At 36.7% G+C, this 144179-nt stretch overlaps 10 protein-coding genes across 10 annotated transcripts; 6 read left to right on the forward strand and 4 right to left on the reverse strand.

Moving 5' to 3' along the window:
• The first annotated feature begins 1519 nt into the window (after positions 1 to 1519).
• LOC134744461 (cytochrome P450 9e2-like) lies at positions 1520 to 70460 on the forward strand. Its single transcript, XM_063678277.1, has 12 exons — positions 1520 to 1563; positions 4671 to 4873; positions 6072 to 6235; positions 6699 to 6836; positions 8283 to 8485; positions 8948 to 9083; positions 11068 to 11163; positions 11571 to 11792; positions 12336 to 12436; positions 14071 to 14239; positions 14995 to 15189; positions 70445 to 70460. The coding sequence occupies exons 2-11, from the start codon at positions 4674 to 4676 to the stop codon at positions 15159 to 15161; spliced, it is 1596 nt and encodes a 531-aa protein (XP_063534347.1). The 5' UTR covers positions 1520 to 1563; positions 4671 to 4673; the 3' UTR covers positions 15162 to 15189; positions 70445 to 70460.
• LOC134744462 (cytochrome P450 9e2-like) lies at positions 19376 to 31080 on the reverse strand. The gene is made up of 11 exons (XM_063678278.1): positions 30920 to 31080; positions 29817 to 30016; positions 28194 to 28357; positions 27162 to 27299; positions 25175 to 25374; positions 23165 to 23300; positions 22313 to 22408; positions 21749 to 21970; positions 21403 to 21503; positions 20520 to 20688; positions 19376 to 19918 (listed from the first exon to the last, which is right to left on the reverse strand). Exons 2-11 carry the CDS (start codon positions 30014 to 30016, stop codon positions 19752 to 19754), a joined length of 1593 nt encoding a protein of 530 aa, XP_063534348.1. The 5' UTR covers positions 30920 to 31080; the 3' UTR covers positions 19376 to 19751.
• On the reverse strand, positions 34999 to 35646 carry LOC134744002 (uncharacterized). The gene has a single exon (XM_063677635.1). It carries the CDS (start codon positions 35644 to 35646, stop codon positions 34999 to 35001), a length of 648 nt encoding a protein of 215 aa, XP_063533705.1.
• On the forward strand, positions 40560 to 42505 carry LOC134744475 (cytochrome P450 6B2-like; the record flags this gene model as incomplete). The annotated part of the gene is made up of 2 exons (XM_063678294.1): positions 40560 to 41853; positions 42340 to 42505. Coding segments are annotated over 2 exons (1458 nt in total), but the record flags the coding sequence as incomplete, so codon positions are not given.
• Positions 44352 to 59574, reverse strand: LOC134744460 (cytochrome P450 9e2-like). The gene is made up of 11 exons (XM_063678275.1): positions 59494 to 59574; positions 56285 to 56486; positions 55603 to 55766; positions 51134 to 51271; positions 50100 to 50299; positions 48713 to 48848; positions 47521 to 47616; positions 46838 to 47059; positions 46018 to 46118; positions 45496 to 45664; positions 44352 to 45102 (listed from the first exon to the last, which is right to left on the reverse strand). The coding sequence occupies exons 2-11, from the start codon at positions 56482 to 56484 to the stop codon at positions 44930 to 44932; spliced, it is 1599 nt and encodes a 532-aa protein (XP_063534345.1). The 5' UTR covers positions 56485 to 56486; positions 59494 to 59574; the 3' UTR covers positions 44352 to 44929.
• Positions 70461 to 74297: 3837 nt separating the features above from the next.
• On the forward strand, positions 74298 to 76622 carry LOC134744481 (cytochrome P450 6B5-like). The gene is made up of 2 exons (XM_063678301.1): positions 74298 to 75657; positions 76456 to 76622. Exons 1-2 carry the CDS (start codon positions 74313 to 74315, stop codon positions 76617 to 76619), a joined length of 1509 nt encoding a protein of 502 aa, XP_063534371.1. The 5' UTR covers positions 74298 to 74312; the 3' UTR covers positions 76620 to 76622.
• Positions 76623 to 84579: 7957 nt separating this feature from the next.
• Positions 84580 to 86481, forward strand: LOC134744003 (cytochrome P450 6B2-like). Its single transcript, XM_063677636.1, has 2 exons — positions 84580 to 85964; positions 86318 to 86481. The coding sequence occupies exons 1-2, from the start codon at positions 84620 to 84622 to the stop codon at positions 86479 to 86481; spliced, it is 1509 nt and encodes a 502-aa protein (XP_063533706.1). The 5' UTR covers positions 84580 to 84619.
• Positions 86482 to 94590: 8109 nt separating this feature from the next.
• Positions 94591 to 96958, reverse strand: LOC134744463 (cytochrome P450 6B5-like). Its single transcript, XM_063678279.1, has 2 exons — positions 95567 to 96958; positions 94591 to 94884 (listed from the first exon to the last, which is right to left on the reverse strand). The coding sequence occupies exons 1-2, from the start codon at positions 96909 to 96911 to the stop codon at positions 94721 to 94723; spliced, it is 1509 nt and encodes a 502-aa protein (XP_063534349.1). The 5' UTR covers positions 96912 to 96958; the 3' UTR covers positions 94591 to 94720.
• Positions 96959 to 111484: 14526 nt separating this feature from the next.
• Positions 111485 to 114021, forward strand: LOC134744445 (cytochrome P450 6B5-like). Its single transcript, XM_063678257.1, has 2 exons — positions 111485 to 112865; positions 113274 to 114021. The coding sequence occupies exons 1-2, from the start codon at positions 111521 to 111523 to the stop codon at positions 113435 to 113437; spliced, it is 1509 nt and encodes a 502-aa protein (XP_063534327.1). The 5' UTR covers positions 111485 to 111520; the 3' UTR covers positions 113438 to 114021.
• A 7045-nt stretch (positions 114022 to 121066) lies between these two features.
• Positions 121067 to 123072, forward strand: LOC134744444 (cytochrome P450 6B5-like). The gene is made up of 2 exons (XM_063678256.1): positions 121067 to 122452; positions 122909 to 123072. Exons 1-2 carry the CDS (start codon positions 121108 to 121110, stop codon positions 123070 to 123072), a joined length of 1509 nt encoding a protein of 502 aa, XP_063534326.1. The 5' UTR covers positions 121067 to 121107.
• Positions 123073 to 144179: the final 21107 nt, after the last annotated feature.

Raw genomic sequence — 144179 nt, forward strand, 5'->3', positions numbered from 1 at the left:
GCGTTTCTCTGTATTTATTTATGCATTTAATAAATCATTATTACTAAAAAACGATGAATAACGCAAAGGGCGGACTTAATGCCACTGACACTCTCCTGCAGCTGTTTTTGTCATAGGCGCCTTCCGACATCCGATATCGGAAAGGCGTTTCCTAAATTTAGCTATGTCGGAGCCTCCCGTCAGCTGTCGGACCGATAATATTTGTTTGTGTGCGTATGTGTAGGCATATTGCTTGTTGTAATGTGTGTGACCGCTAAAGACGGCGCCCGGGCGCGCCCCCGCGGCCTGACTACGTGGATGTCGGATCCTACATCCGATATCGGATCTGACAATGAGAAAACGCTCTAAGTGAGTCATTTGAGGATTAAAATGAACAGATAGTATAATGAGTTGATAACATCGTAAACAAATGTTGTTTATCGTTATCTATCATTAATCTATGTCGGTAAATAATAAGTAAGTACATGTGAAAGTAAATATGTGGTGTTAATGTAATTGCACAATGATTATTTTTTTATCAAAACACTTGCTCAAAAGGAAGTAAGTACTTAATTGCTGATGGTTCCATGGGATAATTGGATTGTTCAAAATTCTCCCATTATGTCGTCCAATGCCTCATATTGTAACTTATATTTTGGAATAAAAAGAAACCTCTGTTTATAGTACATATCATACTAGTTACTTATTTTTATCATATTAGTGAAGACTAACCTTTACCTTTTCCGTTAAACCACCAAACTGTAGGTAGTCCCAAACATACCTATAGATATGTTAAGTCCCAAATCTCCCAAATATGAAATTTTTGAATGATTCACGACTAGTTTCCCTAGACTTATTTTGACCGGGATATTGGTAAAACCAAAGATAGATATAACTCCGTAATAGATGGATACAGTCTAAGGAAAAAACGTGCCTCGAAAATCAAGAAAATTTGATTCTCGTTCAGAGGGCGCTACTAGTTTTGGCCTACAGTCGTATAGATGGCGTTGACGGTTTCGTTTGTTATTTAACAATTTTAACGCATATCAGTGAAAGAACATGGGTCAAAATCATAAAAATAATTAATGCAAATAAAAAAAACATTTATCTATATTTAAATACATTCTATCGTATTTTTATAAATCTTCATTTTTAGTTTTAAAGTGTGTCGACAGATGGCAGTGAATTTACTGGGGTTACAAAATTTACTATGACAGTACCGCTCTAGTATAAGTTACTCTATGGTAAAACCTATCGCGTCTGGTATCATATGAAAGGGACTTTTGAGGCGATTCTTGAATCTTGTACATATTTCTACTCGCTCTGATTTCCTTGTGTTATAATTTCTAGCAACGAAAACTAGTACCAGACATAGATATATTTTATTTTAATGTTCATGTTATTTAAGAATGTCTTTTTTAAATGAGAACGTAGCATGACTCTTATGTCTTTGAGATAATGTGGTATACATGTATGCATATGATATAGTTATAGCGAGTAAATAAATTACATGTTAGTCCTGATTCGAGCATAGTTCGGAGCAGTCGTGTCATTTTTGTTATTTTAACATTATCAGACGTGCATGTAAGTTGTTTTAAAAATATAACCCCTAAGTAGATACAGGCAGCATCTAATTGATAGTGACGGCCAAAGTGGCCATATTCGGCCGTCAGTATTCCGAAACACATCCTTATTTCTATGGTGACAAAGACGTTTTACGATTGGGACGCTTTAGGCCCTCAGCACATGGCGTCGTAACGTAAGAGAAGCGTAAGCGTAAGTGTAAGGCCTGAGTGGACGCTCAAAGCGGAGCGTTCGGCGGGGCGTGCAGAGTGGCGTCGGGCTCACAAGTGATTTGAGCAGCGTGCACTAAGACCGCTCCTATGCGTTTGCATTTGTTTAACATGCACGCCGCTCGTTCCGCCCCGCTGCATGCTCAACTCGAGCGTCCACTCAGGCCTTACACTAAGCGTAGAGTTATGCGCGCGTAAGCGTAGCGCTGCGTCTTACGTAGGCGAACACTCGCTCGCGGCGGGCCCAAGGCGTTCGCGTGTGCAACGAGATCGCCCACGTAGGACACTTCTATACGTATAAAAGGATTGATTCACGCCGCTCCGCGACGCGCCGCGCGGCGCCGCTTAGCGTTCACGTGTTGTTGGGGGACTGAAGTATATAGGTAAACAATCGTATGTCAACAACTTTATCCATTCAATGATACCGGACCCGGGTATGTCCTTAAACTGCGTCCGGACCCGGATATGTCCTTAAACTACGTCCAAAAGAGAGGTATGGGCACTGTAAATGACATCTCGCTTTGTGTGGTAGGGAACAGGACAGCGGATGTCATTCCAGATCTAAAGCAGAGCCCAACTGGGGAAGTACCTCCACCTTACAGAAAACCGCAGCTAAATAACACTAGACCCTACTCATAGTGTTGTGTTCCTGCCGGTAAGTAAGGTTGCCAGAGCTCAACGAGGGAGAGGAGTGCTAGGGTCGGCAACGCGCGTGTAATATCTCCGGTGTTGCAGGCGTCCATAGGCTACGGTAACTGCTTACCATCAGGCGGGCCGTATGCTTGATTGCCACCGACGTGGTATAAAAAAAATGTTTATATTATAATAATTCGATTAGTTGAAGATGGATTTTTATTCAAATATTATGGTCACAGATTTATATAGTAATTTGAATATACTTTTTTATTTTATAGAAACCCACCATAAAAAGTTATAATTCTTATGACGACCGTAAAATTATGGCATTTTGTGAAATCATTTTTCGTTTTTGTTACGCTGCGTCTTACGTAAGCGAACAACTCGCGAACGCGAAGCGAAGCGGCGCGGCGGGCCCAGGCGTTCGCGTTCGCAACGAGATCGCCAGGACACTTCTATGGGTATCAAAGGATTGATTCACCCCGCGCCTCATCGCTTCGCTTCGCGTTCGCGTGTTGTTCGCCTACTTAGTACGCTGCGTTACCGTTTATCTTCGGTATGTTCCATTAGTTTTACGCTGGAGCTCAATTCAGATTTAACAATTTGTTACGGTGTTGATCTCCTTGAAGATCACGGGGGGGCGTCGAGGTAGAATGTTCGCGATCCCAGGACGCCCCCCAAACGGCATATTGAGGGAAACGCCGGTGTGGGTTTAGTGGATAGGCTCTTCCCCCTCTTTTCTCAATGGAAAGAGCAGGGAGGTGATAGTCCCCATAATAGGCCCACCTCAGGTCAGGGGGACGATGCGTAACAGCATTCCCACACCGAGAAAAAAAAAGGACCTTGAAGATCGTTCACGCTGATTGGTGCGTGCGAAACGAAGTGAAAGTCGTGCGCGATTCAAGGTCAAGGTCGTAGCAAAACCAGTTGAAATCATGATAAATTGTTAAACCTAATCGACCTGCGGTGGCAGCATGGTTTCATTTTTATCGCCTGTCACTATGCCTGTCACCATCGCACTTACATACTTGTTTGTCAGCCATATTCGGGCGCACGAACACCGTGCTAACTGTAACAGTTAGCTCCTAGTTACTAGGAGTCGAAGTGGTCGCCATGGTTGAAATCGGCCGGAAGGATGATCATACACTTGTTTGAGCATGACAGGCATGGTGACAGGTGATAAAAATGCGACCGTGCTGCGGCCCCTGGAGACGAAACATGAATTACACACAAGTGATCAATTGACCTTTGACCGTCCTCGTTATTTTTGTGTAGTTCTTATAATACCTCGTTTTTGTTTTAGGAAAAGGGACAACAATGATTTCAAAAGTAAAGATAGGAATTTATAGTTAAAAAAATTTTGTATGAATACAGGTTGTTTTTTAATACCCTGCAATCTTTTACGATGTTAATTAAATAGGTCATACTAAGTAACTTTCGTCATCACAAAAAAAATTTGCCTGTTTCATACATTTTGGCTGCTGGTCTGATGTTGATATTATTTTCTATGAGTCATTTTTTTTATTTCAGGGTTGGTTCCATAGTAAAAGTTGAGTATGAATTATACATTTACATCGTAAATATTGCAGGTTATTATAAAAAACATTATATAATTCATAATTCAACATAATGTATTCAAACCGTATTATTAAGAAGACATCGCGTACCTTCGGCTGCATAGTGCCTCTTAGATGACTCAGAAATTGCAGAATAAATAGACATCCACATCATAAAGAAAAACACGGCACCTAACTCTAATTTGCATAGTTGTATGCGAATTATTAAAGACAAGTTCATAATATATAGGTAGTAATAATATAAAAAACCGGCCAAGTGCGAGTAGGACTCGCGCACCGAGGGTTCCGTACTTTTGAGTATTTGTTGTTATAGCAGCAACAGAAATACATCATCTGTGAAAATTTCAACTGTCTGGCTATCACGGGTCATGAGAATTATTAATACTTACTGATTTGAATTGAAGTGTTACATTTGATTACTTTAGAATTTCATCATCATAAATTGACAACCTTCTTCGAAATGTTGAGGTCAACTAAAAATACAAGAGATCATAGAATAAAAAAGTTTTCTTACATAACCTAGGGTTCCGTAGGTAACTAAGGACCCTCATAGTTTCGCCATGTCCGTCCGTCTGTCCATACGAGGATTTGCTGTGATCTTTAGTGCTAGAAAACTGCAATTTGGCATACATGTATAAATCAATCATGCCGAAAAAGTGGTAAAATAAGAACTTTTTTTTTACAGATAATGTTATTCTACCTATGGATAGCAGCCGTGATAGCGGCGATATACTTATACTGCCGACAAGTCTACTCAAGGTTCAGCAAATATGGAGTCAAAAATCCGAAACCTTTGCCTCTTCTGGGGAACATGAGTTCAATCTTGCTCAGAACTGTAAACTTCATTGATGTGGTTAATGACCTGTATAACAAATTCCCTGAAGAAAGGTCGGTATCAACTACTCAGTCAGTGGTTATTATTTTACTACATTTTTATTTATTTATTTGGCTAACAAAACAAGATACAGTCAGTTGCAAGAATGACAGTGTTAGCTTACAGTTCAGGAGGGCTATGATGATGACGATTATCTGATTCGATTGCTATGATTTAATTCACGCCGGCTCTAAATCTACACCTTTGCCCCGAGAAGATTAAAATCCCCCCTCTATTGGAGGAGGGTATCCCAATATGGGTGGGTATCCAAATTGTAGATTAACATAAAACAACATAATTGGAAATAATTGGAGAGCGAAATTTTGCGAAAAATATTTGGCCCAGCAGCCGATGTATACATAGAAAAAAGTATAGTTTCTGATAACAAACTGTAGAAATAAGTATTTTTCTCAACGCTGCAGCGTTCGATTAAGCTTATCGTGGCCTAAAGAGGACTACGATAAAATAATCAAACTCTAGCCGTCAAAAGTCGACTTTATGTCTAATTATCCAACAAACGTCGCAATTTACCGTCTATCGCTGTCAAAGTAGACAAAACGGTATGAATGCTATAAAGTGGTATAAATCTAGACAAGTGTCATTTATATCATTTAACATCCATTTATTAATTACGTTTAAGTTAGAAATGTAGACAAATGACATATTATCCAACGACCATGTTATGCAGTAAATCGTTTAACGACTATCGCTGTCAAAAGTGGAAAAGACGTCAAATCAATAATAACTGGATAAAATGTTAGTTTTATTATCATTTATACAACCATATCATTTGTAAAGTCTACCATCATAGCCCTACAGATCTAGACTATAACTCTAAACATCTGTGCACAGAAGTATAAACACATTAGAATAGAATAGACTAAAACTACATTAAACTAAACATTTTTAGGCCTAAGTTAGGTAGTTCCTAAATACGATTGTAAGGTAAATACATTATGAAACCTAGGACATGACTGACGTTATAATATTATGTTATCTATTGCTACATTGATGCGTAGAAAATATGTATACTACTACCCAAGAATTAGAGTATAAGTAAGTAAGATATTTTGGATCTTTTAAATGTAAAGAAACAAAAGAAATGTAACTAGAAGTTAAAAAAATTCAATTAGTAGTTACTATGAGTAGAACCAAGGGCCCTTGAAGGATAGATAAAAGTTTTACTTTCAAATAATCATAATTTATTTCCAGGTTTGTGGGCAACTTTCAGTTCATGAAGCCCGTGTTATTTATTAGAGATATCGAACTTATCAAGAAGGTTACTGTTAAAGACTTCGAGTACTTCCTTGATCATAGCTCAATCGTCAGCGAAGACGTCGATCCTTTCTTTGGAAGGAACTTGTTCTCTCTAAAAGGTATTTAAAATATCTTATCGACGTCTAGTTATTTACTTATCAAAGACTCGTTTAAAACAACAATCTATAGGCACTTGTACTGGAGTATGTCTAAGCTAACTTTGCATTGACTTGGCAGTGATAAATCAAATCAAAACAAAATATTGTCAGGCAACACAAGCCCATAATCTTAAAAATTGAAAATAATTGTGATGACACGATAGTTTTTGCTGCGTCACCTGTTCTGGTGTAGGATTCGGCAGATTCCCTCGGAACCGCGGAATTACCACACCCTTCCACTAAAAGCAATAGTCCGCGCTTCGGATAGTGACCTAATTAGTAGGTACATGAAGTGTTAAAATAATAGGATAAAAGAAAGTAGATTCGAGTCAAGAAACTACCAATTTAAACTACCAATGTAAACTTTACTAATGTATGTTTATAAATAAAAAATCTGAATCTGAATCTGAATGAATGTTTTCAGGTCAAGAATGGAAGGATATGCGTTCGACATTAAGCCCAGCATTCACGAGCTCGAAGATGAAGCACATGCTCCCATTCATAGTCGAGGTGGGCAACCAGATGGTCATCTCGCTGGAGCAGCAGTTGAAGGAATCGAAAAGTTAGTATTGGATTAAGATAAAAAAAAAACCGGCCAAGTGCTAGTCGGACTCGCGCACCGAGGGTTCCGTACTTTTTAGTATTTGTTGTTATAGCGGCAACATAAATACATCATCTGTGTTGATTTCAACTGTCTAGCTATCACGGTTCATGAGATACAGCCTGGTGACAGACGGACAGATGGACAGCGGAGTCTTAGTAATAGGGTCCCGTTTTTACCCTTTGGGTACGGAACCCAAAAAATTAAGAGTTGTCGATTTAGAAACGAAAATTATTAATTAAACCAACGTGCACAGTTTGAAAACTTTAAGGTATTGGTGCCTTAAATTACTTTCGATAGATATTTTTAAGTGTCAAAATCACCAAATAAAATTAGTTTACAATAAAATACACAAACACAAGTAAAATACAGCAGTTAAGTAGAAAAAAAAATTTAAAAGTATATATTTACCGATTCCTTAAGCGACTCATATTTTTCATACTACTACTACGATGATGATGATGATTTAGATATTACTACGATGTTAAAAAAATACCATTATTTCTGTATATTTTACGTTTTTCAACATTTTTCTATACTTACTTCTGCTACTTGGCTTGTGTTTTTTTTTACTTTATTCATCATCATATATTTAAGAGTAGAGCTCTTGTCGGTGGAGCAATTTCCTTGTTGTTGGCGGTCCTCTCTCGCGGGCTTTTCTTTGACAGCCTGACACGATGGTAAGGTTTACCTTTATTTGATGCATGTACGCTCTCCTTGGTCTTCCCTTCTTCCTCTTTGCTTCAACATTCCCTTCTATGATGTTTTTGACAAATTCGTCGTGTAGTATCAGGTGCCCAATTTAAGCATCTTTCTTCTTCTATTATCTATGGTTCTTAACAAACTCCTCTTCTCTCGTACTATACGTAAAACATCTTCGTTGGTTTTCTCTTCAGTCCAACTGATCTTTGCCATTCGATGCCAGCACCAACTTTTACTTTTTTTTTATACCACGTCGGTGGCAATCAAGCATACGGCCCGCCTGATGGTAAGCTGTTACCGTAGCCTATGGACGCCTGCAACACCGGAGATATTACACACGCGTTGCCGACCGTAACACTCCTCTCCCTCGTTGAGCTCTGGCAACCTTACTTACCGGCAGGAACACAACACTATGAGTAGGGTCTAGTGTTATTTGGCTGCGGTTTTCTGTAAGGTTGAGGTACTTCCCCAGTTGGGATCTGCTCTAGATCTGGAATGACATCCGCTGTCCTGTGCCCTACCACACAAAGCGAGATGTCATTCACAGTGCCCATACCTCTCTTTTGGACGTAGTTTAAGGACATATCCGGGTCCGGACGCAGTTTAAGGACATACCCGAGTCCATAATACTTTATTACTATATTACACATTTTATTACACACAGTACAATATTAATAATAAGATTCTTAAATGTATTTTTTGCAGAGGGCTTCATAGACATCGAAACTAAGGACGTGGCAACCTATTATGCAAATGACGTCATAGCGTCCTGTGCCTTCGGCCTGAAAGTAGACTCTCACCTTGAGCCCGACAACCGGTTCTACAAAATGGGACATAAGGCTTCTAACTTTGACTTTGTGGCGATTCTAAAGGTCTTTGGATATTCATCCTTTCCTTGGCTTATGAAGGTGATTTAGATTTATTTATTTATTGTTAAGCTATGTCAATATTATGATCGTCAAAAAGAAACCAATAATAAAATTCAAATAGAACAATTAAAAGTTGAATTAATACATTGTGAATATTATGTGAGTAGAAAGAATAGAAGAAAATGTCAAAAATGGTATAAAAGAAAAATCACAGTCATAAATAAAAGTTAGTAAAATAACGTAATGGGAATGAACGTAAGTTTTATCATCTTACATCAAGTTTGTCTTATTTTCGTTGAAGTTTAAATCTTCCATTATATTTTTTCGCTTTTTAAATTATCGAGCAAAATTATTCCAAGCAAATTTACACATGATCTGGATTTAAATTTTACTGACAAATACCAACGTAATCGTGTTTACAAAAAGAACATTCAGATATTTCAAAAATGTCAAGGAATTTAGAAGAAAGAGTTACGTGACAACTAAGGTCTTTATTTTCAGCTAATGAAGACGCATCTCTTCTCAAAAGACGTGACGATCTTCTTCCAACACTTAGTGCTCAGCACGATGAAGAACCGTGAAGTGCACAATATCCTACGACCGGACATGATACATCTGCTTATGGAAGCCAAGAAAGGTAAGACAAGTTCATAACTATGAAAATATATAAAAAAGTATCCGTATTAGAATCTTTATCCATAAACTTGATTTGATTTGCGTGTATTTTGATACGACCACATATTCTAAGGGTAGTTAGTATAGACCTAAATAAATTAACTCTCATATGTTATACATACTTAAAAAATTACGACTTTTATTTTTCCATATAAAATAATTCAGCACGCAATGTTTCATTCATTTGTTTATATTATTATTCAAAACGTTTACGTTTACGCCAAGGAAATGATTTTAAAATAAATTTTTAATTTAGCTTTAACTAATAGTAGTTAAAGCTAAATTAAAAATTTATTTTAAAATCATTTCCTAGCACCGATGAAATAATGAAATATGAATATTACCTAGGTCTCGCTTCAATTTGCGGTTGTATTAAAATACAAGCTGTATAGGTAGTTGTTAATTTCCTAATTGCCATTAACACCAACTTTTCCATTATTCATGTATTTCAAATTAAGTAGGTAGTTAAAAATCAGTCTACGCATTTTGTTTTTCTAATATTATCCTCGCACTGTCCAAGCATTTATAGGTTCAGTTACCTGCAATAATATGTTACTCTTAGAAGGCCGCAATACTATGCTCTTATGGCTCTACAAATAAGATCGTGTCAGATATTTTTGCGGCCTTCGTCGTGTAACATATTATTGCAGGTGACTATGCTTCAAGATTAGGCCCAGTGTTCTCAATTAGGGTTAACTTTGTTCTGATTAGAAATTCCTAGACGGGAATCACATCAAACAACGAAACTTAGGCGACCACAGAAAACTTAGGACAGAACGTAATTAACACGGTAGATTTAACAAAATTACCAAAAATATTCATTTATTCATTAATTTATTCATATAAAACAATTACACAGTTACATATATAGGTACTATAAATGCGCCAAACTGGAGTAACCGTTTGTTGGCGCGCCGCGCTCAACTCTCACTTAAATTAAATGTCATATAATGATAATGATAATTATTAACGGAATTATTCTACGGGGAAATAGTACCGATTTTCCCACCGTCTTTACGCTGCAAAGAAAACTTATAAGAATATTAGTCAATATTAAACAATTAGACAGCTGTAAACCACATTTTATAAAACATAAAATACTCACCTTGCCTTGCTTATATATCTTAGAGATCTGCAAATTTGTCCGCAATCACCCCGAATTTTACACGAGACGTGAAGACCTACCATCAAGATATGAAATGAGACACAAACAGAGACTAATACTCCCAGCCTCTCGCCTAAAACTCTATTCCTCCGGTCCCTTAGTAATGTCCATAAAAATATATAATAACTTGCCGGAAAATTTAAAAAGCGAAACCAAAGAAAGTCATTTTACTAGTAAACTGTAACAAATTTTAATAAATAAAGCCTATTATTCTATATCGGAATACTTAGACGATAAAACACTGACATAAAATAAAACACATATTTTCACTAACACAGAATACACACGCACACACATTAAATGTACCTAACAATATTGGTGTTAGCTATAGCTTTAGTTTTAGTTTTTAAGTTTAGGAAATAAGAATTGTTTGCGATGCCCTCACAGGGTTCATGTTTGAAGCATCTATTGTAAACATTATCATCTGTATAACAACATGAGTGCAATAAATTACTTGATTACTTGATGATGAATGAATGATGATGATGATTTAATTAATATGACATATTATGAGGCGTGGCGATGACCATGTCGTGAAAAGAGTGCTGGCCCTTCAGGAAACCAAAAGAGGACCAGGGCGCCGGCCTGCTACCGGCCGGTGGTCTACCGTGTCAAAGGATTTAGAACGAGCCCAATTAAACTCATAGACAACCCAGGACAGACGATCCTTTCGCATGAGAACGAAGAGAGCCGACCCCAAATAATGGGATAAAGGCAAAGACAAAGAAGAAGAAGAGACCAAAAAATATGTAAATTAATCTTGAAATATTTTATGTTACAGGTCAGCTGGTTCACGAAGAGAATTCTGGTAATGATGCTGGTGCAGGATTTGCCACAGTAGAAGAGTCTAATGTCGGCAAGAAAACTATTAATAGAGGTAAAATACTATTTTAAACACACTTGCTCAAAACGACGTTTTTATTTCACCGATTTTTGGCTCATTTTTTTATTTTATTTATTATATATTATTTATTATATATAAATAACATATAATATAAAAAAATTATCAATATAATATTATATTTCTTTATATATGAAAAGTAAATCAAATAATAATGCTCTGATATCTCTAACCCCGTCCCCCGTCCTTTTTTCAAAATAGTAGCATGCAGTATGGTGGCAGTTTTCATAAGCAAATAACTAAAATGTAAAAATAATACTTAATGTCCTCTAAATACATTGACGATTCTCACAGCATTGTATGTGGGTTGACAGTATACTTTATTTTACTAGCCTCTGGTTCAATATAATAAAATGTTAACTGTCTTTTTTCACTTCCACCAGCTTGGTCAGACATAGACCTAACCGCACAAGCAGTCCTTTTCTTCATCGCCGGTTTCGAAACCGTTTCAACAGCCATGACTTTCCTCCTTTACGAGCTGGCCCTCAATCCTGAGGTCCAGGATAAGTTGGCAGAGGAAGTTCTTGAACATGAGAAGAGAAGTGGCGGCAAGTTTGATTACAACTCCATTCAGAACATGGTTTATATGGATATGGTGGTTTCAGGTAAGAATCTACACAACAGGGACATTTCACGAGAATGTCCCTTACGAAATGCGTTGTATGGCAGCTAATTCAATCAAATCCGTAAAGCTCGAGAATATACTGCCAATTTGTTAGCAAAGTCATGAAATATTACCAGACCCAATATAATTTTCTGTCTTTTCAGTACTATTAGAAGAACGGCGTTTCGTAAGGGACATTCTCGTGGAATGCACCAACAGTCAAAAGGTTTAACAAATATTTTTTGTTGTGTTGTTGTTTAGTTTTTGCGACCTGGTTGGTAACATTTTTTTATTATACTACATTATACACAGATTGACTAAGCCCCACAGTAAGCTCAATAAGGCTTGTGTAGTTGGTACTTCTACAGCGATATATATAACAGAATATATGTATACATACAGATTAATACATAGAGAACACCCAAAACTAAGGAACAAATATTTGTGCTCATAACACAAATAAATGGACCCAGGACCATCGGCTTCATTTCATAGGCAGGGCCACCGGTCGTCAAAATAATTGTATTACTTTTTGTGTTTTCAGAATCCTTGCGATTATGGCCTCCAGCTGTTACGTCAGATCGAATTTGCACGAAGGACTACAATTTGGGCAGACCCAACGACAAAGCTACTCAAGATTTTATTGTAAGCTGTATTGAACTTATTAGTCACTAATTTCTGCCTGCGACTTCGTCTACTGATGATGATTAATAAAATCCTATTGTCCTTCCTGGGCGCGTATAGCCAACGTGCAATTGTTAACGCTCCGCATCGAGCGAAACGCAACTGTCACTATCGCAGTATAGTATGGAAGAGTGATAGAGAGAGATTACGATACGCTACGGAGCGTTAACGATTGGTACGTTGGCTACGCGCCCTGGGGCTCCAAACTATCTCCATACCAAATTTCATATACTTATATCAGTTCAGTGGTTTAAGCGTGAAGAGGTAACAGACAGACAGACAGAGTTACTTTCGCGTTTATGATATATAAAGTAGGGAATAAAGTAGAGATGATATAAATGACATGCAATTCACCCTCCTGCTGCTCTTTTACCTTCTATTTACGAGTACCTACTCGTTACCTACCTATTAGACTACTAACTTGCGTTTGATTTACTCGTTTTTATCAACACAGGAATACAGTTTGGTCTTTTTCAAATTCGGAAGTTGTCATAAAATCATGTTTACAATGCATGTGATCGAAAAGTGCGTTTCCTACGGAGCCATATCATGCGGAAAGTACTACTTTTCCGCACTAGTGCTTTTTATTTTCAATTTTTTAATAATTAAACTTTTTTGCCATTATATGTTTTTTTTTATTTACTCGCACAATGCACAGTAAAACATTGTATGATACACGTGCGTAAAGATGATTTCCGACTCGTATTCCTTTATACACTCGTCAGAAATCATACACTTTACGCACTTGTTGCATAAATAGCTATTCCCATTTTGTTTCACTGCTGTTAAAACTTTTCTAGTAATTTAAAATAATTCTCAAATATTTTCTGTTTGTCAAGAGTTTCATTGACTATCCTTTTTCAATTTTATCGTTCGCAGACGTTTCTGCTTGATATAAAATATTTTTCACATCATCAATTCGAAAAAGGGTTTTTTCTTCCCTGCTAGGAGGGATCAAAGTGGCACTTTTTCTTCCCTGCTATAGGAGGGATCAAAGTAACACTTTTCTGTTCTAGGACACTATTTTTTCAATTTTTATTTTCACATTATTTTTTTAGCTTAAATAAGCTTAAATAGTTTTAAACATGGCGATGTGAAAAGCAATATGTGTCACATGGTAGCAAAATTATTTCCATCTTGGGCGTAACACACTTGAATCCCTCACAACGCTCAGGATTCTACTTTAGAGCCCCTCGCTACTCTCGGGACTTTATTATACAATCCTTCGCTTCGTTTACGATTCAATTGTACACCCTCACCGTAAATATGTCATTATGCTTCCTTGTGACACAATCTACTGTTAGTATGGGATAGCACATCGTAACTGGTGAATTTTAATATGAATTGAAACTCCGGTAGCCGTTTAAGAAGTGTAAGCACTCTTACGATAGATGTCGCTAGCGCCTCCCTTGTGGCTAATATATGGTGGGAATATTCGCTGCATTGGGCAAGGTCTTGGTGGCTCAGATGGTAGAGCACTGTACTAGTGATCCGGTGGTCGTGGGTTCAAGTACCACCAAGGCAGTGAATTTTTCCACTTCTAATATATTTCTAAGTTTATAAAAAAAATATTTCTTTAATGTATCCTTTTTCAGTTGAAAAAAGGTGAAGGAGTCAACATACCAGTAGTGTCGATTCATCGCGACCCGAAGTACTTCCCAAACCCTAATAAGTTCGACCCTGAGCGCTTCTCTGAGGAGAACAAGCATATGATTCAGCCCTTCACTTATTTGCCTTTTGGTCTTGGACCAAGAAACTGTATTGGTAAGGAAATATGATAAGAAGCGTAATATGATAATAATATGATGAACTAGCAGTTTGTTTCACCGCTTAGTGTATATGTCGGCGGCAGGTCGTAAAACCGGGCATATCTAGATATTCCTAGGCATATCATGAAACGCCGCCATTTCATGTTCTGATCGCCTATTTTATTAGGCATATCACGATCTGCCTAATAAAACAGACGGCAAATTAATTAGACCAATGCATTCGTTGATATTCCTAGTTTCATACCGGGCGTATCGTAAAATAACTTGATCGAGATATTCCTAGGCAAATCGTGACAAGCCGCGATTTCATGATCAGACTAAGATTAACCCAGGTATGTCACGATATGCCTTATAAAAGAGGCGGCAGATCGATAGGAGCACTGTATTCCTCGTAAGTTTGGTTTGCGGCAAGATGGCGGAAAAGCATCAGCTGATCGAGTTTAACTGTTAGTTATAGTTAGATAGATAGATAGATTAGAATACTCTTCATTGGCACACCTGAGTAAAATTATTACCTGTGTAAATTAAGGATAGAGGTAGACAACAGGCGGTCTTATCACTAAAGAGCGATCTCTTCCAGACAACTTTACGAGGAGAAATAACCACTGTATGTGTTGACATACTCCAAGTTTCATGGATTGTTCCGGATGCGGCAAAACTAAAAGTTTGTTTCTCTTTGTTCTATCGAAATTCTCATAACTGTGCAAAACTTAGGGAAAGTAAGAATAACAGTGATGTTGTTCTTCTCAGGGTCCCGGTTCGCGCTGTGCGAAGTGAAGGTGATGGTATACCAGCTCATTCAGCGCTACAAGTTGATGCCGTGCGAAAGGACCACCATCCCCTGCGAACTGGCCAAGGACAACTTCAACCTGAGGATCAAGGGAGGGCATTGGTTGAGGCTAAAACCGAGAGATTAGACTAAATATGTTAAATAAATGTAATAAAGTAGACAATAATTACTATGCGAAAACAAATATAACATAATAATGTAATATATAATCTTGGACACGGCGCGGATAGTCCGCCGGTTCCTCTCTCTGCGGCCCTGACCAACGGCAGCTTGGGCCTGCCCCGCTGCTGGCGGCACACTAGGTTAGGTTTTTATAATATGTTTATAAGTATTTTGTATTGTTTTTGTACGTGTTTTTGTATTTTATTTTTATATCCATATTATAAAATAACAACTTAAATTTAAAGAAATAATAAAATAATATAGTTTTTTTAAATATATGTATTTTTTTTCAATGAAAATTATTTTAATTTGTGTTATTTCAAGTAGAAACACTACCATATAAATTATAAATTGAAATAACTGTCATATAAGTAAGTATGAACGAAAAAGTGACCAAGTTTCCAGTGTTCAAAGCTAAAATTACATTGGAACCTGTATCGGTAGCTATTTTTTATAGTAACTCGTTGATTTACTTTCGGAAAGCGACATTTGGAGAAGTATACTTCTGATAAGACAAGCCTAAAAAAAGAAAATAAAGATACGATACATGCATCCTTCTATTATGCTTATCTTATGGATGCCAACATGGGCATTGACCGAACAACAAATAAATAAAATCAATGTGTCAAAATGGAAGAGAAAGAAATGTTTTTGGAGTAAAAAGAATATAAAAAATTCGTTTACAAATTAAGTGTAAACAATAAAACTAAATTTAAAAACGCCTAAAATGGAGATGGGCAGAAACAGAAAAAATTTACATGAATAGTAACGAAATGGTACTCATATGACGGAAAAAGAAACGAAGAAAGACAATAGAAACGCTGGGAAGACGACATAGAAGAGATAGGTGGCCCAACATGGAGACAAAGGACACGACAAAATGGAAAGCTTTGGAGGAGGCCTGGTAAGTAAGTAAGTAAATGCTCACTTTATTGCACCACAAAAGAAAAATGCAATAACAGTCCTGTGTCGAAGGACAAGCTGTAAAAAGAAAGAGACGATTACCGGTGCCTATTCAGTAAGTTATAAGAGCTATTCTGAACACTATTGCAAATAGACGCGGGAAAATGATTGGACACTTAATACGACACGACTACTTCTTTAAAACTATCCTGGAGGGGCGGATAGGAAGGAAGCGGGGTAGAGGAAAACCCAGACGCAGCTTTTTAGATCAAGTGAAAGAAAAAGTAGGGGTCGTGTCGTATCAAAAAGTCAAAGAGCTGGCGCGGGATAGGGAAAGCTGGAAGATACTCCACCGACAAGAGAATAACTCATAAGTTAATGATGATGATGATGATGATGATTCAGTAAGTTAAGAAATATAGGTAGATGATTAAGTGTAAAGGTAGGTACTGACCGATATTATATTGTGTTACTTAGCAATAAAGGCAAATTTTTAGTGTTCCGTACAAAACTTTGTTTACGGAACACTTATGGGATCACTTCGGTCTTGCAAATCGGTTAAATGCGTTTTTTATAAAATAATGGCTAACCTAAAATTCGATTGTTTTTTTTTGTAAATGATTATTTGCATGTTATTTAAACATTCACCACATAGCGCGATTGCCGCGTATGTTAAAAATACTTAATTAAAATAATCATAAGGCGAGTTTATTATCACAAACAAACACAAAAATACTTAAGGTGGTCAATTTTAATTTAAAGTCCGATATGTAGAAACACAGTCTATAAAACAATAACAATACATTACTTTTTACACGTGGTAGAACTATTAGGGATGCTAATACTAGAATTCACATAAAACAGTGAGATGCTAGCACTATTAGATATGCTAGGTTCACAGACACTACGAATGATAAAAAAATCGGCCAAGAGCATGTTAGGCCATGTTGTGTAGAGTTCCGTAGTTACAGTTTTGTCAGAATTGGCTAAACGGGGGCTATTAGTAAGTATCGTGTATATTACAAGAGAGTACCTTCGCAGCGCCATCTACCTACGTCTTTTTACTATGAAGGAAAGATATTACTATAATGTCTTTTCCCCTAGCTCGGAAAGCCGTCATTTATCCTTTAAAACAAGCGGGGAAAAACGCATTTTATCCACTAGTGGGGAAAGTAATTTGACCTTGGATGGAGCGTGTCTAAGTAGCTTTTGACAGATAACAAAACGTAAAACGCTCATAATAATGGTTCGTTCGATATAAATTATCATTAAATAAATGGTTTGAGAATTTAATAAAAAATATCAAATTTGGCTTTATTTAATGATTTTAAGTCATAAACCTTAAATTTCATAAGAAACATTTGTTTTTTTAAACGATGTTGAATGTAATTCTGAACGCACAAATTGAGTCGATGCAATTTCAAAACGCATCGTCAGAAATGTCAACATTGTCAACAAAATTTTTCTCACCGGCTCCGACATGTCAAAATGCACAACTTCCAGAGTTTTATGTTATAATATCGTATTATCGTAAAAAAATTAGTGATTCCAGTGATGAAGATGATCTAACGCCTGTGGATGTTGCACTTTCCTCGCTATAGTGAGGGGAAAAGTTTTGTGTTACACACGGGTGCAAATGTATTTTACTTCTCGTGTGTTGAAACACTCGCTACGCTCAGGATTCTATTTTAGAACCACTCGCTACGCTCGTGGTTCAACTATAGAATCCTTTCGCTTGCTCGTGTATCAATTCCACACTCGCGGGTAAAATACAACTTTGCACCCTTGTATAACAAATAACTATTCCTTCATAGTAAAAAGACGTAGGTATTATTCTCATTACTTTGCCATTCTTGTGGATAATATGTAACTTTCTCATCAGTTTTTGACGAATAAAGAAAGCCTGCACGAGCTGGTGGGTTTATGGTAGTGTTATCAAATCGGAACGATGGGCCGTAGGCCCGACGGTAAGCATCATCATCTAGGAAGGGCAGAAGCCGAGCTTCGCGCAGTATTAAAGAACCGAAATGCATCAGCGGAAAGTGCATTCGCTGTAGGAAGGCAGAAATATGTCACAACTTAAAGTGTTTCAAAATAAAATTGGCGGTACGTAGGCGCCAACATTTGTGAAGTCTGATGGTCGAGCCTCTGCGTGGGGCCGAAGCCCCGGAGAGTTTTAGTGAAAAGTTATACTTACGCTGAAGGAAGATGTTGGAAATGTCTTAACAAGGTAAAGCCATCCGGTTCTGTAGCGTTCTCAGCGCCCGCCTAACCACCCGATTTTTTTAGTACGAGGGCACCGAAGGCGCTTCGTTCTGTAGCTTACGCAGTGCGTAAGGTAGGGCTTCACCCGACATTATCATCATGAGTAGGCGCAAGGTCTTTCAGTACAAGGTTTCTACCGAGCTTAGCATGAGGGCGCCTGGGCCAGATCTTTTTTAGTACGAGGGTACCAAAGGCGCCCGGTTCTATAGCGCCCGCAGCGAGTCCCGCAAGTCGGGCTTCGCCCGAATTTAATATGAGCGCGGCACCCGCGCTTTATTGGTACAAGGGGTCCGAACATTGGTCTATGCCCGACCTTGACAATTTTCAGCAGCACCAAAGGCATCTGGATTTGGAGCGCCCGCAGTCCCCTACGTCGGGCTTTGCTCGACTTTTTTTAGTATGAAGCACCTTTCTTAATGCAAGGGCACCTTAGGCGCCCCGAATGTTGGGTTTCGCGCAACGAGGGCACCCAAGGCGTCATGTACAAATGTATGGACATAAGTGGAATTCCTATTTATCCAAGTTTCATATCAAGAGAATGTTCCCTGGAAAAGTATAAGCGCTCAATCTGGATTTTCTACAAACAAAGGCATGTAGGTAGGAGTTTTTTTGTGTAGAATTTAATAAGCTTTAATGTTGCCTTTCACCAGATTTCCATAGAATACGTAAATTCAGACTAGAATGCGAATTTTTCCAGGAAGGCACACATTTTCCAAGATGGCTGCGCTGCAGTTCCTTGAGGATATCAAATGATGTGGACATGAAAAAGGGACCTTTAAGTTTGGTTTAGTTTATTTATCTCATGTATACAATTTTCACACAGTTAAAATATACACACATTTTAGCTTGTACTACTTATCGTATATAATGATCGTTTTTATGTAATAACAATAAGAATTAGAATCGAACATCAGAGTATAAAATAAAATTAAAATTAGTAGTTAACATATCAAAACAATGCAAATAAAAATAAATTAAAAACGTCAAAATGTCACAATAGTAAAAAAATATGACAATACAAAAAAACTTAAATCAGTTTCAGTACTAGAAAATACAAATCAGTAAATGATGTCAATAAAAAATAAATACTGTCTAAAATAAAATAAAATATCATAATAAAAAAATTATTAAATAGATCTACTACTGTATAGGGGGCGTCCATTAATCACGTCATACGAAGTAAGGGGGGAGGGGATCTGAAAAAACTCATGAATGATCACCATGGGAGGAGGGGGGGTCTAAGGAAATGAACATATATACCAAATTTCAAAATTACAGCGTTGTGTAAACTTAAACTTTTATTGTTATAGAAAACACAATTTAAAATAAAACTTTTATATCCGTTCCTGCTTCATTTAGAAACGGCCGCCGTTCCTCATTTTTATTCTCATTCCCTAGCCTTCACCCGAATCCAGTGTCCTCCCTTCATAATCAGGTTGAGGGAGGACTTTTCCAGTTGTATAGGAATGACGGACTTATCGCATGGGGACACTTCCATATGCTTGAGCACCTGGTAGATCAACACCTTTGTCTCGCAGAGGGCGAATCTGGAAGCTGTAGAATGGTCACTGGGAATAATTAAGATTTATGGTAAGTTTTTAATTAACTGTGCGTTTCTCCAGAAACTTCCTGCCTCACACAGCTAAACTGTGAAATGATCTGTCGCCTGAGGTATTACCGGACCGATACGACCTTCAAACCTTCAAGAAAAGAGCGTACGCCCATCTTAAAGGCCGGCAACGCACTTACAACCCCTCTGGTGTTGCAGGTGTCCATGGGCGGCGGGAATCGCTTACCATCAGGTGATCCGTCTGCTCGTTTGCCTCCTATATCATTAAAAAAAAATGTTGCAAAGCAAATAAATCTACCTACAACTACCCTTACACTACAAAAGTTTGCTTTGGTCCCTTTTGAAATATTTTGCTGGATTTCGCCATCAATTTGTCATAAGTAGGTGAATGATACTCAAGGCACTCGAAATCATACAAGGATTCGTAAATTATTAGCAAATGCCAGTCATGGGCAATAACTAGACAATCTGCATTCAACTTAGGCTATTAGGATGGTCAAAGCCAGGGTGTTCTTCATAAAAATTTCCTAAATGGTATGGTGCTTAAATTTTACTTAGCTACACATTACCTACGTGTCCACTTACCTATACAGTTCCTCGGGCCGCATCCAAAAGGATTAAAAGAAAAGGGATGAATCTTATGGCGGTTTTCAGGCGCAAAGCGCTCCGGGTCGAACTTATGGGGCTCAGGGAAGTACTGAGGGTCGCGGTGGAAGGCGCCAGTGGGAATCTTAACGCCTTCTCCCTTTCGAATCTGTGGATACCATTAAAAGATAATTTATACATTTTGTATTACATTTTTGGGAATTCCGTTTGATCTTAAAAAGACCAACTAAATTTATGGTGACATTCTCAAACTCTACTGCGTCTTTACTTCTTTATCGTGTCCTTATGATATGACAATCTTCATGATTGACGTGACGACTGTAGACACTGCTCTCTCTCCAAGCCGCTCTATCTTAGGCCCGGTGTATACTAGCCTGTTATTTGGCTTTAGTCTGACATTATTCTGTCCAACCCGTGGCCATGCATCCATCCCTACGCTTTCTTGCCATGCGACCAGAGATCATAAACTTTTGCAGATCTGAACTCTAACTAATGAAGATATACGATATACCCCTTCATATTAACGCGTGAAACCATCGTCGCTCAAACATCTATCAAGAAGAATATGGGATAGTAATAAAATGAAGATTGTTCAATGGGAAAAGTTTTTAGCCTAAAGATGTATTTGGTCTGTTTAAATTTAAATAATTTAAAAAGTCTGCTCGTATGTTTGCTTTGTACCTACTAATTTAATGCTTAACATGTCCTAAAGCCCAACCTGTTGCGATTGAGCGACATCGCATTGACTTCGACCTATTTAACTTGGAGATCTAGGCAACGTAGCACAATCTATCATTCTTATTTGTTGTGGTCGCGTCGTTGATTAATTACATTCGCTTTTATTATGACAATGGTTTCTTACTATGTAATCTTTAGTAGCATTATCATTCGGCCTTCCAAGGTTGTAGTCTTTTGTGCACATCCTCTCAAGAGCGATGCCTGGTGTCCACATCCTTAACAGTTCTGAAAGAGAATTCAAATGTACTAATGATACACACACTTAAGTAACTACCTACTACATTTTTTATTTTGTTGTCGAATTTTTTATTCGTCAAATTTCTATTAAATTTGATTGATACATAAGTTATATTATCTTTGAAAGCTATCTATATCTAATTGCTAATGCTCTTCTTTCAATGAACAAGACATGTATGACAATGTGTTCATGGATGAGATACATACTACACACACAGACAAATATTAATTACCTGAAACGACCATATCTAAATACGTCATCTCTTGCACAGATGTGTAGTTAAACTTCCCGCCATTCCTCTTCTCATTCTCCATAATTTCTTGCACCAGCTTATCCTGGACCTCTGGGTTGAGAGCCAGCTCATAGACAAGGAAGGTCATGGCTTGGGCAACGCTTTCGAAGCCAGCCACGAAGAAGATGACTGCTTGAGCTATCAGGTCATCATCGGTCCAGACTGGAACGAAAATATTGATGCAAATCATTGCATAAGATATAATAGTAAGATTATTTCCTCAGCGAGATAATTCCAGTAGTCAAGTCTTCTAAACTGCAAAAGATATTTCACCTCACTATAGCGAGAAAAGTTAAACATCCACAGGCGTTAGATCATCTTCATCACTGGAATCACTCATGTTTTTACGATATTATAACATAAAACTCTGGAAATTCTGTATTTTTAGTATTAGGTTTTTTTCGTCGTCGTCAAGTAGCTTTTTTCTTAGAGCTTTTTATACATCTCATTGGTGCGTCGTTATATATATTACTTATACAATATGTGTAACCACAGTGTAGCTACCAGTTTTCGTGGTTGCCGCCTTTCCGACGTTAGACTCTTCTACGGTCGCAAACCCAGCGTCACTGGCTGTGTTATCCTCTTCATGTTTTAGATTTCCTGTAATAGAAACAGCATTCTTTAATTCCGCTATCCAAAGGTTATCTGGAAAGATATCGCTTTTTAGCGACAAGACCGCCTGGTGTCTGGCTGTCTGCCACTATGCTCAATCTTCGTTTTTGAGGTATGCAACAAAATGCATAGTCTATCTATTTATCCATTTAAGTCCAATTATTGTGCAGTACCGTTAATCGACCCCAAACGAGTACAGCCGCTGCGTAAGGTGTATTGGGTTATTTCGAAAACTGCTAGACTGACCACGCCACAGATTTAATATATACGCTAGATGACGCAAATATCACGATTTGTATTGAAACCAAGAGTTCCGACTTTTTCATACAAAATTTACGCATAATATAATTTTTAAATTACTTACCTGTGATAGGAAATATGTTTTTGCCTTTGGGTGCTCGCAATTTTTGGGCTGTTGCAGTTAATTATCACGCAACGAGGCATTTTTAAGTTTTCACGGACGTCCGGCTGCAACAACTGACGCGCGTGGACTGTCAAGAGCGACAGTCAACCCCGAGGATTTCCCGGGGTTCGGACACGCGAAGTAGATGCATTTGCGTCATCTATGGTATATTTATATCTGTGGACCACGCTAACTTTGCACAAGCTTGGAAGTAAGAATGCATACATATCCCTATAAGCTCGATACTTGACGTAGCACTTGGCATAAATATTTAGCGTGGTTCGAATATAATTGGAAACTTCAAGAAATCTTCTAAATGTTTGTCGCTCTTCTTATCTGACCTTTCTTGGCCTCCATGAGTAGATGGAGAATATCCGGCCGTAGTATGTTGTGTGTTTCCCGCTCTCTCATCGTGTGTGTTACCAGCTGCCTAAAGAAGTTCTGAGTCGACGCCGTGAAGAGTGTCATTTTCAAGAACTAAAATTATATAAAATCATGAATACATTTTTATAACATCTGCCTAGAGTAGATAATTACTTATTTCATAGTATCGTTAACGTTCCCGTCTTTCTTGTAGACATAGCAAAGTTAAGGAAATCTAAAGCTAATTTTTACGCTACACCCCCACCCGTGAAAAATATATCCCGCCTGGTGGGATATATTTTTTTACTACTTAATTAGACTTAAATAAGTAAAACGGAATATACCAGAGTTGTTGACTTTTATCCATACTAATATTATAAATGCGAAAGTCTGTCTGTCTGTCTGTCTGTGTGTTCCCTCTTCACGCTTAAACCGCTGAATCGATTTAGATGAAATTTGGCATAGAGATAGGTTGAGTCCCTGAGAAGGACATAGGATAGTTTTTATCCCGAAAATCATCCCTTAAGAAAGTAAAAAGCGGGGTGGAATTGAGATAATTAATGAAGTGTCTGCTAATTTGTGTGCATAATATGCTCAAATTGAATAATTGCTATAAGACTTTCTCCTTGCGCTATTCTTACTCTAGCTGGGGTTACTAAGTCCACGCAGACGAAGTCGCGGGCAAAAGCTAGTAATATTATAATGCCCACAAAAGTTTCACAGAACTTTTTCTAAAATGTGTTTGTCCCTTATAGCGCTGTCTATTTTTTGGATCCTCAAGACATAAAGACTACACAAGACCCACATTCAAATGTCCAGAGCTCAATCAAATCATTTTGACATTGACCCAGCCCCTAATTGGTGATAAGCTTATCTGGCTATTATTGTCAAGTGCATAGTATACATGCAGAAAAGGTCACTTCTGTAGACAATACAATAAAAGTTAACGACTTTGACCGTCTAGCATGAGTTGCGTTTTCGCGCGCGAGTCCATACTGTTTGAAGCTGTGCAAGATGTATTGGAGTCGCGCGCCAGAACGCAGCTCATACTAGCAAGTCTGGTTCATCCATATCCATACTAATATTATAAATGCAAAAGTGTGTCAGTCTGTCTATTACCTCGTCACGCTTAAACCGATGAACCAATTTAGTTGAAATTTGTTATAGAGATAGTTCGAGTCCCGGGGAAGGACATAGGGTAGTTTTTATCCCAGAAGTCATCATCACCTTGTGGGGGGTCTACCCTTGCTGCGCCTTCCGGTACGTGGTCGCCACTCGAGAACCTTTCCGCCCCAATCGCCATCGGTTCTACGTGCAATGTGCCCCGCCCACTGCCACTTAAGTTTAGCGATTCGGAGGGCTACATCGGTTACTTTGGTTCTGATGCGCTTTGCTTAGTTGGGGCTAGGTTGATCTGTGTAAAATGCCCCCTAATATTTACATATTTATTTATTTTGCTCAGGGCAAAAGAAACAGTATGAGGATTCTAAAAAGGGGCTTCGACAGCTTTTAGAAAATTAAATAAATAAGAAAAGCATTTGACTTTACAACACCAGATTTATTCGCGAACTCTGACATTAACAGTTTCCCTAAAAGTGTTTCTCTTGCCCCAATATTTCTCTTACCCTACCTAACTTATTAAGGGCCACTTGCACCATTCACTAACCCGGAGTCACCGGTTTAACCTGGAGTTACCATGGTCACAGAATAAGTAATAGTATTATCATACAGAACGGCCACGCACCGCCCAGCCCCGACTGGAATTACCTCGCCCCGCGAAAGCAGATTGACGGCCGTTTGCCGGCGGCCGCTCAGTAATAACTAACGGTATTTTTAAGCAACTTACTCACACTATGACGCATGACTCGTGTACAGATGGATGTATAGCGTGTCCGCCCTGTGCCATGGTTACCAGTACAATTTGACAGTGGGTTAACGGATTAACCGGTTATACCCCGGTTAGTGGGATGATGTCGAAGACTAAATACCTTCATAATTGTAGGGATACACTGAAACCCCATGAACTTGAGCATCTGAACGAAGGTTAACTGTGAAGCCACCTTCCCCATCTTGTAGAATTCTGTTTCGTTGTTCTGCGAGTCCACCTTGAGCCCGAAGGCGCAAGACGCGATGACATCGTTGGCGTAGCGATTGCATACGTCTTTAAACTCAACGTCGGCGTAGTTTTCTGTAGATATAAAGGACACCATAATTAGTATTTGAATCTTTTGCACGTAAGTTCGTAAGTTCTGTCGATCAGCCACGCCATAAAGACGACACATTCATAAAAGTGTAGGCAGATATGACAAAAACGCTATGCTTCACTATTTTCACAGGGCGGACGCAATATACATCAAAAATCACTTGCGTTTCTATTTGTTCTGTGTTTCTATTTCATATTTCATATTTATTATTTCATATTTATTTATTGCATCCATGGTACACAGGTGTCACATAATATATATAATAGTTTCACATGGGCCCTTGTAGGGCAAGGCAATTTTCTTAAATCTAAAGATTAATTTATATATGTACAATATATTTGACAGTGTCTTATTTAACTTTTAATAATTTCATAGTTGTATTATATAATATATAGTTATTTCTAAAGTCAATAACTAATTTTATTTTGCCAAAATTTATAAAATTAAATATACAATAATAATATACATGCTTAAAACGATTGTAAGTTTATGTCAAAAATATCGATACCTATATAATGTCAATTTCAAGCTTAAATTAAAAAATTGTAAAATTTGAATCTATGATGCGTCATGCGTCATAGTGTGAGTAAGTTGCTTAAAAATAATACTGAGCAGCCGGCAAACGGCCGTCAATCTGGTGTCGCGGGGCGAATTCGAATCGGGGCGGGGCCGTGCGTGGCCGTTCTGTATGATAATACTATTACTTATTCTGTGCTATTTTACTGCTGCAGTGTTGCTGTTGCAAAATCTCAGCAGCGACTAATGGGTGATGTCACTGATTGTGTTTCTTTAAGAGGATATGAGCCCCTTCTCAGATTTGAAAATTTTACGTAAATATCCCCGTCTTGCTGACGGGGACGGCTCATAATAAGATTAGTGGGATAGGACAACTGGAGCTCAGGAGAAAAATCCTGCGAAAAATCTCGTTCTCGACATTTTCCTCCTCCAAAACTTAAAGAATAGTAACGAAATGAGAAAGAAATTATCTGTGTCTGACCGTTTTGATTTTTGCGTTTATTGTTGCCGATTTTGTATGCTAGGCGTCTGTTTACGGCAAATTTATTTGGCCGTTTTTAGCGCTGTTTGAAGTAGCCTAGTTTTTATAAAAACAAGAATATCAAAAAAAGCAAAACGTACAGATACAGATACTGATAATATTGAACTCATATAAAAAATATTCCTCTAGGGCCAAAATCCAGAGAGGAAAATGTAGAGAACGTTTTATATGGAAAAATTGCCACTAATGTATCGCCTTATTGATGTTGCTATAAGTTGCCACATTGCTGTCACAATTAAACGGTTGAACTCGATGCGACAAACCCGTGTCGCATCGCCCGTTTCTCTACGTTCCCCTCTGCTGGTTGCGCAGAAATGTTTTCCCCATGTTACTATTACACTTCATCAAATTTAGATGGGGTCGACGCTTATTTATATGAAATAAACCAAACAATTACTATTAGAAACAAGTTAAAGAAAATAATAATAATAATAATTTGTTTTTTCAAGTAGAAACACTACTAAATTACAAACCAAAATGACATATACGAAGAAAAAGTGACCAAGGCCTCCAGTGCCCAGGGCTGGAATCGAACCAGCGTCCTCTGCTATCGCTGCAGGACCTGCAGGTGCCTGAGCTCCTCGGCCACGGCGGCTTGGGTCAAATTTTTCTAAGTAGGTATATGTAATTTTCCTTACAGTATTAAAAACAAAAAATACGATTAAACAGTTATTAATATGTTAAAACAATTATTAAAATGAGCCCTAAACTTACTTCCAGACGCCTGTATTTCCCTCTTCAGTCTTATAATCATGTTATCTCCAGCCTCTTCCATGAAAGGTACCATCAGCTTTATCTTGGAACTGGTGAAGGCCGGGCTTAAGGTAGACCGCATGTCTTTCCATTCCTGACCTAATTGAAGTTTTAAACAAATATTTAACTAAACTTTCACTTGTTTCACCACAGCAGTTTTGAATAGATACAGAACTAAGTATTGGGGGTCTAAAAATCATTGATAATTTTGAAATTTTACTATGTCATTGTGCTGATTTAATGTAAACCATCATACTATCATTGCATTGTATAAACACTGTGATATGATATAGTTTTCATATATAATAATTGCTGAAAGACATTTACCTAATGGGGAGCAAAGTACATATTATGTAGGTAGATTTTACCATACCATTAATTAAATACCGTCAACTGGGGTGAATAGGGACAATACTTAAAATGTGATTTACCTGACAATTTCCCAAAGTATGCCTACAAAAATTGTATCATACAAAATTACTATTTTAAATCCAATGATACAGTTTGTGTGGGCATTGTATAAGAAATTGCCAGGTAAATCACATTTGTGGTATTTTCTATAAAAAGGGACCTTTTTTTATGAAATAGGAGGCAAACGAGCAGACGGATCACCTGATGGTAAGCGATTACCGCCGCCCATGGACACCCGCAACACCAGAGGGGTTGTAAGTGCGTTGCCGGCCTTTAAGATGGGAGTACGCTCTTTTCTTGAAGGTTTGATGGTCATATCGGTCCGGAAATACCGCAGGCGACAGTTCATTCCACAGTTTAGCTTACTCTTCTTCGGTATCTTACCTTATTGTCGATGGCCCTTACGCCATTATAAACGATGCTCCGATATGAATACAATGCCGCGCGACGCTGTGTGCCGTAAGCGCCATCGATAATAAGGTCCCTTTCCATAGAAAATGCCCCATTTTAAATTTTGTCCCCTATTCACCCCAGCCATCCCTATTCACCCCGGTTGACGGTAATGTATTTCAAACTGCTTACTTTTTAGAGCAAACAGGTTCCTCCCGAACAAAGGGTCGATAGTTTTGTCAACAACCACGGCATGGTCGAGGAAGTACTCGAAGTCTCTCACTGTGATCCGCTTCACCAGCTCAAGGTCTCGGAGAAACACCATGGGCCGTACGAATTCCACATGGCCCACGAATCTACAAGTGATGCAACTTCAATATTCAATATTAAAAAATAAACGTGTTATAATGATGAAGAGGTAAGTATTAAATATATTAATAACGGGTCACTCACGTGTTTTAAGTCGAAAACGCTCGACATGTTTCACTCCGTACCGAGAAGCGTCATCAGGAGCTTGCGTCGACGGTGACGGACCGGCGCAGTTGGTCCTGATGACGCTTCTTGGTACGGAGTGAAACATGTCGAGCGTTTTCGACTTAAAACACGTGAGTGACCCGTTATTAATATATTTAATAAGTAATAAAATATGAAATATGCATATTTTTCGTATTCTTACATTAACGGTAGGTTATTATGTAGATTAGGATGTTTAAAGGAAACTAATATTAACTATTATCAATAAGTAGTCGTGAATTGAAATAAGTATAAATTAAAAAAAATGGAAAAGTGAAAAGCACTAGTTCGCAAAAAAAAACTTTCCGCACGCTAAACAGCTACGTAAAGTAGCACTTCTTGAGCAACTGTATTAAAAAATAAATTGCTATAGTCTAACCCGTTCGTATAAAAATACCCCAAATCGATGTACAGGTTAGCCGTTTGGCACACACATACTAGAGGCCAAAACAACATTTTTGACCCGCAGTTCCTAAAAAAATTTCGCTGCGGGGGGTGGTAAAACATTTTTTTTTTTGTATGAAAAAAAAATTTTTTTTTTCCTAAACCTATGGTATGTGGTATCATACGAAAGGGCTTTTTGAGGCGATTCTAAAAATATATCACATCATTACATTTCGGGCATTTTTTTTAAATTAAAACAAAAAGAATTTTGGAAACATACATCTACATGTAATTATTTTCAAAATTGCTTTCTTGGGGTTAGATAATAAGATATTACGTATCATTTGTGGTATATTGTACAAAGAAAAATCGATAGGGTATATCGTATCTGAAGGATACAATCTTGATATTTTGTGTCAAAAACTAAACAAACTATACCAACTCCGACTCCGAATATGTTGGTACTATAGCGGTAGATCAAATCAGCGATCTCCGATTTGTTAGCAGAGGGACTTACAAAGCAAAGCTTAGTAGCAAAGTGACGTCAGCGACGTCATAATGACGTCATTTATACGTCATAATGACGTAACGGACGTCACAATGACGTATAAATGCTATCTGGGATGACAGTGGCCATCAGATGTATATGAGCGGCCAAGGTGTTCACATGTATCTTAACAAAGCCTCTATTATCAAGACGATGTTTAGATATTTTTAGCACCTTCGCCGCTGATATATCTGATGACGACTAGACTAAAAAGCTTATACTTTTAAAACTTTCGCGGTTTGAACACATATTAAACCACGACCAGTGAAACCTGTGTCGAAACGTCGGTAAATAAAGGTAACAAAATAAATTCGCGATAGACCCGTTTCTAAATGTGATTTAATATGAGCTTATACTTTGTTATTACTGACCTCTCTTCAGGAAAACTATCATATATTCTCATAACGTTCTCAACGAAATGCTCCCTACGAAAAAACACTCTCGCCATGTCTCCCAGCAGGGGTACTGGGGGTAAATGCTTGACGCCATATTTGCTGAATCTGGAGTAAGACTGCCGGCAGTACAACAGCACTGCTGCTATGATGGCCACCAGCCAGATAAGGAATATCATCTGGAATAAAGATTTTATTAACAAAACTTCCGTAACACCACAGAATAACTAATAGTACGTAACACAGACATATTTTAGTATATTACGATCCAAGTGCGAAAAATAGGAATTACCTATTCGCATATTAAATCACATTTAGAAACGGGTCTATCGCGAATTTATTTTGTTACCTTTATTTACCGACGTTTCGACACAGGTTTCACTGGTCGTGGTTGCGGCTAACTGACGGTGACGTCCCAGCAAAATGTCAAAACAGAGATTTGTGTGACTACCCCACGAGTGTGCGAGAAGCGATTGAAATCAAGAAGCACCCCAGAAATTTTAATAGGGAAGATGGTTTTAACTTATCGGCAACTTGGGGACCAGTGATATTATATCCTAGATATTAAACACGCGTGCTCTTTCAGTGTATTATTCCACTCGTGCTTTTTCATTATATTATCCGACTGAGTTAAGAAGGTAACTGATTGCTAATAATATGCATGGAAAGGGAGCCTTCTTTAATTGGTCAGACTGGCGGGCACCGGCGCGAGGGGCGGCCGGCAGTATGACAGATGCAACACACAATACTAACTGTTTTAACTATTAAAATTTGATTAATATGAGTTTCTGTTTTTTCTCGCAAGTGTGTTGAAAAACGTCGTATGAAACGCGTGTGCATTGGTCATTACACACATCGGCTTTCTTATTGCGCGCTCGCTTACAGCTCGCGCGCACAATATCGCCTCGTGTGTAATGACCTACTTAGCACACTTGTATCATAATGTACTATTATTATTATTTGTACGTTTTTCCATACCTCGGGGCTATGGCTTTCCGGATTTTAAGGAGCTCTTTAAGACCAAATCACCTAAAAGCAGTAATTTTAGTAGTTTATTTACATAGTAACACAACTGAACGTACCCCGTATTTTAGTAGATTAGCCACTCAACTGATATGGTCACTTATTTTCGTCAGATAAAACGATTAAGCGTTTTCGTTTCGCACAATATATAAATAGGTAACTATATACGAGAACACAGCATCAAAAACATCCGCTCACTTCCTTCGCCGCTAGACTATTGCATGATATTATCATTAATTGGTCATAGTCATACCTAAGTGCTCGTTAAGTGGCGCCGTAGAATAGATTATAGTTATTAACAAAGGAATCAAGTTCTATGAACCTCGATGCTAGACAAAATCAAGCCTTAGTGCTAGTTGCACTATCCGCACTTGACTGATCAACGTCACCCGGCGCGCCGCGGCGGTTTACTATGAAACTTTCCATACAATAAAATCTTGCGAACTCTAACGATGACAAGCAGTTTGGTGCAGTACGAGCGTTAGCGAACTGTAACTAATTAGCATGTAATAGCATGTTGTCCTAATGCATACAATGTATGTTATACATAGAAGCATACAGTAACTTATACTAGAGCGGTACTGTCATAGTAAATTTTGTAACCCCAGTAAATTCACTGCCATCTGTCGACACACTTTAAAACTAAAAATGAAGATTTATAATAATACGATAAAATGTATTTAAATATGGATAAATGATTTTTTTTATTTGCATTAATTATTTTTATGATATTGACCCATGTTCTTTTACTAATATGCGTTAAAATTGTTAAATAACAAACGAAACCGTCAACGCCATCTATACGACAGTAGGCCAAAGCTAGTAGCGCCCTCTGAACGAGAATCAAATTTTCTTGATTTTCGAGGCACGTTTTTTCCTTAGACCGTATCCATCTATTACGGAGTTATATCTATCTTTGATAAAAGGCATTATTGTGGTCATTTGCATAGGTATTTATAACAATCCTGTCGGTGTGGTCTCTTGTTTACCTCTACTTGACTTGCTGTATTCATTCACACCTCTTTATATATATTTTCACATATTCCCAAACCACTCACTTCCACATCCACTTTCAAATTTTTCCTTGTATATTGTTTCTAGTTACTGCCTTTACTGTTCTGAGCTATCTTCTTGCCCTGGGCTCCACGGAAGACCAGCGCTGTAGCATATACCTATATGTTAGAGCATATGCTGAGTGGTGTCCATTTGTAGCCTCTATAGCAGCATCAATATTGTAATCATTGCATGTTAGTATAAGCTACTTGTAATTTTACGTGTTAGTGTATAAGATCTTCTTCTTTTTAAACTTGTATGATGCTGTATGTAGATTTATACAATAAACATTTTCTATTCTATTCTATTGTATTGTTTACTGTATTGAGATGTGTAATAAAGAGTATTGAGATGTGTAATACAGGAGTAACTATATCTTTATTTGTTAATTGTAATTATTTGAGTTTTAAAACGAGTATTTGAACAGTTGGCAGAAAAAACGGCATTTTGTAATGATAAAATATATGATAGTTGTATTTTGAAAATGTGATTTATAAAAAAAACCGGCCAAGTGCGAGCTTGTCAGTAAATAAAATGTTATCAGTGAATACTTACGATGTATAAAATTTAAAAATTATATAACTTAATGATCAACATCATTATTCGCTTGCCCTTGTCCCATTCACTTAGGGTCGGCGCAGCATGTCTTTTTCTGCCATACCCACCTCTCTGTCGCCCGTCATCTCATCATTCACTAGCGTTTGTTTCATATCATCTCTCATACAGTCCATCCACTTAATGATCAACATATACAGTTTTTTTGGTTTACTATAATGTATTGCCAAAAATCGTTTCCCAAAGTAGTACTTCCCAAACTATTTTACGCAAATTATCATTTGGCAAAATTTCATTTCGCAAATTTTGATAATCCAACCTAACCTAACCCAACCTAGTACGTCATTTTCATTTCGCAAGTATGGGGTTGGGAAATGAAATGGTTGCGAAGTAAAAAACTTGCTAAAATTTCATTTGGGAAATGAAACTGATGCCATAAGTCTGTTGGGAAGTGAAATTTGGCGAAAAATATTTTGGCTAAACGGCGGTATCCCAGTTTTTTTGGATTATGAACCTAACTGCGATGTGATAAGATCCAAGTCACTAGCAAGTGTGTTGTAAAAAATAAACCACTTGGGATGACAAATATATTGTAGTGATAACGTCGCCTGTATACTTTTTGTTTAATTGTATCTTGTCTTATGTAGGTACAATAAAGTGTTTACATACATGCATTATTTCTCACGATGACTTAATAATTTTGTTATTAAGTTATCAATCGTATTATTTATAGCATCCCGTAAATTATGCAGATACTGGGTAATTGTAGGATTGGGCAATATTCGAAATTGCGGGGTATATTTGCGGAGAAGTTAAAACTGACAAAGATATGTGTCAGATAAGGTTTTCTAACGAATGGGCCAAAAACGTTTCCCAGTGCAGCAGCTGCAACCACTTTCCCGAATGAAGGTTGAGGGAGACGATGGCTGAGATACGCGTCATATTCGTGAACGGGTGCTGTTTGTGGAGACCGGTCTGTTTAAGTTTACACGGGCTTCATGTTACGTCCTATGTAACTTTACTTTTGAGTGGCATTAACGTGAGACACTTCATTCGGTTCTTGTCTGTCTGATTTAATTTCTTGTCTTATAATTACTTATATAACAATTCAAGTCTTGGAGACCCTTTACACCTATAAGGATAATTTGATGATCGTTTTTTTTTTTAATTTATTATACATATTTTATCTCTGACACCTAGAGACTTTTACATCTCTAAACAATTTTAGTAATTGTCTGTTGTTTGTATATTTTTTATTAGTTTTCTTTTTTTTGTGTAATTCGACATTTAGACTGGATACATCTCTGACAAAGTATCTAATATTTTATTGATTCCATATTTGTAATTGTTTTTTGTATATTTTGGTTTTGTATTGCTTGTAAAAATTGACATGTAAAAGTGTCCCTGTGGCCTATTTGCTGAATAAATGTTTGATATTTGATGTTTGCAAGACACCTTAAGGTCCGACATCGATAGACTGATTAGACTGCTCAGCTGGTTTCGCAGCAACGGCTTAGTATATAATCTATCCAAAACTCAAATCCTCCACATTAACCTCGGTTGACGTCGTTGACGACCTGATCCGGTTAGCATTGTTATTAATGACACTGCACTACCACAAGCAAAACTCTAATTTTCTTGGAATCACACTGGAATCCAGTCTAAAATGGGACACATAGATAATTTGTGTGGTAAACTATCAGGCACATAGTTTTGAATGATTCACGGTTAGTTTCACTAGACTTATATTGACCGGGATATAGACCGTGATTACCTTTTGTATTATTTATGAGCTCCCGATATTTCGACGCAGTTACATGCATCATGTTCACGGGTGAAACTGCTTCGAAATATCGGGAACTCATAAATAATACAAAAGGTAATACTAGAAATAAACATAAGATCGCAGTGCGGTTTTTTAATATATTTTTGTATTGCATAATGTTACTTGGCAGAAATGTCGTTTGGCAGAATTACCATTCGCATACTGCTTTTCGCATAATATTACTTTGCAGAATTTCTTTTTGCATAATATTATTTGGCAGGAAACCCTAACCTAACCCACTTAGAAAATACTGCCAAAGGAATATCACGCGAAATGACTATTATGGCAAGTATACATATTTATGCGAAAGTATCATCCGACTAAAAGTTTTCTGCGATACGTGTTATGCGAAGTGTATTTTTGACAAATAATATTCTGCCAGATGAGGGGAACCCTCGCAGTGCCCTTCACTCAGCTCCATAAAATTAAAAAATCATTCATGGGTAATTGTGTAAGATTTTATAATAAACTTCCATACCATATTATAAATAAATAATAAATAAATAAATAAATAAAAATCGTTTATTTCAGATCTGCATTGATCCATAACGGTGTTAGTATAAAAAAACCTAAAAACTATGTTAAGTACTAAATTAATTAATAATAGTACAACTAAAAAATATTTATCTCTAAGTAAAAACTAAAAGCTAGGTATTTGGTTAGACGTGGCCACTCGGAGACCAGGAGAGCGCAAGTTGCCATGCTTTATTTCGCTCTCCCAAAGGCCACCTCCACCCAAAACTTCGTAACAGGGCAGTCGAGGCGCTCGGCCAACACCCTGAGAAGACTGTTGCTGCTGCCGCGTACCCGTCTCAGCATGGAGGCGATTCTTTTCCGCCTAATGGCGAAAAAGTCATCTACTCGCGCCTCAGCGAACATGCCGGACGCGCTGCAGTGCTTCGGCAGCCGCAACAGCATCCTCAAGATGTTATTATATTGAACGCGCAATGCGTTATAGGCCCGTTGTGTAAACCTCACCCACAGGCTGCTCGTGTAGAAAGTCTGGCAGTAGGCTCTAAAGAGCGTCAATTTAACTGCTTTGTTACACCGTGCGAACCTGCGGGCGAGCATGTTGCCTCTCACTGCCGTCGCTCTTCTCTCTCTTTCCAGATCTAGATCGTCCTTCAAGTCATCTGTAAGCATATGCCCCAGATACTTGAAGCGATCGACAACGTTTAGGGATACGCCACACAGCATGATCCTCGACTCCGTAGACGGGTTGTACTTACGAGCTTTGAAAATGACCAGCTCACTTTTGGCCGTGTTGTATTTTAGACCATGCTGCTCGGCGTATTCCTCACATATAGTAACGAGCTGTCGTATCACGTCAGCCGAAGGTCCCAGCAGCGCCATGTCGTCCGCGTAACTTATATTATTAAAACACACATCACCTATATGGCAACCGACATGTGCCCTGCTGAGTGCCTAGATCAGCTCGTTCACGTAGAGGTTGAAAAGGAGAGGCGATGTTAGCCCTCCCTGTCTCACCCCACATTGTAGTCTGTACTCGTCAGACTCCTCTCCCGCCCACCTCACTCGGTTGACCTGGTTGTTGTACCAGTGCTTAAGCAATTCAACATATTCAACGGGCGCTCCCGCTTTTGTAAGCTTGTCCCATAGCTTATCGTACACAACCAGGTCAAACGCCTTTGACAAGTCCAGAAAGCACGCATAGATGGGCGTGTTCCTGTCCTTGTAGTACCTGACAGCTTGCTAAGACACAAAATCGCACATTCGGTCGACAGCCCCGTTCTAAAGCCGAATTGTGCGTCGTGCAGTTTGATGTGTTTAGAAAGTTGTGCATTAAGCAAGCTGTCAAGCACTTTAGCCAATATGGTTGCTAGTGAGATGGGCCTATAATTACTGGGGTCCGACAAATCGCCCGCCTTATTTTCTACAATTGTGGGACTACTAAATGTCCTCGTGAGCTGTGCCGGTAAATACGTGTGACTGAGACACAATGAGTAAAACACACAATATTACTCGTACTGAATTATCAAGTAATAAATTTAAGAATTATGTAAAGCAGAAAATTCCTAAGCTTATTATACCACACAAGATTACATGAACGATAAAACAACGTGGGATTAGCCTTAATTCGACATGATTAATTATTTATTAGGTATTTCATCAATGATGAGGAAATGGATAATCCAATGTATGTACTAGAGCAGGCTCCAATAAGATGTTCGTTTGCAAAAATAGCGCACCGCAGTTTGACTTCTGATCCTTGTAGTGGGGTTCCTAGCTAGGGCTCCCGGTATCCGTGTTATACGCCGAAACGAATACCCGTGTTCTTAAGCCCGGCGGTACTAAGAACCCGGTTTACACGTAACCACCGGGATTCGAAATCGTTTCGAAGGAACGTTCCCAAGAAACGTATCTCAGACACGTATCTCCGTTTACACGGGTACTTAAGACCGTTCCGAACGGGTCCGAATACTCCGAACCAGTTTGAGCCAATGTACAATGGTAACAAGGTCCACTAATATTATGTTGACTTCAGATGAATTCGTTTGTCGTACGATTTTTAAAGTTAAACTTTTATTCTATCGCCCCAATTTATTAAGTTAAGATTAAAACCGCGATTTTAATACCGTAAATCGAATTAATTTCCGATTTTTTTTAGTAAAATGCCTACAATCCGAAAAAAGTTTCATCGTGGTTTCATAAAACCGCACAATTACTTTTTTTATATTATTTTTAACCGTATTGATAAAACATAGGTACTGAGCCATCTTCCTATGTTTAATAGTAGGTATATACATAATTTTTATTTCAAACTATTTATATCATTTAATAAAAGCGATTGCTTCTAAGCTAATTACATAAATTTGATATCGATCATAATTTTTGTTTTATAATTACATAATGGTATAGTATTTTCGTAAATAATAGGTGTGCAGACAGAATACAATATTAATTAAAAATAACAGTTATATATATATTAATAGGCATATTAGGTTCACTCAATGTATCTCCTGCGGTAGTTGACTGATGTCACAGTTATTTAGTAGGGCGTCGGCAGCGTATAAAGGTGGATTCCTCTCGATCTTCGTGGTGCAACATACTTGCGTCCCACAGTGCGGCGTGTTGTCTCCTCTTCTTTTTTCTATCTTTGTAAACTCTATCACTTCCAATATTTTGTCCTCCTACCATCTTTACGCTGACAGCCTTCAAATATACTCCCAGGGCTCTGTTGCCGATCTACAAGAGACTATCTGCGCCCTGAACACTGACTTAGAAAGCATTTTAAATTGGAGTAAACGTTACGGTCTTAAGGTAAACCCTACTAAAACTCAGGTTATGGTAATAGGTAGCTCAAAGCTTACTGCCCGGATTGATGTTGGTTCTCTACCTGCCATTGTGTTCGACGACATTCCCTACTCTCTCCAGGTAAAGAATCTCGGTGTCAAGATGATCCAGTCTCTCTTGGGCACCTCGGGTGAGTGAGATTATGTATTATTAGTGAGAAAATGTTTGCTGTAATTGCATCACTCCGCGGACTGCGAAATTTCTTCTCTTACGCCACTAAGATTGCGCTACCTCAATTCCCTTATACTGCCTATATTAGATTATGCTGACCACTGACATTTGCTATCTGGATGTTACAGAGAACCAGCTGAATAAACTTGAGCGCCTCCAGAATATCTGTATAAGGTTTATATTTGGCTTGCGCAAATATGACCATGTGTCACCGTTCCGTTCTCAGCTCAAGTGGCTTCCTGTTCGTCTTCGCCGTGACTCTGATATTCTCGCTCTTCTATATGGCATTCTCTTTAACCCCGCTGCACCACCTTATCTCAAAGAGCGTTTCAAGTGTCTCTCTACTATCAGATGTTCGAAGACTCATATTCTTGCTCCTCCCTCATCTACTTAATTTTATAATACCTCTTTTACCTTTCGGGCTGTTCGGTTGTGGAATGCTTTGCCAATAGAATTAAGATTAGCTAAATCTCTCTCCATTTACAAAAATCAGTTGAAACTATACTTTCTATCTCTGCGTTAAGTTGCCATTTTATATGTATATTGTATATATGTAAGTATAAATATATATTATATTGTTATTGTATATTTATTTGTGTTTTAGGTTTTGTTTTAATACTTATATAAGTAGTATGTTAAGTATGTAGTATGTGTGTTTGTGTTTAATAGTCTCCATATTTAGCTCATTGCACTACCTGTTGACTTTTGTATGAGCTCTCCATTTTCTGCTACCCAAAGGTTGTCTGGAAGAGATCGCTTTTTAACGATAAGACCTTCTGTTGTTATCTGGTTCTATTTTCCCTTAAAATTTCTTTGTAGTTTTACATCTGTGAAACATGTATAATTGGCGCAATAATAGTAGTTTATGCAACTGATACATTATGAGAGGCCTTAAAACACAAGTGTAGTTTTATGAAACAAGCGTTAGCGAGTTTTATTATAGAATCACACGAGTGTTTTAAGGCCTAATTATGTACAGTTGCATACACTACTTTATCTACACACATATCATAAGTAATTTAAGATGCAGTGTTCAGAAGCCATACAGGTAGCACATCTGTAAATATCCATAGGCTGTAGATATTAAAATAATGCTATAAAAAATTATTTTAAACAAATACAGAAACAAACTACTCACTCATATTTTCAACTAAAATGTAAATTACAAACAACAGAATTCTACTTTCGTAACAGCAAAAAACCAAACCAACAAACAAATGACAACAGTAATGGTGGCAATTCGTATCCTCCGTCAAGACCATAGACATAGTATACATACAAGTAGTTATAGACGCGCCATCAAGCGACCGGGGGTAAGAGAAAGAATATATATTCATATATTCATATAAAATTTGGGCAGCATAGGATTTTTTCTGTTTCATTCTTATAAATTTCGGTATTTCGCCATCGCCTCCTACCTATGATGCCACCCGGTCTGTGATAAGGATAAAGCATGGCACTATTATCTCTTTCCTCTTATAGGAATCGCAATAAGACTATCTTTCTCTATCAAAGAGTGTCAGGCCCTTGGTCAAGATAAACTACTTGTATATACTATGTCTAGTATGTCTATGGTCAAGACGAATGTTTTTTTTAAATTATAAGCAAACGAATGAAGTGTCTATTTTCATCTCACTCAAGATCAAATGTCGTGCGGTTTATATAAAATAAAACATACCTACTGAATTGACGTTTCGTATCGATAATTGTTTTAATATCTATGGATACTAGAATAGAGACCCACTTGAGTTCCGACAGCTGTTCCAAATTTAAACTTATGAGATAATAATATTAAAGTACAGATTTTACCTACTACAATACAACAGAAAGGAAAGTTCTCATAGTAAAATTGCTTGTAATAAGATAAGATAAGATATACGTTTATTTGATAAAACACGAGTTACATATATGATGTAAATATGTACAAATTCAGTTCTTTACATGTCTGGCCGGAATTTCAGCATGCAAATATTTATCACAAAAATAATTACAAATATTAAATAAGAAGTACAGAAAAATGTTGAAAAAATGTCAATGTGTGCCAATGTCAAACTACTAAACTAAATTGTCTAAAAATTATTAATTTTAAATAGTTATATTTAATTATTAATGTCATAAAACAATTTTCATAAAACAATTTTTTAAACAAATGCTGGTCATTTAATACAGTTTCTGAACGCATTTTAGAGCAATAACTATATGTGCGTAGATAAAGAATATTTACTTACTTACTATCAGGCGGGTTATGAACGATAAGCAAACGCTCGAAAATTTTTGCTTAGTAATCGTGATATTCATGTCTATAGTCAACGTATATAAAATAATTCAACATAAGAAGATTCAACAGACCAGAGTAGCCATTACTAGCAGTAGGAAGATAAAACAAAATTTGTATTAAGATGGTGCTTCTTACGGTAGTGACATTGGCAGTTGTTGTTAGTGTACTACTGGGGCCCTATTCGAGATGCACAACTGTCAGTTTCGGCTTCAACATCAGTTCAACAGTGGAATGAATCATTTGTTCATCAACTGTGGAAAGTATCATTTGGTACAACCAAAACTCATTCATTGAAAAAATTATGCAACAAAAATCAACTTTGTTTTCTTACTACTATACGGTTTAAAATGGCTCTGAACTCGGCGTGGTTCGGTTTGGTTTCGTTGTCACCTAACTGTGTATTGCTAATGTCAAATTTACCTATTCGACAACACACGATTTCTTCCATTCAACTGAAGTTCAACACGAAACGTCACTTAACGCATGTCAAATACCGCTCCTGTATTATTACTTCACAAGAACGTTCTCTTATTGGAAGGACCGAAATGTTGCCGGACCGAAACCTATACCGTTTTTTGGAAACATGTATAAATCCGCTTTGCGCTACGATACATGGGGTGGAGTTTATGAAAACATATACAAAAGTTTCCCAAACGAGAAAGTGGTGGGAATATTCAGGATGACAACTCCAACGATCCTGGTACGAGACCTTGATATTTTAAAGCATATTTTGGTAAAAGATTTCGACAATTTTGTGTCTCGCGGCGTGGAGTTCAGCCAAACAGGGCTTGGACAAAACCTGTTTCACTCCGACGGGGAGACATGGCTAGGACTAAGAAGTCGATTTTCACCCATATTTACAAATTCAAAGTTGAAGAATATGTTGTATTTGATCAACGATCGAGCTGATAAGTTCACTAATTACGTAAGTGAGATTACAGCGATGACACCCGAACATGATATCCATGACTTGGTGCAAAAGTACACAATGTCAACGATATCTGCGTGCGCCTTCGGTCTGGATATAGACACTTTTCGTGGAGATATTCAGACTTTAAAAAGAGTCGATAAGGAAATGTTTACTCCTAGTTTTGGTATGGAGTTTGACATGCTGTTCCCTGGTGTCCTTAAAAAGTTAAACATGTCCTTATTCCCGGCCTACTTGTCGAAATTTTTTAAAGAGCTTGTTGAAACTGTACTTACTCAAAGAAACGGGAAGCCGTCAAATAGAAAAGACTTTATGGATTTGATATTAGAAATTAAGAATAAAAAACAAGTTGAAGTAGCCAAAAAGGACAGTGATGGAGAAGCTCATACGATTGAGATAACTAATAATGTAATAGAAGCACAAGCCTTTATATTTTACGTTGCCGGTTATGAGACCTCAGCTTCGACCATGGGTTTCATGTTGTACCGCCTAGCATTAGACACTAAAATACAGGACAGATTAAGAAATGAGATAGATGAATACCTTGAGAGACATGGCGGCAGAATAGAACTGGACACTGTAAGTGAGTTACAATATTTAGATCAAGTTTTTAGTGAAACTCTCAGGATGTACCCGATAGTGGACAAGTTACTAAGGAAGGCTGAAAACGATTACAAATTACCGGGAATGAACGTAACAGTAGCTAAAAATCAAGTTGTGGTCGTACCAGTTTTGGGTATTCATCACGATGAGAAGTACTACCCAGAACCGGAAAAGTTTGATCCCGATAGATTTTCTCCAGAAAACGTAGCTGCCAGGCATTCCTTTGCATATTTGCCCTTCGGCCTTGGACCGCGACATTGCATTGGTAAGTAATCAAACTTATTATGTAACTTATTTGAACAAACACGGATAAAACACTCATTTTTAAAACAAATAGTTTTCAATCACAGTGTTAATTTGTAGCTTTACATTTATTTTTGAGTGTACATACTTACATTAATTTCAATATAAAGATAATTTTAGAGAGTATTAAGTATTTTACGAACATTATTACTCCTTCGATTATTTCAAATTACTTTATCGAGTTACGGAGATACTTTAGAGTTTAGATAGTTATAGCTTGGTTTTTTGTTCCTTTAAAGTACAGTGGCAAAAGAAAAGAAAAAATAAATGCAAATAAAAAAATTGATAGTAAATGTTGTAATGACGTGTCACTATAGAACTTTTAGTCATTGCATGCCGATATTTTTTGACATTTCAAAATGGTCTAATGCGATAATTAAATACATATTCAACAGGATTTTGGAAACAATTTTTTTATTAACTTCGCATATATTTCTCTCTATTCCAGGAATGCGCTTTGCACGCGTGCAATCCTGGGTGTGTATAATCAGATTGCTCTCAAAGTTCCGACTGGAAGCTGGCAAGAACACCATTCGCTCCTTTTCCCACAACCCATATCGTATCGTGGTCGCTCCTAACAAGCCCGTCTACTTGAATATTTACCCGCGGTAGGACCTCTATTTTATGAATTGTAAAACTATTTATTCCTTATATAAAAAATAAAATGTTACATTGATGTAATTGTTGTTTTGAATTTCCTGTTTATGCATTTTGCTATTTTTAAATAGACAGACGTACTTTCTAAGAAGACACAAATCAATAATTTTTATGCACAACCCACAATCACAACCCGCACCTATGACTGAAAGTGTCACTTAATGAAATTTTTGGGCGTTATTCGAAAAAAACCTGGAAATCTTAATTCTTTCAATTCTTGACGTTTTTAGATTCAATCCCACTTGGTAGCATTTTCAATTCCGTCAATAGACAATATAATTACTCTATTTATTAGGTAAATTGTTGTTAAATATTTTGGTGTTTGATAACTAATATTGAAAAGTTTTAGATTAATCCAAGAATATTTGATACTTTTACTTTGGGCCCTTAAGTTAAACCTGGAGTTAATTGTAACTCCACGTTATTGGCGACTATTGTTCTTGTAACCATGGGGTTACCAGTACAATATGACCCCGGGTTAGAGGGATGGTTTAATTTAAGGGAATAAAAATGTATAGGGTACTCGCATATTAGTGCGAGCGAGATATTGTATAGAAAGTAAATTACATAGACGTAATATATGTCAGTTTTGACACTGTCAGTGACTCATGGTACGGGTACAGGTAGTTGTAAAAATGCGTTTTATTAAATTATCTGCAACACGTTGAAACGAACACTTATTTGAAAGTAAACTGTAAAATTATCTGCAAAATGTTGGAACGAACACTTATTTGAATGTAAACTGTAAAATTATCTGCAACACGTTGGAACGAACACTTATTTAAATGTAAACTGTAAAATTATCTGCAACACGTTGGAACGAAAACTTATTTAAATGTAAACTGTAAAATTATCTGCACCACGTTGGAACGAACATTTATTTGAAAGTAAACTGTAAAATCCCATTCGTAGTATTACTTATAGCATTCCAACAGGTTTATAGTCTGTGGCAGAACTTCTTAAAACCTTAGTAAAAGAAAATATAGATAAAATATCGTTTATTTTAATAAAATTAAAAGACAGGTTTATAGGTACATTGTTAGTTACGTACAAAAATACGTTATCTTAAACAAACTAAAAGTTATATTATCTAAGTTATTTATTTTATATGTTTGCCGTTTTGTAAACTTTGGCAATATTTAAATTGACTGAGCGTGATTTAACATATTATAGCAAACAATGCGGAGCCTGCAAATGCTATTCCAGCCGAGTCATATAACGTACATATTGTATAGAAAATAAACAACAATCAACTTTTCTTATGTATTATGTTCCAGTTGCACTATCCGCACTTGACAAACTGATTAACGTCCACCTGGCGCGCCGCGGCGGTTTACTATAAAACTTTCCATACAATAAAATTTAGCGAACTCTATAACGATGACAAATAGTTCGGTGCAACCGACCCTAAATATCACATACACATTGCGTACACATAAAGGATGACTCGCGTTAGAACGGGCCGTGTCCGGGCCGGAGCTTCCGGCGCTTACTTTTCTATGACATGACAGGTGATCACGTGATGCTTTCCATAGAAAACGAAGCGCCGGAAGCTCCGGCCCGGACACGGCCCGGTCTAACGTGAGTCATCCTTAAGTCACTAAAGACTATCATAAATTAATGCAATACCCATATTAATAAGCTCTCTTTTTACTCTTTTACTTTCTTCACTTACAAAAATTGTGTCATATAATTTTGCAGCAAATCACAAAAGAGATAAAGATGGGGCTGTACGGTTCGTTTTATGACTAGATTATCAAACGTTAGCACTTGGCTTCCTAAGTATAGTGTTAATTTTATGAATTGAGGTTGTTTACTCAAAGAGTCTTAAAAATACAATACCATTGAGTGGTAAACCACAAATTAGAATAACATCCTCGTAGTAAAAGCAGATTATAACCGCCTTGAAATGTTAGTATAGATAAACGACACTATTTTTTAACAATAGCCTACAAAATACACTAACTAAATAATGGCTAACATAACTTTTTTTGCATTTTACAACCGTCGACACTCAAAACGAATATGTGGATATGATTTCACAAAAGATTGAATATGATATTATCTTTTTAGACCATTCATTCAATAAGGAATAAGGTTAAAAATTCAATATACATGCAATGTACTTCTAACTTATTTTGTAAGTAAACGGTTGGCGGTTACGAGAACAAAAGCAGATAATAGTATTGTAATAATACAATGCCATTGTAAGTACAGGTAAGTGAATGAGCTCAGTTGAAATGATTTAAATTATAACATAATTTACCGTACGGCACCATCTACTTCAGCTGTCAAACTCACAAGTACATTTTATACTAGATATAGATACTTTATGAGTCATAATAGGATCACTTTATATGCATCTCAGTATGTTGATCCGCTCAAATCTTGCGTAGCCTAAACCTAAGCCAGTTGTTTCCAGTCACCGACATGCGGAAGCCATCTTTGATATTCAGAGAGATCGGGACTATACTCTTTTCGCAGGGCATCACCTCCATATGAAGTAGCAGTTGATACGCCATCACCTTTACCTCGCATAGGGCAAATCTTGATCCTGGTGAAAGAAAAAAAATGTATGTTTGCGGTGAAATTTAAGTCCAGGGCAAAGAAATAACCCCAAAATGTTGATTTGACACAGAAATTTTGTTCCGGTTAAGTCCGTTTAAGCTAACTCTGCACAGACTTTTAAGTAAGATGTGAAAGAGCCACTTATAAAGTTATATTTTCATAGGAAATTAATAGTTAGAACAAAAATTACTTGGCCTGGCCTGATTTTACCCTATACTTTGTTTTTGACGTGGTTGCATAGGTGCTGCTGGGTTTGACGGGGTTGAAAACGGAGGATCTCAAGTCGACGCGTATATATTTTTTAGTTCAAAGATTAAACTGAATTTTTTTGATTAAAACTGCAAGGAAAATGAAAACACCAGTTTCGTTTCCTACTCACCAATGCAGTTCCTAGGCCCCAATCCGAAGGGCATGTAGACAAAAGGATCGATTTTGTGCTTGTTCTCTTCGGAGAAGCGCTCAGGGTCGAACTTTTCAGGGTCGGGGAAGTATTTGGGGTCGCGATGGTACGCCCACGTCAGTATTTGTACTGCTTCTCCTTTGCGGAGCTGCAAAAAATGAAATATTGATCAATAAAACGCCTTTCTCAAAACGTAGAACTTTGGACATTGACTTTTTCCCAAGCAACCGTCTCTATCACTTGCGCGTAATCGTATTGGCATGTGGTTCTCAAAGGATACGATGCGACGGCCACTTAATTGTCGGCGAGCAAACCAGACACATAAAGGTCAATTTACAGTACTTTTCTTGCTTGGCAAACGGTACGAAGTCCAAATTAAACTCTGAAGTAGCATATTGAGGGTTAATTTTAAGCCAAAAATTTGTTAAGTAATATAAAAACGTTGACGGCAGAAGTGCTTTGCTCTAAATGAGTCGATAAAGCTTTACTTTAAATACTTACGATAACATCTTTGGTAGCTTTGTCGTTGGGTTTACCCAGGTTGTAGTCTTTGACACATACCCGGTCCACTACTGGAGCTCCTGGCCATTTACGAAGAACCTCTGAAAACAAAGACTATTGTAGGTAGGTTTATTAAGTATAAAACTACCAACCACTATCTAGAGCAGGGGTCTCCAAACCCCGGCCCGCGGGCCAAATCTGGCCCGCGAGGCGTTCCAATCTGGCCCGTGGACAACGAGTTCTTGAGATTATCACCATCCAGACATCACCAAATGGCGCCTGATGGTGGCCCGCGGAATTAAGTCCTACGTGATCTAACAAACTAGGTAGGTATACTTCCTGTTCTTAAATTTTATCATATCTCGTAATAAGAACTACCCTTATAAACAAATTCACTTTTACTTGTTTTTAACATAAATATTTACGTATGTACCACGATGCTCTTTGTCTAGAGTAGCACCTATAAAGAAAGCTACAGTTCCTAGGTTAGAGCTTGTTGCTCCTTCGCGTGGAGCTTAACTGACCGTGAATGTCTGTAACGCATGCGTTGCATACAGGTTGAAAATGTACCGTAAACCGGGGTGAATAGGGACGGCTGGGGTGAATAGGGACAAAACTTAAAATGTGATTTACCTGATAATTTCTTAGAAAATATTCACAAAAATTGCATTATGTGATTGAAAATAATAGTAGAATTTGTATGATACAATTTCTGTAGGTATTTTTTAAAGAAATTGTCAGGTAAATCACAATTTAAGTTTTGTCCCTATTCACCCCAGCCGTCCCTATTCCCCTGGTTGATGGTATACTAAAATCTCACCTGATATGACCTGATCCAAATACGTCATATGCTGCACCGAATTATAGTCCAACTTCCCGTCGTTTTTCGTCTCATTCTCGTTGATCTCCTGCAACAGCTTTTCCTGGCAGTCAGGGTTAACAGCCAGCTCGTAGAGAAGGAACGACATAGTCGTGGAGACGGTGTCGTAGCCGGCGAAGAGGAAGATCACCGCCTGGGCCACCAGGTCTATGTCGGACCACACTGGAAAACAATAATTTATTTTCAAAAATATTTGAATTACGTAATGCAAGTATATTTTCCTTGCTTAGTTAGCCTGTGCAAGAACAGTTCTCAATGAAGAGATGTATGACTCAACCTCTATGTAAGCATGTCTGTAAGAGATGCGAACGCGATAAACATAAGCATTCAGGTAAAGCATACACTCCAAACTTCTCAAAAAATTTCTAGTGATGATCACTCGACCCATGTCATGAGTGAACGTCCTTCCTTCCGTCCGTCCTTCTAGTTTATGGGTATGGGTGGGTACAAAAAATATAACATGCAGTTATTATCATAATGTATTACTGTGAAACATATGTAACAGCTCATAATTGGATGCACTGGGTACATGGAGAGGTGAATCTCCACGGAAATTAAATTTATCTCTATAAGATATCTTTGCTGCCGAGACTTGTATGATTGGTCTTACGATACACTCTTACCAGTTTTGTTTTTAACTTTGCCAAAATCGGACTCCTCGACTGTAGCAAACCCGGCGTGGTCATCTTTTGTGTTTTTTGTGTCATGCGATAGTCTTCCTGAAATAGAAATAATAAAAGCTTTTGTAAATTAAGAAAGAGTCAATTACCTAAGAGCAACCTGACAAAAATGTTTTGATATTACTTTTTTTTTATACCACGACGGTGGCAAACAAGCATACGGCCCGCCTGATGTTAAGCAGTCACCGTAGCAACTTACTTATCAATGCTTATCATTATTTTTCTTGCTACTTATCATTGTAACACTCCTAATTTAAGCATGAAATAGCAAAAGGGTTGATAGAATATTTTGAAATTTCTGCAATTTGAATATCATTGAAAAAAAACAGAACAGGTAATAAATAATATATATAGCCTCGCAGAATTGCAAACCTTAAGTGGCAGTGGGCGGGGCACATTGCTCGCAGAACTGATGGCTGGTGGGGCCGGAAGGTTCTGGAGTGGCGTCCGCGTACCGGAAGACGAACTGCCGGTAGGCCTCCAACGAGATGGAGCGACGACCTGGTGAAGGTCGCGGGAATTCGGTGGTTGCGAGCGGCACAGGATCGGTCGGAGTGGCGAGCCTTGGGGGAGGCCTATGTCCAGCAGTGGACGTCTATCGGCTGACATGATGATGATGATGATGATGATGATGATGATAGCCGGTCAAACAAGTTTGTCAGTAGCAAAAGGCGCGAAATTCAAATTTTCTATGGGACGATTACCCTTCGCACCTATATTTATTTTTCTACTGAAGGAAATACTTGACAGACTATACTTACATGTATCAGAAGCTTTTAAAGTCAGACCAAGACCAACTCTTCATGCCATTTGCAATGACAAAATATGACAATGTCATCGTTAATGTAAAATTTCTTTGATCTCTTTATTCTATTCCAGTAGGCCCGTAGGCCGAGCACATGATTGACGCGACAGTATCTCGCCGCAAGATAGACTACCCGTCCTTTACTAAGTTCGCCTTTGTACATCTTATTATTTGTACCATGTAATTTTTAATATGTATATTTGTACAATAAAGAGTTTACTACTACTACTACTACTATGAATTAAAGGGGGACGGGCAGTCTATGTCGCGTCAAGATACTCTCGCGCCAATCATGTGCTAGCTCGGTTGAGGTAGTTAAGAAATATTTACCTTTCTTGGCTTCCATCAGAAGATGAATCATGTCAGGGCGGTGGATGTGCTGCTCCTCTCGTTGTTTCATGGCTCCAAGTACTACATTTGAGAAGAAATCTGACACCTTCTTGGGAAATACTGCCAACTGAAACGCCTGTAACAAACAATTTTCGGTATTTCACTTATTAACCTTTTGAACGCTTTATGTCAAAAACAAAAACGTCACTGCCACGCCAAGGTACCGAGCGAATGTAAACTTTACTTGAAAGTGTAAAGTTTACTTTGACAGCGTCCGCCATAACCACTATAGTGGTCCTTGGCGCTGTGGACACGACTAGTAACGACCACTTTAGGGGTTCTTGGAGTTCAAAGTTAAGTCTTTTTTCGTGTCTCATGAAATCAGTGAAGTTTGGCAATCAATTATTGACTACTAAGTGCTTCTTCATTTTCTATTTATAGGAATAATAGATTACATTAATACATTCCACTACATTACATTTCACGACCGGTCTGGCCTAGTGGATAGTGACCCTGCCTGTGAAGCCGATGGTCCTGGGTCCGAATCCCGGTAAGGGCATTTATTTGTGTGATGAGCACAGATATTTGTTCCTGAGTCATGGGTGTTTTCTGTGTATTTCAGCATTTATATATTATATATATCGTTGTCTGAGTACCCATAACACAAGCCTCCTTGGGCTTACCGTGGGACTTAGTCAATCTGTGTAAGAATGTCCTATAATATTTATTTATAATATTTATTTATTTACATTCATACAATAATGTAAGCGTTTGAGAGGTTAATTGTGTGCATGATTCACAATCAGACAATATACAGGCAAGTCAAAGCAAAGAAATGATGCTGCAATGTCCTTAAATTTAACTTTAAGAAATATGCAGACATGACTTCCTTCTAATTCTCACGGTATATTTGAGGCATTCCACAAGAATGTCGCTTACGACATTAAATTTTAGTACTTCTAAAACTGCAGAGAAAGCGATTTTTGGTCAGCCGGTCTAGCCAAAGTGACAATCGCTATCGCTTCGTCATAGAATCGCTTTGTGTCTCTCTATCACTCTTCCGTATTAGTGTGACAGTGACAGTTGCGTTTTGTTCGCTACGTAGCGTTAGCAATTGGCATATTGTCTACGGAGGCTGGTAATGTTTCATGACTTGGTTAACAAATTGGCAGTACCTATGTTAGCTTTCCGCATTTGATTGAGGTAGCTGCCATGCTAGGCAAAGCATTTCGTAAATGACATTCTTGTGGAATGCCCCGTTTAATGAGGCATCAGGAAAAAAGGAATATGAATTAGTTTTCATCCACAATTCCACATATTGTCATATTAGCTTAAATAATATTTCCATTCTCTTCTTTGGCTTAGATATTACTTTAAACATACTTACAGACATAATCCAGGGCACAATCCTGTATCCCAGAAACCTCATCTTAGTTTCGAAAGTTAAGGCTGTGAGTTCCTTGCTCATTTTGTAGAACTCGTTCTCTTCATGTTGCGAGTTGACGTCGAGGCCGAAGGCGCAGGTGGCTATCACATCGTTGGCGTAGCGCGTTGTCAAATCTTTAGCCTCAAGATCGATGTAGTCAACTAAAAAGCAATGTTGGATAAAAAAAGTATGGCATACGACAGATAAATATCGACATAGAAGGCTGCAAACGGTCGGGTCGCAAAAAGTGTCAGATCCCACAAGCGTCAAGTATACTTAGGAACTCTTATTTGATTTATGTGATTCTGGGAGCCTAATAAACTGGAAACAAATGACTGTCGTCAAACAAGAATTTGATGACTGTAAATGTTTACTTTCGAATGCAAAACTAAAAAATAATTAATAAACGAAAATTATGTTAGACATGAATAATTTTGTCACAAGAAGCACCACCTTGTTCAGCTCTTGAAATTCTACTACAACTTTGAACAATTTTGTACCACTTATTTTGTCTTTCCGTCTAAGTAAACTTACTTTAATATAATTGTTATTTACATATGGCAATAAATAGGTCAGGAAGCTAATTGAAAATGATATACATTTTTGTTTACTACAACAGATTACTACTTCAAGGTCATATTTGATGATCTTTTTTTTTATTTATTATACATATTTTATCTCTGACACCTAGAGACTTTTACAAAACTTTTAAACAATTTTAGTAATTGCCTGTTGTTTGTATATTTTTTATTAGTTTTCTTTTTTTTGTGTAATTCGACATTTAGACTGGATACATCTCTGACAAAGTATCTAATATTTTATTGATTCCTTGTAATTGTTTTTTGTAAATTTTGGTTTTGTATTGCTTGTAAAAATTGACCTGTAAAAGTGGCCCTATGGCCTATTTGCTGAATAAATGTTTGATGTTATCCTGAAACCTTGTTGCAAATGATGTCCATCTAATATATTCTAAAAACGGCTACATGAGTATATACCTTTAGACTGTTCAATCTTAGTCTTTAGGGCCCTTATCATCTGGTCCCCGACTTGTACCATGAATGGTACCATCAGTCGGATCTTGGAGCTGGTGAAAGCTGGGCTGAGGGCAGAACGCATGTCTTTCCATTCATCACCTGCAAATAAAATTAGAGTTAACAATATTCTGGATTACTTCTGAGAGTGCTAGAAAGCTAAAGTTTCGTTTGGACATTTCATTTTACAAACATCGGCTTCCTAGTATTTTTAGAAGGGTTCGTATGTGAATGTGACACTTTGATACAATGCTTCTACATTTTTTTATACCACGACGGTGGCAAACAAGCATACGGCCAGCCAGCCTGATGGTAAGCAGTCACCGTAGCCTATGGACGCCTGCAACACCAGAGATATTACATGCGCGTTGCCGACCTTTTAAAAACCTGTAGACTCCTTTTTTGAAGAACCCCATACTGTAGCCCCTCGGGAAAACCTCGGCAGGGAGCTCATTCCACAGCCGAAGCGTACGCGGGAGGAAATTCCTCTTAAACCGCACAGTACGCGACCATTTAGGTGCTAGGGTGTGAGGATGAACGAACTGCCGATGGCGAGCGGTGCGGTGATAGAAAGCGGCCGTTGGCATCATGTCAAACAATACTTCAGAGCACAGCCCATTGTACAGGCGGTAGAACACACACAAGGAGGCAAAGTCTCTCCTTAGACTTAAAGGTTCAATACCGCTTGTGAGTTTGGGATCGTCGACAATTCGTACAGCGCGCCTTTGGACCGAGTCGAAGGGCTCCTACCTCTACAATTGCATTTAATTTGATGGGATTAGGTGCCATTTTTTATATCAGTCAGTCCTGGTTTTTGCAAAAATCATTTTTTGTTAATCTGAGTTTTTATGAAATGGAAATTTTGGAAATTAGACAAATTTTTATGGATGTGGCATCACTACATAGTATAAAACAAAGTCGCTTCCTACTGTCTGTCTGTCCCTATGTATGCTTAGATCTTTAAAACTACGCAACGGATTTTGATGCGGTTTATTTTAATAGATAGAATGATTCAAGAGGAAGGTTTATATGTATAATACATCAGCCGTGCACGCGTCGTCGTCGTACCGTCACCGTGCGAAGCCGGGGCGTGTCGCTAGTAATTTATATAATAAGAAACGTGTTTTGAAAAGAAAATATAGATATTTTGCGATTGCGATAAACAAAACCTTGAATATAGGTAATCTCACTATCAGTAAGAGCTATGTTGATAATATTTTCAATTGCAATCACTACATTATCGTGATAGTAGTCCTCATAACAACCAGCCCTTGAGACTAAGATGATAAGAATATAATTAATACAAGCGTAGCAATATCATCGTTTATAATAATGTAGAATTGGCAAAAACAATGTTGTTATCTCTAAATAGTAGCAATGTCATGGTGAAGATGAGAAGAACAATTGATAAATCCCTTATCGTCTACATTTCGAGTATGTTTACTCATTATTTTATAAATAGGTATTTTAATATCAGACTTGTTTTTAGTTAAAAATCACTTGTCATTCAGTATTACTGGATTCTCATTATAAAAACGTGACTGGAAAAAAGGAAAAATTTAGCAATGGAAGAAAATTTGTTTGGTTTATCGAAACAAGAACTTACTACAATTTAAACTGAGGAACCGGCAGATCTCGTCGAAATATCTTGTACTCCTTTTTGAGAGGCTGGCCATTAGTAGGTCCTCCGGGACGAGTGGAAAACGAAGGGAGGGCCTTTTCCAATAATTGGGTCTTCCAATTGGGTCATAATCAAATTATTTATACCTCAGTTAAAAATGTCGACACTTGAGATGTTGTATGCGTTTTCATCATTTTTCTTATAAATACATAGATTTAACATAACACCTGTAAGTCTCTGTACCAACTAATCTTATTTACCTAACAAGTAATTTATAGAAAAGTATTGTAAAGAAGATATCATTACGGACAAAGGAGAATGGGCAATTTGTCCCATGGATATATACTGTTGAGACTGTGTTATATAATGTGATTTATATACCTATTTTAGTTATTAAGTTGTGTAGCGTTCGCTACATATTTTATTTTTTTGCCATCTACCGGTGGTTGTTGGAACTTCTTCCATATCAACGTAGGTTGCGTATTTCTTCGGTTTTTTTTTGTTGTTTGTTATGCGAGGGCTAGTGCGTTATCGTTAGCGCGGAATTCTCTTAGATGGCGCTCTAAAAAACCCATGGAACCTTTTTCGGACTGAGATATTTTCGATATTGGCAGGTTACAATTGCGTTGAATTTTGAATTTGATTTCTGATTCGGAAAGAAAAAAATTGTTTTCTTCGGGGGACTTCAGATGGATTTTGAGATTGACGTGGAAAGATCTGTTTGTGGTCCGCGAATATTTTTCAATTGTTTCCTTGTTTCCGCCAAGTTAACCTTTTAATCGAGAGGAACGTTTTCTTCTGAAGTTGCCAATAATAACTTGGAGTGCGCTTTTCTTCCCGTCGTTCCGCGGCCTTGTTGGCTGTAGTTGCCTGCACCAGGACCTTTTTAAGGCCACCGTCGAGCAGTGCTCCGGTGGTGTGTGGTGGCCGTATCAACGACGGGGCGCAGCCGCCGACGGGCAGTCGGCAGTGGATGGTCGTCGACCGGCGGTCAGGTATCAGACCCACGGAGGACACGAGCCCGCATACTGCGTGGTTCAATAGGTCACGGTACAGCGTTGGTTGGCCGAACGTTTTCTTTGGAAAGGAACTAGCAGACCCACGGAGGACACGAGCCCGCATACAGCGCGGTTCGATAGGTCACGGTACAGCTTTGGTTGGCCGAACGTTTTCTTTGGAAAGGAACTAGCAAATTGTCATCGTCTACGGAGCTTGAATATTTTTAAAATTATGGAATCGGTTCCCGTTTAATAACCCTATAATTGTTCATTGTTATTTTTTGTGCCATATTTCTTTTAATTCTGTAAAGCCGCTGTTTTCCGTATTCCGCAAATCTTTACGGCATTTTCAAAATTCTAATTGCCCCTAATTGTCAGGCGAAACTAATATTCGGCATTAAATTTAGGCACCTATCACCCATTGAAACAGCCATTATCGTCCATAATCTCCATCTCATTAATCCATTTCTTTCCTTCTACAGCTAAATTTATACGCTGTTATCTTTCGCATGTACACCAGTTCACGCCAGTGCGGAAAGCGGACCGTCAGAAAAATAATTTGTTTTGGTTATATTAATTTTTTAAATTCCATGTGTAGATTTTTTTTGTGGTGTTCGGAAGTGCTTTACAAATTATACGTGTTGTGCAGAAGTATTTATTTTACTGCAGTTGCTACTCATATGTTTATTTACCTTTCCCAATAGTTTTGTACTTTGTACTTTGACATTTTAACTAATACAGTATGTAGTCTGTGCTAATACTTTATTTACATTTCTCATTCATAATTGTAAACATTCGCGTTAACATCTCAAATGGTCCTGAGATCATAATGTGTTTATTATTCTTGTGTTTATCCTAATATCCTAATGAAATTTGTTTCCCTTATAGGCAGTACTACGTCCCAAATTAAATGTTTAGTTTGAAACATCTGTGTTTTACTCCACGCCACATAACAACTGTAGCATACAAGTATGTTTGAAATTATGTCACGCAGCCGATGCAGGGTAAATCGTCGGTCACCTCTTTCAATTGAACAACAATTAATCTCATCGGCATTTGTTTGTATAGTTAGTTATTTAGTTTATAGTGATTCACAATATGCACCGTAGAATGGTATAGGTATGAAACACGGTTTTGACGAAAAAAAAAATACTTAGCCAGAAATACTCAGTACAATATTTGTTAGCTGAAGTCTTTGAGAATTTAAAAAAACAAATTAGGGCTGGAATCCGAGTATGACTAAGAAAGTTACATACGGTTTAGGAGTCTAAAAACAAAACTGCATTTAAATCAGAAACACAAAATACCTTACTTAGTGTAAATTTTTAGTGTATTTTCCCCATTCCTTTTTGTGTAATATATTATATGTTTATCCTATTAATTTTGTATGTATTTATATCCTTTATCTTTCTGGTACCTTGTTGTACATTTTGCTACATTTGTCACCCTCTTTTCACTTTCTCCTCTCATCTACTCAAAGGTTAACTGGAAGAGATCCCTCAAAGGGATAAGTTCGCCTTTGTGCATCTTATTATTTGTACCATGTAATTTTTAATGTGTATATTTGTACAATAAAGAGTTTACTACTACTACTACTACTACTACTACTTAGTCTCAGACATAGCGCTCATTCCAGACAAATTCGAACGTACAGTGATGTCAGATTGACATCAATGATGTCATTCAGTTATCGTGCATTGCGCTCGTGATTGTCCGTACATGTATATAAATGAAATCATTCAGATATCATTATAATGTCAGTGTCCTTTGAACTGGCCTGTTAGTTTCGATTGGTCTAAAATTTCAAATATTACCTCTCAAAGAAACAAGATTTCTGCCAAACATAGGTTCAGCCTTGGCGTCGACAATGATTCTTCGGTCGACGAAGTGGTCGAAGTCTTTGACGGTGATCTTTTTCAAGAGTTCAGGGTCCTTCACTATGATGTAGGGAGTCAGGAACTCGTAGCGACCCACCAGCCTGAGAAAATATGGTTTGGTTACAATATGTCAGATAATTTAGCCATCATTAAACTGCCATCTTTAAAAAACCAACCGACTTTAGTTAAATATTTTAAATTGCCAATCAAATCATTTATTGTAATATCCTATCAAACATTAAGTAAAAAAAAAGCTTCCGTTATCTTGCGACCAAATGCTAGAATGATATCCCTCCGCCTTTAAGAGAACAAATCCAAATAATATATATATACATAAATACATATACTTTTGTCAGATATGGCCCGAGTGGATAACCATTGTTTTTAAAGACAAAAGCTAATTGAAAAGTAAAAACGTATCGTAATGGCAGAAGCGACAATAAGTCACGTCAAAAATTCCATTCATTAGGTACTTAAGTTTCGATTAAACAATTCTATCTTCACGCATACTTTGAACTCTTTGAAGGTCTAAAACCAGCGAATCCATCCGGCATTGCTTTTTATCCTCTAGATACCGTCATATATCTCTTCGCTATTAGATTTATCAAGTCATGTTCACCTCTCCTTAGGGAAGCTGTCATACGCGCGCATGATGACATCAGTCACGTGTTCCTTCAAGAACGTCACGCCGGCCATGTCTCCCAGCAGCGGGACAAAGGGGCCATGCTTTATGCCATGGTGGGACAGCGTGGTGTAGTTACGGTAGAGCCAGGCGCCGAGCGCGACGAAGGCGCCAATGAGGAGATAAACGAAGAACATTGCTGGAAAAATGTGGGAATTAGAAAAACGTGGCCAAGTGTCGATTCAGACGTTCATACATAATAAACAATGCCTATAACATTTTTGTGTATTTTAATTTCGTTTTGTTACATCAATTTCTTTTATCAGTGGTTTTTCGAAGTTCATAATTCGCATTGCATCACATTAGTCTATATGAAAAATTGTATAAATCAATCCATAAGAATTGCACTGGAATAACTGTGAATTACAATAATTCTGTCTTATTAGTTATGTCTTTATAAAATAAGAAAAATCACTGATTCACTAGACTTATATTGACCGGGACATGGACCGTGATTACCTTTTGTATTGTTTTTGAGCTCCCGATATTTCGACGCAGTTACATGCATTTTGTTCACGGGTGACTAACCGTGAATCATTCAAAACTCTTAAATCACTGATTGGCAACAGGAATGCTAAAGACGATTAAGACTATACGATTAATTTTAAAAAGTTTTTAATTAGGATTATTTTAATTCAGAAAGTACGTTTGAATACCGTAATATACTAGTACGTTTTAATTTTTTAATAGATATAGGTACCGTAAAACCTCCCGACTATAGTCCAATACTGCAACTATGGTCCTCAAGTTCAAAAAGGAATGTAAATAAAAAATAAAATAAAATAAAATAAACAAATAAAGTTTTATTTCAGGCAAAAAGTTCATTCGTACACCCATATCAAAATACAATTTAAAATGTATTTACGCGTAAACAACAACAATTGTAAATGTCAACACCAATGTTCCTTTTGGTTTACTCCGAGCAAAAACCTATGTAACTACGTATAAGATGAATAAAGACTTAGGAAAAAACGTGCCTCGGAAGGAGCTACTACCAATACCAACCTTTGGCCTATCCTCGTTTAGATGGCGTTGACGGTTTCGTTTGTTAAAAGAACATGGATCAAAATCATATAAAAATAATAAATACAAATAAAAATATCATATTGTGAGTATATAGTAGTTTATTGTGAGATAAATAAATCATATTATCATATTATTTATCCATATATATATTAATTTTTTGATATTTTTATTTTTAGTTTTAGTCGTGTGTCGATAGATGGCAATAAATTTGTGACTACAAAATTTACTATGACAGTACCCGTCCATCCTGAATATTCTCTTTGCTCCAAGTTTGTTCTTCCATTTAATAAACATACCTTGCCTTAGAAATACAAAAAATACAGTAAAAGACACACCTGAACGAAAACATTAGTTAATTTTGGACACTAGTTGGGAGTTTTGGACTATACGCAGGTAGCAGTGATGGCGTCAGCGACGTCATAATGACGTCATAATGACGTAACGGGCGTCACAATAACGTATAAATGCTACCTGGGTAGTTGGGAAATTTTATAGTAGTACAAAATCTACATTTGTAATTATAATAACAAACTAATAAAATGTAAAACGTCACTGCCAATACATACACATATGGATATACATGTACAAGTACATCCAACGACAAAGTCAAATAACAGAATTAATATAACCTTGACCATGCCAATCAGGCCAATTCGAAAAACCTACACTGATATCAGAATGATATTTGAATGTTATTTAGTTATCGTGCGTCTCGCCCGCGCCAATACATGTATGGAGAAGTACGAGCGAAATGCGCGATAACCGAATAACATGATTCAAATATCATTAGTGTTTGTTCGAATTGGTCTGAATGGCAATTTAAGGCGGTTCCCTTAGCCAGAAAGCGAAAAATCTCCTTATATGATCATGTTTTTCTAAGAGGCGTAACTCGGACTTTTACTCCAACTTTACTCGGTTATTTATTATGTGATACTATAAACAAAAAAAGAAGAAAATACAATCTTAACTTAAATAGTAATTTCATAGCTTTCGAATTTCGATATTGTAGGGTAACGGTTTTAAAAAAATCGACAAAATTCGATCAAAATGGACACTTGGCGCGCATGCTCTTTCCCGTTGTTTCTTGCGAAATGTGACAGAGACAGCGGCAAACCTATGGAACGGCCTTAAGTGGTTTCTGTGGCGCCTATATACCGCCGGTAGTTAACCGGGCGACCTTCAAACTTACACAATGACGAATGTTGATAAACAAACTTTTTATCATAACAAACACGTGCCCTAATGATCAGTTACAAAAAGCTCTAAGCGTCAGCAACGTCACCGGGCGCGTCGCGGCGGTTTACTATGAAACTTTCCATAACAGTTTGGTGCATCATCATCATATACTTAAGAGTAAGTCTCTTGTCGGTGGAGCAATTTCCATGTTTCGCGGTCCTCTGCCTTCTTTTTGACAGCCTGATACGTGCAACCGACCCTAACCCAGGTAGCATTTATACGTCATTATGACGTTAGCGACGTCTTTATGGCGTCATAATGTCGTCATTGTTACGTCATTATGACGTCGCTGACGTCACTTTGCTACTTGGGAAGCCATTATTCTCATTACCTATAGTACTCTCTAAGTATAGCTAATCCACGCACTAGCGCCGTGATAATTTTGTTAATTAACAAACATTTTCAATCATCCACAAAACGAACACTCATAAAATAATATAATAATAATTGACTGCAATACCTTACACCCATAACATACAAAACAAAACACAATAGCTGAAAAACTTTCCAAATATACTGATATAAAAGACGACATAGCCAGGATATAGAAATTAAAAACTGTTACTATAGTTCCAATAGTTTTGTCTACTACAGGTATCCCACACAAATAATATCGAATAGAACACATCCATGACTCGGGAACAAATATCTGTGTTCATCACAAATAAATGCCCTTACCGGGATTCGAACCCGGGACCATCGGCTTCATAGTTAGGGTCACTACCATACTACCCACTAATAGGCCAGACCGGTCGTCAAATATGGCTAAACTAAAGCAATAATTATATATGTTAATATTAAAAATTTAATTAACTACTGCCAAAAAAAGGTTTGGAAACCCTGCACCAAGGACCAATAATATTGCATTATAATTGAAGACATACCTTATTATCGTTTTAACACAGTGGTCGTCAACGTATGTTGTATAAAATTGTCTAACACGTTGGAACGTACGGCGAGTTAGATGCAAACTGGCTGTGAAGTTTCATTCTTAGTGTAATTTCATCCAGACAGGTTTGTGCACCAAAGTGCAAAGGCAAAGTCTATGGCAATAAAATGCCGATTAAGATAAGATAAGGTTAGATTATTTATTTAATTAAAAAAATTCCAAAATAATAACAATCATAATATTCATAATACACTTAAATAATCTTATATTGACCGGGATATAGACCGTGATTACCTTTTGTATTATTTGTGAGCTCCCGATATTTCGACATATCGGGAGTTCACAAATAATACAAAAGGTAATCACGGTCTATATCCCGGTCAATATAAGATTATTTAAGTGTATTATGAATATTATGATTGTTATTATTTTGGAATTTTTTTAATTAAATAAATACGGTTAAATAATAGATTAACGGTTTATGAAGTGCTTAGGTTGATTTCCTATCCGAATTATGTTATCTTTAATGAGTTTTTGAGATAAGGAAAAGAAGACAAACGTGATGGAATCAAGTCGAGCAAAACAAAGAGAGGCACGGCCGTACCATCCTTTTCTCGAAGACACTCAGGCCATTTTCAACGTCCTGTAATTTTGTGATAGCTAAAGCTATAACCCTGAATTTTCAGTGACGTATATAAAGCATAACATGATTTAGAATATTTAGATATATTATATTCTCAATAACATGTAATTGGAACATGTAGTTTAAGAATTATTGCATGTCAAAGTTCCTTAGTTTTGTCACTGACACACTCACGATCATCATAATTCTCAAGCAGACCCACAAGCTCCAAATTTGAAAAGTAATTAGGTTTTAGCATATTAAGCCAATGTAAGTTTTAAAATACTAGAATATCAGTCACGTTTTAAAGATTTAATAACTGCACAAGTAAAGTTTGTAATCCTATATTAATATATGCGATAACAAAGTTACGTTTGTAGTTCCTACAATTAGTAGGTTAAGTAGAGGTACACTATACTTTGTACGATGTGAGTTTGAATGAAGTTGTGTACGAGTATAATTATGATATGTGTATTATATAGTATGAGTATGGTATGGGTATGAGTACACGGAAAGGAGGACTGCCTACAAAACGAGAAGAGATCATTACATGTAATCATTACATGTAAAATGAAGCAAGTCTCGCAACGCAGATCTTCTACTACAAAAAAGTTTTGAGATGTAATGTGAAACCAAGTCGGTTATTTTACTGTGCCAGGTGGTGTTAAAACCGTAACAATATTAGATACCTTTATTTTTTAGATACATATAATGACTAAAATAACCGACTTGGTTTCACATTACATCTCAATTTTTTGTAGTAGAAGAACTCTGTTGAGAGACTTGCATCTTTTTACATGAAATGTTTTTGACGAGTATACTTTAGTTTCCTTTTAATATAATCAATATAGAAAAACTGTCAAATATGTTGCAGGTTCAAGAGACATGTTATTCAAATGCTACTATAAAACTACCTAAATCACTATGGGTTTGTTGTATACAATAATATTAAGAGTTGCCTCGATTTCTCAAGGTTTTCGTAATCAAATGCGGACATGATGATTTAGTGAAAAAAATCCCTCCCCTTTTTTAAAACCGTTTTGTTTGAATTTCTGTAGGGTCAGTAGGGTAGGTTTTCTTACTACATATTTAACATTTGTCAGATGTCAAAAACTTAATGGGTCTCAATAGCCGCCAGGCGGATGCCACTAAACAACTGTATGACACTAATCCTAGCTTCAAAATCTGGCTACACATTTGAAATCTTGATACTTATTTCATTTTCATAAAATCAATTCGCAGGTTAGATGGCGCTGACGTCACCGCAAAGTGGATGCGTTCGGTGATAGATAGGGCCGTGTTGTACGGTTGCGTTCGTGGCCCACAAATGGGCTCGCCCGAAGACCAGCGCTGACTTTAGGGTTAGCATTATGTTGAGGCGGGACGGGACCATTTCGTGGTAAACTAGGTATATATATATACTTATTTGTTTTAAATATACTTTTTCTTTGTAATACGTTTGTATGAAATGTAGTTTACCATGAATAAATAAATTCTTTTCTATTCTATTATATTCTATTCTAATAACATTTTTTTGTAGTTTAATAAAATGAATAAAGTAATAAGAATCTATGAAATATGTACACAGCGACTTGGCTCGCAATTTTACAAAGTAACCTAACCGGTATTCATTTCACAAACCTGACGCATACTGCATCAGTGTGTTTTCCAAGTTCGATGAACGGAACCACTGCACATGCAGTCTTATGCAATAGAACAGCAATACTATCATAGTCAATGGAATTACTCTACCTTTACTATGACCTCGTAAGACCCAATGTACTTTACAATGTACACTCCGTTTCAATCTAATTAAAACCTTTCATAAACCAAATAAAGTAGCATTTCTTGTGATTCATTGCGTTCTCAAACAATCGGATTTTATCCCAATTTACATTAAAACAAAGTTAAAATTAAAAATAGAAAAATTGTATACGGTGGGCCTTACGGGGCTAAAAACCGGACAAGTGCGAGTCGGACTCGCGCACGAAGAGTTCCGTACCGTTTACGAAAAAAACGGCAAAAAATCACGTTTGTTGTATTGAAGCCCCACTTTAATATTTATTTTATTCTGTTTTTAGTATATTGATGAGATACAGCCTGGTCAAGTAACTATTTATTAATCTGTGGCCTGGTGGCAGACGGACAGCGGAGTCTTAGTAATAGAGTAAGTACCCTTGGACATAACAAGCAAAAAGGAGTTTCTTCGCAGCACTTACGTCCTTTGGTTACTTTGGACGGGGGGGGGGGGGGGGGACTAATTTTTAAACTTTCGAATGTTGGGTTTTTAGCAGGTTGATGATGAAAACTATACTTTGTATCAACATTTTAAGTCCCCGGCAAGTTCGGCCGAATTTCACCTTCCCATACAAACGGAGTTTTGTTCTCATTTTAAAACTACGTGTTGGATTGTAACGAAACTTTGCATAATATACATTGACATGAGGTATATCTAGGCCTATAAGGAGGTAATCTAGCTCCAGTTTATAAAACAAATGAAATAGAGCAAAAACAAGTTTTGTATGAAAAACTTAAATTCACCGTATTTTTTTATCTTTTGTATCTGAAGCTCCATAAACTAATTACAGACCTAGGTATACCTTATCTTATTGTAAGTACAAAGTTTCAGAGCAATCAAGCTAGTCGTTTTAATAATGAGAGCGTAACTACGTTTGTATGGAGAACCGAGCTTGCCGGGGACCCTTAACTTTATTCGTTTGTTACAAACATAATAACAACCGGCGCGATCCGGGAAATGAATTAGAGATTCCCTAAATATGAAATAGTAAAGATATGTGACGTTCCATTAGTAAAGGTACCTAATGGCGGTTGGCGCTTACGCTATTATTAACGCCGCTCCAATTAATATTGGATGGCGACAGCCGCCATAAGGTACCTTTACCGTGGGACGTCACATATCTTTTCTCAAAAATGGACGGCAAAGTCGACGTTGCCGGTTAAAAAGTAGGTCGCGAAGTGCGTAGTTTATGGTGAGTCAAAAAATTAAAAAGTTAAAAACATTGCAGTCTCGATTTCGGGACTGCAATGTTGCATACAAATTCCATTATTTGTCGAGTTCCAAACTTTTTAAAAGTTGAAGTGGCCATATCAAATGAAGGCATGGGTCCATTAAACAGCCAAACAGATGATCAGTACTTATTATTATAATGTTGGTACCGCGACTATTTAGGTGTCTCAAATAGGTTGGCAAAAATATTCAGCAGAAAAATACACTTCTATTTTTAATTTAAAAATAAAAAGGCGGCAAAGCAAATCTTTCGACTTTTTTCTGTGAAAATATATACATAAGAACGTTGCTTCTGTAAAATATTTATATTATATTTATATTTATTGCGCCATTTTTGAGAAAAGCACTATATATATATATATAACTCGCCTGGAAGGCTACTTGCTGGCTTCGGATTCAATTAAACGTACTCCCAAGGTCGTCCGTTTAAAACGAATCCTCAGCCAGCAAGTAGCTACTTCCGAGCCTCGACAATAATGTACTATTACTATTTCATATTTAGGGAATCTCTAATTCATTTCCCGAATCGCGCCGCAATTTACAATAAATACTCGTATTACAATATTGTAATCTGATGCCAATCTTTATCACAATTTTTTGACATGCAAACCGGTTTTATAAAATAAATGACTATGAGTATTCGAAGACGAAGACAAGTTATAGTAAACTTGTCCGTATTCGAACTGGTCACTTGCCACTGCAATACTCGCCTTTTTATATTAATTGTGTCTTATTAAGTGTGTCTTAAGCAATAAAGAATTTTGAATTTTGATTTTTTTTTGAATTTGAATTGAAAATGGCCGGGAACCAGTGACAAGTAATCAATAAGACAAGTATAATGTCAATTGATACTCTTTTGTAAGCTAATCATAAATTATAAGAGTTTTGAATGATTCACGGTTAGTTTCACTAGACTTATATTGACCGGGATATAGACCGTGATTACCTTTTGTATTATTTATGAGCTCCCGTGGTTTTTGTCACCCGTAAACACGATGCATGTAAAGGCGTCGAAATATCGGGAGCTCATAAATAATACAAAAGGTAATCACGGTCTATATCCCGGTCAATATAAGTCTAGTAATCATAAATAAAAGTAAGAATAATCAAAATATAGGTAAACTATATAAATAATGGGTATTTAGGTATTTCTTTTGAAAGACCTAGCTAAAAACGCCCGCAACATAGGATTGCTAAAAAAATGTATCCCAACTATCCCCAGTTTCGCATTTCTCTATTGTAGGATATGCGGGACAAGATAAATGTTTGTGACGTCAAACACAACAACTAATACGTTTTATTTACAAGATTTGTTTCGTGTGACCATAGAGAAATATAAGTAAAGAAAGAGTGGTACATCATACATACATCGCCATACATCAGTTTTCGCGCCTTATTTCGTGGTCGACATCTGGCGTCAAGTAGCGGAACCGTCAGTACTGCAACCAAACAAAAAGTCGGTTTTCAGCTTATATTATAACCAGAGTAACCGTAGGAGTTGAAAATAGAGTTCCGGTTATTCTGGTTAATATTAGCTGAAAATAATTGAGCACTATTTCTGTTTGCCGCTACATCTATTGTCGAGTAGCAGAACTGAGAGTTCCACTACTGGACGCTAGATGCCGACTTCGAAATAAGGCGCGTTTTGGTAAGAAAACTGATGTATGGAGTTACCATTCTTTCTTTACTTATATTTCTCTATGGTGTAACGATGGTAAATAAATTAAATATGAATTTTGTACTAAAATATGAGATTGTATACGGCTGTCTGCGGTAAATGCCAAAGTAACAAACTTTGAATCTCGACGGCCACGGATGCCAAGCGTGACAAAATAAAAGTGGTGTAACGATGGTAAGTAATTAAATTCAATATGAATTTTGTACTAAAATATGACATTTGTATATGGCTGTCTGCGGTAAATGCCAAGGTAACAAACTTTGAATCTCGACGGCCACGGATGCCAAGCGTGATAAAATGAAAGCCGCGGTAATAAAATATAATTATAATTATACAACCAAAGATAGATATTATAACTCCGTAATAGATGGATACAGTCTAAGGAAAAAACGTGCCTCGAAAATCAAGAAAATTTGATTCTCGATCAGAGGGCGCTACTAGCTTTGGCCTCCTGTCGTATAGATGGCGTTGACAGTTTCGTTTGTTATTTAACAATTTTAACGCATATCAGTGAAAGAACATGGGTCAAAATCATAAAAATTATTAATGCAAATAAAAAAAACATTTATCCATATTTAAATACATTTTATCGTATTTTTTATAAATCTTCATTTTTTTAGGTGTGTCGATAGATGGCAGTGAATTTACTGGGGTTACAAAATTTACTATGACAGTACCGCTCTATCTTATTATATCCTCTTTGATACAACATACAATATAGGTACATTAATTATGTATCCAAATGGTTTGCTGACATTGCTCACAGGCTAGGAGGCCGTTAAAATATGTGACATTTTCAACCAAAAGGTACCACATTGTCGCTTGTCAATAAGGTTGATTTCAACTGTTTACTGTTTACTCTAGAATGCTTTATCAACATAAACACTACCAAATTAAACGTAATGACTAACGTAAAAGATATGTTTTCTGGATTATGAACTTAACTGCGAAGTCACGAGCCAACGTTGTGTTGTTGTACTTGTTGTAAACAATAAAAAGTGGGATGACATATATTTTTTCTCACGATGACTTTATAATTTTGTTATCATAGGATTCCGTAAACTCCGCTGAGAACCTTATTGAATATCATACGAGTACATAGGTTTAACTTATCCATGAGTGAAGGAGCGTTATCATTATCACATTTTTTGTAGGTACAGTTGGAACCAACGAACTAGAACAGATCTATAGAAGTCTAACTAGAGCTCAAAAACCGGACAAGTGCGAGTCGGACTCGCCCACCGGGGGTTCCGTACTTTTTAGTATTTGCGGCAACAGTTCATGGTTCATGAGACAACAGACAGACGGATAGACAGACGGACATTGGAGTCTTAGTAATACCCGTTTTTACCCTTTGGGTGCGGAACCCTAAAAACGACCAAACGTGTATTATGCCGTGAGCCGCTCTTAACTGTACAGTAAGCAGCAGCTTGACAACGTCACATATAGTAATACCGCGAAAGATGTTTGACATATAGAATATTATTTAAGCCAATCAGAAATTTTAGTGACCAATCACAGAATCTTGTTTTTAATAGCGGGTAATTGTGTCGCAGTCGCACTCTGGTGCGGATGTCATAACTGTATTGAGCAGTGATAACGCGTGGAGGAGTGGCGGGTTTCTGTGCGATACTGTGCGCGCTGCCGGCACAGCCAATAGTGGACGCGTTCGCGGCCTCAAGCAGACTCGAGGAATGCCCGGGACGTACAACCTCAAGACTCGAGCTACCATTTCCGGGCAGTCCGAGTCACCGCGCAATATGCGACAAGCCGTAGTCAGCAAGATGTTGTTGCGCCTTACCTCTATATATCCAAGGCAGCCTAGTAAGAACTTTGTTGGGTACTAGACTTATATTGACCGGGATATATCACCGGGATATATCGGTATCGGGGTCTATAGACCGTGATTACCTTTTGTATTGTCTTTGAGTTCCCGATATTTGACACCCACCCGCTATCTTCAGTCACCCGTGAACAAGATGCATGTAACTGCGTCGAGATATCGGGAGCTCAAAAACAATACAAAAGGTAATCACGGTCTATATCCCGGTCAATATAAGTAGTGAAACTAAACGTGAAGCATTCAAAACTTATTACAAAAAAGGGTAGTACCCATATCTTTTTTTTTGTACAGAAACCGCAAAAGGCCTTGGATATGAATATGGCGGTTTAAGGGTCGGTTGCACCAAACTGTGTCATCGTTAAAGAGTTCGCTAAACTTTATTGTATGGAAAGTTTTATAGTGACATTGATCAGTCTGTCAAATTCGAATGGTGCAACTGGCACTTAGTGCTGCCCAGAAGATTTAACTGTAATTAGGTTTTACCGATACATCGATGAACTTTGCTACGTTCTCGGCTCATTTCAAATACTAAGTATTAATTCTTTGTAGAGAGAATATTTTAATAGGAAGCAAGTATATTGTTATGTGCAAAGATACATTGATTGAGTAAGATGTGTAAAATCTAAAACAATTTCGTGCTGCGAATTTGACAGGTAAACGAGATGGCGCTGTACAGCTTGCGGTAACTGTGATTGTCAAAAGTTGACGTTTGACAACTCAGTGACCGCAAAATATCATCAAAACATATGGCGCAGTACAGTCGCCATCAAATATATCGGAGCGGCCGAGGTGCTCAAAATTATCTGAACACGCACTTAACGCCTTGACAATAGAGGTGTGTTCAGATATTTGTGAGCGCCTCGGCCGCTCCGATATATTTGTTGGAGACTTTACAGCGCCATCTGTTTTGGATGTCAAAATAAGGGTACGTTTTTAGGGTTCCGTACCCAAAGGGTAAAAACGGGACCCTATTACTAAGACTCCGCTGTCCGTCTGTCTGTCTGTCACCAGGTTGTATCTCATGAACCGTGATAGCTAGACTGTTGAAATTTTCACAGATGATGTATTTCAGTTGCCGCTACAACAACAAATACTAAAAAGTACGGAACCCTCGGTGCGCGAGTCCGACTCGCACTTGTCCGGTTTTTTTCTTAGACTACCTCTCTATTACAATCAATTCCCTTTGGTTATATGTGAAATGTTGGCGACCCTAACAGCCCGCACCCTTGCTAAGGTCTTGCAACAGTTGCAACCTTACTCACCGGCAGGAACAGGAACACAACACTATGAGTAGGGTCTAGCTGGATCTAGTGTTATTTGGCTGCGGTTTGCTGCCCTTTTCCAGGCATTACATAGAGCATAAATAATAATAAATAATAAATATTATAGGACATTCTTACACAGATTGACTAAGTCCACGGTAAGCCCAAGGAGGCTTGTGTACTCAGACAATTTAATTCAATTATTTATTTCGAATCATTTTGATCCATACAGTGATAATAAGTACAACAAAACTTAAAATTAATTAAGGTTAGTGACATACAATTACAATTCACAAAACACACAAATAAATTATAAAATAAAATACAATGACAAATAAAATAAATAAAATCTAGGCAATCTAGATGCACCATTTCTCATCATCTGTTGCTGCCACATGTAGACTGTTCCAGTGTTTGAGTTAATATTTCGTCGCTGGTTGGAACCCTTCATTAAATCACGACATATTCTTAGCCATGATATTGCCAATGTTAATTGTTTTTGCAATATTGACATTGACTTGACATTTTGTCTGATTACGTAAGTTGGGTGACAATGTAATATTTTGGTACCATCAAGCTGAGCTAGGGTAAGACCTCCAGTGAATGAACACTTAATAATTATCCAGGGTTGGAAAATCATTTTTAGCATTTATTAATAATTGGAATAACAACAATTTCATAAGAAAGTAATTTCTGCGATTTTTTATCACTTTCATAGTTTTTGAGTTATAGCAGAATTTATCAAAAACTACCCAAAAACCTAATGAATAAACATAAAAACTAGTGAATGAACACCGCCAAACCCAATAAATGAACATTATTTAGATATTTTTAATCAGCATAAAAAAATTACACAAAAACCTCTATTATGGTAGGTATAGCGAAAGCGTTCATATATTTTTATCCCCTCCATATTGAAATCAAATAGATAACAATGTATGAAAATGATGGTTATTTACCAATAACCTGATATATACATATTAATGAGAAAAAGATAATCAATATTTAAAACAAGAAACAACGTGCATATTTTGATGAAAAAAGGTCAGGCTCTAAACTTGTAGTTGCATTGTTCGTGGTTATGTTGCCGCCAACCACCCCCCGTTCATACATAGAATTAGTAGAGATCTAACAAATGAACAAGCCAAAGTTTGTATTGTTCATACATAGGGATGAAAAATCTAGTAAATGTTCTATAGAAATTTCAATACTGAAAAACTGTATAGATTTGGTTTGTTACTGTATAGAATTATCTCGATGAGTATTATTTGCCTGTTGAAACATAAGTAGGTACATACAGTCAGCGGTCAAGGCTTGTGTCAAAAATAAATTTCTCGGCAAAAAACGTATTTAATTTTTTGATTGTCGATGTTCGATTGTCATCTTGCTTGTTGTCATCTTGCGGCCGTAGCACGGTCGCATTTTTATCACCTGTCACCATGCCTGTCACGTTCTAACAAGTATGTAAGTGCGAAAGTGACAGGCATAGTGCAGGCGATAAAAATGGAACCATGCTGACACCGCTGGTTACAACCCCAATAGTTGCGACGTTTTATTTTACGGCAGTAATTTGCGGCCTTTATTTAACTCCTTCTTTGTCAAATAATTAATTCAGTGATCATAATTTAGTTCAAATCATAAATAAATGTATGCAATTTTTCATCAATGTTTTCTTATGACGTTATTACGACAACAACAAACAATAATAACAAAATTATCGTCCGTAAACCGACTTTACAGACAACCATTTTTTTTTTCTTTGATGGTCGGATAAATACTAATAAATACAAAATTATGTAATGCTAATAATAAAAAATCGGCCAAGTGCGAGTCGGACTCGCGCACCAAGGGTTCCGTACCAATACGGAAAAAACAGCAAAAAAATCACGTTTATTCTATGGGAGCCCCATTTAAATATTTATATTATTCTGTTTTTAGTATTTGTTGTTATAGCGACAACAGAAATACATCATCTGTGAAAATTTCAACTGTCTAGCTATCACGGTTCATGAGATACAGCCTGGTGACAGACAGACGGACAGACGGACGGACAGACGGACAGCGGAGTCTTAGTAATAGGGTCCCGTTTTTACCCTCTGGGTACGGAACCCTAAAAATTAAATTTTCCAGTTCGTTTATTACGACGCCGACGTCCGGTTAGTACGACGTAATATCAGCGTTCCCTTGGGCGTCGTTATAACGAGACTCTACTGTAGTTATAATATGTTGCGTATAGAAGATATCTTTAAAAGACGCATTTACCATAAGAGACGCATTTACCCCGATTGACCTTGTAAGTGTTTAAGTATGTAGCTATCTATATGTGTGGGTATATCTGTGTCGTGTTCGTGAGCTCACCTTGAGCGATCTTCAAGGCCGTATCAAAATACGATCAAAACCGTTACAGGTTGTTAAATTTGAATCGTGCTCTTTAGCTGGTTTTGGTGAAGGAACGGGGTGTCAATCGATTTATGGCACAAAAGACATACTTAGGCCAAATTTAAGAAAAGGAGGTTTTGATAATAAAATTCAAATGTTTTGCATATTACTAATGAAGGTTATACCTAGAAGCTTTTAAATAGACTAGGGCTAAATTTAGAACAAAAAAATGGTTCATTCTTAGGGTTCTATTCCTAAGTCTCCCCTGTCCGTCCATTCCTGTCTGTCCGTCTGTCTGTCACCAGGCTGTATCTCATGAACCGTGATAGCTAGACAGTTGAAATTTTCACAGATGATGTATTTCTGTTGCCGCTATAACAACAAATACTAAAAAGTACGGAAACCTCGGTGGGCGAGTCCAACTCGCACATGCCTGGTTTTTTTTCTGGTCATGCAGTGTAAACAACATTTAATATATTTTTAGTACCTACTATGTAGTGGACCATGGGCGTGGAACCGGTAATGGGACATAAAACCACAAATCCTCTAAAATAAGTATCTAAAAACAGTTTATAAACACTGGTAATTTCATTAAAAGTCAAACTTATTATAAGTTAAACTTATTATTTAGGTTCAACTTTTAATGAAATTCGGATATTTTTAAGAAATTGGTGCCAACCCAAAAGTTATCGTGTCACAAAAAGCTTATTCCCTATTCCAATATTTTATACTGAAAGGGTAATGCCCATTATAGGGGGCCCATTACTGGATCCACGCCTATTACCGGGGTACTATTACTGGAGCTTTGGTGACCATCACTGGAGAAAAAGAAATAGTTTTAATTTGTTAAGTATGCGGAAACTAATTGCGGTATCTTTAATACAACACGCCTGGAACATGAAAGACGGATAGGACATTCATCTTTTAACACGCTAAGCGGTAGAATTTTAACATGTATCAGGGAAATATCACAAATACTCCAAATTTCCTCTTAAATGTCCCATGACTGGTGCCGTTACTATGCCTACCAAAACTATAAATGTCATCATTTTGTCTATTCATTATGACTATTATGAGGCACCGGAGCCACGGGTAATAGGTAAAAAGCAAAATTCTAAGCACTTGGTTTAGAAATATTTTTGTTTAACACAAACATAAAACAACCCAAAATTATTTTGGTGTTTTGATATAAGACAATTAATATCTGGGAAACCAAGCTTTGCTCGGAAAACATAAAAAAACTCAAAAATGCGCGTTTTACCAGATAAGACCTAGCTAGATCGATTTTTCACCCCTGAAAACCCCCATACAGGAAATTTCATCGAAATCGTTAGAGCCGTTTCCGAGATCCCCGAAAAAAAATATATATATATATACATGAATTGCTCGTTAAAAGGTATAAGATGTATGTATTAAAATTGGCTTAAGTTAACTTCACTCAGGAAATTTAAATTAATTTTTTTTTGCAAAATGGTGTTATTTCAACTGGTCTTAAAATCTAGTGGCTGTCTGCACGGTCTTCATTTCGGAACGGTGTGAATGGTATATAAGTTATTTGGAGTACAAGAAGCACTATACATACACTCAAATTTTGGAGTGATTGGCTTTTAACATTTCATACTTGTTCTATAATATGGTGTGCCTAACGATAGGTATATTTTTAAGATTGACAATTTTGATAAATAAAAATCGAGCAATACAAAACGATAATATATTCAAGTTAATTGAGGAGTAATAAAGTTTATAGGTATTTTGTTTAATGTTAAGACTGCGTAGAGCAAAATCAGCGAAAAAGGCAGTCGCCGTTTAGTCGCTAGCGTTCACATTTCTTAATATATATAAAAAATCCCAAAATAATTAGTAATCATCCCAAAGAGTGTGTTTACAATCAAACACTCTTGAAGATCTTAAATCTTTTACAATATAATAAATACACTTATGGAAAGTTGTACCTAAAATGAGATGAACGAGTGTCAGCGTTTAGTAAACTTTGTATAAAAAAATCGATGCTTGTTATAGTTTTGTTCTTCTTTTCCTATTTTTCCTCTTAAAGGCAACAGAGGAATTCAATCGTAAATGTAAACTTTCGTAAAATTTTCATACATTCGCCATATCTGTCAAAATTCTTCGCTGATTTAGATGTTAGTAATGGAGTACGCATCGCTACATCTTTCCTAAAAAAAATTCTGCCGTTTTTTGGGTAGCACACATATAAAGAAACTAACTACAACTGCATATTTTCCTCTCGTTACTACGCACCCATACTAAAACAATAACAACACGAAGTTAAATTAGCACACTAATGCAGAAAAAACTATATGCGGACACAATTTCACACTATCGGTGTAAGAATCAAACCGATTAATATAGTAGGGTTAGTAATGAGCAGAATTGTATGGATGACTATGCACTTTAGTCTCAGGCTATAAATAAAAAATAAATAAATACAATAATTTTATTTCGGACATAAATCCATAGTTGTTAGTTACATATTACATTAACTTATAAAATAGTGTTAGAAGAATTACAAAACTAATCTTAACCTACATACCTAAGTATAAATCAACCTATTTTACTGCAGTGTGGAGTTTTGTCCACTGCTGCAGCAGAGGGGAGTCCCACCTATCCAACAACGCTATCATGATACTATTAGCGCTGCCCCGCCAGCGGCTAAGAAGAGGCGCACCGCTTCCGCATGATGGCCGCAAAGCCGTCGACTTGCGCCTCCGCAAACATCCAGGAGGCGCTACAGTGACGAGGCTATGCCGCTTAGCACGATTGTTCATTACGTCAAACAAAGCTGATTTGGCCCGGTAGCCACGAGATCGTACCGTGCATACCCCCCAAAAAATGAGGGTGAAAGGGTCGGCTCCCCAGGTCCAGTCTATGCTATATTTCTTCCTGTTCTTAGCAACTAGGGCAAGTTATATATCATTTTCGTATAATTTAAGGACGAGGAATACATTTTTGTAATGATTTTTATACCTTTTCATACAAAAAAAAAATTGTACAAAAAATGAAAACGTTATGTAATTTTTGTGATAATTATGCCTGTTATAATTACAGTGTGGCGATTTGCACTAAATAAAACTTGTTTGACAAACAATCGTGCCAAGCGGCATCGCCTAAGACAAAAGTGCATACTCAATGCGCTTACTAACCCTAATAATAGGGCTTCCAAGTGTCTGGATATTACCGTATCACACTGATTTAAACTTTCACAATTTTTACTCATTATTATTTACAACGACGGGACTTAATCGCGTAAAATAAGTTTTAAATTTACCTCCGACGTTTCGAGGACGGCGTTGTCCCCGTGGTCTCGGAGAAAGACTGGCTAAAGTTGACATCAACATCTTCTAGGCGCGCGAGTTTTTAGAACCACCCGCACTTGGTCTTGTATTACCGTATCGATATAATTTTCTAGACGTCATAGACAGCGCCACTTGGTACTCGTGGAATAGTTTAACAAATATATCAATTAATTTACTCGATTACAAAATTAAATAATATTATAAATTAAATACTGCTGCTGCTACTACTACGAGTATATGCCAATTTCTTATTTTTAACACTCTTTTATTAGATCGACCTGTATGTAACTATGTAATGGAATCTAAGGTAACTAATTTAACCATCTTCCCGGTTTCCGATTGATTGATTAGATTTTTGATGTTTTAAATTAGCCGTGGTTCTAATAATATTAGGACGTAACATCCGCTTATCGACCGGATTACGAACGATAAGCAAATGCCCAAAAATATTTGCTTAGTAATCGTGATATCCATGTAATCCATGTCTGTGTTTAACACAGATTAAACACAGACATGGATATCACGGTGTAGGTATTGACCTACACAACGCGTTTTACTGACCTGCACAACGTGTTTTTGAACATTTAAAAATGCATCAACGTATATAAAAGAATTCAAAATAAAAGTATTCAACAGACCACAGTAGCCATTACTAGCAGTAGGAAGATAAAACAAAATTTGTATTAAGATGGAGTTTCTTACGGTAGTGACATTGGCAGTCGTTGTAAGTGTACTACTGTATTATTACATCACAAGAACGTTCTCTTATTGGAAGGACCGAAATGTTGCCGGACCGAAACCTATACCGTTTTTTGGAAACATGTATAAATCCGCTATGCGCTACGACTCACAGGGTGGACTTTATAAAATCATTTACGATAGTTTCCCAAGAGAGAAAGTGGTAGGAATGTTCAGGATGACAACTCCAACACTCATTGTACGAGACCTCGATATTTTAAAGCATATTTTGGTAAAAGATTTCGACAATTTTGTGGATCGAGGCTTGGAGTTCAGCAAAGAAGGTCTAGGACAAAACCTGTTTCACTCCGACGGCGAGACATGGCGAGGACTGAGAAGTCGATTTTCACCCATATTTACAAATTCAAAGCTAAAGAACATGATGTATTTGCTCACCGATCGAGCTGATAAGTTCGTTGATTACGTAAGTGAGACTATATCAACGACACCTGAGCAGAGTATCCATAGATTGTTGCAAAAGTACACAATGTCAACGATATCTGCATGCGCCTTCGGTCTGGATTTAGACACCTGTCGTGGAGATATTCAGGCTTTACAAAGAGTCGATAAGGAAATATTTACCCCTAATTTTACTTTTGAGTTGGACATGCTGTTCCCTGGTATCCTTAAAAAGTTAAATATGTCCTTATTCCCGGCGTACATGACGAATTTTTTTAAAGAGATTATCGAAACTGTAACTACTCAAAGAAACGGACAGCCGTCAAATAGAAAAGACTTTATGGATTTGATATTAGAATTGAAAAATAAAAAACAAGTTGAAGTAGTCAAAAAGGACAGTGATGGAGAAGCCCTTACTATTGAGATAACTAATAGTGTAATGGAAGGACAAGCCTTTGTATTTTACGCTGCCGGTTATGAGACCTCAGCTTCGACCATGGGTTTCATGTTGTACCACCTAGCATTGGACACTAAAATACAGGACAGATTAAGAAATGAGATAGATGAATACCTCGAGAGACATGGTGGCAAAATAGAATTGGATGCTTTAAATGAGTTACAATATTTAGATCAAGTTTTTAGTGAAACTCTCAGGATGTACCCGATAGTGGACCATTTACTACGGAAGGCTGCAAACGATTACGAATTACCGGGAACGAACGTCAAAGTAGCTAAAGGTCAAGTTGTGATCACATCTCTTATGGGTATTCACCACGATGAGAAGTACTACCCAGAACCGGAGAAGTTTGATCCCGATAGGTTTTCTCCAGAAAATGTAGCTGACAGGCATTCCTGTGCGTATATGCCCTTTGGCCTTGGACCGCGACATTGCATTGGTAAGTAAACAAACTTATTATATAACTTATTTAAACAAAGACGGACAAAACACTTTAAACAAATAGTTTTCAATCACGTTGTTAATTTGTAGCTTTACATTTATTTTTGCGTGTAGGTACATACTTCCAACAAAGTGCATGGAGGGGGTAACTAAAAATATGCTAACGAGTTCTATAGATTATAGATTCGAGTTTGCAATATTTTTACCCCCAGAGTTACACGCAATGTTTTTCATGACACTTGCAAAGAATAAACAAAATTATAAGCGAATTATAATTTCAGACATTTTTCCGCTATTTTGTCATTGTTGACTGGTGGCATCGAAGGCCCCTCCCTGCACCCGTCCAGCATTCGGCTACTATTGAAAATTTTGTAAAAATATTTTAAACGGCTATTAAATTAATCAAATTAAATATTTTTAAACATAAATAAAACAATTAAATTATAAACGTTAGTATTTTCTAAGTGAAAATTGTTTTATACCTTGACTTTTAACAAGTAATTTACTTAAGACTATATATAATAGGATATATAGGTACTTTAGATGGTAATAATACCTTAGTGTTTGTTCCTTTAAAATAAAAAGTAGCGAAAGGAAAAAAAATGAATGCATAGAAAAATAATAGTTAAATACCTATGTTGTAAGGACGTGTCACCGGAGTCATTGCATAGTCATTGCGATGTTTTTTGACATTTCCAAATGGTCTCATGTGATAATTAAATACATATTCAGCGCGATTTTTAACCTATTTTTTTATGAATTTCGCATCTGTTTCAACCATTTCTCTCTATTTCAGGAATGCGGTTTGCTCGTGTGCAGTCCGTTGTGTGTATAATCAAATTTTTCTCAAAGTTCCGGCTGGAAGCTAGCAAGAACACCGTTCGCTCCTTTTCAAGCAACCCATATCGAATCGTGTTCGCTCCTAACAAGACCCTCTACGTGAATATTTACCCGCGGTAGGACCTCTATTTATAAATTGTAAAAGGCTAGTATTTAACTGATCACCAGATAATAATGGTACAATTTAACGTCAAAATATTTTTTTTTACCCCAAGACATAATAAATGATTACCAAAATTAAACCTCCATTTTAATGCTAAATGATTACCAAATGTTTATTTTATAAAAATATATATATTTTATATAATAAATTTAAAAAGCCGGTATTTTGTAGTTTAGACCTTATTTTTTTGGTGTTTAGTAATTGTTTTTGGTAAAAGGGTTTATTTATTTAGGGTATACCAAAGTAATTTTTGGTGGTCATTATATTTGTAGCCATTGTAAAACTATTTATTCATTACAAACTTTAAAGAACATACATAAGGGACATAAATAAAGTAGAAAATGTAACAAAATGCGTGTGGAATATGTTATAAAAGAACGCACTAATAATAGTTATTTACGATATTAGTTCAAAAATAGTAATATTATTCAATCAATCAAAAATATTAATCAATCAATTACTTATTATGAATTTTAATATTGGAATTTTAATCTATTACTTATACTATTAGATCTCTTTTTTTTTTGAAAATTTGCACCATATTTTAACAAAACAACGCCTGTATTTTAGAATTAATTATTCTTGCAAATAAAGAATCTTTATCTTATCTTATCATAGGAAATTCGCAACGAGTGGCGTATAAAAAATAAAAAAATTTGCTTATTATAGCACAGGGTATCGTAATGGAGCACCAGGTGTACTGTAAAAACAATAAACTGACCAAACATAATAATGTATATACCTAACGGTTTCTTGTAGGACGTTCGGATGTACCTTCCACGCATAGATGTTTATTTAATAATAATAAAATTTCTTTATTTCGGACAAATGCATCCATAGAGTGTTAGTACTTACAGAGCATACAAATTTAACAGCTAAATTTCTCTTTACCTTTATATGCCTATATTATGTTTTTTACAATAAAGACCAATTAAAAAACACCGCAGTAAGTGTTTAATAAATTAAATAAAGGAATGGCAGGATCTACAAACATTTGAAATGAAACTGAAATAATATTTACAGTACATCTGGTGCTACATTACGACACCGGTGCTATAATAAGCACATTACGTAACTACGTCGAAAATTTAAAGGGCCATAAGTACTGTAAAACGTTATACGATACACGTGCGAATAGGTAATTCGCTTTTATCGTAAATGACTATTTATTAGTAAGCCCTATTATTCCATCAAAGAATACTTTGGTAGAGCTTTAGATTAAATTAATATTTTACATTTACAATCATACATCGGGGTGTTGGTGCGGGAATGATTTCGTGTGTGTGTGTGAACTTTGTTTATTGTAAAATCAAAATATGAATTAAAAAATAGGTAATAAGCTCCAAATGTGTTTAGAAATGTTAAAATAACTAGTATCGGTTTTTAAAATTTTTACCTAATTTTTGGCTAGTGAAAAACATTCCCGCACCAAAAACCCCGATTTATGGTTTTAATATATTAACTCTTTGTGTTTTCTTTTGTATATCTTCTGTTTTGACATATTTTTTTAATTTTATTGACAAGCTCAAATTAACTGATAAATAATATATTTATTTTATATTTATGTTCATTTATGTTGTTATTTAGATTCTACTCGAAAATGTAGAATCTAAATAACAAACACACATACAATTTAAAATGTGTCGATCTCGCGCGCCTTAAAGCTCTTGCACAGCCAGAGTCAGGGGCATTGCATGCATGCACTGCCCTCACCCCAGCTTGGTACATTGCTAGATAACGACTCCTTAAGAATAGCAGTGGCACTCCGATTGGGGACCAGTGTGTGCGAGGCTCATCGCTGCAGATGCGGAGCAATGGTAGAAGCCAATGGACACCATGGTTTGAGCTGCCAAAGGTGCGCGGGGCGATTTCCTAGGCACCAATCCATCAACGAGTTAATACGAAGGGCAATGGTGTCGGCTAGCGTGCCATGCATATTGGAGCCCCCTGGCTTGAGCCGTACGGACGGGAAAAGGCCGGACGGACTGACCTTGATTCCATGGCGGAGGGGGCGTTGTCTCTTGTGGGACGCGACTTGTGTAAGCACCTTTGCCGCGTCCCACCTGAGGCAAACCTCACGGTGTGCTGGCTCGGCGGCGGAATCCGCCGCCAAGCTAAAGCACACCAAATACTCCGCCCTGGAATCAAGCTATGACTTCGTGCCGGTGGCAATAGAAACCGCGGGGCCCTGGCGCTCTGAGGCTCGGCGTCTGATTGAACTGGGGAGGCGTCTACGGGAGAGGGGCTGCGACCCCCGCTCTGGATCGTACCTGGTTCAACTGATCTCAATTGCAGTGCAGCGAGGGAATGCTGCAGGCATCATGGGAACTTTTGAGCCGGGTACGATGCAGGGTGGAGGCGCATATTAGACGTTTAGTTTATTAGTTTTAGATTATTAGTTTTAATTATTGTTGTTTATTATTTAAAACTAAGCTAAACCTATGGGGTATAAATTATTTCTTTTTACTATATTTTTAATTGTAATGGATTTGTACTCTTTTGTATTTTGTACTTAAATAATTTTGACATTACCAGTGGTGTAATGTTCAATATAAATATATTTGCATGCATTGTACTATGTTTTTATATGCAAATAAACTATTGATTGATTGTTTGCTTGATTGATCCGCAATAATCGATGACGTATAGCCTAAGATACGTTATTATATGGTCGACCTTCACCGATACGACTGACGGATGAAACTTATATTTTAAGAAAGAAAATATGTTCCTGAACATAAATAAATCGGGTTGCCAAAAGAAATATGGTCAAGCCTATGAGGGCTACCGTTTTTGTGCTCACCAGTTGGCGCCACTGTAGATGTAGGTCCATAAGAACAGAACTCAAAATTCTTCTATGCTTATTTTTATAAAATCAATACGTTCTGATATACACAAAGGTATTTTAACGTCTAAATGAGTATTTTTTTCAACCTGTTTAATTTTTCATATATTTTAGTTGGCACTTTTTTAAACCACTAACATTTATTGAGCTATATCTATTATTTACCATGATTAATTAAAGATTGACAAAGATTTACCACAATTATGAATAAGGAGTGAAAATGCCAGCGCCATCTACCGGGTCCAATTAATTTTTCAAACCATCCACGCAGTGGCATACTCAAACCTTCTCCGGAATATAACAAACACTTTTCATAAAACCGCATCAAAATCGGTTCCGCCAAACGCGAAATAATCGCGAACAAACATACAGATCAAACTGAGAGCCTCCTATTTTTTGAAGGCGGTTAAGAGGCCGGTGTCGATTTTAGTCGCAAAAATGTAAAATTGATAGATTTAGTCCGTGAAATTTTACACCTTTTGTTACCTAATTGAAATAACAAGTACTGGTTTCTATTAGCACGTCTTCTTATCTTACCTTTTATGAGATCAGTTTTTTGAAAACAGACTCACTGAATTAGTAATGTTTGCTTTTCTGATGGACGTTTAGGTAAACGCGCGTAAAGCACTGATTTTGTCGCTCTTATTTGTAAATTTCGTAAAGTTTGGACTGCTAAACATGGTAATTTTGTATTACACATATCCTGTACTTGACGTTTATCACACTACATTTTTTTTTATGACTTTGAAGTAGTGTAAATGAAAGTTAGACGAAATCAATTTTCTCCAGAAATTACTTCAAAACAAGTGACAATTTCTCTGAAAATCGACTTAATTTCAACGTAATTTTGATACTTAAACAATCTACAACATTTGCTGAAACTATACTTATACATCAATTTGTATAATTTACCACCATGATTTTTTGATGAATTTTTAAAAACTGCTCCTTCTCTTCATGCATTACCGGTCACGCACGCTCGCGACCTCATTATTAAAAGGCAAGATGAGAAGACGTGCTAATAGAAATCAATACTTGTTATTTAGATATTACGTAACAAAACGTGTATAATTTCAACGACTAAATCTATCAATTTTACATTTTTGCTCCAAAATCGACTACGGCCTCTTACGGAGGCGTCGGAGGCAAATAACTACCGCCCTAATTCGCTCCTACCAATTTCAGCAAAAATATTTGATATGTCAATGTGTTATCGATTGTACTCGTTTTGCGAGAAATACAACGTAGATATTTCTCGCAAAACGAGTACAATATGTTGTATGTTGTCGTTGCTGAATGACGTAGCATTTTAACTGATTACGATTTGGACGGGTTATGATTTTATCATTACATAATTATGTATGAGGCCAACCGGAATAAATGCGTCACTTGAGGTACATGCGTCTTTAAAGGTTTCTTCTAAGCGAAACATTTTAGAGCTATTGCAACACTCTTTGTTCGAAGTGTGGTCACTGAACTTTTAATTCAGATGGCTATAATAAGTAGTAATCTATTTATGAAAAGTGTCCATCAAAAAACAGTAATTAGGCGGCGCCACCATACACCGAAATACTACCAAAAACAACCTACGTAATTTGGTCGGGTTATTTGTTGCCTTATATGGTTCATGTTATACTAATGTCCCAGAGCCTAACTAGCGCCACCAGAGAGGTTAGGAACTATTATTTAAAGCTGAAAGCGGTCACTTTTGCAACAATTCTGCCATAAGAGATTGGCATCCTTTCTATAACATCCATAGTGTCAAGATTGTCACAATCATCTACTTACTAAATATTGCTTGCATTTTAGTTTTATCAACTATGAACGACACGCGTCTATTATTAATAAAAGGTCATTGGTAGCTATATATATATGAGTGGGTATTGGGAGTCCCAATACCCACTCCCAATTTGGGACCGTGCACGATGGCTGCGTCGCCTTATCGCCTAGTGGTGGCAACGTTGCATTCGCTGTCAAATAATGAGCGCAACAAAATAAAGATTATTCCTAAACAATATTTACTATAATGCACTTAACAATGTGCGGAATCTTTTTATTTTTAATGTTAAATACACTGGGTTTTTGCTTTACTGAAAATAGTAAGAAATATCTGTGTATTTTATATTATTCGGTCAATTTTCATCGTTGTTGTTTCGGTACAAATTCAATGAAAAAAAGGATGTTTCATTATGTTTTGATGGACCACTTGGTGATCCTCTTCCTGGGGATACGTATGATGCTTGCAAGTATAAAAACTGCCCTTTTTCACAGGTTTTAATCAAAACATTTCATGTTAAAAATTATGTTGTCCCGCTTAACACAATATCTGTTGTCACAAGGTTGTGACACTTGTGACAGATGACAGATAACCCTACGTGCCAAAAGTATGTTTTTGATGGGATTTCAATAACTGTCGACTTCCGGTTCGAACGCCATCTTGATAGTAGCCTCGTGATTAATTCCTTTGTTTGTTGGTCATTAAAATTGTTTAAAGTGTAATATCGATAGATTTAATATACAGTAATATAATTTGGTAGTGTGCAGTGAATGGAGAATTAATCTCAAAGCGTGTTTAACCACCATTTTGGAGTCAACGGCCGGCAGTCCACGTGCTTCTCGTAAAATCCAGCTATCGGTTTTACAATAACAACAATAACTACCGAACAACGTCGTGCTCTAAGAGCATTTGGTATTTCTACCTCTAACCGTGTCTGGCTAGAGCCCTAGAGGCCCATAATTTTATTTACCGTACACTGGCAGAAGAAAATCAAGAAATATTAATTCGATCCCACGTGGATCCCACTTTGACGTTGGCGAAATCATCGACAGTATCGATGGAGCCATACTACTTAAAGATTGATTGATTGAATAACTGTCATTTTAACTAATATTACAATCACCTAAGATTGCATTTACACGGACTGGATCAAGTTCTGATACTGAAATTCTGCTCTCACAACCTTGATGCTGGCAAAATTGTCCCAATGGACAGATGCCATAAGAACCAAGAACTGAACTGAAGATTGGTACACTGTATTAGCCATCTTATCTTATCTTATCTTGTAGTTTCGGGGGCCCTTACGGATACACTTCGACCCATAGGGATCTTTTGTGCAGTTACCCCCTAGGAAAGATCCGTCCGCTACTCAAGAGCCTTCCCCACCATCTCCATATGCCGGATGATGGACCTTATGGGTAGCTTTTTGAATTCCTTTGGTACCAGGTAGCCTGTTCCAAAGTTCTTCATTCTTTGTCTGGCGAGGGCGTGATATTCACACATAAGGTGTTTCTCTTCCTCTTCGCCACACATACGACAATCGGTGTTGTCAGCGTGCCCCATCTTGGCCAGGATTCCCTTGACCCCATAATGGCCAGTAAACACCCCCGTTATTATTTGGAGTTGCCGTTTGCTAAGTTTCCAAAGCTTTTTGCTCCAACCAGAGTCTACCCCTTGTATAAAGAGCTTTGAGTGCTTTAGACCCGTCAGACTGTCTCATTCTTCCTGGTGTTTGGTCTTAGTAAGGTCTTTGACAGCCGTTGTGATGGTTCCCTGTGAGAGCCCTACGAATGGTTCCGGACCTATAAGGTTGTTTGCAGATCCGGCTCTGGCAAGTTCATCTGCATTTTCATTGCCAATGAATCCCTCGTGCCCTGGGATCCACACCAGTTGCACTTTGTTTTGCCTTCCAAGCTTGTTCAGAGCTTGGATGCCATTGTATACCAGTCTAGAGTCCACTCTAGGCGCCTTAAGCGCTTTGAGTGCAGCTTGACTGTCGCTGAGGATATAGATATTCTTCCCTTGGGTTTGCCTAACTATATTCTCATGTGCACAGGCAATTATAGCGTATGTCTCGGCTTGGAAGACAGTGGCGTAATTGCCCATGCTTATGCTACTACTAAAGTCATTTGCATAGATGCCTGCCCCAGTACCAGAATCTGTCTTGGACCCGTCTGTGTACCATATGATGTCATTTCCATCAGGCATTGGTGCTTCAAGACCTTCGGTCCATTCAGCCCTTGTTGGAACTTTAACATTAAAATTAGCCATACTATTTTATTAACATTCAAGCAAAAATCTGTTTACATACACTAGATAAATGTTTAGCCGTTACGTTGTTAAGCCTGGAATATATGACATAAAAGGCTAATTTGTAGCTCGGCGTCTGTTGGGGAGTAACGACCCCACGGACCCGAGTGCTCCCGAAAGTCGGTCAGGGTCTCCGTCTCCGGCGTGTCTTCGTCGTTCGCGATCCCGGGCATTATTGAACGTATGAAATGAAATGGTAAATTTAAATATTTTAAGATAATTATGAGCTTTTATATCTCTTAACAAGGCCGATTTGATAAGTTATAGGTAGGTAGGTAAGCACATTCTTTCTTTGAATAAGTGTAGTGCCTGAATTTTATTAATTATGTTAGGCCAAAAAATAGGTCAAGTGAAGATTAATAAACATTTTTTTTTGGAAAAAGTTTATGTTAAAAGAGCTGCAAATAATGAAGGGGTAATTCATTTTGCGCATGGAGTATTAAATAACATTATCCATCTAACTAAAAAAAATGACTTAATAAAATAACATCTAGGTTTTATTCGGTCTTTCTTTACAAACCGCACTCCTATCTTAATACAAAAGTCAACAAGGAAATGAATTAGGATTATTCACATTTAAATCATATGACATGAACAGACAAGGAAAGCTATATAAAACTTGTTTTTCTGTTTTCTTACAAAGGAAAGCTTTGACAGTTTGAAATTCTCAAAGGAGGCCAGTGGTTAATACCAAACTCATAATAACACTTTTAATAAAATATTAGTTGATCTGTTCCAGTAAATTAAACTAGTGTGCGTGAACTGTGTTTTTGATGGTTTAAATTAACCGTGGTACTAATAATATTAAGACGTAACACCCGCTTATCGGCCGTTTGATAGGCCGGTTTACGAACGATAAACAAATGTTTGCTTAGTAATCGTGATATTAATGTCTGTATTTAACTAGTCACTACACTACGCGTTTTTAAATAACAACGTATATAAAAGAATCCAACATAACAAGATTCAACAGACCAGAGTAGCCATTACTAGCAGTAGCAAGCTAAAACATAATTTGTATTAAGATGGTGTTTCTTACGATAGTGACATTGACAGTCGTTGTAAGTGTACTTCTGTATTATTACTTCACAAGAACGTTCTCTTATTGGAAGGACCGAAATGTTGCCGGACCGAAACCTATACCGTTTTTTGGAAACATGTATAAATCCGCTTTGCGCTACGATACACAGGGTGGACTTTATAAAATCATTTACGATAGTTTCCCAAGAGAGAAAGTGGTGGGAATATTCAGGATGACATCTCCAACGGTCATAGTACGAGACCTTGACCTTTTAAAGCATATTTTGGTAAAAGATTTCGACAATTTTGTGGATCGAGGCTTGGAGTTCAGCAAAGAAGGGCTAGGACAAAACCTGTTTCACTCCGACGGGGAGACATGGCGAGGACTGAGAAGTCGATTTTCACCCATATTTACAAATTCAAAGCTGAAGAACATGATGTATTTGCTCACCGATCGAGCTGATAAGTTCGTTGATTACGTAAGTGAGACTATATCGACGACTCCCGAGCAGAATATCCATGGATTGTTGCAAAAGTACACAATGTCAACGATATCTGCATGCGCCTTCGGTTTGGAAATAGACACCTGTCGTGGAGATATTCAAGCTTTAACAAGAGTGGATAAGGAAATATTTACCCCTTCTTTTACTTTTGAGTTGGACATGCTGTTCCCTGGTATCCTTAAAAAGTTAAATATGTCCATATTCCCGGCGTACATGAAGAATTTTTTTAAAGAGCTTGTTGATTCTATAACTACTGAAAGAAACGGGAAGCCATCAAATAGAAAAGACTTTATGGATTTGATGTTAGAATTGAAGAATAAAAAACAAGTTGAAGTGGCCAAAAAGGGCGATAATGGAGAAGCCGTTACGGTTGAGATAACTAAAAGTGTAATGGAATCACAAGCCTTTGTATTTTACGCTGCCGGTTATGAGACCTCAGCTTCGACCATGGGTTTCATGTTGTACCGCCTAGCATTGGACACTAAAATACAGGACAGATTAAGAAATGAGATAGATGAATACCTCGAGAGACATGGTGGCAAAATAGAACTGGATGCTTTAAATGAGTTACAATATTTAGATCAAGTTTTTAGTGAAACTCTCAGGATGTACCCGATAGTGGACCATTTACTACGGAAGGCTGCAAACGATTACGAATTACCGGGAACGAACGTCAAAGTAGCTAAAGGTCAAGTTGTGATCACATCTGTTATGGGTATTCATCACGATGAGAAGTACTACCCAGAACCGGAGAAGTTTGATCCCGAACGGTTTTCTCCAGAAAATGTAGCTGACCGGCATTCCTGTGCGTATATGCCCTTTGGCCTTGGACCGCGACATTGCATTGGTAAGTAAAAAAACTTGTTATATAACTTTTTTAAACAAACAAGTACAAAATACTTTTAAACAAATAGTTTTTAATCACGCTGTTAATTTCTAGCTTTACATTTATTTTTGCGTGTACATACTTCCATGATTTTTTTTTTCAATTCTGGCGAAAGGAAACAAAAAATCAACGCATAGAACAATAATAGTTCTAAGCATGTTGTAAGGACGTGTCGCGGTAAAACTTTTAATGTCATTGCGATGTTTTTTGTCATTTGAAAATGTTCTAATGTGATAATTAAATACATATTCAACAGGATTTAGCTATGTTTTAATAAATTTCACATCTGTTTCAACTATTTCTCTCTATTTCAGGAATGCGGTTTGCTCGCGTTCAGTCATATGTGTGTATAATCAGCTTTCTCTCAAAGTTCCGACTGGAAGCTAGCAAGAACACCGTTCACTCCTTTTCAAGCAACCCATATCGAACCGTGTTCGGTCCTAACAAGCTCCTGTACGTGAATGTTTACCCGCGGTAGGACCTCTATTTATAAATCGTAATGGAGCATCAGATGAACTGTAAGAACAATAAACTGATCAAACATAATATGTATATAGCGAACGGTTTCTTGTAGGATGTTCGGATGTACCTTCCACGCATAGATATAGGTATATTTATAGAGTATAAAAACGTAACACCTAATTCTCTTTACCTTTATTCTATATGCCTATTTTTTTTTTAAGTTAAATTCAAAACAGTCGGACAGAATGCTCGCAGTAATCTTAGAAATAAGAATGACAATGAAATGAAACTAAAAAAAAACATACTAAATTGTTGCCATGTTTAAGCACTTTACGTAAAAATGTGACAGTTACGTAGGAAGTGGCGCCCTCATTTATTTTCTACAATTGCTTGTGGGACTATAAAAGTAGTTTTAGATATTTTGACAAGAGTTTAAATAACACCGCAGTAAGGTTGTTTAATAAATTAAATAAAGGAATGCCAGGATTAAAAACATTTGAAAGAAAACTGAAATAATATTTACAGTACATCTGGTGCTACATTAATACACCTTTATAATAAGCACATTACGTAACAACGTCGAAAATTTAAAGGGCCATATGTACTTCGTGTAAAACGTTGTTGTTGTGATGACTATTTATTAGCAAGCCCTATTATTCCATCAAAGAATACTTTGCTAGAGATTTAGATTAAATTAATATGTGGTATTTTCTATAAAAAGGGACCTTATTGTTGATGGCGCTTACGCCATTATAAACGTTGCTCCGATATGAATACATTGCCGCGCGACGCTGTGCGGCGTAAGCGCCATCGGCAATAATGTCCCTTTTCATAGAAAATGCCCCGATATTTTACATTTATAATAATACGTTTTTGGTGCGGAAATGATTTCATGTATTTATAACTTTGTTTATTGTAAAATAATTACCAAACCATGAATTTAAAAAACCGGCAAAGTGCGAGTCGGACTCGCGCACGAAAGGTTCCGTACCATTATTTATAAAAATGGCAAAAAACACTTGTTGTATCGGAGCCCCCTTAAATATTTATTTCTGTTTTTTAGTATTTGTTGTTATAGCCGAGCGGCAACAGAAAAACATCATCTGTGAAAATATCAACTTTACTGTCTAACTATCACGGTTCATGAGATACAGCCCGGTGACAGACGGACAGACAGACAGACGGACGGACAGCGGAGTCTTAGTAATAGGGTCCCGTTTTACCCTTTGGGTACGGAACCCTAAAAATAGGTAGTAAAATCGGTAGGTGGTTTTGTTATTAAAATAGGTAGTAAGCTCCAAATGTGCTTAGATAGTTAAAATAGTATCGGTTTTTACAGTTTTTACCTAATTTTTGGCTAGGTGTAATACATTTCCGCACAAAAACTTTAATGTATGTTTATAATAACTCTGTTTATGTGTTCTCTTTTATATTTCTTCTGTTTTTAACTTATTTTTTTAATTTTATTGACAATCTCGAATTAACCGATATTTTTTAATATATTAATTTTATCTCGAAAATGTAGAATCTCAATAACAAACACAATTGTACCATTTAAAACTAAACTAAACCTATCTTAACCTATGGGGTCTAAATTATATCTACAAATAATTTAATATACATGTAATTTTTTTTACTATATTTTTAATAGTAATGGATTTTTATTCTTTTGATATTTGTAAGTACTTAATTAATTTTGACGTTACCGGTGGTGTTATGTTCGATATAAATGTTTTTGCATGCATTGTACTCGTACCTACTATGTTTTATATGCAAATAAACTATTGACTGATTGATTGCTTGCTTGATTGATCCGTAATAATCGTACGACGACAGATATCAAGTAGAAAACCACATCAATCCATTGCTTCCATTGTTGAATTTTTTATTTTGTAAGCTGTTATTTATTTTTTAATTTAGTTGTAATGTACTTTTGACAATTCAAAAGAGATTGTAAAATCCTACTTGATTAAATGAAATTAATATTCTATTTTATTCTATCATTTCACTGGCGGGTGACGCTCATCCCGAATCACAGTAGACTATATACTCTAAAGGGCACCTGGTATCTAGAGGTTTTAACGACTTTACTGTCGGGTTTTATAATAAACTAGCTTTTGCCCGCGACTTCGTCTGCGTAGACTTAGTAACAGCAGCTAAAGTAAGTATAGCGCCTGGAAAAATTCTCATAGCAATCATTCAATTTGAGCATATTATGCACACAAATTAGCAGGCATTTCATTAATTATCTCAATTCCACCCCGCTTTTTACTTTCTTAAAGGATGATTTTCGTGATAAAAACTATCCTATGTCCTTCTCAGGGACTCAACCTATCTCTATGCCAAATTTCATTCAGGACCATCGGCTTCACAGGCAGGGTCACTACCTACTAGGCCAGACCGGTCGTCAAATATAGAGTGTTCCTTCTCGCGGGCCGGCCAATAAGGGCAAGCCCTCCGGTCCCAGTACTCCCAACGTACCACCATAACGCCATATAGGATGGTGGTCTTTGAAGAAAGCACCAGGTTACGGGATTCAAGGAAAGATGGCTAATGCTCCCCTCAGAGTTCCTTTCGAAACTCCCTCCTCATAATCCTCCTCTACTTTATTCCCTTCTTGCTCCTGGTAGTGTCCCTCTCCCTTCGCCTCATAAACCAAATGGACCGTTAACAACAAGATTTTTATCAATGTGAGTTGGTGGTGTGAATGAGGGCATAGAGTAACTTATACTAGAGCGGTACTGTCATAGTAAATTTTGTAACCCCAGTAAAGTCACTGCCATCTGTCAAATCATTTATTTCATTTATTTCAAATGTATTTAAATATGGATAAATGATTTTTTTTATTTGCATTAATTATTTTTATGATTTTGACCCATGTTCTTTCACTGATATGCGTTAAAATTGTTAAATAACAAACGAAACCGTCAACGCCATCTATACGACAGTAGGCCAAAGCTAGTAGCGCCCTCTGAACGAGAATCAAATTTTCTTGATTTTCGAGGCACGTTTTTTCCTTAGACTGTATCCATCTATTACGGAGTTATATCTATCTTTGATGAGGGTGAAGAATCAGGCAAGTGACAACCAGTCTACAAAGCCCAAAGCAACACTGGATAACAATCCAAGGTAACTAAGGGACTATAGCGACCCGCCCCGGCTTCGCACGGGTTTATGCGCCTGCCTCAAGAATCACTATTGATAGGTAGGTGAAAACCGCATGAAAATCCGTTCAGTGTTTGAGTTTATCGCGAACATAAGTACATACACACAAATTTCTGATTATTCAGGCAATGTATCACAATGTATGCACCTAACAAATGGGTTATAATTTTTTTTTGTGGTACATTTTAAACTTATACTAGGTTCGCCAAACTTACGTTTAACGGCGAAATGATGCACTCATTTTCAACGTTAGTACCTTAATCTAAATTAAATGATTAACTTATTATATTACTAAGTTATATTATATATTACTAACTTATATGTGCTTATTATTACTAAAGCCCGACCAGAAATATATGATCATTGTCAAGAGGGCGCTGTTATTCTCATGTATGTGGTGACAGTTCAGTTTAGTATGAAAAATTTAGTTCCAATGAAATTCCGCAACATGACGCGTGATCTGGGGGCACGGTCGTGCCCCCGCCAAGACGAGACAAAGGGCAAAAGGCAGTGCATATCTTTTCTCGGCACGTTTCGCCGTATTTTCGAACCCTCGTAGTCATATATTCCTGGTCAGGCTTTAATAATTGCTAATAATAATAAAGAAAATAGCGCCATCTCTATTTTACGACAGAAAGTAGATACGCAACATTAACTCCACGGAGGTCTGTAATCTACACTAAGCGCACTAAACGCTTCCGTGGTTCGTGAATTCCGTAATAGATGGCGCTGTGGTCAAATTTGATTACAGGTATTGCTGAGTTTACAAGACAAATTATCGTTCTTTCCATTTAGACAAGAAAATCCAAATTTACATTAAGTAACGGCCCGATACGTCAAATATTGCGTATAGATACGATATAGAATAGATATGTCAGTGTCAAAAGTGACGTTTCTTCATCTTATAATTTGGATTTGTTGTCTACAACCCTATTGCTTACTTTTATCTTCTCTTTCTTTGTGTAGACAATTCTTATTGGAGCTGTGTAGTTTTATTTCATTAGTATTGTTATTTGTATGTCTTTCCCATCACGGAACAGTGGTGCTCCGGACCTTTGGGAGGCGTGCGTGGAGCCGAAGCCAACACGTAGATGCTCTTTTGACACTAATGAAATGTAAGGGGTACACCGTACACCGAGCGGATGCTGCCCTTGCCCGTGTCATGGGACGCACGCAGTTGCAGCACCCGCCAGGGTGTAAGGACTATTGAGAGTTGATGGAATCTAAAATGAAGGTTATTGGGTCAAAGCGATGGACTTAGTACTGAGCTAAGGGAAAAAAGGCCTGCCTAATAAAACGGTATGCAATTTTATTTCCGGCAGACGGTGGCTCACCCTCACAAGATGGGCCCCCACGAAACGCGACATCTAGGATCGCTCAAGGGCAACACCGGTGTTAGCGGCTCAGGGGTGTCGAGAGGTGTGTGCTGCTTTCTACCCAGTGGCTGTTAACAGCTACTGTGCCAACTCACGTCATCATATTTCACTTCCACCTTTTTTTTTTGTCGGATTGGGAATGCACTTACGCACGGTGTGTGGGACTCGCCGCTCCTTTTCCCTCCCTTGGCGAGAGGGGGGGAGAATTGGCCCTACCCACTAAACCCACTCCGGCGTTTCACCCTCTTAGCCGTTCGTGAGGGCGCACTGGGATCGATAACATTCCACCACGGCGCCCTCCGTCACTTCCACCCCTGGAGCTTATACTCTGGCTGGCCGGTTGTTAAGGCAAGCCAGAGGCAGAGAATCCTGAATTATTATTGCTATTTTATTTTGACGATCATGATATACATTCTTATATTTTTGATATCAACGCAAAGTTATTAGGTAAGTATGTAATTGTTTTTAATAAAATAAATCATCCAATCTAATCTAATAACTTCAACTATCGGCTCGCTTTATAATAATTTATCAATTAATTAGGTAGATAGTGTTTATAATGCTGAATTATGTGTATCTCACTTACCTTAATGTTATTAAATTAAATTCAATTCAAATAATTTATTTCGGAAACATAATCTCCATAGTTGTTAGTAACAAAAGTTTACTTAGAGCTAGTGTTAGTACCTTCAATTAATATTTTATTTATTTATTTTATTTCATTTTATTTATTAGGAAAACTTACAGCTGAAGTAACACGTTAGGTAATAACATAGAAGCAGTGAGCCAATTACAAGTTTCCACAGATAGAAACTGCGTAAAGTGCATGGTGTGCGAAATTACAACTAATAATACTTACTAACTTATAAATATACTTTACTTATCTTACTAGAGAGGGAAAATTGGTTTAAACAGTTAACAAGAAGAACAAAAGAGAGAAAAAAGAACAGGATAGAGATACAATGTTGAGTTAACACTTTTTCCACTGTTAACACTTAACAGTGGGAAAAGTCCTGAGTCATTAGCTTACGTATCGAACTAAAGCTATCGCAGAACAGATCGATGAGATCATGATGATTTCAATAAATATAACCTAGAGAGCAATGCAAGCAATGCAAACAAGCGATTAAGCGATTTTATGTTTTCTTTTATATTATGTAATGTTTTGTTTGTTTGTGCTTACGAATAAAATCTTATTCTATTCTATTCTATTCAAAAGGTCCAGTGCTTCTGGAAGCGCCTCTCACATCGATCTGCAATGGTGTTTAGTATGCTGTTTGGGCATCTCTTCACTAAAGATTCCACTCTTTTGCTTAAAATAGCTGCAAAGCTGTCCGTGTGTGCATCGGTAAACATCTGCGATGCACTACAAAATCGCTATTTTTGAAGATCGATGGATTGGTGTCGCAAGAGAAATAAGTACTAGACGAATCGCACTTCTCATTGGCCATTTGACTGCTAGTCAAATCAGTTTCTTTTTTCGAACTGTTAAAACGATTTTGTTACTATGGAATTTATATGAAACACTAGCATGTGACGTCACAATAAAATTACCTCCTCTTTATAGTTTTATACGGGTTTTAAAATATAAATTGTGTCTAAAAATAACTGCTGTCTATGTTTCTCTATTACTGTTCTGGTGCTTTATTTCATGCATGTGTAAAATAATTTATTTTGAATACAGTCAAATATCCTATTTTGTTGTACTCCAAGTTTTATGCGTTGTTCCGGATGGGACACAACTGAAAATATATTAAGTAATGTACTAGACAATTTTTTAGGGTTCCGTAGTCAACTACGCCATGTCCGTCCGAGGCTTTGATCCGTCATCGTTAGTGCTAGAAAGCTGCAATTTGGTATGGAATGCAATAAAATAATGCATGCACTTAAGATTCGCAGATGATAATGAATTATAGTTCTGTTCTCTGAAAACCTTGAAGAATTACAATAGGTTTTATTCACTTAACTTGCAGAGCAAAGACATCCGAGTTGCAAAGCGGATTTCTAGCAGAAATAAATTATCCTGAATTTCTCTGAAAAATTGGAAGTACTAATACAAACGCTTCTATAATACGTAATTTCGCTAATTTGCTGCTGCTTGCTAGCAGCCATAACATATGGAAGTATCAAATAGATTTTTCTAAAAAAAAACAATATTAGTTATCAAATACCAAAATATTTAACAACAATAAGTCAAAGAATTTAGTTTTGAACCCATTTTGTACTTTATCACAGTGACAATAATATAAAGTATCTAGCGACTTTCATATTTATTGTCACTGTGACAAGGTACGAAATGGGTCGGAAATAAATACTGTAACTGTACCGTACTGTACTGTACTATGTACTGCAATAAATACAGTAATTATATAGATACCTGACGGAATTGAAAATGTTGCCGAATTTTTAGAATAACACCCAAAATTTTCATTAAGTGACACTGAAAGTCATAGGTGCGGGTTGTGGCTGTGGGTTGGGCATACATATTTTTAATGGTTGCTTAGAAATGATGCCTGTCCATTTAAAAAAAATTTGGACCCGGGTATGTCCTTAAACTACGTCCAAAAGAGAGGTATGGGCACTGTGAATGACATCTCGCGTGTGGTAGGGCACAGGACAGCGGATGTCATTCCAGATCTAGAGCAGAGCCCAACTGGGGAGGTACCTCCACCTTACAGAAAACCGCAGCCAAATAACACTAGACGCTACTAATAGTGTTGTGTTCCTGCCGGTGAGTAAGGTTGCCAGAGCTCGAGGGTGCGGAATGTTAGGGCAACGCGCATGTAACTCCTCTGGAGTTGCAGGCGTACATAGGCGACCGGTCTGGCCTAGTGGGTAGTGACCCTGCCTGTGAAGCCGATGGTCCTGGGTTCGAATCCCGGTAAGGGCATTTATTTGTGTGATGAGCACAGATATTTGTTCCTGAGTCATGGGTGTTTTCTATATATTTAAGTATTTATATATTATATATATCGTTGTCTGAGTACCCATAACACAAGCCTCCTTGGGCTTACCGTGGGTCTTAGTCAATCTGTGTAAGAATGTCCTATAATATTTATTTATTATAGGCTACGGAGACTGCTTAACATCAGGCGGGCCGTATGCTTGTTTGCCACCGACGTAGTATAAAAAAAATGGCAAAATTGATAAACAGGAAATTCAGTACAATATACAATTAGGCACATAATTTAAACATTTTTATTTTTTACATAATGAATAAATAGTCTTACAATAAAATTATCATAGAGTAACTTATACTAGAGCGGTACTGTCATAGTAAATTTTGTAACCCCAGTAAATTCACTGCCATCTGTCGACACACTTTAAAACTAAAAATAAATATTTAAAAAAATACGATAAAATGTATTTAGATATGGATAAATGATTTTTTTTTTTTGCATTAATTATTTTAATGATTTTGACCCATGTTCTTTCACTGATATGCGTTAAAATTGTTAAATAACAAACGAAACCGTCAACGCCATCTATACGACAGTTGGCAAAAGCTAGTAGCGCCCTCTGAACGAGAATCAAATTCTCTTGATTTTCGAGGCACGTTTTTTCCTTAGACTGTATCCATCTATTACGGAGTTATATCTATCTTTGCAATTATATACTGCAATATATGTCATATCTTATGACAAAGCAATGAAAAAATAATTTAATTTAATTTGTTCTAATACTTCTAGTAATTACAATTCATAAATGGAGGCCCTACCGCGGGTTAATAGTCACGTAGAGGGGCTTGTTAGGAGCGAACACGCCTCGATATGGGTTGTTGGAAAAGGAGCGAACGGTGTTCTTGCCAGCTTCCAGTCGGAACTTTGAGAGCAATCTGATTATACACACATAGGACTGCACGCGAGCAAACCGCATTCCTGAAATAGGTAGAAATAGTTTAAATAGATGTGAAATAATAAAAAAATAGGATTATAAATCTCATAACTTTGAAATGTCAAAAAAATGTCCTTACAACATGTTTAACTATTATTGTCTATTAATTTTATAGGTATTGTTTTTTTTTAATTTCCTTTCCCCACTTTGTATTTTAAAAGAACAAAAATTAAACAATAGCCATCTAAATCATCTCCATTACTTGTTAAAGTAATTTAAAGTAATATGAAATAATCGAAGACATAAAAACGCTCATATAAATTTAAAATACTCTTTAAAATTACCTCTATAGTGACACTGATGTAAGTATATATACACGCAATAATAAATGTAAAGCTACCTACAAATGAACAATGTAATTGAAAATAATTTGTTATAAAAAACCATTGAGAAGGGTTCCATACCATTATCTATAAAAACGGCAAAAAAATCATGTTTGTTGTATGGGAGCCCCCCTTAATTATATTATTCTGTTTTCAGTATTTGTTGTTATAGCGGCAACAGAAATACATTATCTGTGAAAATTTTAACTGTCTAGCTATCAAGGTTCATGAGATACAGCCTGGTGACAGACGGACAGACAGACATACAGATAGACAGCGAAGTCTTAATAATAGGGTCCCGTTTTTACCCTTTGTTTAAATCATAATAAGTTTGTTTACTTACCAATGCAATGTCGCGGTCCAAGGCCAAAGGGCAAATACGCAAAGGAATGCCTGTCAGCTACATTTTCTGGAGTAAACCTCTCGGGATCAAACTTCTCCGGTTCTGGGTAGTACTTCTCATCGTGGTGAATACCCCAAACAGATGCGATCACAATTAGATCTTTAGCTATTGTTACGTTCAATCCCGGTATTTTGTAATCGTTTTCAGCCTTCCGTTGTAAATGGCCCAGTATCGGGTACATCCTGAGAGTTTCACTAAAAACTTGATCTAAATATTGTAACTCATTTAAAGTATCCAGTTCTATTTTTCCTCCATGTTTCTTGAGGTATTCATCTATCTCATTTCTTAATCTGTCCTGTATTTCAGTGTCCAATGCTAGGTGATACAACAGGAAACCCATGGTCGAAGCTGAGGTCTCATAACCAGCAGCGTAAAATATAAAGGCTTGTGCTTCTATTACACTATTAGTTATCTCAATCGTATGAGCTTCTCCATCACCGTCCTTTTTGGTTACTTCAATTTGTTTTTTATTCTTCATTTCCAATATCAAATCCATAAAGTCTTTTCTATTTGATGGCTTTCCGTTTCTTTCAGTAGTTACAGTTTCGACAATCTCCTTAAAAAAATTCGATATGTACGCAGGAAATAAGGACAAATTTAACTTTTTAAGGGCACCAGGGAACAGCATGTCAAACTCAAGAGTATGTTTAGGGATAAATATTGCCTTATCGATTCTTTTTAAAGCTTCAATATCTCCATGAAAGGTGTCTATATCCAAACCGAAGGCGCACGCAGTTATCGTTGACATTGTGTACTTTTGCACCATTCCATGGACGTCCTGCTCGGGTGTCGTCGCTATAATCTCACTTACGTAATCATTGAACTTATCACCTCGATCGTTGAGCAAATACATCATATTCTTCATCTTTGAATTTGTAAATATGGGTGAAAATCGACTTCTTAGTCCTCGCCATGTCTCCCCTTCGGAGTGAAACAGGTTTTGTCCTAGCCCTGTTTTGCTGAACTCCACGCCTCGATTCGCAAAATTGTCGAAATCTTTTACCAAAATGTTCTTTAAAATGTCGAGATCTCGTACAATGAGCGTTGGAGTTGTCATCCTGAACATTCCCACCACTTTCTCTTCTGGGAAACTTTCGTATATGGTTTTAAGGACTCCACTCAGTGTATCGTTGCGCGTAGCGGATTTATATAGGTTTCCAAAAAACGGTATAGGTTTCGGTCCGGCAACATTTCGATCCTCCCAATAAGAGAACGTTCTTGTGAAGTAATAATACAGTAGTGCACTTACAACGACTGCCAATGTCACTACCGTAAGAAACACCATCTTAACACAAATTTTGTTTTATTTTGCTGCTAGTAATGGCTACTCTGGTCCGTTGAATGTTGTTATGTTGAATTCTTTTATATACGCTGATATTTATAAACGCGTTCTGTGGTGACTAATTAAACACAGACATGAAAATCACGATGACTAAGCAAAAATTGTCGGGCGTTTTTTGTCGTTCCTAAACCGGCTGATAAGTGGACGTTACGTCATTATTAGAGCCACGAAGCCACGGCTAGTTTGAAGCATCAAAAGTGTAATCGAAAGGCTTGGTAATATTAATATGATAGGGAATGTACATATTATTGCTTACATAAGAACCAAGCACACTGTAAATGTTGTATTATATTTAGGTTAGGTAGGTACTACAGATACAAAGTTTAATTGGGGCGTCCACATATACAGGGCGTCCCAAGACTATGCGACATGAAGGGAAAGTACCTTAAATATCGTAGATAGTATATTTTGCTGAAAGAAGACTTTGTTATTTTTAAAAGTCAGTAATACTGCATTCAAAGATTTTCTAAAAATTACTTGCTTCGTCTGGGAATACAACCGACTTAAATTATATATAAAAACACCCGTATTTTTATGATGCACATCCAAAGAAAGAATTACTTAAGAAATAATAATATTATTTCTTAAGTAACATAGTATCTGAAAAGAAAAGAGTAACGTAAAAAAATCGTTTTAATTAAATTAAAAACATACTTAAAACAGTTAAAACTGCCGAAGTCAATTGAGTATTTTTTGAAAATTAATTAATTAAATGCTCAAAATATGATCCCACTTGTTTTATACAAATCGCCAATATTTTAACAAATCTGATGCCTGTTGATTTTCTTATCATATTATGGTGTATACTCGACATGATATGGCTTAATTAAGTGGGTACTTATTTGCGATTAATCAATGCTATCTATTGAATTATAATAACGCTATTTTTCGAACGTCGTCCTCGGCAATAAATAATTATTCTTGAAATTTAAATGAAACATTATTCATTCATTTATTTTATTCATTTCTTTTAAGATACTATGCTATGTTATGTTACTTAAGAATAATAATAAATTTTTGTCCATTCTTTCGATTGGCATCATAAAAACACGGGTGTTTTTTTTTCACATTTAGGTCGGTTCGATTCCCAGAGCAAGTAATTTTTAGAAAATCTTTGAATGCAGTATTACTAGTTTTTAAAAATAACATAAAGTCTTCTTTCAGCAAAATACCCTATCTACGATATTTAAGGTACTTTCCCTTCATGTCGCATAGTCTTGGAACGGCCTGTATATGTATAGCAATAAACTTCGAGCAGTTATGGCAAAATTGTTTAGCTTAAAGAATATTGTAAACAGGAAAATATTGCACACTTTATATCACTCGGTAGCCGAGTCAATCATTTGTTATGGTTTAAACGCATAATGGGCGAACTTTTAAATCTTACCTAGATAAAATATGTAACATCCAAATCAGAATAATTAAAAAAATATTAGTGGATTAAAAAACTAAGAATAGTTGTAAAAAAAAACTACACGGTATTGTATAAAAGTAAAAAATATTACCAGTTCATTAAAATGCTAAATACCTAATGTATTCCTATAGAAAATTATGGCCATGACAGCTTTAAAACAAACAGGAAAGCATTACGTAATTTCCGGTTAAGTACAAAACGGAAATATAATACTATAATATTATAATCATTACAGCCAATAAACTCGCAAACACCTAATACCTAAGATTTTAAATCAATTACACAAATCGATTAAACAATGTGGCATGCAGTAAACAGATATTCAAAAAAAGATTGAAATCAGTACTCTTAGATAATATAATTACGTAGTATGCAGGATGACACTTAAAACTTAATACAAAATATGTTTTTAGAACTCATTTTCCTGGTGTTATAAGCTCCTGCTAGAGGTCTCCTGTCTCCTGCTGTTAAAGTAATCATTAACATTAACATCATTGGTTTAATTTTATCTCAAAGTTTTAGGCTCAGTGTGGTTACCCTACCTACTTAATTTGGAGAAAAAAGTTTGTAACCACTTTCGTAGTAAACACTCAACTTTTTTGATTATCTCGACCGATAGTTTATGAATAAAATGCAGTTTGCCACATTAACGAAATCGATCAACACTTTCACTAATGAAATAAAACTATGAAAACGGATTATATCGCGTATATTGAATTTATAATACATCCCGACGTTTCGAACCCTTTACAGTGTTCGTGGTCAACGGGTGACTGAGGAAAAAAAAATACAAAGTGCAAAAATACCCACATACTAAAATAATGAACAATCATAGACTACAAACTTTAAGGCTGGTAGTACACTACAATTATTTTCAAGTCAAGATACACGCGATAAAAAAATAATAATAATCCGTTTTCATAGTTTTATTTCATGAGTAACTATCGCGGTAACCGAAGACAATATTACTTTCACTAATGTTAATGTTAAGCATGTGCCAGACGGCAGACAACCACAGTTTCTGCAACATGACCTTGGTAGAAGCGAGCGGTTTACAACAAGCGGCTAGACGATTTTAAACCACGGCTTCTGCTATTGGATGGCAGAGCACGCCTGTCTACCAAGGGCGTTTAAAGGTCATGCAGAATTTGGTTTCAACCTCTTGCTACAAGGCGTAAAACCACTTTTTTTCTACCAAGGTCATGTTGCAGAAACTGTGGCTGTCTGCACATGCTTCAGTCTATACAAATGGCGGGTAGGCAGGTGTAGATATTTCATCTCAAGAAATCGACATATATAGTTACAAATAAAGATAAAACGTAATACCATAATAACAAGGTTCAGGGTCATGGCCTTCGTGAGATGAAGTAAGTACACACTATAGCTATAAAGTATTAAAAAACTATTATTCTTTAGAAAGTTAGCCTTAATCTTAATGTTAATAAATAAATAAGTAACAAGTAAACCTAATTAGATACCTACAGTTTGTTCTGTACTCTGTATGTAGTTCAAAACAAAAAAAAAAATATGTAGTTAAAATAAATAAATTAAAAAAAAACTCAAGAACGAACACACATAATTGACATAATTAAGAGCGCACTATTGACCAACAAACTGTCTTCAGATTGACGAAAATATTGTATACCTGGTCCTGTTTTTTTAAATAAAAAAATAAAAAAATTTAGTTGTCAATGTTGTCATATCTAAAACACCAAAATAATTTTGGGTTGTTTAATGTTTAAGAGGAAAGGGGACGGCGCCTTCTCCATACAAACGTAGTCCCCATTTTCCTCTCTGGATACTGACATTTTTTTACATTATTTGATGTATATGAACAATAGCTATGCCCCTGCGTTGACTTTTTTCGGTTTTTTGATTATTGTAAAAATTAGGAGCAAAAAACAGATTTGATTCATAGAACATTAAAAAATCGAGCAGGTTCACTTTATTACTTAACGAAATAATTCTGCTTTAAATATGTCGATCTACCTAAATAATACTTTAGTTATGTCTATGTGGTTGAAACATTTTTTTAAACTGTCAGTTTTGTCACGGATAAAACAAACAAATAAAACATTCACAGATAAAAAATAAAAAACCGCATACACTCCGTTTGGCAACCTGAGCTGCCATGATCATTTTAGAGATGCGCAATGTTGGAAGCTCTAGTTGCCAGAATCATGTAAGTGGATAGGCTTATTCTTTGTTTAGATCAATGATGATAACAAAATTATAAAGTCATCGCCAGAAACAATATTTGTTATCAAATATAATTATTGTTTACAACACACTTGCTCGTGACTTGGATCTTATCACGTCGCAGTTAGGTTCATAATCTAGAAAACATATTTTTTATGTTTATCATTAAGGTCAATTTGTAATTTTGTACAGTCGCCATCAGATATATCGGAGCGCCCGAGGTGCTCACTAATAATCTGAACACGCCTCTATTGTCAAGGCGTTAGAGTGCGTGTTCAGATATTTTGAGCACCTCGGGCGCTCTGATATATCTGATGGCGACTGTACATCGTTAGAAGTAATGTTTATGTTGATAACAGTCATGTTTTGAAGTGGACACTTCTTTGTTTATAACATTGCGTATGGGTTTTAATATTATATTTTAACGGTCTCCTAGCCTAGTCGGTGGTGGCTCTGCCTACGAATCAGGAGGTCCCGGGTTCGAATCCTGGTGAGGGCATTTATTTGTGTGTTTATCACACATATTTGTTTCTGAGATAGGGATGTTTTCTATGTAATTAAGAATTTATCTATCTAATCTACCTATATCTTTTATTAGGTATATTATTACACAGTATTTATTAAAAAACGGCCAAGTGCGAGTCGGACTCGCGCACCGAGGGTTCCGCACTTTTTAGTATTTGTTGTTATAGCGTTGTTATAAAATTTTACGCCCGTAATTTATACTTAACCTAGATAATATCTATAAAAAAGCTTAATTTAAAATAGGAGTCAGAGATAGCGAACAAGTTAAAGGGAAAAAGAGCTGGGTGCCCCAAACTTCATAATTTCATAAACGATTTTTGACACTTCTGGCAGATTTTTTAAATTTAGTTATTCTTGCATTATTCCCTTTAAAATAAAATAAAAATTGAACGCGCTCGAGTAAGTCAAGGTCGCGATTTTTTTTGTGACCCTGCTATTTGCTTACGGAAAGCTGAAATCGTCAGATTAATGAAATGGGCACTATTTAACAAGAAATTTATCCACCATCTCTTAATCTGACGCGCTCAAGTATTTTAAGGTAGCGATTTTTTTTACTATTCTGACGGGCTGTCCCTGCTCGGTTTTGAGCCCATATCTTAATCTACAACAAGTTACTATAGTACTATAGTTACAATTTAACAAGTAATTTATCCACCATCTCTTAATCTGACGCGCTCGAGTGACTACAAAAATCCCCTCTTGGGCTCCCCGACCATAATAGAAAGCCACATTATCAAAAAAAAATTGGCTGGCCTTTTATGTAATAAGTCGGGGGTATCTACAACATTATTAATAATTTTGAATAAAATAATATAAGTAGGTATTATATAAAATATTACGTGACACTAAACAAAAAAGAGAAGAAAAACAATCTTTACTTAAATAGTAATTTGACAGCTTTCGAATAGTCAAAATTCGATCATCGATGGTCTTTCCCGTTTTTTCTTGCGGAATGTGATAATGATAGCGGCAAACCGATGGAACGGTTAGCTAAATTAAATCATCATTCGCTTGCCCTTGTCCCATTCACTTGGGGTCGGCGCAGCATGTCTTTTCTTCCATACCTCTCTGTCACCCGTCATCTCATCATTCACTTGCGTTAGTTTCATATCATCTTTCACACAGTCCATCTACCTTTTCCTCGGTTTTCCTCTCCTCGTTCCCCCCTCCACATTCATTCTTAATACCTTTCTCGTCACATGACTTTCATCCCTCCGCATCACATGCCCGTACCACGCTAGGCGATTTGCCCTTACTTTTTCTGTTATGGGTGCATCTTTCAGTTAAATTAAATAGTTTGTATAATTAGAATAATTAGAATAACAATTTTGATCACAGCGCCATCTATTACGGAACTTACGAATTACTGAAGCGTTTAGTGCGCTTAGTGTAGATTTTAATTGTATCTACTTTCTGTCGTAAGATAGAGATGGCGCCATTTGCCGGCTCTATTTATAACCCATTTGTTAGATGCACACATTGGCTTACCTGTTGAATAATAATTGTGCCATTTTCAACCAAAAGGGTACTTATTGTCGCTTGTCAGTGAGGCGCTATTTCCATATAGCTTCAATTAGAAATCAACCTTATCGACAAGCGACAATTTGGTACCTTTTGGTTGAAAACGTCACAATTGTTAAAATGCATAAAATCTAGAGCGTAAAGATATTGTAAATTATTCCCTAGAAAGAATTATAGAAACTTCCTGTGTAGAATTAGAAATAGTTATTTGTTATGCCAGGCTGCAAAGTGGTTATTGGACTTATTGGGCGTAAGTGTTGAAATTGAAAGCTGAGCGAGCGAAGGAATCTAAGATTGAAACCATATTAAATTTTGCCCTCTATTTAACATATCAAATTAGACATAACACACTCAAATCCAAACAAAATAAACAACAGAAAAGCACACATATTCATCGTGTTCGAAATTCAAATGACTTTTGCACGCTAGCGAACAAAATAGACTTTTGCACGCAGATTTCGCGCTATAAACTGAGTTTTTCCGAGCGAGAGGTGAAATAGATATTTAAGATTCAAGTGCGGAAAAGAGGAAATTCGAAACGAGTGGCGATAAATTAAAACACGACCGCAGGGAGTGTTTTAAATCGACACGAGTTGCGAATTACCTTTTCGCACGTGTATCGTACAACGTTTTACAGTACATACGGCCCTTTAAACTTTCGACATATGCACGAAAAGTGCTATTTGACGCACTAGTACGAGAAAGTAGCACCATATGTACTGTAAAATATATTATTGTATGTGTTTATAGACCACCATCAGCTGACTTCAGTATATTTAAAACTACCTACAATGGAAAGTGTGTGAAAGGGCCAAAAACATTTAATAGTCTGTGGAGATTTTAATGTTAACATATTTAACTGTGTTAATTCTGATCATAGCGGTCAAAGGGCTGTTTTCTTAAGTGATATTCATGATAATCATGATACTCCACAAAAAATAACATACAGACCCATTACTGCAGGTTGTCGCTTAGAATCATTCAAAAATGAAATTCAAAAAGTCTATGTATATTACCATTTTCACATTACAACTGTAATAGTTTGTATGAAGATGTTTTTGGTGTCTAGCGGAGTCTAGCGGAACTGTAGTTCAATTAGGAGTGCCACAAGGTTGTATTTTGGGTCCATGCTGCTTTAAGATTACCCTTTCCAGCTCTTAAGAATTACTTTAAAAAGTAATTGATGTTGAAGGCTTACTACAGAGTCGAGGACTAATTGACAAACATGCATGGTTCAAACCAGAAACTGTAATAAAAACAAGTAACAATTAAAATCATTGTATTATGGGTATTAGAGTTATAGGTGATACAGCTCAGGTAAGAAAGCACATCAAATATTTTATATCAGTCAGATTTATACAATACTTATATATTCTCATTTCTCGTTGTTTGATTACATTTAAAAAACACTGCAAACGCTTAATATTTGATAAACAACTAGAAACGGCAAATTTTCGTACCTAGGTAAAAGTAAAATAAATAAATAAATAAAAATAGATGAGTAGTCTTAGAGATTTTCAGCACTTGGTTATTTATATAAATTGAAGTTTGAGATTTGGCTAAGTGAGAATTGTATTTGTGTTGTGTAGTTAAATACGGAGCTAATTTAATTTATTTTAATTGGTATCTTGGTCTCGGCTGAAAAACAGCGCTGCAGTGTCACTCACACTGAGTTGATGCTGGCAGCATTATGCTGACGCCCGAACCATTTGTCACAGCAAATGTTTAGTTATTAAGTTACAGATATTAGGTTAAGATTATAGATATAATGTTTATAGGTTAAGTAACTTTTTGATATTGTGTTTTCTGTATTCGCTGTTGTGGCAATAAATACATATTCATTCATTCATTCATTCATTCATTCATTTCTGTTATTATATTTTTTTTCCTTTTTTAAGAATTTGATATTTTCTGAAAGAGCTAAGCAAAATGCGATTTTGCTCACTGTTTTTAAGTAGCAAAGTACTCTTTTTCGAGCAGCTGAGGTGAAAATATTAGTTTCTCACGATGACTTTATAATTTTGTTATCATAGGATTCCGTAAATTACGAAAAGAACCTTATTTTAAAACATATCAGTGTATTAGCGTGATCACATTTTTTGTATGTATAGGTAGATAACGTTGAAACTAACGAACTAGAACAGGTACCTTATAGAAGTCTAACTATAGTCCGACAAGAAATAATATAACTTTATTTTAGCCAATCAAAACGTTAGTGACCAATCACAACTTTTTTTAATAGCGGGTAATTATTGTGTCCAACGAGATGGAGCGACGACCGCGAAGGTCGCGGGAATTCGGTGGTTGCGAGCGGCACAGGATCGGTCGGAGTGGCGAGCCTTGGGGGAGGCCTATGTCCAGCAGTGGACGTCTATCGGCTGACATGATGATGATGATGAATGATTGTGTAAGTTTTTAGCAAGTTTTTGGTAATATTCAAAATTGCGGGCGGGGTATATCTGTGGAGAAGGTATAATAACTGACAGTGATGTATGTCAGATAAGTGTACGTACAGTAAAATGCAATAAGAATTTCAGAATAAGATTCAGAATCAGAATCGTAATTGTTCATTGTATTCATGTTTTTTTTTTATGAAATAGGAGGCAAACGAGCAGACGGATCACCTGATGGTAAGCGCGATGTACACAGTTCTTAAAATTACTTAATACCGTATTTCCACAGTTGCTCTGTAAGGGCATAGCAATAATATTGTAATAAAACTATGAAAACGGATTATATCGCGTATATTGAATTTATAATACATCCCGACGTTTCGAACTCTTTACAGCGTTCGTGGTCAACGGGTGACTGAGGAAAAATTACAAAGTGCAAAAATACCCACATACTAAAATAATGAACAATCATAGACTACATTCTCATAGTTTTATTTCATGAGTAACTATCGCGGTAACCGAAGACAATAATATTGTACTTAAACACTAACTTATGAGATAATAAATGAATCTTTTGAAAGGGCTAGTGTATGATATTATCATATAATATTCCGTCGCTGGTTGGAACTCATAAGTAAATCACGGCTTGCTCTTAGCCATGATATTGCCAATGTTGTTTTTGCTGAATGACTTGACATTTTACACGATTACAGGTTATTTTGTCATCATAGGTACTATTATGTATGTAAGTGTTTGAGTAGGTTTTGAATAGCTATATGTATATTATACAAGATGTTCACGAGGAACCCGAAAGATTTTAACCATGCTTTTCTGAGGCCAAAAGAAGGAAAAAATGTAATGAGTTTAGGTCAAATTCGCAATTTTTTTTTTGTTTTTTGATTTTTTAAATATATTTTGTACATAAAAAGTAAATGTTATTGGTAAACTTGTCACTTAAAATGGACTTTTGCTTTTTTTCCGTTTTTACAAAGTGTTACATTTGTCACTTTTTGACATCTATCTATAAGGATACTTAGACTAGTATATTCGCCATCAGATATATCGGAGCGGCCAAGGTGCTCACAAATATCTGAACAAGCCTCTATTGTCAAGGCGCTAGGTGCGTGTTCAGATATTTTTGAGCATCTCGGCCGCTTCGATATATCTGATGGCGACTGTACAACCATTATTCAATTAAATTTTATTTTAAGTGTACATCTAAATCCTATTCTATATCCTTAATAATAATAAAAATCATCCCAAAAAACCTTTTACAAATTACTACCTATTACTACAAAAAAAAACACTATATAAACACAAACTTAAAACTATTTAACTAACCTAAGCTATACTTAGACTACGTCCCATAGTGGCAACATCGCCAAAAGCGTTTTGCACTTTATGTAACAATAAAAAACCGGCCAAGTGCGAGTCGGACTCGCGCACGAAGGGTTCCGTACCATTACGAAAAAAAAACAGCAAAAAAATCACGTTTGTTGTATGGGAGCCCCATTTAAATATTTATATTATTCTGTTTTTAGTATTTGTTTGTAGCGGCAACAGAAATACATCATCTGTGAAAATTTCAACTGTCTAGCTATCACGGTTCATGAGATACAGCCGGACAGACGGACAGACGGACAGACGTACAGACGGACAGACGGACAGACGGACAGACGGACAGACGGACAGACGGACAGCGGAGTCTTAGTAATAGGGTCCCGTTTTTACCCTTTGGGTACGGAACCCTAAAAACTTGTTTTTTTATTGGTATTAACTCAAACTAGGCGAATTACAGAAAAGTTTATATTAGGACATTTCAGTCTTTAAATATGACCAGGAATACGCTGTTAATATTATTCGGTTTCCTCATGCTACCCCGTGCATGTGTGGGTATATCTGTGTCGTCTGAGCCCGGTTCAAATTTAACAAGTTGATATGGTTTTGATCTGGTTTTGATACTACCTTCAAGATCGTCTTGGTGAATAGCATGCATCTTACCAAAGATAGATATAACTCCGTAATAGATGGATACAGTCTAAGGAAAAAACGTGCCTCGAAAATTAAGAAAATTTGATTCTCGTTCAGAGGGCGCTACTAGCTTTGACCTACTGTCGTATAGATGGCGCTGACGGTTTCGTTTGTTATTTAACAATTTTAACGCATATCAGTGAAAGAACATGGATCAGTGAAAGAAAATCATAAAAATAATTAATGCAAATAAAAAAAATCATTAATCCATATTTAAATACATTTTATCGTATTTTTATAAATCTTAATTTTTAGTTTTAAAGTGTGTCGACAGATGGCAGTGAATTTACTGTGGTTACAAAATTTACTATGACAGTACCGCTCTAGTATAAGTTACTCTATGATCTTACGCACGACTTTCACGACGAGCGAACTTCAAGACAAGATGACCTTTTGGATGCCAATGACCGATATATATGCACCGTAGGTTCAACACCAACGATTAATCGGTCATAGACCATAGATCAACATAGACCTAGCATATGGATAAATATCAAACATTGATTCAGCAAATATGCCACAGGGGCACTTTTACATGTCAATTTTTCACAAGCAATAAAAATAACCAAAAATCACAAAAAAACAATTAGCCTCATGCATGAAGTTTATATTTGAACGAAATATGTTTTATTCGGATGTTTGTTACCGTTATATCATGTTACAAATGCATTTCCGTTTTTAAATTACCATTTAATTACTTAAAATTATAAATAAAAAGTACAAAAAATTGCCCGCGAAAAGCTAGTGAGCGAAACGCTCGAAACGCCACGTGACGTCACGCGTTCGACAGCTTAGTGTTATTAGTAGCAAACGTCAGTTGGACCGCCCAACGTGTGACGTCATCACGCTCTGTCGAATTCGCGCCAAAAATTATGAGCGTTTCAACCGCTCAAAAATTTTCAACATTTTAAATATTTTTTAATAAAATAATGTTAAGGTTTACAATAGTATTTTTATCATTTCCGGTGTTCCAACGATATAAATTATGAATCCAAAAATAAAAATAAATTAATGCATGGAGCTAATTACAATTGTGGAATCAATGAAATATTAGGTACTTTGTTAATAGAGACTGCTTGTTTGTTATTTCAACATTGACATAGGTAATATCATACTTACACTAATGCTTATAAGTAAACATTAGTGTATAACTATTAATACATTAATTTTTAACAAGCAGAAACGTCTGCGATCGATGTTATTAAGCTTAGAATAAATTTAAAAGTGGAAAAATTACTGCCTTGGGTGAGACTTGAACCGCCGTGAGTTCAAGTCTCACCCAAGGCAGTAATTTTTCCACTTTTAAATTTATTCTAAGCTTAATAGCATTGGTCGCAGACGTTTCTGCTTGTTAAAAATTAATATAGAATGGGTAGCACATCGTAACTGGTGAATTTCCAATATGACTTGGAACTCCGGTGGCCGTTTAAGAAGTGTAACACTCTTACGGTAGATGTCGCTAGGGTCCCCTAGACCCATATAGTTGGAAGATTTGCTCACTATGGATTGAGGTCTTGGTGGCTCAGTTGGCAGAGCGCTGGAGTATCTATCCAGAGGCCGTGAGTTCAAGTCTCACCCAAGGCAGTAATTTTTCCACTTTTAAATTTATTCTAAACTATTAATACGTTCGCACATATATTAGCTTACGTTTTTTGCATACACATAAACATTTAACAATTAAGCTAAGCTAAAAAAATTGATATATGTTAATTATAAGTTAGCAATAAGCCACAACTAATAAGTTGTGGGTAATCATAACAAAAGATAAGCATGCTATGCTTAAAGGTTCCCACTCATTACCAGTTCGCCGGACGATATCGGCCTGTCAGTTGTTCGGAACTGTCAAATTTTTATACTAACTGACAGGCTGATATCGTCCGGCGGACTGGTAATGGGTGGGCCCCTTTAAGTGCTTAACAAGCGGCCGCGGCCATCAGGACCGGTCTCGCGGCGTCACGTCTGACTCGAGAACGTAGTGATGGGGTAACCTTGTTTGTACTTGTCGATATAGGGCAAATATTTTAATCGACTGCGACCGATGTTGTATACGAGCTTGTTTTTATGTTGGGTTTTTTAAATAAATATAATGTTTTTGTTTATTTAAAGTTGAATTCGTTTAGAAATGGTAAATTGATTTTTAAATGTAATTTACGTAGATTTGTATAAATTGGGGGTATTGTATGCAATTTTAAGTGCTTTATATTGAATTATTTGAAATTTTTCATAGTATGTGTTACAGAAGCTACTCCAGCGGCTGTGAAAGGCATAGTGACAGGCGATCAAAATAGAACCATGCTGAAGCTGCAGACAGGGCAAGCGTAAGCAGGCGTGGCTCACTCCGCGATTTCGTCGCGTCGTTACAAGTACATGCGACCGACACCAATTTTAGTGTCTAGCACCGCCGCAGTTGCCGCGCACCGCTACGGAACAGACGCCTGCTCGCGCTTGCGCTTATATCTCTCGTGATAGACTCGTTTTGGTACCTTAAAATCTCCTTATATGATCATGTTTTTCTAAGAGGCGTTGATATTCGTAGACGTGGAAAAAATATATGTAGTTCTTGACTATATTATCTTTAACAACATAGCTTCCGATACAAGAATTATGACACTTCGCTCGATACAAATAATTCCCAAAGTAACCTCTAACTCGGACTTTTAATCCTACTTTACTCGGTTATTTATTATGTGATACTATAAACAAAAAAAGTAGAAAAAAAACAATCTTAACATAAATAGTAATTTCATAGCTTTAGAATTTCGATATTGTAAGATAACGTTTTTAAAATAAATAAAAACCGACAAAATTTGATCAAAATTGACACTTGGCGCGTATGTTCTTTCCCGTTCTTTCTTGCGAAATGTGACAAAGACAGTGGCAAACCGATGGAACGGCCTTAACCTTCTGTACCAAGTACTATTATTTATTCTGTGGCGTAAGTAACAACAGGTCTCACAAGAGTTTCGTAGATAGCTACTTTAACTTGGCTACTAAGACATGAATTGCGATTCATTACTGGAGAGAGTGCACCAAGAGATTGTGTTCCCTTTGAACAAATAATAATCTAAGGTGAGGACACCAATTTAATTTATTATCCAGAGTCACCTCTAGATATCTGACGCTCAAGCTCCACGGTATTTCATGACTATTTATATTTAGGTTTCTGATAAGTAGTTTAAAACTATAGGTACCTACATACATACATAAATGTACATACATGTTATCATCTTGTTTATTCATTATGAGGCTCCGGAGCCACGGGTATTGTAAAAAGCAAAATTCTAATCGCTTGGCTTAGATAATTTTTCACGTCTTAAACATTCATCATCATCATCATTAAGTTTGCTCTTCTTGGTGGAGTAATCCTCAATCATTTATTTCTTCCTCGTCAACTGCATGCCACTCGTACGCGGGACCCTGAATGGGACTAGTGTTTCTTCCTCGTCAACTGCATGCCACTCGTACGCGGGACCCTGAATGGGACTAGTGTTTCTTCCTCGTCAACTGCATGCCACTCGTACGCGGGACCCTGAATGGGACTAGTGTTTCTTCCTCGTCAACTGCATGCCACTCGTACGCGGGACCCTGAATGGGACTAGTGTTTCTTCCTCGTCAACTGCATGCCACTCGTACGCGGGACCCTGAATGGGACTAGTGTTTCTTCCTCGTCAACTGCATGCCACTCGTACGCGGGACCCTGAATGGGACTAGTGCAAGTAGCTCCGGATTAATTGTTAGTCCTCGGATCAGTTTTATATAGTATTTTACTAAAATACATGTCATCGAAACCCGAGGCACGTGTAGTCTCTACCATTCCGAGGACGAAAAGAGTTAGGTAGAGGTACGGGTAGCGTCCATATTTTGTGGTACAAAAAGCGCATAAATGTCTTTTGTACTTTTTCCAATTGGAGCGTATATTGGTACTCATAGGGATTCCAAACGACGGAATTCGTTTCCAACTTGCTGCGCACATATGCATTATATAAAAATAATATAGGTATATGTTACCCTTTTTCTTTTTTTTTGACGCAGAGGTAAATGCATTTACGCATCTCACCCCCGGGCTGGGGAAGCCCATTATTTATCACTTCCGTAAAGTTATTTTATATATTACAAGTACATGCGGCCCATATGCGGCCCACAATTTCATAATGTACTTGACCTTTCCCTACAAGAATATTACTGAGTCGTTCGATTTTTGATGTTTTAAACTCGGCATGGTTCTAGTTTCAATATTAAGCCGTGACGTAACGTCCGTCTATCAGCCAGATTACGAACGATAAGTAAATGCCCGAAATTTTTTGAAAGTAATCGTGATATTCATATTTGTGTTTATCAAGTCACTGCACTACGCGTTTATAAATATCAGTGTATATAATAGAAATCAACATAACAAGGTTCAACAGACCAGAGTAGCCATTACTAGCTAGTAGCTAGCAGTAGCAAGATACAACAAAGTTTGTATTAAAATGGTGTTTCTTACGGTAGTGACATTAGCAGTCGTTGTAAGTGTACTACTGTATTATTACTTTACAAGAACTTTCTCTTATTGGAAGGACCGAAATGTTGCCGGACCGAAACCTATACCGTTTTTCGGAAACATGTATAAATCCGCTTTGCGCTACGATAATATGGGTGGAGTTTTTAAAAACATATACGAAAGTTTCCCAAATGAGAAAGCGGTGGGAATGTTCAGGATGACAACTCCAACGCTCATTGTACGAGATCTCGACATTTTAAAGCATATTTTGGTAAAAGATTTCGACAAATTTGTGGATCGAGGCTTGGAGTTCAGCAAAGAAGGGCTAGGACAAAACCTGTTTCACTCCGATGGGGACACATGGCGAGGACTGAGAGCTCGATTTTCACCCATATTTACAAATTCAAAGCTAAGAAATATGATGTATTTGCTCAAAGATCGAGGTGATAAGTTCGTTGATTACGTAAGTGAGATTATAGCGACGACACCCGAGCAGGATGTCCATGGATTGGTGCAGAAGTACACAATGTCATCGATAACTGGGTGCGCCTTCGGTCTGGATATAGATACCTTTCGTGGAGATATTCAAGCTCTAACAAGAGTCGATAAGGAAATATTTACCCCTAATTATGCTCTTGAGTTTGATATGCTGTTCCCAGGTGTCCTTAAAAAGTTAAATATGTCCGTACTCCCGGCGTACGTAAGGAATTTTTTTAAAGAGCTTGTCGAAACTGTAACTACTCAAAGAAACGGACAGCCGTCAAATAGAAAAGACTTTATGGATTTGATGTTAGAAATGAAGAATAAAAAACAACTCGAAGTAACCAAAAAGGACAGTGATGGAGAAGCCTTTACTATTGAGATAACTAAGAGTGTAATGGAAGGACAAGCCTTTATATTTTACGTTGCCGGTTATGAGACCTCAGCTTCGACTATGGGTTTCATGTTGTACCATCTAGCATTGGACACTAAAATACAGGAAAGATTAAGAAATGAGATAGATGCATACGTTGAGAGACATAACAACATAATAGAACTGGATACATTGAACGAGTTACAATATTTAGATCAAGTTTTTAGTGAAACTCTCAGGATGTACCCGATACTGGACAATTTACAAAGGAAGGCTGAAAACGATTACGAATTACCGGGAACGAACGTCAAAGTAGCTAAAGATCAACTTGTGGTCATATCTGTTTCGGGTATTCACCACGATGAGAAGTACTACCCAGAACCGGAGAAGTTTGATCCCGATAGGTTTTCTCCAGAAAACGTAGCTGCCAGGCATTCCTTCGCGTATTTGCCCTTTGGCCTTGGACCGCGACATTGCATTGGTAAGTAAACAAACTTATTACGTAATTTAAACAAACTCGGATAAAATAGTCATTTTTATAACAGTTTTCAACCACATTTTTAATTTGTAGCTATGAATTTGTTTTGCATGTATACATTCATTTGAATATAGAGGTAATTCTAAAGAGTATTTAGTAGGAATGTACTTTATTATTCCTTCGATTATTTTAAATTACTTTATCGAGTTATAGATAAACTTTATAAACTATAAGTTTATATCTTAGTTTTTGTTCCTATAAATTTTTTTAAAGGAAATAAAAATCAATGCATACGTATCACCACAAAGAGCTTTTGCGACGTCTAATGTGATGACAGTTAAATACATATTCAGCAGGATTTTTAAACGTATTTTTAATTACTAATTAGTCAACCATTTCTCTCTATTTCAGGAATGCGGTTTGCTCGCGTGCAATCCTATGTGTGTATAATCCGATTGCTCTCAAAGTTCCGACTGGAAGCTGGCAAGAACACCGTTCGCTCCTTTTCCCACAACCCATATCGCCATCTGATCGCTCCGGCCAAGACCCTGTACGTGAATGTTTACCCGCGGTAGGACCTGTATAAATGAATTATAAAACTATTATCTATTCTAGAAGTATTAGAACAAATTAAATTATTTTCAGAAAATATTTTAATTTGTTTTTGTTTCAAGTAGAAACACTACTATATAAATTATAAACTGAAATAAATGTCCAATGAAAAAGTGTCCCGGATATGTCCTCAAACTACGTCCAAAAGGGAGGAATGGGCACTGTGAACATCTCGCTGTGTGTGGTCGGCACAGGACAGCGGATGTCATTCCAGATCTAGAGCAGAGCCCAACTGGGGAAGTACCTTCACCTTACAGAAAACCGCAGCCAAATAACACTAGACCCTACTCATAGTCCGTGTTCCTGTCGGTAAGTAAGGTTGCCAGAGCTCAACGAGGGAGAGGAGTGTTAGGGTCGGCAACGCGCGTGTAATATCTCCGGTGTTGCAAGCGTCCATAGGCTACGGTAACTGCTTACCATCAGGCGGGCCGTATGCTTGATTGCCACCGACGTGGTATAAAAAAAAAGTGACCAAGGCCTCCAGTGCTCCAGTGCACTTTTTCTAAATATATGACATTTATTTCAGTTTATTATCTATTCATTAGATAAAAAATAAAAATAAATAAATTTTGTACGGTGAGCTGCGAAATTGCATGGAGATATTTAAATGATTTCATTGAAGTCGCCATGCACTTTTACGGTTGATGGTACCTACTTGGTTTATTGTTTATTGTATTGACTTTCCTGTTTATCAATTTTGCCGTTTGAAAAAGACACGGAGTCGTTCGGAACTGTCAAATTTTTGGTCTAACTGACAGGCCGATATCGTCCGGCGGACTGATAGTCAGTGGGCCCCTTTATGCACACCCCTAGATCACCGTCCGCGCCTATGACTGAAAATATATACTATATCTATGTTTTAATACAAAACCGGGTAAATCGGGTAAAAATTGGGCATTCGAACTGTAATTTTAGTATCTGGGATATAAAAACAGTGCATAAGTAGCCTAGGCCTAGGCTTAGGCCTTAGGCCTTATTGGGATATGTCCGGTTCTTACTCGATATTTTACTCTGCTAAATATCCATACTAATATTATAAATGCGAAAGTCTGTCTGTCTTTCTGTCTGTTTGTTCCTTATTCACGCTTAAACCGCTGAATCGATTTAGATGAAATTTGGCATAGAGATAGGTTGAGTCCCTGAGGACATAGGATAGTTTTTATCCCGAAAATCATCCCGTAAGAAAGTAAAAAGCGGGGTGGAATTGAAATAATTAATGAAGTGCCTGCTAATTAGTATGCATATGCTCAAATTGAATTATTGCTATGAGATTTTTTCCAGGCGCTACTTTAGCTGCTGTTACTAAGTCCACGCAGACGAAGTCGCGGGCAAAAGCTAGTGAAATAATATGTAGGTACATATTTCGTAACTAACTAACAGAATCTAGTAAACGAACTTACAAATAAATAATTATTTTATTAACATACTTTTTGTTGGCACGTGGGCGGAGAAGGAGTCAGGAGTGGGACCAGCGCGTGTATTTTATGGCGTCTATTGGTAGTGGACGAGTACATCTTTCTTATTACCAAAGAGCATATAATAAGATAGAGCAGTACTGTCATAGTAAATTTTGTAACCGCTGTAAATTCACTGCCATCTATCGGCATACTTTAAAACTATAAATGAAGATTTATAAAAATACGTTAAAATGTATTTAAATATGGATAAATGATTTTTTTATTTGCATTAATTATTTTTATATGATTTTGACCCGTGTTCTTTCACTGATGTGCGTTAAAATTATAAATAACAAACGAAATCGTCAACGCCCTCTATACGAGAGTAGGCCAAAACTAGTGGTGCCCTCTGATCGAGAATCAAATTTTCGTGATTTTCGAGGCACGTTTTTTCCTTAGACTGTATACATCTATTACGGAGTTATATCTATCTTTGTTATTACTATCCTAAACCTATTGATTAAAGCGCCACCTATGGGCCTTCTCTTGAACTACTACCCTGGTGGGTGCGTAAAGTAGATAAGTCATCGAGAGTTCGATACAGAATAGAGGGTGTTCCATAGATGGCGCTGTTAACACAAGTTAACAGTTTTATTCTTTGTAATTGAAGTCTGAATTAAAATATTCATTGTAACTTATGTTTGAGCTAGCTTCAGAACAACCAGAGAGCCTCATAGAATTATCTTCATATGAATTGGATGTGATGTGGATGTGCTTGAATCTGCCGCGTAAATTACAAATTCTTGCATATCACCTACTTAATGAGGCTGATATGTTCACCTAGAGTGTCCAAAGCCTCTATAAAAACTAGATAAAAAAAAAACACCTACTTAGTGGTATTTTATTCGAGATACCGTATATACCTACTTATATTCGGTCCTGAAAAAATATATACATATAAATATGAATAAATTGGCAAAGTATCAAAACTATTTGTCAGTTATTTCAAGGTCATGAATGACCTGCGTTGCATAATTATGAAAATGAATATATTTTGAATTAATATACTTACCGATTACATAATTAGGGGGCCTATTAAATATAATTATAATTACTTAACATTAAATACATCAATACCCGTCATAGCGGGAACAAGTTCCGCGAATTTTTGTAAGTCGATATTGGGGCTTTTAAAACCGAATAATATTCAATATAATTTCCCTCGTGGAACTATAATGGTATTATTCCGTTTTAAAAGTATCTTATACATAAATCTTGTAAATAAAAATAGACAACGGCATATATACGACAGAAGTTTGTTTATTTTTTGCAAGACAGGAGTCAAGAGTTTAATTGTGATATAAAATTGATAATGTTAGTTCCCGTTTCTGCCACCACTCTTCTTAGTTTATATAGCTCCAGTTTATACAAAACAAAGAAATAAACCAAAAACAAGTTTTTTATGAAAAACTTAAATTCGCTGTATTTTTTAACTATGGTATCTGAAGCTTCTTCTTCTTCTCCTTGTCCTTTTCCCATTATTTGGGGTCGGCTTTCCTAGTTATATTTCGCCAGGCTTCTCGGTCCTGGGTCATCTCAGGTGGGATTTGGGCTTCTTCCATATCCCTCTTCACCTTTGCCAGCCATGTCAGTTGGGGTCTTCCTCGTAGCGATTGTGTGGGGAACATATCCAGCACCTTGCGTGTCATGTGTTCGGGTTCTCGGCGCATGACGTGCCCAAACCATCGAAGTCTCCCTTCGGGTATGGTATCTGAAGCTACATAAACTAATTTAAAGGCATAGATAGGTATACTTTATCCTATTATAAGTACAAAGTTTCAGAGCAATCTAGCTAGTCGTTTTAAAATGAGAGCGTAACTACGTTTGTATGGAGAATCGAGCTTGCCGCTTGCTATAATCATTTATTATTTCGAATACCTTAGATTAATATCAGATGATTAGTAAAACGATAACCTCTTATTATTCTATAAGTCAGTATTCTTATACGTAAGGCTTATTTAATTACATACTTTATTCACCTATTATTCGTAAGTGATATTGTAGAGGAGTTTACTTCGGGAGTGGCGTGCGGTGTGGAGCGAAGAAACACGTAGCAAAGATAGATATAACTCCGTAATAGATGTTTACAGTCTAAGGAAAAAACGTGCCTCGAAAATCAAGAAAATTTGATTCTCGTTCAGAGGGCGCCACTAGTTTTGGCCCACTATCGTATAGATGGCGTTGACTGTTTCGTATGTTATTTAACAATTTTAACGCATATCAGTGAAAGAACATGGGTCAAAATCATAAAAATAATTAATGCATATAAAAAAAATCATTTATCTATATTTAAATACATTTTATCGTATTTTTATAAATCTTAATTTTTAGTTTTAAAGTGTGTCGACAGATGGCAGTGAATTTACTCGGGTTACAAAATTTACTATGACAGTACCGCTTTAGTATAAGTTACTCTATGCACGTAGTAATGGCAGATAGCCGTATATTAGCAGTCGGCGCTAATTCAGTAAGTACAGGAACTATGCTATGTAATTAAACTAATAGCCTAAGGCCGAGCAGCGTCCCTGCAGGACAACAGTCGAGCGCAAAGGGGAGATTGACGAGGTATTGATTTGTCAAGAAGGTCCGGAAAGGTCCCAGGTACATCTAGTGAGATGGTTTGGTTAACAGTTAGGTTGTACAAACATGTGCATTGTTTTTATATGTTAAACTATTTGGATACATTCAATATATTTTTAGTTAAATCACATTTAGAAACGGGTCTATCGCGAATTTATTTTGTTACCTTTATTTACCGACGTTTCGACACAGGTTTCACTGGTCGTGGTCGCGGCTAACTGACGTCCCAGCAAAATGTCAAAACAGAGATTTGTGTGACTACCCCACGAAAAGTGCATTTAAAGTTCGAGGTAGACATCACATTTTCAAACCACCCACTACACATAAAAGTTAATTATTGTCAATAGTCCGACACACAACACTCACAACATCCGCGCACACATCCGAAGATAGATCCCTTGGCTTTAACTTCTGGATCACTGGTCCCCAAGTTGCCGATAAGTTAAAACCATCTTCCCTATTAAAATTTCTGGGGTGCTTCTTGATTTCAATCGCTTCTCGCACAACTCGAGGATAATAATGGCGTTCAGTGGAGACAACTTTTGGTTTATGAAGCTCAATCCAGTGATTTGCGCCGCATGTAAGTAGATGACCCGTAGACCCGTTTCTAAATGTGATTTAATATGTGTTTAAACCGCGAAAGTTTTAAATGTTATATATTTTTAGTTCCTAAAATGTTACATGGTGTTCCGTTTTTTTTACAGGTTTTCAGAAGTCAGTAATTACGAGATATAATGGCGCACTCGCCATCTCTGTCTACATAGACGAATTATATGTATGAGTTTACAAGGTTGCATGCATATATATCTATGCATTTGCTACCTTGTAGTAAAATACAAGTACTAGGAAATGCTTCATAATTTTAAAGCTTCAAAGACAGGAGTTAAGTTCAAAACATTTCGCGATACGAACACCATCTCGTGAGAGCAATTTGAAGTACAGCTTGTATAGGGATTGGCTATTTCCTATTTTACATTAATCTTGATTTGCACATTCGTTATGTTTGCATAAGAAACTAGTCAGTACATAACACAAGGTACACAAGGTTTTAGAATTTTAAAGCTACGGGTAAGATAAAATATGTCCAATGTTTACATCGAATTCGTGGCCTACTAGCGCCATCTAGTAGCCTTCATGTGAACTAAACATAGCTTATGATCTATTTGAGAAAGTTCGCGTTACAATATAAAAATATTATTCTACTTTACAGTCTTCAGAACCCGCGGTTTTCATTATTAAGTAGTTTTTGCAGCCACGGGCAACTCTTGCTTGTTTTTGGGGCTTTTAAGAACGTACAAATTGACCCTCATAAATTATACGCAAACACACTTAGATCTCGTGTTTTTGTCCATCAATTCGGCGAATCGGTGAAGCATAAAAATATCTGAAGTAGCGAGCAAAATATTTGAAACCTGCTTGCAGTTAATTCGTATAATAGCATGATCCTATTCGAAAAGATTTAAGACATGTAACGTAAACAAATGAATTTTAAACAGGGGGGCTACTTTCAGGGAGTAAATTAGAAAATTAAAAATAAAGTTTTCCAAACTATATCGTGTTACATATTGTAAGAATATGAAATATACTTTATTTTGAAATTTTAAAATAAATAGTTTAGAAGTTATAATTTTGAAAAAAAAATACACAACCTCGGTATTTACCTCTATAAATGACAAAAACACATAATAGTAATGTGCAGTGAAGCGCGGATCGTATTAATTGCTTAGTTTTAAATCCAACTCCAACGGGTTTTTAAAGACATTTTACTCAAGTTTCATAAAAAATACTTTATTAAAAATTGTGTAATGTACGGAACCCCAGGAACGCGAGTCCGACTCGCACTGCGCTGGTTTTTTTTTACATATTATTTAAGGCATATTATACAGTCGAGGAATTTTTATCAGATGATGCAATAGATTAATTATCAGTCCAAAGAATTAATTATTTTTATTTTTATTTCATGTTATTATTTATTAATGTTGGGCTTTTATGATGAATTAAATATACAATTATAAATGAGTAATAATGCAATATGAATGACATTTAACCAAAGTTTTTGTTTATTATCATAATTTATTTAGCAATTTCCTAGTTCAATAATGTATTATTTGTAAATAGTTCAGTACCTAGTATTAAGATTGTTGCTGTGCCCTAACGGGGTATCATGTACCTACTTCAAAATGTTTTGTACCATCCTCTGTAATGAACATGATCGCAATAAAGATATATGAAATATATGAAATACACTCGGACGGCAAACGTATCAATGATAAAATAGTTAAATACGATACAAGTGCGGAAAAGAGGAACCTATTCGCACGTGTATCGTACAACGTTTAACAGTACATATGGCCCTTTAAACTTTCGACATATGCACGAAAAGTGCTCTTTTACGCACTAGTGCAAGAAAGTAGCACCATATGTACTGTAAAAAACATTTATTTCAGACTAAATTATTATTATTATTATTATTATTTATTCTATATTAAAATCTTACATTACATCAGACAGAAGGTTATGGTTAGTAACCTTGTCAGATAATATTTTTGACAAAATCGATTTCGACTGGCAAATCATGTTACTTTTTGGCAACCGGGTTTTTTTAACCTAATTTGACCCCGCTGGAGCCGAATTTGCCGGTTGATTTCAGAAAATACGTGTTATTATTACTGCTATTTTTTGCAATAATTATTATAAAAAAATATATTAAAAACATATGGGTCTCCATACAAGGAACTCATTAGTCTCATTAAACTCATCTTGAATATCTCACTTCCAGTTAATATTTCGATCGGGCAACCGGCAAATTCGGATTCAGCGGGGTCAAATTAGGTTAAAAAACCCGGTTGCCAAAACGTAACATGATTTGCCAGTCGCATCAAGACGGAGAGCGATTTTGATTTTTTTTGTCTAGACTATAGGGGCTCATGGCGTTAGTCGCGATAGCTAAAGACGCCGGTTTGAATCGGACCTTCGCCACTGGAGGGCTTCGTCACTTTTTCTTTAATATATCACATATATTAAAGTTTATACCTTAAAATCTTATTAGTATTGTTAGTACGACATAAAAAACTAAAATTAAAAACTAGACGGCGACTGCATGCAGTCTGACAACGGTTGAGCATGGGGCACATGGGGCCATATAAACACGCTCAGTAGGGCTGAGATGGTCGGCTCTTTATCATTTGTCACCATGCCTGTCACGTTCTAACAAATATGTAAGTGTGAAAGTCACACATGGAATGACAGGTGAATAAAATGCGAAAATGATACCGCTGCCGCGCAGGTGACGCATCAGTGAAGCCAGCGCCCGAAAATGTTTGCTTCGTAATCATGATATTATTCCGTGATCACAAGTTCACAACATAGATACGCAGTAATCGCAGTAGAAATGTCATGTAATTGTTTATCTTGTTCTCTTTGAATAAGGTCTTGTTTTTCATGCACTGCACATGCGATAAGCAATTTTAAATTTTATCTAGTCACTACACGTAAGTATAATATCACTGCATATAAAAGAATTCAACATAACAAGATTCAACAGACCAGAGTAGCCATTAATAGCAGTAGGAAGATAAAACAAAATTTGTATTAAGATGGTGCTTCTTACGGTAGTGACATTGGCAGTCGTTGTAAGTGTACTACTGTATTATTACTTCACAAGAACGTTCTCTTATTGGAAGGACCGAAATGTTGCCGGACCGAAACCTATACCGTTTTTTGGAAACATGTATAAATCCGCTTTGCGCTACGATACATGGGGTGGAGTTTTTAAAAACATATACAAAAGTTTCCCAAGAGAGAAAGTGGTGGGAATATTCAGGATGACGACTCCAACTATCTTGGTACGAGACCTCGACATTTTACAGCATATTTTGGTAAAAGATTTCGACAATTTTGTGTCTCGAGGCATGGAGTTCAGCGAAGAAGGGCTAGGACAAAACCTGTTTTTCGCCGATGGGGAGACATGGCGAGGACTGAGAAGTCGATTTTCACCCATATTTACAAATTCAAAGATGAAGAATATGATGTATTTGCTCACCGGTCGAGCTGATAAGTTCGTTGATTACGTAAGTGAGATTATAGCGACGACTCCCGAGCAGAATATCCATGGATTGGTGCAGAAGTACACAATGTCAACGATAACTTCGTGCGCCTTCGGTCTGGATATAGATACCTTCCGAGGAGACATTCAAACTTTAAAAAGAGTTGATAAGGAAATATTTACACCTAGTTATGCTTTCGAGTTTGATATGCTGTTCCCAGGTATCCTTAAAAAGTTAAATATATCTGTATTCCCGACGTACGTAAATAATTTTTTTTATGAGCTTGTCGAAACTGTAACTACTCAAAGAAATGGAAAGCCGTCAAATAGAAAAGACTTCATGGATTTGATATTAGAATTGAAGAATAAAAAACAAATTGAAGTAGCCAAAAAGCACGGTGATGAAGAAGACACTATGATTGAAATAACTAATAGTGTAATAGCAGCACAAGCCTTTGCATTTTACGCTGCCGGTTATGAGACCTCAGCTTCGACCATGGGTTTCATGCTGTACCACCTAGCATTGGACACTAAAATACAGGACAGATTAAGAAATGAGATACATGAATACCTTGAGAGACATGGCGGCAGAATAGAACTGGACACTTTTAATGAGTTACAATATTTAGATCAAGTTTTTAGTGAAACTCTCAGGATGTACCCGATAGTGGACAATTTACAAAGGATAGCTGAAAACGATTACAAATTACCGGGAATTAACGTAACAGTAGCTAAAGATCAAGTTGTGTTCGCATCTGTTTTGGGTATTCACCACGATGAGAAGTATTACCCAGAACCGGAGAAGTTTGATCCCGAAAGGTTTTCTCCAGAAAACGTAGCTGCCAGGCATTCCTGTGCGTATATGCCCTTTGGCCTTGGACCGCGACATTGCATTGGTAAGTAAACAAACGTGTATATTACTTACTTAAACAAACCCGGATAAAACATTAATTTTTAAAACAAATAGTTTTCAATCATATTGTGAATTTTGTTTTGCGTGAATATACCTATATCAAATTCATTATCGAGGTAATTTTAAAGATAGTATATACTCTTTTAAAAATTGATTCAAAGCGTACAAAAACAACAGTTATGTTTTGAGGTGTCACCGGATATAATTTTTACGAGTAAAGTCATTGCGATGTTTTTTGACATTTCAAAATGGTCTGTTTTTTTTCTGCGACAATATTTTTTTTTTTTTAGTATATCAGCAGGATTATACAACAATTTTTAGTATATATTTGAGTATGATTTATTTCAACCATTATTATTCACGTAATTATTATTTTAATGTAATGGATTGATGTTTGATTGATACCTGAATCAATAACTTTTTTTTCTCCCTATTTCAGGAATGCGTTTTGCGCGCGTGCAGTCCATGGTGTGTATAATCACATTGCTCTCAAAGTTCCGCCTTGAAGCCGGCAAGAACACCGTTCGCTCCTTTTCCTTCAGCCCATATCGAATCGTGATCGCTCCTAACAAGCCCCTCTACGTCAACATCTACCCGCGGTAGGCCTGTATTAAGGCGGTTCCCTGAGCCAGACGGCGAAAAATCTCCTTATATATATTTTTCTAAGAGACATTGATATTCGTAGACGTGGAAAAAATATATGTAGTTATTTATATTATCTTTAATTTATAAGATACGATACACTAATTATGATATTAATTATGACACTTCGCTCGATACAATTAATTCCAAAATTAACCTCTAACTAGGACTTTTAATCCAACATTATTGGCTTATTTAGTATGTGATTCTATAAACAAAAGAAAACCAGCATTGTGCGAGTCGGACTCGCGTTGCAAGGGTTCCGTACATTACACAATTTGAACAACCCTTAGGGGTCGGATCAAAAACTAAGTAATTAGGTCCGACTCACGCTTGACAGCACATTTCTAATAGGTTTTCCTGTGATCTATAGATAAAGATCTATTTTGTGTATTTTTTTCAAAAATTTTGGCCCAGTAGTTTCGGAGATAAAGGGGGGGGGGGGAATGGGCATTTTTTGCCTATTTTCTTGAATAACTTCTAAACTGTTTATCTTAAAATTATAAAGAAAATATATTTGAGATTCTCACAATGAGCTCTTTTATTTGATATGTAGCACCATATAGTTTGAAAAACTTTATTTTTAATTTTCTCAGTTACCCCCCAAAAGTGGCCCCCTTGCTTAAAATTTATTTGTTTACGTTACATGTCCGTCGGTGGGCGACAAACTTACATATGTATACCAAACTTCAACTTAATTGGTCCAGTAATTTCGGAGAAAATAGGCTGTGACAGGACAGACAGACAGCCAGACAGACGACGCACGAGTGATCCTATAAGGGTTCCGTTTTTTCCTTTTGAGGTACGGAACCCTAAAAAGAAGAAGAACAATTTTAACTTAAATAGTAATTTTTACGCTATATGCCTACCGCTCGGCGTATCGTCGACGATATAATCGACAGAGGGCCGCCGAACGCCCGCCTGAGCGCTCGCACCGCACGTTTCCCGTGCTTACGCTTCGAAATGCCGAAACCACGTATTATTGTGCAGTAGATGGGTGTAAAAGTCAAAAAACAAAAGAAAATTTGTCGTTTTTTTAGGGTTCCTTACCCAAAGGGTAAAAACGGCACCCTATTACCAAAGATAGATATAACTCCGTAATAGATGGATACAGTCTAAGGAAAAAACGTGCCTCGAAAATCAAGAAAATTTGATTCTCGTTCAGAGGGCGCTACTAGTTTTGGCCTACAGTCGTATAGATGGCGTTGACGGTTTCGTTTGTTATTTAACAATTTTAACGCATATCAGTGAAAGAACATGGGTCAAAATCATAAAAATAATTAATGCAAATAAAAAAAAATCATTTATCTATATTTAAATACATTCTATCGTATTTTTATAAATCTTCATTTTTAGTTTTAAAATGTCGACAGATGGCAGTGAATTTACTGGGTTTACAAAATTTACTATGACAGTACCGCTCTAGTATAAGTTACTCTATGCTATTACTAAGACTCCGCTGCCGCTGTCCGTCTGTCACCAGGCTGTATCTCATGAACCGTGATAGCTAGACAGTTGAAATTTTCACAGATGATGTATTTCTGTTGCCGCTATAACGCCAAATACTAAAAAGTACGGAACCCTCGGTGGGCGAGTCCGACTCGCACTTGGCCGGTTTTTTCATTTTCGAGAGACGAAGAAAGGTGAGTAGTATTTTAAATCTATCTTTATGAATTTTGTCACTATTTATTTCTTTGAACATAAGTAGATAAATCGTAAATTAAGGAGTTTTTTGAGTCAGGTATTATAAGTGTTGTTTTTAAATATTTGATTGACTAATATAAAATATGGTTGATTCGCAACATTCGTTTTATTACAATAATAACATAAGTAACAGTACAACCCTAGCGCATTCTTACGATGACGCGTTGGCACGTGGCTCGCACGGCGAGCAAGGCAGTCTCGACTCTTTGTGCGCATACTTATGGTACATTTCTTCTCGTCCTGAGCAGCAGGTATTATTATTAAGATTTTGTAGGCTATTATAGAGTAAAATATTTATCAGTACGGTTTTTACTCACTATTATTTTTAGTCGCCAACATGTCGCCAAAAGCGACTAAAAATAATAGTGAGTAAAAACCGTACTGATAAATATTTTGAAATATGTCTCACGATAGTTTAAGTGCGATTATTATAGAGTAGGTATTTTCGCTTTTGTATGTTAATGATGTATCTGTTACGTAGTAACTATTTATTAATCTGTGATTTTACCGCTTTCGAATTTCGATATTGTAAGGCGACGTTGTTAAAATAAACAAAAATCGACAAAATTCGGTCAAAATTGACACTTGGCGCGAGAATGGTTTTTCCCGTTCTTTCTTGCGAAATGTGACAGTGATCGGGGCGAAGGGGCGAACCGATGGCCCGGGCTGGAGCTTCCGGCGCTTCGTTTTCTACGGAAAGCACCACGTGATCACCGATCAGCCGTCATGGAAAATGACGTGTCGGGCGCCTCGGCCCGGGCCCGGCCCGGTCTAGCGTGAGTCATCCTTTGATGCATTGTAAAACAACTATCTATTCATTGGATAAATAACGTTAGACTTTACGTTTACGAGTATAAACTCACCGGTCACGTTCACGTTTGTGAGTGACCCGGTTTAATATATTTAATACGTCAGTCACTCACGGAAGTTTTGTTATTAAGAGGCCGGTGTCGATTTTAGTCGCAAAAATGTAAAATTGATAGATTTAGTCCGTGAAATTTTACATCTTTTGTTACCTAATTGAAATAACAAGTACTGGTTTCTATTAGCACGTCTTCTTATCTTACCTTTTATCTGATCAATTTTTTGAAAACATACTCACTAAATTAGTAATGTTTGCTTTTCTGATGGACGTTTAGGTAAACGCGCGTAAAGCACTGGTTTTGTCGCTCTTATTTGTAAATTTCGTAAAGTTTGGACTGCTAAACATGGTAATTTTGTATTATTACACATATCCTGTACTTGACGTTTATCAGACTACATTTTTATTATTATGACTTTGAAGCAGTGTAAATGAAAGTTAGACGAAATCAATTTTCTCCAGAAGTTACTTCAAAACAAGTGACAATTTCTCTGAAAATCGACTTATTCAACGTAATTTTGATACTTAAACAATCTACAACATTTGCTGAAACTATTTTTATACATCAATTAGTATAATTTACCACCTTGATTTTTTGATGAATTTTTAAAAACTGCCCCTTCTCTTCATGCATTACCGGTGACGCACGCTCGCAACCTCATTATTAAAAGGCAAGATGAGAAGACGTGCTAATAGAAATCAATACTTGTTATTTAGATATTACGTAACAAAACGTGTATAATTTCAACGACTAAATCTATCAATTTTACATTTTTGCTCCAAAATCGACTACGGCCTCTTAAATTTTATGTATTGCGTAACTAACCAAAAATTAAGGCAAAAATTAGTGTTTCACCTATTTTTGACTCAATGAAAAGGGCAGTGATATTATAATAATAAGAACGAATTAATACTGCCGCCTGTTAAGATTTTTCCTCGACCATCTTTGACATATCCACCAAAGGGTCATTCATAATTTTAAAACTAACACGAGACAATCGCGTAAAACTAAATAAACGTAAGTTTTTACGCTATTAAGTCCCGTGTTCGTTTTAAAATTATGAGTAAAAATCGTGTTAGTTTAAATCAATATAAAGGGTCATTCGCCCAAACGTATTTAATACAAAAACTATTTAATACAAAAATTAGGGTTAGGTACGGTTTTGAGGTTAGGTTAAAAGAGGAGCTCGGCAGGGAGGAGGATACACTGCAAGCGCATGGGGCGTCAGGCTCGGGGACGTCTGTCGCCTACACAAGGATCCCTGCGTGGGGATATACTGGGGAGGAGGGAAACGGATTTTATGAGACGGCTCCAGAGTGCGAATGGCGGCTGGCGAGGTCGCGGAAGTGTGCTTCGGCGTTCCCTTGGCCTCGCCCCATAGCACTGAGGCCCCATAACATAGAAATCAAACATTTATTTGAGTGCGGGACTTGAATCTTTGTTTAAAGGCATATTATTAGAATACAAGAAAAGTTATTTCAGCGTTTTTATAAATCCATCCCGTAAAGTGGTTAAAAAGGGGTTGAAAATTTGTAGGGGTCCTCATTTTATTTTAAGCTAGGTACTTGAAACTATGTAGAAAGATATTTAATTAAAAGGGAAGAAAACTTATTTCAGCATTTTTGAAAATTCATGCCCCAAGGTGGTAAAAAAGAGGTTGAAAGTTTGTATGGAGATCAAACCTTTTTTTGCGTACAGACTTCAGTCTTTGTATAAAGCCATATTTATAGAATACAAGAAATGTAATTTTAGCGTTTTTAAATATTCATCCCCTAAAAGGGTTAAAAAAGGGTTGAAAGTTTGAATCCATTACAAATGCTTTGAAACTTCTTAGAAAGGCATTGTATAATATTACAAAAAAAGCTATTTCAACATTCTTAATAATTCAACCCCTAAGGGGATTAAAAAGACGATGTAGTTTATATGTAGTACAAGTTTTCGTTTAAGCTAGGAACATGAAATTTGGTAAAAGGGCATTATATTATATATAATAGACGAAAACTGATTGCACCGTGTTTGTAAAGTTTGTATTAATAAAGTTTGCATCGGAAGCGAGCATTTTATTTTAATAGTGGACTTGAAATCAAAGTGCTGAGAAGGATTATATCGAGAATATTTTTTTTCAGTTAGGGACTTGAAACTTCGTACTTTGTGAAAGACAATTTTCATGCGTTGTATAATTATTAACAAATGATTAACCGTCCCTACTGATATCTTTTGCTGCATAATGTTACAAATCCACGCGTACGAAGTCGCGGGCAACATCTAGTTCTTTTATATGCGTTGATATTATACGTGTAGTGACTAGTTAAACACAGACATGAAGTAATTGCTTATCGCATGTGCAGTGGGTACTTGCATGAAAAACAAAGAACTTCATCTTTCTGGTACCTTGTTGTACATTTTGCTACATTTGTCACCCTCTTTTCACTTTCTCCTCTCATCTACTCAAAGGTTAACTGGAAGAGATCCCTCAAAGGGATAAGTTCGCCTTTGTACATCTTATTATTTGTACCATGTAATTTTTAATATGTATATTTGTACAATAAAGAGTTTACTACTACTACTACTACTTATTCAAAGATAACAAGATAAAGAATTGCATGACATTTCTACTGCGATAACTGCATAATTATGTTGTGATCACGGCAGAATATCATGATGCGTCACCTGCGCATTCTGCAGCGGTATCATGGTCGCATTTTATTCACCTGTCATTCCACGCGTCACTTTCACATTTACATATTTGTTAGAACGTGACAGGCATGGTGAGAATAGATAAAGAACCGACCATCTTAGCCCTACCGAGCGTGTTTATGGAGCGCGCAAATTGCCCCATGCTCAACCGTTGGCAGAGACTGCATGTAGGTCGCCGACGTCGCCGTCTAGTTTTTATTTTTTTAGTTTTAGTTCTTTATGTCGTATTAACAATAGTAATAAGATTTTAAGGTTTACTATGGATGGACCTTTTAGTCTGAAATGTTTTTTTGAATCATTAATACGTTTGCCGTCCTAGTGTAAAGTGCGAGTCGGACTCGCGTTCCTAGGGTTCCGCACATTACACAATTTTTAACATTGTGTAATGTATTTTTTTATATGACATTTGAGTGAAATGTATTTAAAAGCCCGTTGGAGTCGGAATAAAAACTAAGTAATTAATACGACTCATGCTTCACTGCACATTTCTATTATGTTTTTTGTCATTTATAGGTACCTATCTTGTGTATTTTATTTCAAAATTATAACTTCTGAACTATTTAAATTAATTTTGTATAAGCAGAAACATCTGCGAACGATGCTATTAGATTCAGATTCAGATTTTTTATTGGTAAAAATAATATAATTTTTTACACGTCATATTTCCAAGTACTTTAAGATTAGACTTAAATGTACGATAGATATAATTAAATACAATTTCAATATGTCAGTTATTGGTTCAAGTTAATAATCATAGAATAATGTTATAAATTAATAATTAAATTATAAAATGTCAGTGTCATCGATTCGATTAAATTACAAACAAAAGATGCATGCAACAAATATCCACTACTTAATACTGCAAATTATCACTTAGGTTTTCAAATTCATTTATATCGTAACAAGCACATTTAATTAGTAACGCCAATAATTTATTTTTGAAAATTGTGTCACTGCCTGCATTTCTTATGTCAATTGGAATTTTATTGTATATTTTGGGCCCAAAGACGCTGAGAGATGCTCGGGCCTTGGCCAACCGTCGCCGCGGGGGCGCGAGTAGATTTAGCGCGCGACGCCTATCGCCTCTAACACCGTAAGCTGAGTAGTTGTGCGTATTTGCTCTAACGTCAAGGCAAGCGGTCAGTATGTATACACTGGGCAGCGTCAAGATTTTGTGATGTCTAAACAGGCCTATTAAGCCTAAGAACGATGCTAGAGCCTCCCTAATGGCTAATATATGGTGGAAATATTCACTGCATTGGGTACGGTCTTGGTGGCTCAGATGGTAGATCACTGTACTAGTGATCCGTGGTTGTGGGTTCAAGTCCCACCCAAGACAGTTAATTTTTCCGCTTTTAATTTATTTCTTAACTATTTATTTTAAAATTTCAATATAAAATATATTTCATATTCTTACAATGAGCTCTTTCATTTGATATATGTAACACGACATAGTTTGAAAAACTTTATTTTTACTTTTTACATATTTCAACTTAATTGGTCCAGTGGTTACGGAGAAAATAGGCTGTGGAAGACGGACAGATGTTACGCGATTAAGTCCCGTCGTTGTGAATAAAATAAAACAGAGAAGTTAAATAAAAGTGTGTAAAAACACAGTGTATAAATGAAAACCCGTTAAAAAAACCGGCCAAGTGCGAGTCGGACTCGCGCACCGAGGGTTCCGTACTTTTTAGTATTTGTTGCTATAGCGGCAACAGAAATACATCATCTGTGAAAATTTCAACTGTCTAGCTATCACAGTTTATAAGATACAGCCTGGTGACAGACAGACAGACGGACAGACGGACAGCGGAATCTTAGTAATAGGGTCCCGTTTTACCCTTTGGGTACGGAACCCTAAAAACACCCATCCTCGCCGAGATAACGTTAAGGATAGGTGAGCAGAGCACCTATCCTTAAATTGGAAATTCAATGATCATTGAATTTCCAACACAAAACAAACAGGTGTTTGTTTGTAAACATTCGGTGCGAATTCAATTTGTCGATTCAAATTACTGTCATGTTATTAAACAGTGTAGGAGGGTAGTATGCTAAACTGAACCATTCTATTGTGAATTGTAAACCGCGAATCACTTATTAATCTACCTACTTATATGTAAGATGATTTGAGAATATTTTTTATTTACTCCTAAATTTATAAGAATAAGAATAAGAAAACATTTATTGCCACACAACAGAAGAGGAAACAGGAAACGAATAACATAAAAAATTGGCATGCGCGACAAAAGGAGCGGGCTCAGCATATGCTGCGCCAGCCACTTCACCAGGAATTGACCGCACAGCGCTGATTTCCAGTCCGCCCCCTTACTGAACCACATTGATATGTGCGCGGGATATTGCATTACTAAACGCCCTTTATACACGGTGGCAAAAAATAAGTGCATTTCCGTTGCCAGGGAGGTTTTTTTTTAGACTTTATTCATCTTATACGGAGTTACATATGTCTTTGGTATTAGTCGTCAGGACTTGTAAGCACTTTGTGAAAGTGAAAATAATTAGATGTTAAGTTTGGTAATTGTTTTGTTTGTTCAATAATTAGTTTACTTTCGAGTTGGATAGCTGAAACCGACATAATTAATGGATATTAATTATGTTCAATATAAAGTGGAGTTCGATAGAAATGGCATAAAGTAAACAAACCATGTTACCATAATTTTATCAACAGTTTATATACTTTAATATTTCATTTTTATCAATTACTTTTAGCGATAAGACCGCCTGTTGTCTACCTCTATCCTTATCCATAATCAATTGTTTCAGTAAGCTGTATCCTATCTATTTACTTTTTAAAATATGTGTTACTTAATTATTATTATTGTATGTCTATGGGACTTGTTCTGAAAATAAATACTATTCATTCATTCATTCATTAACATTTCAATGAAAACAACCATCGTAAAACTTTTAGGTTAAATGCTAACAAAATCTGACATAATTATTTGTTTATATTTTCTGCCATTTCTATTGAAATCCACTTCATATTATTCTACGTTAATCTAAGTAATCATAGTTATGGTCGTCAAAACAATTATAGAATGTCAGCAATGATAATCGAAAAATGTAAGTATATTTTGTTTACTAGGTATAGTAGTTTTGTGCCCCGTTGTCCTAATGAAGAGTAAAGGTAAGGAGAACAGAACACTGTGCATGAAAAAGTGCCCGTCAAAAAACCTTAAATAGTTAGCTCCATCAAAAATAGATATAACTCCGTAATAGATGGATACAGTCTAAGGAAAAAACGTGCCTCGAAAATCAAGAAAATTTGATTCTCGTTCAGAGGGCGCTACTAGTTTTGGCCTACAGTCGTATAGATGGCGTTGACGGTTTCGTTTGTTATTTAACAATTTTTACGCATAGCAGTGAAAGAACATGGGTCAAAATCATAAATATAATCATTTATCTATATTTAAATACATTCTATCGTATTTTTATAAATCTTCATTTTTAGTTTTAAAGTGTGTCGACAGATGGCAGTGAATTTACTGGGGTTACAAAATTTACTATGACAGTACCGCTCTAGTATAAGTTACTCTATGGCTCCATAATTCCTAGAATATTTGGTAAAAAAAATTCAGATCACTGGACAGCGATTCACTCTGTCAATAACTGCTAAGTTCATTTCATGTCCACTCTAGCGACACTCTGGAGCGATTTGGAAGTATTATAGCGGAGTCTTTTGCAACTATTAGCCTCATGCATGAAGTTTATATTTGAACGAAATATGTTTTATTCGGATGTTTGTTACCGTTGTATCATGTTACAAATGCATTTCCGTTTTTAAATTACCATTTAATCACTTAAATAAATAAAAAGTACAAAAATTTGCCCGCGTAAAGCTAGTGAGCGAAACGCTCGAAACGCCACGTGACGTCACGCGTTCGACAGATTAGTGTCATTAGTAGCAAACGTCAGTTGGGCCGCCCAACGTGTGACGTCATCACGCTCTGTCGAATTCGCGCCAAAAATTATGAGCGTTTCAACCGCTCAAAAATTTTCAACATTTTAAATATTTTTTAATAAAATAATGTTAAGGTTTACAAAAGTATTTTTATCATTTCCGGTGTTCCAACGATATAAATTATGAATCCAAAAATAGAAATAAATTCATGCATGGAGCTAATTCTCCCATTAAGAGTTTCCTCCTTACCTCTCCCCACCATAGTTGTCCTGTTCCATCGTAGCGTCATAACTACCCTGTAATATGTCTATCGACTCTTTTTATATGACCCGGGTGACATAGACTATATTTCCAATCTTCTTTTAAATAGGATAATACTATACGAAATAACTGCAAGCAGAGGTTTCAAATATTTTACTTCAGGTATTTTTATGCTTCGCTGATTCGCCGAATTATCAACAGATTTCCGGACATCATAATGTTGATGGACAAAAATAAGAGCTCTAAGTGTGTTTGCGTATAATTTGTGAGCGTCAATTTGTACGTTCTTAAAAGCCCCAAAAACAAGCAAGAGTTCCCCGCAGCTGCAAAAACTGAGAATGAAAACCGCGGGTTCCGTCTATCTAGACCGTAGTAGAACAATATTTTCACTAGCTTTTGCCCGCGACTTCGTCTGCGTGGAATTAGTAATTTGGGTACCTTAATTCTTATCTGCTTTTTAATCCATCCTTTTTTCACCCCCAAATTGGTCCACACTATACATTTCCACCCCATTTTTTACACCCTTAAGGGATGATTTCGGGGATAAAAGTTATTCTATATCCTTTCCCATAGCTCAAACTATCCCCATACCAAGTTTCATCTAAATCGGTTCAGCGGTTATTGATTCCCCATACAAATTTCCACCCCCCTTTTCACCCCCTTGAGGGGTGAGTTCTGGGATAAAAAGTATCCTATGTCCTTCCCCGGGACTCAAACTATCTGTATTCCAAATTTCAACTAAATCGGTTCAGCGGTTTAAGCGTGAAGAGGGAACACACAGACAGACAGACAGACAGACTTTCGCATTTATAATATTAGTATGGATATCACTTTCGAATAAAAGGTAGTTATTCGAAATAATAAATGATTAAGAGTCCCCGGCAAGCTCGATTACATCCATACAATAGGATAAGGTATACCTACCTATGTCTGTAAATTAGTTTATGTAGCTTCAGATACCAAAGTTCAAAAAATACAGCGAATTTAAGTTTTTCATACAAAACTTGTTTTTGATTTATTTCTTTGTTTTATAAACTGGAGCTATATAAACTTAGAAGAGTCGTGGCAGAAACAGGAACTAACGTTATCTATTTTATATGGCAATTAAACTTTCGACTCCTGTCTTGTAAAAAATAAAAAAACTTCTGTCGTATATAGTTATGTATCCATAGACCAAGCTTAATTTACTCTTGTCTACTTAATCCAACCCTGACCACTAAAAGATCCATCAGTCAGGACTACCCGACGGAACCCTAAACCGCGGTTTCCGGTTTATTTTTTGCGGTTTCTCTCGTTAGGGCGAGCTTTGGCGGATTTAAAAATGCTTAAATGGTTTTTTTTCTTTTTAGCAGCCATCGCGGTTGGGTGTTACGTTTATATGTTGGTGAATAAATTAATAGTATGTTGTAAATAAAATAAAAATATATATAAATAAATATTATAGGACATTCTTACACAGATTGACTAAGTCCCACGGTAAGCCCAAGGAGGATTGTGTTATGGGTACTCAGACAACGATATATATAATATATAAATACTTAAATACATAGATAACACCCATGACTCAGGAACAAATATCTGTGCTCATCACACAAATAAATGCCCTTACCGGGATTCGAACCCAGGACCATCGGCTTCACAGGCAGGGTCACTACCCACTAGGCCAGACCGGTCGGGTCCGGTCGTCGGTTGTGTTATAGCATAATACCAGACAAATCTGTCTTACGCAGTGAACTCATCAAGGTTTGGGTTAGGGGTACTAGCTAGACGACTAAATTATAATTATGTACCTAACATGTAGATTGAAATGAAGATGTTTTATACATAGTAGGAGAGAAGAGGAGTTTGTTGAGAATCGTAGAAAACAGACGAGGAAAAATGCTTGGGTACCTGATACGACACGACGAATTTATAAAAAACATCATTGAAGGGAGAGTTGAGGCAAGGAGACGGAGGGGGAGACCAAGGAGAACGTACATAGATCAAGTAAAGGAAAAACTCAACATCGTGTCGTATCAGGCTGTCAAGGAGAAAACAGAGGACCGACATACATGGAAATCGCTTTACCGACAAGAGACTAACTCTTAAATATATGATGGTGAACGTGTAGATTGACGCATACGCACGGCTTCGAGCTCCTGCGTAGATACACCTGAGGGTTGATTCCGATTTAACAAATAGGTTTTGATACGACTTTTAAGATCGTCTTGGTAATTGGCACCCATCTCACACACAACTGTTACTTCATTTCGCATGCAAGCGTGAGCGCATCTTCAAAGCCTTATCAAAATAAGATCACGAACGTAACAAGTTGTTAAATGTGAATCGGGCTCTTGATGTTTGTTATGTATGTAACTATATGTGAGATGGCACATCGCTTACGTTTCATGCATAACGTATTATCAGAATACTGACAGTCTCTATACAACGCTGTGCCGGTCTATGTTGTAGACAAAGTATTTTTTTAGCTTTTAGTTATTTACGTCTGATAACTGCCACCCTGTCGGTTGAATTAAAGCATGTTGAGTGCCAACTATATTGGCCCACGTTGGGTGCCAAAAGTATTATAGCCCCACGTTGGGTGCCAATCGTATTATAGCCCCATTAGCCCCACGTTGGGTGCCAATTGTATTATATCACCACGTTGGGTACCAATTCTATTATAGCCCCACGTTGGGTGCCAACCGTATTATAGCCCCACGTTGGGTGCCAATTGTATTATAGCCCCACGTTGGGTACCAATAATATTATAAGGTCAGGGTTAGGTACCAATTCTATTAATTAGCCCTACGTTGAGTGCCACGTTATTGGGGGTATTATTGACCGGTATTGTAATTATTTGGCTTGGCACCACCGACTTTGAATATATCAGTTTAAATTGTCAGTTTTAAATGTATTGGTAGGCATACAAATACCATACCAGTTTTAGGTATTTAGAAGAGACGTCTACGAAAATCGTGAAGGAGACGACTTTTGGTTTATCTGCCTCTAGTCTAATGGCGACCGTTCCTATCAATTTCGACTTCAGATTCGTGTTAAGGGTCCTCTTGGATCCTCATATATCGCTATTCATCAAGATCGAGTCAAAAGAAATAAATTCAAGATGGCGACCGTTTCGTTCAATTCCGACTTCAAATTCGTGTTTCTAATTTCACGGATTTTCGAATGAATGCCTGCAAGAAAATAGGAATATGATAGATTTTTTGCCGCTACTGTATGCTTAGGTTGAGGAATCCTCTCAATTTCTCATCCCATCTTTAGAATTGGATTTGACGAAAATGGTACAAACTTAGGACTAAATTTGTATGCTTTTGAACACAAAAATATTTAATTTTTCGAATCAATTCAGAAATGACGGAATTCTAGGATAACTAACATGCAAAAAAACATTGAATAATAATTATAATGCTTTTATTATGCTTTAATTGTACTTTTGTGCTTATGACAGTGCCCAGGAAAGAATCGTATTTTATGTTCAGAAATACCAATACTAATTCTGTAATACAATAAAAAATAAACTACAGCCATAGTTCTGAGACAGACAGTCTCCAAGGAAAAAAACTCAATTTCGAAACTAAGTACGTCAAAGTCGTAAAACGCTGGTTAGTACGTTTTTTTACGAGCAAGCGAATCTAGCTGAGAGACGAATTAGACAGGGTGTCAGGGTCAAATATGATACGACGACCTCATTATTTTGTAAGATTCCGTAAAAAAATTACATAAGAGTCACATGAACCTTACAATCGAAGTTATGATCTCATTTTAAAACGATTTTCTGAAATAAAATGAAATAAAGTTTTCGTGGTAAACCTACCTATTTTATAAATGCTTATAGTTTTAGTTATACTTTTGTATGTAATATTAGTTTTAAATTTATCACGAATAAAACATTTGATTAAAGAAAAATAACTGTCAGCTGTCAAGTTTAAATTTTTCACATCAAATTTATAAATAATATTTACTATTTCGTTTTACACAAATTTTTTAGGGTTCCGTAGCCAAATGGCAAAAAACGGAACCCTTATGGATTCGTCATGTCTCTCTGTCCGTCCGTATGTCACAGCCACTTTTTTCCGAAACTATAAGAACTATACTGTTGAAACTTGGTACGTAGATGTATTCTGTGAACCGCATTAAGATTTTCATACAAAAATAGAAAAAAAAAAATTTTTTTCCCATAGAACTGACACTCAAAAAATTTTTTTTTCATCAAACCCATACGTGTGGGGTATCTTTGGATAGGTCTTCAAAAATGATGTTGAGGTTTCTAATATCATTGTTTTCTAAACTGAATAGTTTGCGCGAGAGACACTTCCAAAGTGGTAAAATGTGTGTCCTCCCCCTGCAACTTCTAAAATAAGAGAATGATAAAACTAAAAAAAATATGATGTACATTACCATGCAAACTTCCACCGAAAATTGGTTTAAACGAGATCTAGTAAGAAGTTTTTTTAATACGTCATAAATCGTAAACCGCAATTTACCTTTCACTCACGTTTCACATAAAAAAGACATTGTTTAAATTGTGTAATGTACGGAACCCTCGGTGTGCGAGTCCGGTTCGCACTTGGCCGGTTTTTTATTCTGAATTCATTTCTAAAATCCTTGTTGCTTCCAAGAAATTCATTCAAACAGTCATAATTCCAAATTCGTGATATCACTACATTTCCCAAATCATAAAGCATTTAATCATGTCACATTTAATAGAATTTAATTTACAACACATTTATTTGAAATCAATTTTATTCGGAAAGGGTAACAATATATCAGATCACACGGAGAGGTATATCTGATCTTTAACAAAATATCACATTTACAAAAACAGTCTTACTACGGTGTATTAAAGTTTGAATTCGAATGGCAAGGGTTTGGTAAAGTGAAGTTATGTTACTGTGGTTTAATATCGAGGGGTAGGTGTTATGTAATAAGGAACCGGGTTCCGTACGCAGGATGAGCTCATCAGTATCCATTGTCGTGGAAACGCAGGTTTCCACTGTTTCACAAAAGCCGATACGGTAAGACATAAATACTAAATTCGAACGGTACGGATTCAGGCTACACCAGCAGTGCCGACATCGACTTTGACTTTTGCGGCAGCAATGCAGTCGGCAGTAGCGACGCGCCGCAATGCAGCAGTAATGCTGGTGCACCTTTGCTACCTTTACATTTGCAATGTTACTGAGGCTTTGACGCAGGCCATGTCACTGTCAATTTACTTGATGAATTGAGTGACGGACCCTTTAGGTGACCTCCGGATTCAGACTGCACCAGCATTACTGCTGCAGTATTGCAGCGCGACATTATTGCATTGCTGCCGCAAATGCCAAAACTTGACAATGCGGTCAGCAACATCGATTTTTGAAATTTGTAGCAGTACTGTCAGTATTGTAATAATGCTGAAATTTGGCCTATTTACAAATGACTTTTTTGACAAAAAATTTGAATCGTAATCTACCTTGGATTGACCGATTTCGTGTTGTGTAGTATCATAGAGTAACTTATACTAGAGCGGTACTGTCATAGTAAATTTTGTAACCCCAGTAAATTCACTGCCATCTATCGACACACCTTAAAATTAAAAATGAAGATTTATAAAAATACGATAAAATGTATTTAAATATGGATAAATGATTTTTTTTATTTGCATTAATTTTTTTTATGATTTTGACCCATGTTCTTTCACTGATATGCGTTAAAATTGTTAAATAACAAACGAAACCGTCAACGCCATCTATACGACAGTAGGCAAAGCTAGTAGTGCCCCCTGAACGAGAATCAAATTTTATTGATTTTCGAGGCACGTTTTTTCCTTAGACTGTATCCATCTATTACGGAGTTATATCTATCTTTGGTAGTATGGACACGGGATCGCCGCGTAGTCGCTCGCGGCATCCGATTGATTACCTACATTATTGGCTCCCTCACGCGTACCTGTGACAGACTACTTTTTCACAGAAATATCACACTTACCAGCTATCACTGCATCTAACAAAACAAAGTCCCCTGCCCGTCTGTCTGTCTGTATGTTCGCAATATAAAACTAATTAACACCTATCAATAGAGTGGTTCTTGACGTACATACATACATTCATACATTAAGTACATACAAATATTGCATGTTTAAGCTTGTAAAATATAGTACATACACATAATTATTGCAACGATCTTGTTTTGATACGACCTTAACGATTGCTCACGTTAATTGGTGTGTGCGAAATGTAATTCCTCGTTCGACGTGTTGCCTCACTGTCGCACTTGCAAATTCGTACGTAAGTGTGTCAGGGAGGCAACAAGTCGAACGTGGTTCGCGATAGGCCCTCAGAGCCGTGCAGTTAGGCCCGTTAGGCCCGTTAGGCATCTCGCTAGTACTTATTGGTACGCGTGAGATGCCTAATGACACCAACAACAAATTTTACATCGGAATCAGCCTCCAGATTCTTAGTTTGAATTTTAATGTTACACTTTTATCTCTTACAAGTTGGCTTAACAAAAATTAAGAATAATCGTGAATAAACAGTTTTATTCCTAAGAGTAATAGAAACTCAAACAGAGGGTGAAACAATTTAAAAGTATTTTATTCTTTAACGACTTTTAAAATACAGTTTCTAAGAACAATTTAAATTGCTTGAGAGAAAGATATAATAATCTTTATTTAACAATTTTTCGTCATTTAACTATTACTTACGGCCGTATTCTGATTTTGATGATAGGTTTAAGCTTGATCTGGAGTAGTTATGTATATGATCGGTCAAAGTGTCAAAAATTACATTTTTTCAACTAGAAACTATTAAACTTAGAATAAATTTAAAAGTGGAAAAATTACTACCTTGGGTGAGACTTCAACTCACGGCCAATATGACTTGGAACTCCGGTGGCCGTTTAATAAGTGTGCTTCTTATATTTTTTATCAACTAATGATGAGTTAGAAATTATTTATATTCGTTATGCATATAAATGTGAGTAAATAAATCACGTTATATCCACATGATTATTGGATATAATGTATTTTATCTTTATGGTAATGAGACCATCGAGTTAAAATAACAGTAAGTAACACAACTTAGAGCCAATTGCACCAACCACAGTTAACAGACTGATACAATAAAATTTAGCAAACACTTTAACGGTGACTAGGTAATGAAAACCGGTTTTTAATTGTATGTGAAAACCGGTTATTAACCGAAATTTCATGCAAATAAAAACCGGTTTGCATTCCCTAACGGTGACAGACGGTTTGGTGCATCTTAAAAATACTTAAAAAGTTAGACTTTCACAAAATGCTTAAAAAAATATGGAAAGCACGGACCATAAAACAACCATTGATGATTTAAGCGAAATAATTCCTTATTTAATATATAGTATTTATCACATAACTTGGGTACGGTGACAGCAGCTGTCATCTCAATACATAATTTTGCCTTTTCAGGCTATAAATAATACGGAAATGACAGCTGTCACCGTACCCAAGCTATGTGAAAAGTACTGTAGTAAGATCAAGTAAATCCTCTGTTAAATAATACTCTGTGACCACATTCGAAAGCTGAATTGAGTTGATAAGATATTTTCATGTAAGAATTAAATAGTCGTCAGACACCTCATCATGAGAAATTAATTCTAAAACGCTGCCCGGGTTACGTGAGTGTTAACAAATAGGATATAAGGAGGAGGATAGGAGGTTTAAATCATAGACATATATATTACTTCGTAAAGACCGGCCTTACGAGCACTACGAATAGGGCCGATACATTGGAGTCAAAATCGCATTTAGTTACACCAGCGCGCTCAGTCGTGTGGCGAATTGCGCAGTGTTCGCCGTGATAATGGTATTTTTTTACATTGTTAGTGCTATAGCCACAGAGCCACTACTAAGTATAAAGTTGAAATGGAAAAATAGTAATTTAGCATAACCTTGTAAAGGAAATTATTTATCTTTGTTAGTGTTACTAGGTTTCACCTCTAAAAACACACAGTTTATTTAGAACTCTGAGGCTATTACAAGTTTGATTACTAAGTCGTTTAGGTATTCCATAGAGTAACTTATACTAGAGCTGTACTGTCATAGTAAATTTTGTAACCCCAGTAAATTCACTGCCATCTGTCGACACACTTTAAAACTAAAAATGAAGATTTATAAAAATACGATAAAATGTATTTAAATATGGATAAATGATTTTTTTTATTTGCATTAATTATTTTTATGATTTTGACCCATGTTTTTTCAGTGATATGCGTTAAAATTGTTAAATAACAAACGAAATCGTCAACGCCATCTATACGACAGTAGGCCGAAGCTAGTAGCGCCCTCTGAACGAGAATCAAATTTTCTTGACTTTCGAGGCACGTTTTTTCCTTAGACTGTATCCATCTATTACGGAGTTATATCTATCTTTGGGTATTCTAACCTTGGTCTAAGTCTAGGTTAATGCCTTAACTTTGTTTAGCTTTACGGTCACTGAAAACCTTTTGTTTTACGACTGTTGATCATTTGAAGTGGGTGATTACGAGTTACGAGTACTATTGTTTAGGGTCATTCTGTGAGAATATGTCTGCGGTTGCGTCTAATTGCCATGACTCTTTTCATACATTTTGTATGGGTTGCAGCAATTAGCCCGCAGACATGTTTTTTGAGAATAAACGTTTAAAGAGTCACGCGAGCCGAGCCGCCATCGTACAATTGTAATTATGGTATCTTATTTAAGAGGGGGGCTAACGAAAAGTTGCAGTTTTATATTAATTTTTTTTTACAAGTTTTAATGCCATGAAGAAACTAGACTATATTTGTGAGGGAAGACCCTAAACAAAAGCGTGAAAGGTTAAAGTTGGCTCGATAGAAAAAACCGGCTAAGTGCGAGTCGGAGTCGCCCACCGAGGGTTCTGTACAAATTAAACTTATTTTTTATTTTGTTTTTTACAAATTTATAGTTTTCAGTTTTTTCTCTGTACTTGTAGTGTAAGGCGATATTACTTGCCAAATTTTATAGTTCTAGATCAACGGGAAGTACCCTATTAATTTTGATTCCCTTGAGTGTTGAAATATAGGTTTTTTTTGCGGCATAAACGGCCGTATCTTTTTTTACGTTAACTTGTTAATTTGATTTTTTCACAGCTTCAAGGGACTGTATAGACCTGAGTATATTATAAGGTTTTAATTTCAACTCGTTACCTCCACGCGTTCCCGAAATAAAGGGACTTGACAGACGGACAACAAAGTGATCCTATAAGGGTTCGGTTTTTTCCTTTTAAGGTACGGAACTCTTCTTCTTTTTCCTCGGTCCCTCATTGCTGAGGATCGCGACCATGTATGCTCCGTCTCCATAGTGTGCGGTCATAAGCCATATGAGTCACGCACTGCATGTTGCCGCCAACCACCCTCTTCAAACCATCAGACCATCTCGTGGGTGCTTTTCCGCGCCCGCGCTTGCCACGGAACTCTTCTTCTTTTAAAATTATGGCTTTAGCCCAGTGGGACTATTTCGCCAGTATCAAGGTATTAAGAGGTTTAAAAACGACAAAAATTGTACGGTTGTACAAGACAGTGTACGGTGATTTGTTAGCTCTTGTAAATCGATAGCTAGACTTTACAAGAAGCACGTGGACTACCGGCCGTTGACTCCAAGATGGTGGTTAAACGCGCTTCAAAATTAATTCTCCATTTACTGCACAATACCACATTAGTTTACTGTATAATAAGCTATCGATATTACACTTTAAACAATATTAATGAGCAAAAAAAAAAGTAATTAATCACGATGCTAACTAACTATCAAGATGGCGCTCGAACCGGAAGTCCCACGGAACTCTAAAAACCACGAAAACATGTCTCAATTACTTCAACCAAAAACGTCACTTTTGACACTGACAGATCAATATCGTACCGCAGTGATCTTTTAGAAGCATTGTTCGAATTGGATATGGATAGAGTAAACTATTATTAAGTTTCTCTTTTTCTTATTAAATCTCAGAATGTAGAAAAAACGTAATAGTATTGTGGACGGGTACTTTAGCTCTCGAGGTAAAGTGAGATAAAGCTGTTTGAAGAACAAAATAAGGTAGACTCAATCTGAAGCATTTACCTTACCCACCGAGCATTTGCTTCACAAAACAAAACCGCTGAAAATATAAATATATTTTATTTATTGATGTAGTTTATCAAGCTCATTTGCGTTTTTAATTCATTAAATATTAAATATATTTTTCTCACTGCAATACTTGTATGTATCTCTGTTTAGTTGAATGGTAGAGAATGCCATTTTTCATTACGTCCGCCATTTGTACATATTTGCACGTATATAATTTGTGTAATAAAGTTAAATAAAAGAACTGTAAAAAAAACATCCGCGAGGAAAAATGCATAAACGCCCGCGGGTAAAGGTGCCGTTCGGATGTCTGTAGTTGCAACTGTTCCGGCGTCGTTGTAGCCGCCGCTGTATCTGTCAATTTCCTTGATAAAATGACTAACGTTCGTCGCGTCATTGCTACCGCGATTATGTCGTTCATTCCGTCAGTAACCACCTTTACGTACGTTTAATAATAACTGCGTAGAAATGTAGCCAAGCACTGCATTTTCTATCGCATGTATTACGGGGAGTGCTCCGAAGAGCGCAAGAGATTATAAGGCGCAGGTTCGCCCACACATGGAATACTGTTCTCATCTATGGGCAGGGGCACCCCAAAACCAGCTTCTCCCTCTGGACCGCATCCAACGAAGAGCGACTCGAATTGTCTACTGCCAGCGTATTTCGGAACGGCTTGACTCTTTGGGGCTACGTGGAGATGTGGCCTCGCTCTGCATCCGCTAACGGGGAGTGCTCCGAGGAATTGTTCGGATTAATCCCTGCCGTCTTTTTCCAGCGCTCTACTCGACAACATTTCTATCTTCACCGATTAGGTGGTTGGCAGTCCTCAACTGTGTACTTCTCCAGAAACTTCCTGCCTCGCACAGCTAAACTGTGGAATGATCTGTCGCCTGCGACCTTCAAACCTTCAAGAAAAGAGTGTACCCATTCCCATCTTAAATGCCGGCAATTCACTTACAACTCATCTGGTGTTGCAGGTGTCCATGGGTGGCGATACCCGCTTACCATCGGGCGATTTGTCTGCTCGTTTCCCTCCTACATTAATTAAGAAAAGGTTTTGAGATGATCACTAGCTAAGCACAGGGAATAGTATTGAGGAATGTTTGCAGCCGAGCGGCACTAAACTAACTTAGTTGTGCTGGAAATTGCTTAGACTAGGCTGGTTTGTTTATTATCAGGTAAGATTAAAGCTTAGGCGCCATTCATACGTCAATACAACGTCAATACGTGATATTATGTCGATATATATTTTGTGATAGGCAACTAACTAGATTGTCGAAGGTCAGCGCTTGACAACATGTTTGTCGCATAATAGGCTAGATGATAAATTTTCATTAATGGTATCAATCGATCAGGTTTATAATATTGTCTTCGGTTACCGCGATAGTTACTCATAAAATAAAACTATGAAAACGGATTATATCGCGTATATTGAATTTATAATACATCCCGACGTTTCGAACTCTTTACAGCGTTCGTGGTCAACGGGTGACTGAGGAAAAATTACAAAGTGCAAAAATACCCACATACTAAAATAATGAACAATCA

The sequence above is a fragment of the Cydia strobilella genome, chromosome 9 (genome assembly GCF_947568885.1).
Source record: "Cydia strobilella chromosome 9, ilCydStro3.1, whole genome shotgun sequence".
Classification (NCBI taxonomy): domain Eukaryota; kingdom Metazoa; phylum Arthropoda; class Insecta; order Lepidoptera; family Tortricidae; genus Cydia; species Cydia strobilella.

Bases quoted from the DNA above. Each gene is read 5' to 3' on its own strand.
- LOC134744461 (XM_063678277.1), top strand. From the start codon at position 4,674: ATGTTATTCTACCTATGGATAGCAGCCGTGATAGCGGCGATATACTTA. The intron at 9,084-11,067 runs GTAAGACAAGTT...TTTATGTTACAG, and splicing joins GCTTATGGAAGCCAAGAAAG to GTCAGCTGGTTCACGAAGAG. The intron at 14,240-14,994 runs GTAAGGAAATAT...TGTTCTTCTCAG, and splicing joins TGGACCAAGAAACTGTATTG to GGTCCCGGTTCGCGCTGTGC.
- LOC134744462 (XM_063678278.1), bottom strand. From the start codon at position 30,016: ATGATATTCCTTATCTGGCTGGTGGCCATCATAGCAGCAGTGCTGTTG. The intron at 28,358-29,816 runs GTCAGTAATAAC...CATCACTTGTAG, and splicing joins GATAGTTTTCCTGAAGAGAG to ATTCGTGGGCCATGTGGAAT. The intron at 23,301-25,174 runs GTATTTAGTCTT...ATATAATTTTAG, and splicing joins GTATCCCTACAATTATGAAG to TTCTTGAAAATGACACTCTT.
- LOC134744002 (XM_063677635.1), bottom strand. From the start codon at position 35,646: ATGGCGCTGCTGGGACCTTCGGCTGACGTGATACGACAGCTCGTTACT.
- LOC134744460 (XM_063678275.1), bottom strand. From the start codon at position 56,484: ATGTTCTTCGTTTATCTCCTCATTGGCGCCTTCGTCGCGCTCGGCGCC. The intron at 47,060-47,520 runs GTAAGAGTGTAT...ATTGTTTTCCAG, and splicing joins CAAAGTTAAAAACAAAACTG to TGTGGTCCGACATAGACCTG. The intron at 45,665-46,017 runs GTAAGTATTTAA...CATTTTTTGCAG, and splicing joins AAGCTACCAAAGATGTTATC to CTCCGCAAAGGAGAAGCAGT.
- LOC134744481 (XM_063678301.1), top strand. From the start codon at position 74,313: ATGGAGTTTCTTACGGTAGTGACATTGGCAGTCGTTGTAAGTGTACTA. The intron at 75,658-76,455 runs GTAAGTAAACAA...TCTCTATTTCAG, and splicing joins TGGACCGCGACATTGCATTG to GAATGCGGTTTGCTCGTGTG.
- LOC134744003 (XM_063677636.1), top strand. From the start codon at position 84,620: ATGGTGTTTCTTACGATAGTGACATTGACAGTCGTTGTAAGTGTACTT. The intron at 85,965-86,317 runs GTAAGTAAAAAA...TCTCTATTTCAG, and splicing joins TGGACCGCGACATTGCATTG to GAATGCGGTTTGCTCGCGTT.
- LOC134744463 (XM_063678279.1), bottom strand. From the start codon at position 96,911: ATGGTGTTTCTTACGGTAGTGACATTGGCAGTCGTTGTAAGTGCACTA. The intron at 94,885-95,566 runs GTAAGTAAACAA...TACCTATTTCAG, and splicing joins TGGACCGCGACATTGCATTG to GAATGCGGTTTGCTCGCGTG.
- LOC134744445 (XM_063678257.1), top strand. From the start codon at position 111,521: ATGGTGTTTCTTACGGTAGTGACATTAGCAGTCGTTGTAAGTGTACTA. The intron at 112,866-113,273 runs GTAAGTAAACAA...TCTCTATTTCAG, and splicing joins TGGACCGCGACATTGCATTG to GAATGCGGTTTGCTCGCGTG.
- LOC134744444 (XM_063678256.1), top strand. From the start codon at position 121,108: ATGGTGCTTCTTACGGTAGTGACATTGGCAGTCGTTGTAAGTGTACTA. The intron at 122,453-122,908 runs GTAAGTAAACAA...TCCCTATTTCAG, and splicing joins TGGACCGCGACATTGCATTG to GAATGCGTTTTGCGCGCGTG.